The sequence below is a fragment of the Tyto alba genome, unplaced genomic scaffold (genome assembly GCF_018691265.1).
Source record: "Tyto alba isolate M040663 unplaced genomic scaffold, T.alba_DEE_v4.0 Super-Scaffold_14, whole genome shotgun sequence".
NCBI lineage: Eukaryota > Metazoa > Chordata > Aves > Strigiformes > Tytonidae > Tyto > Tyto alba.
In genome coordinates this window covers 57,158,556-57,301,179 of record NW_024881276.1, presented here as the reverse complement: position 1 = coordinate 57,301,179, position 142,624 = coordinate 57,158,556, and the positions used below count along the sequence as shown (strand labels likewise).

Genomic DNA, 142,624 nt, shown 5'->3' with positions numbered 1-142,624 from the left:
TGGTGAGGAATAGACGAGCTCTATGTCCTGGTTTGGGCTGAAATAGAGTTAATATTCCTTTTCAGGGACTAGATGAGTGCTGTGTTTTGGATTTAGCTTTGGGGTTGGTATGGGAAAAATGCCGATAGCACACTGATGTTTTCAGCTGCTACCGAGACTTCAAGGACTCCCCGACTCTCCATGTCCTGCCCGTGCGCAAGGGCACAGGGAGCAGGGAGGGAGCACGGCCAGAGCACCTGACCCAAACTGGCCAGTGAAATATTCCATATCATGGAATGTCATGCTCACTGTATAGAGGAGGGGTGGCTGGGAAGGAGCTCTCTCGCTTCTGGGATTGCGATTGTGGGATCTTGGTATCTCGGGGTCGCTGGCCGGGAACGGGCTGGATATTGGTCAGCGGGCGGTGAGCAATTACGCTGTACATTGCCTGTTTATGTATTTCTTTCTTTTTCCTATAATCATCATTGTTCTCATTTTATTGCCATTATTAAACTGTTCCTATCTCAGCCTGAGAGTCTCCCTTCACCCCTCTAATTCCCTCCCCCATTCCCAGGTGGGGAGGGGGAAGGGAGGGTGACCAGCTGCGGGGGGTTGGTTGCCGACCAGGCTCAAACCACGACACTCTAATTGAATACCTTTTGGTTTATAACCTGCTGGCAGCTTAGTTTCAGGAGTGTCAGAAAAATCCCCTGTGCGCTAAAGAAATACAACAGCTCTGGACAGGCAAAGGCATTTTTCATACATGACCTACAGTGAATCGCTATTTTATGCTTGAACTTCAGGTCTTCATTAGCAGTGGGGACGATGGCTGTTCCTCCCTACGAAAACCCCACCGGCAGCACTAAGAATTTGAGTGAAACAGGAGCAAGCTCTTTTCCCATTAGCGCCGAACGTTGTGGAACATGGGGCGGCGGCAGTGGTGCGAAAGCTGTGGCGAAGCGCGGCACTGCAGCAAGTGCAGCCCTGGGTCTCCCGTGCCCGGCTGCAGCTGCGGCTCCAGCACCCCGGGGCAGCGACGGGCACGGGGTTACACGTGGTGGGACTTGGTGTCTTCCTTTGTTCGCCAAGCTTGCTGCTCATCTGCGGTCACAAACGCAACGTTTGGCTGCGGTGGTATAAATAACAGGTGACGTTTTAACAGCACTCGCAGCACGGTGTGGAAAGTCTTTTAATGTTAATGAGTTATGTGAGGCCCATGTGAGTTTTGTGAGGTTCATTCATTCTCTGTTGAGGCAGTCGCCTATTTGCTTCTGTAAACAAACGTTAAAGGAAAAAACCACTCATACGCATTGAAAATAGCTCCTCGGGAAAATTTCAGATGTGACAAAATGGCAGACCTCTGAGAGACTGCACACTGGAGGGTGAGAGATGGCTATGAAGAGAAGCATCCTTCATGCACGTGTCATGAGCAATGGGAAGGGAATCGCTTCCACTCATTCAGCCTTCTGGGCATGGGGACTTGGCTTTAACAACAGGTTTTGTTGTTAAAACACATTTTCTGCGTTGGTGTCTGCCTCTAGGTGACCTGGGCCTTTCACATGCCTGGAACAGTCCATTAGAATAAAATGGAATATGTATATATACATGCATAATATAGCAAAACCTTCTCCTAGTGCCAGCACCTTGATTTCTTCTAAATGGTACAATAATTGGGGAGAGTGATTTATCACAGAAATACATGGAAAGACACAGCCTGATAACAGAGGGGAAAAAATAAAACATCGGTCGCAAATATAAATAGTAAAAGTACTGAAAGTCTGTACTTTAATCCAAATCCCCTTGAGAATTTTAAGCCGTTTAACAATATTTAACAAGCTGTTTCAAGCCACGTGAAGACATTACCCCGCTTCCTGCCAGTAACAGCAGCACGGCAGCATGGCGGGTGGGAGGGAGGGCTCCGCAGTCCCTCGCTTTTCCTTCGGCGCTGCTTTCTGCCTCCAAGCCAGCACACTCAGCAGATGCTTCTTAAAACCCACCACGTTAGCTCCATCACTCCCTCCCCCCACCACCCACCCACTCGGCGCCGGGGAAGGGATCTAGCTGAACTTCCATAATCTCCAAGCAAATGACCAGCCCGGAGAAGAACCAGATCCCCTGCGGCTGCCCAGGTGCCTCCATCCTCATGCCTTCCTCCTCCGCCCGCGAGAGCCACAGAGCTTCAGAGGTTGTGCATTTAGAGCCTTTAAGCTCTTATTTGATGTCATTTCTCCAGGTAGCTTTACCTCGACAAACCCCTCCTGCCTCGAGTCCTGCACCCACTCCTCCTCTGACGCCGAGACCTGCTGCCACCGCGGCCGTGCTCCGGCGCTGGCAGGGCTGCTCGCAACCAGCTGCGCCCGAACCTGGCACTCAACTGATGCCTTTGCCGTGGTGTGCAGAAACTCTTGCATTTTGAAGGGTATTCAGAGCCCGGACCTGTGGCAGTTTGGACTCGTGGCTGATCTGACGCCTACACCTGCTTTTAGTTTTAATTATCTGCTGAAACTCTTTTTTTTTTTCTTTTTTTTTTTTTTTTTTTTCTTACAGCATTCTGCGCAAAATCCCCGGTCTGATCATGGACATGTGTTGCCAGCAAGGAAGGTGGAAACTTCTTATCCTGAGACCAGGGACATATTGCTAGCACTAAGTTTGGGATTTCCGGTTGCAGAATCAGTTTTTTCACCCGTCCTAACAATGCATCTGGAGTATTGTGTCCGGTTTGGGGCTCCCCAGTAAAGAAAGTTATTAGCAGAGTTCAGCAGTGGGTCACAAAGATGGTTAGGGATGTATGTTAGTGTATGACATCTGGGGAGGGTCTGGGAGAACTGGGTTTGTTAAGCTGTAAAATGAGAAGGTATGAGGAGATTTTACTGCTGTCAGCAACGGGGAGTCACAGAGGAGATGGAGCCAGACTTTTCTTGGAGATGCACTGTAGCAGGAGAAGAGGCAACAGGTGCAAAGTGGAACGTGAGTAATTCGGATGTGGTATGGGAAAAGCTTCTTTATCATACGGGTCATCAGAGATTGAAATGGTGCCCGGAGAAGTCATGAAAGCTCCCTTCTTGGAGCTATTCAGAACTCAGCTGGACAAAGCCATAAATAACTTGCTTTAACTGAGTCTGCTTTGAGTTGGCATTTGGACTAGATGGCCTCTGGAGCAACTTCCCAACTTCAGTTAGTTTGTGATTTTGTGAACTTCATTTAATGAGCCATGCTTTTTCTTCCCCTGTGTGGTTTCTGTTAGCCAAGCTCAGCCCCATTTCTGCTCACCGTGATTTAGGAAGATGTAGCTTTGTCACCACAGAACAGGGGTTGAAAATCATTTTCATCCCATTGTACTGAGCAGGTCTGTGCCACGTCTTTGTTCTGGGATGGTATAGAGCATGGTATACAGCGTGGTATACAGCATGCCTCTGCTGAATAGTCACACAGTTAAAACTTCATTTTCATCTGGCTTGGAACAACCAAGTGTATAAGAGGTCGAGTGAGTCTTCCCAAAGCACTGAAGACCGAGAAGTATTATCTTGGAATATACTGAGCCTTGAAACCTGGAGGTGACTGACAAAACATAACTGAAGCGCAGTGAAATTATGCCTTTAATGATTTTTGATCAGGCAGAATACTCCTGTTTGCTCAGTATTCCCACTGGGACCCTTTGACACTAGGACAAAAATTTGGGATTGATCTCAGCAAATGCAACTCCCCAAAATCTTTTCCTAAACATCCAGGGAAATAAACATCTGTCCAGTTACAAAGATTTGTTTTGCCCAGTAGTCATTCTTGCTGTTAAATATGGCTTGTGGAGAGCTTGACTTTTCTGTGACCATGATCTCTCTCTCTAAAATGGAAAAACCGCCTCTCTGATGTGGAGATAATATCCTTGTCATAAACCCTATCCCCTAGCATCTCTCAGAACTGGACAACTAAAGTACTAAATATATGCACTACCACTCAGGGCTGGTATTATATTGCCAGCACTTCAGAGTTAATGATTTTTTGCTTTCAAAGGAGAAAACGTAATTTTAAAATTGTTTTAATATCAGTCTTGCACCAAAGGTGTTTCTTACTGCATTTCTTCCATAAACCATCAGTAGCATTAATGAAAATTTTCTTTTTTTTTTTTTTTTTTTTCCCCCAGCTCCTTCTTTCACTATGAAGACTGGATCTTTAAGTGACATAATTACATAGCTGTCATCTCAGTAGGGGTCCTTCCAGAATCAGGGCTAGAATTTGTAGGATGAGATCCACATCTTGGCTTTTGAGGAGAGGGGCATGGTGATGTTCAGAGTTACAAAAGCTCTGTAACCAGTAGAGGAAAACTCCCTACTTCATGCTGGGGAAAACCAGACCTTGTTGTAAGTCATGGCCCACAGTCCCAGGAGCAGTCCAGTGCTCAAAGCTACCTCACCAAGGATCTCACTAACTCCCAAGAAGACAAGACTAAAAGGACAGAGCCTCATATCTCCTCATTTTAAACTTAAAAAATGAAAAATAAAAAATTTTAAAAGACTGTGTGAGAGCAAGAGACCACGGGGGCCAGCTGCCAGTCTAATCAGTGGAAGAAGCTTAGGAGAGAGTAAAACAACAGGGCCACGGGGAAGGAGTCATTCCTAAATAGCCAGTTGCTTTATCAGAAATTAGATCTTCTCTAACACCAAACTTCATCAGCTGATTTTTTTCAAGTCTCTTTGAACATGTTTATGGTTTCCTTCCTCAGAACATCCCACAGTGATTAGTTCCACAGTGCATTGTGGAAAAAGCCCATCCTGGTGGTTGCAAAGATGCTGCCCAATAACCCAAGAACTAGAGACATCCAGTGAGATCACATAAACAAGTGAATAATGTTTCCTCTGGGGGCTTCATCATCTTTTTTTTTTTTCTGGGCAACAGTCTTAATCTATTTAGTCTCTCCTCCTAGATGCACCATTCCCTATCACTCCCTTGTCTAACTCTAGGACCTGGTGGTGTTCTAGGGCTCCCAGGTCTGGGTCCTCCCAACTCCATCACTGCTTCTCAGGAAGGAAGTGGAGTGACCTCAGCACATACCACTCGCCTAAAATATCCTGGGTTTGGAAGCTGAAATGGAGTGGGCAGGTCCCTGCGTGAGAATCAGGGAAATAAGACACTGAAGTGACAGTCATCTTGTGTCTTTTGTCACCCTGTAGTGCTAATATATCCCTTTGAGTACAATATAACTTGGCAGACAGCAGCCTGTATTCCACGATATGGGCATACCCAGCTATTACAGGGTCCTGATCTGCAGCTTGATTCTCTTCAGATAATTGCCAGACTTCTGGGTCCCTTCATGATTATTTCTGATTTTTGTGCAGTCTTCCTGGGGCAGCACTAGGCTCAGCAGTGATTTTTCCAGAGCATCCTCTCTCCAGTGGGAGAGCTGAAATTTTCTTCCCACCTTTGCTTCCAATCTCATCCTTCGTTTGTCTGTGAGCATTTGATGTAGAAGATGGTTGGAGAAAGTGCAGGGTACCAGCAAGATTTCCCTTCTTCGCTCATTTGGTGACTCCCTTAAGAGCACTTAGAGTGGGAAAGTGCAGTTTCTGCCAAAGAACTTCTACTGACACTGTCTGCAATGGTCCCAAGAGCTCATTAATTCTATTTATTCCAGTTTCCACTATCTGATGAGCATGGAAATCACATCCTGTAAAGAAATTGGACACACTTGCCTCCTGCTGCTGCTCTAGTACCCAGGCTGCGAGTCTGTGCTGTGTTGCCAAGAGCATGATCACAGGCTCACTTCTGCTCCCCACCTCCACCTTCAGGCTTTACAGGCAGAGAGCTGCACCAAACAGAAATGCCCTGGCCACCTTCCGAAGTTGCCCATTAATCAAGCAACGAGGACAAGTAATTAAAATGTGCGTATTTCGATGCAGAACAGATAACCCCCTTCTGCCAGCAAGTACTACCAACACCATACATTTTAGCAGCATCAGTTCCTCCTAAAATTACTTAGACTCAAGACAGACAGCACATGGATTCCAGTGCTATCAAATCACCATTACAGAGCTGTCGTATTGTGCCTGACAGCTTTGCACAAGGTTTAAAACCAGGTAAACCTTGAGTTAACTTAGTTGTACATAAATACGGGAGCCAAGACAACCTCACACAAGGGCGCTGTATTCCACACCTTGCCTCTCATCCAGAGGAGAACATCTTAGAGGCAAGCCATGCATTTCTTTCTGGTACAGTTTAACAATCTCTATATATAAATGTGTATACACACAAACACAGGCACACATATTTACAGTCTCACCTTCACCCTGAGAGTGTTTTTCCTGGGATTTGCCGTTCACGAAGTACTAGAAAATAGTGCTGTGAGTGCAGACAGAATGAGACATGGTATTTTCAGTTTGGTCTACACAAACATATCCTCTGTGTGTAGGCTATAAAGAAAGAGTTACTCCTTAAACTTTCAAGGTTGCAGTGACTGCTGTCAATATCTAGCTTTTCCCAGCAGGGACTTCTGTGTGGAAAATTCTCTAAAAAGCTTATTTAGGAGAAAAAAAACATCAAAAGCAGTGACAGACCAGGACATCCTGCAGTCAGGTGGAGGTGAGGCAATGGGATTTAGTCTTATGTGCACCCGAAATCAGGTTGCATTTTTTAGATTGTTTGATACTGAGGTTCCTTATGACATGGGAAGTGAAGGGACGAGGTTTGTCAGACTTATGTCAGCTTTTCTAAGCCATCCTTCAAGTGACTGGGCTCAGAGGCATCTCACACATGTTTTTAGCTGCTGCTATTTCTCCTGCTTGTTTAGTTGCAAGACTACTTGTTCATCTTCAAATGATGTTTGACATCTCACTGTAAATAGTCTGGGTTATAAACATCTCAAGTGTCAAAGTCTGAGTGTATTTGCCTGCCATTCTGGTTTGCATCTCTTTCTTATGCTACCTGCTCAGCAGCTATGTCCTTGGTAACGACTGTGTTTGAACTTGGAATCTGATTTAGACACAGGTTGGGTATTAACCGGTTAATGAAGCTGGCTGGAAGATGAGTTTTCAGCTCCAAACCAGGAAAAATTACTCCAGAAGGGCTGGCAAGGAGCAGGGGTCCTGGAGGCCATGAGTACATGGCTGCTGAGGAGACACAGAGGGGGCTCAGTCCCACAGCACATGAAGTCACTCGAACCAGGTACATCCTTGCTTCTATCTGCTTCTGGCAGGATTTCCGAACAGCCACGTTCCTGCAAAGCATTTCCTACCGCTCTCGGTCAGAAGTGCTAATCCAGGCAAGTGAAGGCCACTCTTCACACGGGAGATTTTTACCAGTCCATCTCAGCCTGATGTTGCGGACTCAGGCAACCTGCAGTAGGCTGAACCCTGGCCAGCAGTAAGAATCTGATCCAGCAATAATTCAGGGGCCAAAATTCTCAAAAGCACATCAATTTACATCATTATTTTATCGGATTTAATTGGAAACAGTAATTCATCAGAAATATGTAAGGATGTAATTCTCCATCCACTAGATACTCTATCCGTATTAAGAGAGACACACAGAAGCAATTATCTTCATATGCCTTTTCCTATGCAAATGGATTAATATCATGCTTCTGTTTCAGAAGATATTCAAATGTGATTTGGGATTAAGTAAATTGCGAGACACCTGAAGGGGAAGTCAAAAGCATGTACACTTTCTACTCCAGACATTTTAAAACAAGGAAAGATGAATATTTTACCAGCAAGACCTTTTGGTCTTGATGGGGAAGAGGAACTGAAGACCAGCTTGGGAATCTCAGGACAGAGGACAGAGAACAACCCAAGCCATGAAAATGTACGTGCTTGTAATTGTAGCTACCACCATGTGCCACTAATGGTCTCTAGTCTCCAGCAGCAGTTGAAGGGCTAGTGAGAGGTTCCCACAGGCACTACACATTGTCCATGTGACTATTTAAATTCGGGTTACCTACAAATCGACAGCCGACCCCTTTAGTGACAAGTCAGGTGATGGCAGCAGTTAGTTTGATTTTTGGAACTGCTTTCAGTTGCTTCCAATCCATCACAAGTATCTAGGCTGCAGCTTTCCACCCCCTGCCACTGCAGAGAGAGGTGGGGCATCACTGGAGGAAGGAAGGCTAGGACTGAAAAAGCACAGACAGACTGAGCAAGATGATAGGATGAACTTGAGAAGATGTAAGGAAATAAATGCTGGGCAACCAGCAAGAGGGGAATAAATACCTGGTTATGAAAGGGATGTTGGGAGCTGGTGAAAGATGGGGAATGGAGCTGGGGATTGCAGTAGCAAATGTGTGGATCAAAACACCTGGCTGTGGATCTTTCTCACCTGGTTGCAAGAGGATGACAAGACCCACCTGCAGCAGCGAGCTGGGGACCCCCCCACACACACACCCCCCACATCCAGGGAAGAGGGAAGGCAGCAGAGGCACTGGAGAAGCAAGAGCAGAGAGCACTTCTCCCTGCAAGGCAAGATGGAAATTCCAGCACCTACAGCGGGCACTGACAGTCAGGCCAATGCTGAGTGGAAGGAGGCTTTGGTATCTCAGTGGCAGGTTGCCAGCGTTGTTGCAGGCCACCACTGCTTATCCTCCCTTCTTCCATGGCTCACAGCAAGGTGGGTTGGTCCCAGTGATCCATGAGGGTGTTCCGTTACGTTGACCAGGACTCCCTCTGCCAACCCTGCTCCCCAGCTGTGTCATCTGCTGCCTTTGCTTCATTTCCAGTGGCTGATGCTGAACACGGAGCTGAGCTCCCCATCTCACCTCCTGCAGAGAGGCTCCAGGTTGTCTCAGTCTTCTGCCCCAGCTTGTTCTAGCCATTTGGGCAAGGAGGGCTGTGCAGCATCCTCCAACCTCCGTGCAGGAAACCCCTGCCACTCATCTCTCCATCGTATATAAGCTCACACACGTCAGAGTCTCTGAGAATAAATTCACCTGAGATCAAAGTGGAAATGAAGTCCCAGTGTCCACTGACTCCAGCTCAACACCTTTCTTGAGCTTTCCCACCATACCAGCTAGTAGCTCCCCAGTAAAACATAGCTTTAATGTAATTTCCCAATTGTTAGTGACTATTTCCTGAAGGATTAGAAGCTGGAGAAAGTTTGTGGAATGCAAAGAAGTTAAGAGGAAGAAAAGAGCCAACACTGTCTTCAAGGAAGAGCTGAAGGAAAAATGAGATAGCAAACTGGCTACTGTGCATCAGCCAGAGCAGAGCAGCTGTCAGTCTGCCTGCTACTACTTTGTATAGGAAAGCAGGTATCCCAGCAAAGCTGCAAGCCCTGGTGGAAAATTTGTACCATAATCTATATTGTTGTGAGTGTGCCTGGGGGAAAGAGCCCAGTTACAGACAGGGATTGGTTGGTTGGTTCATGCGAGGTGCCTTCCTACCCAAGGCTGTTTGTTCGTGTGCCTGAGCCTCTAGTGCTTTTAAATTGAGCTCCAGAGCCATTTCACAACCCGCATCAGCTGCGGCCACTCTGGCTGCTGCCCCTGCTCTCTTGGCTAATGAGCTTCTCTCTCCACAGGAAATACTCCTCACACAGATCTCTCCGCTCCCCGTCCATCCTCCCCCCCGACTCCCACTCACTGGAGACAGGATGGGATCCAACGGTGCTCTGCCAAGTTACAGGGGCTGCCTGACAGCCACGATGAGGGAGCACTTTATCTTTCAGAGCTCTGAAGAATGATTGCCTAATTAATCCCCATCCCCCACCCCTACATTCAGTATAGAGTGAGGATGTCTCGATTTTCTCCCAACGTGGGAACCTGCAGCATGGCAAACTTCAGCAATTTGCTCCTGGTCAGCCTGAGAAGGGACCTGGAGAGAGGAATTTAATGCCAAGACCCCCCCGCAAAGTAAAATACAGAGGAATAAAGAAGCCATCTCACGGGCTGGACTCTTCCTCACCAGCATCCCTCTCCACCTCGCTGTGCTCAGAGGACAATTAAATTACACTGCCACTTCCCTTTCATTATGATCCAATTTATGGGGGAATTAACAGGGGCAGAGGAAGAGGCCGCCTTTTCTTTTCCAGGCCCATGTGAAGCCAAAGCCAGGGCAACTGGCAACTATGAGCCTTCTTGAAAATGTGATGCATGCCAGAATATCTTTATTAGAGAGGAGAAAGGGGAGAGGGGAAAGGGCTGCTGTAGGAATGAAAGGCAGATACAGACATCAGCTTGTTTACAGCAGGGATTTTGCGCTGGTGCAGCTAAACCCTTCAGTTCAAAGTCCCCCCATAGGCATCTGCCACCAGCAGAGGCTAGAAAAAAAATCACAACTGAGACTTCTTGGTGCTTACATGAAGAAGAAAGTCTGTGATACAAGAAGGGCGTTTGGCTTGCTTGATCGCGCAGGTCCAGAGCTCATGCAGCACCTTTGAGCGATGATTTCTCTCTTATCATAGAAAGGTTTGGGTTGGAAGGGACCTTAAAGGTCCTTGAGTTCCAACCCCTCTGCCACGGGCAGGGACCCCTTCCCCCAGCCCAGGGTGCTCCCAGCCCCATCCAACCTGGCCTTGAACACTCCCAGGGAGGGGGCAGCCACAGTTTTTCTGGGCACCCTGTGCCAGTGTCTCACCACCCTCATAGTGAAGAACTTCTTCCTTAGGTCTAATCTAAATCCACCCCCTTTCAGATTAAAACCATTACCCCGTGTCCTATCACTTCACTCCCTGATAGAATCCCTCCCCTCCTTTCCTGTAGCCCCCCTTTCAGTACCAGAAGGCCACTATAAGGCCTTCCCTTTCCATATTTCCCATTCTTCCCTAAGGACCCCCTCCTCCCCTGAGCTCACAGCATTGCTGTCCCTCTGGAGCAGCCCTCTCCCTCGCTGACAGTGCCACCCTAATGGGTGACAGAGCGTGCCACAGTGCCTGCCAGGTGCTGGACACTGTCGTGGAGACACACGTACTTGAAATACAATAAAATCCCAGCTTCTTGCAGGTTGCTTGTCCAGGCTGTGGGTTTTCGGTGCTGCAGATGGAGACATTTCAAGCCCAGGGCGGTGGTGTGGTTTGGCTGCCCTGCTCTGCAAGCCCAGCCGTTGCTGCTATTACCAGCTGCGGTCCAGAGGCACTTTGGCAGCTTTTGCACAGCACGGAGCCGCAGCGATTAAACCATGGGGCCAGCGGGCTCTGCGCGGGACACACACAAGGACGCTTTGTGTAACAGCTCTCTGTGTAAAGGCAGATGGACTCCAAGGGCATCTTGTTTGATGGCACACCTGCTATTCCAGAGCAACCAGTGTACCCCTGTGCCACACTGCCTCACGCCCCGGGAGCGGTGCTGTGTGGTAGCACCGGGACAGATCTGTGCTGACAGGGAGCTGGCGAGGGCGGGAGCCAGTGGGAACAAGAAGAACAGGGAAGAATTCTTCCCAGGTCCACAATCCCTCTCTGCAGAGCCCCCACGCCACCTTTGCTCTTTGTTATATTCCATGTGATTGAGGTTTTTCTGCTCACTTTGGATGGTCTCCAGGATCTTGGAGAGCAGAGAGTTGATTGCACATATCCATCCTCCAGTGTCCAGACTGAGGAAAGAGAGAGGAGACATGATGTCCCTGGAAAGTCGCAGCTCAGGTAGTTGCATTGACTACATCCTTAAATTTACATCTCCAGTCCCTCTGGTGCTGGAATGGCATGGAACTATTTTTTGCATCTAATGCTTTTTGAAAGTCCACACATATTCAAACTGTTGAGAAGTGCTCGAATCCCTCGGCACATGTTAACTCCCTTCTGTGTGTGGGACAGCCTCTCTAGATGGCAGATCTCATAACACATGAGAAACTTCATTGTCATTTCTCTCCAGAGCTGGGAAAGAGCAACTCTGGTCAATGAAGAGTTTCTGAAGAAACTTCCTGCCCATGGACTTCTCCCTGACCCCAGGGCAGTGGAGGTGGTGGCACAGCCAAGGACTGAAGAGAAGGGCTAATTTCCTGCCAGGGCTCTGGGGACAAAACCAGTGCAGGGCAAAAGTAGTGGGTCAGAAACATTTTTGGAGCCTGGAGACTCCTGGACAGGAAGAAGATGGTTCCAGAAGTCAAAGCAGGTAGATCACCCACCCACAAAACTGTGAGATGGTTAGAAAAGCCCAAATAGTAGCCTGGGTGAGGAAGAAGACAGCACTTAGCACCTGCCTGTATTATGTACCTTTGCACATGCTGATTAGCAGAGCTGTACAAAAGTGTAACTGTTTCTCAGGAGCACAAACAGAAGGAAATGAGGATTCTTAATTTCAGAAATAAAATGACAACAGGGGGCAAATCAGTAGTGAGTTAAGTTACTTGCATTCAAAAGAAACCAAAGACTTAAAATTGCATAGTGAGTGCACTGGTGGGACCGTGTATTACAACCTGATGAGGAGATAGGAAAGCCTGTGAGTATCTGGTGGATGAATTAGCTGTTAATTCTTAATTTTCATGCCTATATCCTTCCATCTCATTTTCACCTGGGGCTGCCTCTTGATCAGGCACAACGGTACTGATACATCCTTGTCAGTGGGACCAGTAGGCTGAGGTAGCTCGGGGGGGGCTGAGAACAGGCGCTCTTTTAGGGCAGGTTTATTATCCAAATAATACCCTGTTGCTTTGTTTTAATTACTGTTGATTGAATTATGATGTTTGGTCCCACTGGTGGGGTCCACTTTGTGGTACTGTTGCTGTCTCCCACAGTCCCACAACAGCTACCCAGCGCGGCTCCTTGCAGACCTGATCTTGACCTTGATCTTGGTTACACCTCATCAACCTGGGTCTTCCCCACTCTCAGTATTGCGGCAGCAGCAAGGACAGTGCGAGTCTGTCTAAAATGTAACACCCCCCGTCTGTACTCCCAGTAATACTCAAGCGACCTCCAATGACAATCGGGCACCCAATGCTTGCGCGACACAACCAGAAGGTGTTAATGGTGTCTACTAATGAAACAAGACTTCTGCTGAGCTTTTATTTAGGTGGTGATGGCATGAAGATTGTGGGAGACGGACATCCTAGCCAGTGACACTCCGAAAGCAAGGGGAAGTGTGCTAGCAAAGGGAGAAGGAGCTGGAGAGACTAATGTCACTGACTTCAAAGATGGAGGATTCTCTTTATACTCTGAAAGTGACTGAATAAAATGACTGGAATCATTACTTAGCTAAATAGGATTTTCTACTTGTGTCAGATTATTTTAAACATCAATTTGATTAGCCTGATTGCTGTTGATTTGTTCCTAAGAAGTGCATAACATTAATTTAGCCTTATATTGAGAAAATACTTTGAATTATGATACCGTTTATTAACGTGCTTTTCTTTCTCTCAACAGATGTGTTAGCTTCGCCCACAGTGCTTGAAGCTTGGTTTTTGAAGTCAAGTTCACAGTGTGAGTTTCAGCTGCGGGCAGAGCTTCCCTCTCCATGAACGCTTCTGAGCCACCTGGTCGTGAAGGGACTCCAACCATCCTGTCCACTTAGTAAAAGAGAAGGCAGATAACCCCTTGTACCGAGCTGTGCTACAGTCACCTGAAGGGCAGGGCTAGTTCACACATTCTGGATAATCCCTGAAATGATGGAAAAAGCTGCTTTTCCTAATGTTTTTAAGGAGAATGAGTTCTCAGGAGAGGAAGGAGACGGAAAGCTTACTGCATCCTTGCTGAAAGCACTGCCAAAGGTGCACCGCCTCTGGCCCAGGAATGTAGTCAGCATTAAAACCCATTGCACTAAGGTGTATGATTAAGAATATGATTATTCCACCTCCACTTCCCAGTTGTGAACAGTGCTTTTATTCACTGAAAGCTTCCTGGTGAGCTCCTATATGCGCTCAGCCACCCATGGCACCAGGACAGAGATCACTCCTCATCTTCAGCCACACATTTTGGAGCCTTCCTCCTGATAAAAGGGCACCTAGAGACCCAAGTAGGCATTTTAAGGACATTCTTGCAAGATTTTGCGCAGATCGTATCGGCTACTGATCAAGGCATCTCTTAGGATGCTGCTGTATCTTTGGCTGCAAAAGAGCTGCGACTCTTTGCTCATGTGCCTCATGTGTGGGGCCCAGCCCTGGAGACGGTCAAGCACTGCAGCGAGTACCCATAGTGAAATAAAACACAGACTGACACCCTCCTCAGGCTAAAAGCAACTCAGGAAGGAGCATCCTCTATGAGTCCACCCAGAATTGCTGAAGGACATTCTCAGGAAATTTTAGGATTGGCCTTGGCATCAACAGGGCAAACCCAGGTTATTAAATCCCACAGCCAGCTACGAGCAACCACAGCCCTTACTCCTTTGGCTGCCTCTTATGACCCAGACGTGCTGGGAGCACTCCCTCCTATCATCAGCTTCTCAGTCCTGCCAGGTGAGGGAAACGTTTCCAAGATTTCATTTAATATCTGCATTTAATCCATTAGCTCTCCCTGAAGACCTTCTGAAGGCTGGGCTGTGATTAAGGAGGAGGTAAGTGCCCTGGTTATAGCACGCCTGACACTTCTCCACTTTCCTCTCCACTTCTACGGGCAGTTTTCAACCCCACTGCCTTGGGAGCGCCCCTGGGGCCCTGAGGGTCAGGGTGGATCGAGGAGGAGAGACCCCCGCCAGCTCCAGCAACGCAGCTCTCATCCTCCTGTGCCCGCACCAGGGTAAATGCCCCACGCGTCACAGAGAGGGAAGCTTTGCAGGCAACGCTACCGGGCACTAAAGGGAGCAGATCCGGGAGCAAAAGCCTTGCTCCAGGCATCTATAACTCCGAGCAGACGTCTGTATTATCAGCAGTAGCCAACATGGATTCACCAAGGGGAAGTCATGCTGGACCAACTCGATAACTTTCTGTGAAGAAGGGACCGGCCTGGTAGATGAGGGGATGACAGTGGATATTGTCTACCTGGCCTTCGGGAAGGGCCTTGACGCCGTCTCCCATGAGATCCTCATAGAGAAGCTGATGAAGTACAGGCTGGGTGAGCAGAGCGTGAGGTGGACTGAAAACTGACTGAAGGGCTGGGCCCGGAGCTTGATGGTCAGTAGCATGAAGTCTAGTAGGAGGCCAGTAACTAGCGGTGTACCCCGGGGAGTCAATGCAGGTTCCAAACCTGTTGAATATCTTAATGAGCTGGATGATGGGGAAGGGTACTCTCAGCAAATTTGCTGATGACACCAAACTGGGAGGAGTGGCTGATACACCGGAGGGTTGTGCTGCCATCCAGAAGGACCTTGACAGCCCGGAGAAATGGGCTGACAGGAACCTCGTGCAGTTCAACGAGGGTAAGGTCAAAGTCCTCCACCTGGGGAAGAACAACCCCATGCACCAGTATATACTGGGGGCCACCCAGCTGAAAAGCAGATTTGCAGAAAAGGACCTGAGGGTCCTGGTGGACACCAAGTTGAAGGCGAAACAACAATGTGCCCTTGTGGCAAAGGCGGTGAGTGGTATCCTGGGCTGCGTTAGACAAAGTATTGCCAGCAGGTCAAGGAAGGTGATTCTTCCAGTGGACTCGGCACTAGTGAGGCCACACCTGGATTCCTGTGGCCAGTTCTGGGTTCCCCAGTACAAGAGAGACATGGACATACTGGGGAGAATCCAACAAAGGGCTACAAAGATGGTTAAGGTGCTGGAGCAACTCTCATCTGAGGAGAGGCTGAGGGAGCTGGAACTGTTCAGCCTGGAGCAGAGAAGGCTCATGGGGAGATCTTATTAATGTGTATAAATACTCGAAGGGAGAGTGTGAAGAGCATGGAGCCAGGCTGTTCTCCAGCAACAGGACCAATGGCACCAACCGGAACACAAAAGGCTCCATCTGAGCATCAGGAAATGCTTTTTTACTGTGAGGGTGACCAAGCACTGCCACAGGTTGCCCAGGGAGTCACCATCCTTGGAGATATTCAGATGCCATCTGGACACGGTCCTGGGTGCAGCCTGCTCAAGGTGGCCCTACTTGAGCAGGGGGGTTGGACCAGGTGACCTCCAGAGGTCCCTTCCAACAACAGCCATTCTTTGATTCTGTGATTTTGTACAGTTACAGCCTTTGGTGTGAGGAAAAGTTATCAGCAAGATGGACCAAGAGTTACCTGCAACCACCCGTTCTCGATTCCTTGCCATTAAGCTATAGGCTTAAGCATCATCTGTTTTGTTCTCCTAGTTTAAAGTGCAAATATTTTTTTGTTTTTCATATTTTCCCTCTTCAAAATACAAGGGAAGGGCTGGGGGAAGGGAGGGGAAGTGGCCAGGCCAGGAAGGAACGAGAGTAACCATCTCCAGCAGATTGCACTCCATGTACAGTTTTTTCCACTAATGTGCTCCATGAATCCTGCAGCATGGCCATGGCTCCTGCAAAAACCAGAGAGGACAAGCATGAGTCTCTAAATCACAACAGCTCTCCGTGTGCTTCTGCAGCTGTCGCTGCTACAGCACAGACTGCACCGGTCTCGCGGAATGTTTGCCTCCTTCTAGCACTAAAAAATGCCAGATTTTCCGTTCAGAGCAATCCATCAGCAGCTGTAAGATCAGAGCATTTCCCATTTCTGCTTCGTTGTTACATCCCCAAGTGCCAAAGGGTGTTTCATATGGGACAGAGAAGGGTGCTGGTTCACTGCCCCTTTCTACTCAACAAACTTTATAAATAAAACCTTAGTAATATATGATTTATTCCAACGTGGATTTCCAGCGTTGATGTTCTTCTTATTACTGAGTTAGACATGAAGCAGTTTTTATGTCCCCTGCAGACTTGAGGTGTGCTAGACACTTTCTGCAAACAGGGAGCCGTTCGCCTCTCGTTCATTGATTTTGACCACCTGAACAAATGGGCTTCCTCACGGAGTATTTATTTGGCTTGTTTTTGGTATTTCTAATGGCTTGACTCGCACCTTTCCCAGGGCAGACCCCGTTAGCATGGGAATTAGCAATCCCAGAAGGAGCTCATTAGTACAGTGCCAAGCCAGGGGGTGTTAGTTCGTGGCAGCACCTGGTCCACCGGTGCACCAGATGCTGGTGCCTGCTTCTTGAGCAGCCAAAAATGCAAAGAGTTAAAAAAACAAACAGCACTGAAAAGGCTGAAAATGTGGCATTTTGACACCTGTCCAACGGGAAGAATCCACGTCTGCCATCTATGGAGATTAAGCTCTTTTATTCCAGACTTCAGGGAGGCTGCAGTGACGTCACTGTCAGTATAACAAACCCAACAACTATTATTTGCTGCTCTTGGCAGTAGCTCCCACCTAAACAGTACAAAATCCCTCATTTCTTAACATTCCCAAAGGGAGATGTGTCTCAGGAGGGCGGGGTAGCCCCCCACCTGAGTTTGTGTGCTTGTTTCTCCTACACAGACATAACAGCACACTGAGATGAAATGTTCAAGGAAAGAGGAACTTTCTTTGAAAAAAAGATATCAAATCCAGTCCTACCAAATCACATCTCGTTCAAGCAGCAAAAATGCGACACCAAACTCATTTTAGCAGCTCACTGCTGTGAGGTACTCTTGCACCCAACCTCCCAGCACAGTGAAAGTAGGAGTCAGATCATTCAAACAAACCTGCAGGCTCCTGCTGAAGTTGACTGATAACTTGGGACCTTCCTGACGCTTTGGTATAACTTCCAAGAGGTTGGCACACTCGGAGAATATTACCCTTCCTAATGGATTCTGAGGCAAGGGAATACACCAGGATAAACATATCATGAGCCAAGTCCCTCATCAGCATATTGTACTTCTCCTTGCTTGGATATGGCACCCATGTGGCCTGGGAGAATATGTGAAAGTGAAATTTCTCTCAAGATGCATCATAGTCTGAAGGCCGTATTTCCCTCTAACCCCATTTCTCTTTATTCTTCCTGTTGTAATGGGGATGGTTTTCATCTCCTGACATCACCAGAAAGGCTGAGATGTTGAAAGCACTTCTTGGAAGAAAGCACTGTATGGGAAAGGAAGAATAATTGTGGTGACAGTGCAGGGAGAGCAGATATATCTCCCTAAAAAGATTTTACAGCCTCATTTGCATTAAAAAAAAAAAAAAAGGAGGTGTTTTTTTTTTTTTTTGTTAGAAGCAGCAGGGAAACATGAGAAATGCAGCAACTCAAAATATTCCCAAGGGACAAAAAGAACAAGGGGTAAATAAAAAAAAAAAAAAAAAGGCAGCAGATCCAGTCCTACCAAATCACATCTAGTTCAAGCAGCAAAAATTGAGTGTATGGGAGTGACCAGCCTGGGCTGATGCCAGTTCCCTCCCCACTGGAGGGAATTAGGGGGCCTAGCAGGCATTGCCCCCGAGCCCAGACAAAGCTTCGCTCCTGGAAAAGGCATAGACCTACCATGCACCAAACCTCTCTGCCAGGACACGGCAGAGCCCGAGGCGGTGGTGGCCAGGACCTGCATGGTGGGACCTCAGCGTGACAGTGCCACGTGCCCAAGAGTGGAGGCGGCACAAACCAGAGCTGCTTGGTGGTGGTGGTGGAGAAAGGACTGAAATGTCATTTTAACTGGAGATCTGCATGTGATCACTGAGGGGTTGAGTTTATGAGAGCCCATCAGCGCTGACTGGGAGAAGAACCAGCACCTTGGCAAAGAGCAGGCATGGATAAATCTGACCAAAATGACCCAAGCTACCATTCTCCCATACGGGCCAGGGCTGGTTCAGACACTGCAACCTAAGCATATCCAGGTCAGCTGGTAGCAACCATTAAATGGTGTTTGGCATACTCGTCCCCCCTTGTTAGGGGAACATATGAAAAGCATGAACTCTGTTAACAGTGCCTGGCAAATCTGGCATCGGATCAGGCAGATTTCCATTGTCAGAAGCACAGAAAAAAAAAAAAAAAAATGTTTAAGACTAGGAGGATCCCTTTACCAGGTGGAACCTAGCCAGGCTTCTCAGCTCTACGCACAATTTTAGCTCACTGCAAAATTACCACTGCTCACCCTCCTTCTTCCAGCAAGTAATGGGATGGCAGGGGCTGGCGACACGGATTCCAGGCGAAAAATAAGCAGAAGCAATATGTCAGGGCTTTAATCACATCTGTATGAGATGCGATTTTTCCTCCTTGCTAGACGTTAGCTTTTTTTTTTTTTTTTTGTACACGGACATTAATGCCTGTGGAACAATATTTGATCAGCCTTAATTTTCAGGCTGGATCCCTGCCTGTTTTCTCCGGCTGAGCAGCCCAAGGTTTCCTCCTGCTGCTGTGGCCGGCTCTCAGCAGGACCTGCGCATCTGGCGCTGCGTGCAGCCGGGGCGAAGCGCACGCAGGGTCTCTAACGCACTGCAGTGGAGCCGAGCCGCTTTCGATGCGGCTGGCTCAGCCCCCTCTCTGCCATCCTCGGCTGGTTCATTAGCATCGAACTGTTCAAAGGGATGGAAATTAAATTATATTTAGGTCAGAAACATACTTTAAGCAAAAATACCTATTATATTGAAAGTGTCGTGTTCAGAGACTCCCTGTCTGCTGCTTCCAGGATGGTTGCACAAATATGCACTGTCCTGAATATGTTCTTAAATGATACAGCAGGCACGTCCAAAATCTGATTTTTGTTCAAATATAAATTAGGTTTATTCTCTCTCTCTCAATCTAATTAATGCTGGTAAGTAAGAAACCGCCTTCTGGCAGCATACTTAGGTATCCCAAACAAGCAAAAGCCCAGATTTCCCTGGATAACTTTGAAAGAGAGAGAAAATAGCTCTGCTGTAGAGAATGACGGGGTTGGCAGCCCGGCGCTGCCGGTGCCTTGTGCTCTGCTAGGAGTGAGCACACAGGCAGGCGGCTTTTCGGGAGCACCAGCAGTCAGACATCATCCCCCCAAGCTTCGGGCTGCCACTCCTTCCAGGCAGCGGCCTCTCCACGACCCTCTGCGCAATCACACCTTAAACCAGCTTCAAGCACCTGGCTACGCCTCCCAACAAGCCTGTACCAGCGGTCACCTCCTTGGACTTTATAAATATTGATCGTTATTCTGGAAGCAGCTCAGCAGACAGGAGCTACCCTTCAGCCCCAGCTCCCATGCTCCTGGAGGAGAGGCAGTGTTGACTCACCGGCAGTACACCTTAAACTGGAGTGACTTGTGATGCTTAGGGATCCTTGGCTGTCCACGCTTGGATCGATACTCCGAAGCCTCCTGTGAACAAGCCAGGGACGTGACCTTGCCCAGGGCTTCCAGTGGGAGAAGGCAATGCCAGCCCTAGAACAGCCCAAAGCAATTTTCTGCAGCGCTGAGCGACACCTCCCTCCTCCGAGGGACCAAGCCCACAGCCCCGTTTGATTACGCCGACACGTCCCAGAGCAGAGGAGCGGGGCTGCTGCCGCTTCTCCTCCACAACCCGCCCAAGGAGGGCACAGCGGGCAGCCCGCTGGCTCGCCCTGCTGCCGACATCTCCTTCCACCCGCTCAGGGGCTTCCCGTTTCCGTGAAGGCTTTCGCCTTGCATCTGATTCCCGAGACAATTTTCCCTCTCCTCCTAGGGGCGGCACAGCGGGAGACGGAGACCCGAGCACAGCTGGCTGCTTCCCCCCCGCCCCAGGCCGTCACAACTTCTGCGCAGCACGCCCTGGCGCTGCAGGCATCGCCGAGGCAGGGCTCCTCAGATGTCTGGGAGAGGAGGTGATGCTGTTTTTCTGCCCTTCCTCCCGGGGATCTTCAAATCCCTCGACTCTCACAGAGCAACAGCCGGTCGAGTCTGTTTGAAGGAGGCAGCAAACGGAGGAAGCTGATTTTTGAGAGCTTAGTAGAAAAGATTAAAACATTCCCGTTTTCCAGCACTGGTGGTCATCTTGCCCTCCATCAGCAGCTTCACTGATCTGCTCTCGCCTGCTTTGTGCTGGGCCAGGGAGGACATCACTCTACCGCAGTTTCCCTGAGCAGGGACAGAGGCAGCTCTTACCCAGCTGGAAGAGGCACCCAGTGCCTCTGACCTTTGGGAAGAGGAGCATTAGCAGCATGAGAAATGCATTTTTCCTTCCAGCCTGAGCTACAGTGCCCCGGCCTCAAGTGCACTCGTCAGATAAAACGCACTTTAGGCTGAAAGCAGGAACTAGGTTGAATGGGTTAGAGAGATTCACCCAGGAAGGCTTCAGCGCTCGGCCACGTTCACGGCGTTATCGGGTTAGTGTTAATGCAGCACGTGTGGTCCAGCGGCCAGGGGAAACGGCTGGGGGCCTTCACTCGGAATTGATGGCTTTATCCCTTTCATCAGCACCAACCTGCTGGCTTTGGCTGGCAGCAGCTTGCAGCGGCAGCCGTTCTTCCCCTCCTGGCACACGTGCAGAGCCCTGTTGCAGTTGCAAAAAAAAAAAAAAAAAACCAACAGAAAAAAAAAACCCACAACAAAAAACGTTATGTGGTCCTGCTCATTCATGATGTGCTGCTTGTGACAGGGCAGTAGCTGCAAACAGTTGTCCTTCAACGACAGCCCTAACTGGCTGGAGCAGAGCAGCCTTCCTCTCAGAGAGCCAGAACCTGTTAGAGGGCAGGAAACAATCACGGCATCTGCTTGTGCGTCTTGACCTCGCCAGCCCTCCTGCGGGCTGTGTGGGGTGGATGAGAGGTGGAAGGCATGCCCTACAAACCACCGCCGACTCCCTCACGTGCAGGACAGGCCTCGCTGAATCACAAAAATTACAACCGCCGTATAAACCACAATTAAATGTCTTTATTACGTAAACCCGCCACTTTATAGGTTATTATGCTGGATAGAGATGCAGTATCAGTGCTCTTATAGTAAAATCCTGCATTTTTTTCCCTTAAGCTTTAACAAACCTCCAGTTTCGGTTTTGCAGACTAAACACTCGGTATAAACTACTGGTGAGTTGTGAGCATGAGTAGTTGTACTGTATTCAGGATTAGTTCTCAGCTTTTCTCTTCAGCTCCTTGTAAATCTACCTGCTTTTCTCCAGAGTTAACCTTGAATTCAACCAGAGTAAATCTAGACAGAATTGGTACAGCATGTTTTTTTCTGTTAGCTGATCACCAAATCTGACTTACCAGATCTGTGACTTGATCTGGAAGCTTGATGCCAGATCTTGGAAGTCTGTCCGCACAAGAGTACCATTTTAACTAGCAATACAATGTCTGTAAGACCTCGACCATCAGCCTCCCTTTCCATCGAGGAAGGAGGAAAGGAATTGAAGTGCTGATCAAAAAGGGCCTCCCACAGCACCAGTGTAATGAAACATCCTTCCTGGAAGGGCAGGAGATTCCAGGAGGCATTCAGGGAAGCTCTGGTGAGGAGAAACAGTGTGCAGTGGGATTTCAAATAGTCCTTCCCTCAAAGAAAAGCCTCAAATTGGTTTTTGTTTTTATTTTTTTTTTTCCTCGAATCACGTAAATCAAAATGATAAGCAAACAACATGCCCAACTAGACACACGACAAGTTGGAAGATGACAAAATGGAGAAGTTACTGTTTATTTATTCCTCTTCAAAATGACTTAAAAGCAGATTTAAAACACTATTAAAAAAGGAGGGGATTCAAAATATCAAGAAGCTGAAAATAAAACCACAAAGGAGGCATTACAAGGTTAGCAGAACATAGAAAGCATAGTTAGTATAAAACAGATTTACAGTCTCAGTGGACAGCAAATACATGCTGTCCATGTAAATGGAACAGCATGTAATACTGCCCCTACCCTCTGGAACACAAAATTCTTTTATCATTTTCTTTTATTGTAGTAGTGGATAGGAAAACACAACAATTTTAAAACATTAAAAATATCATATTGTTCTGTAGGCACTGATAAATGTTTTTCTACGGTAAAAGAGCGTGCCAAAGCAGAATTCAAAACTGCATAATTCCTCTTAAAATGATACAGCCCTGGTCTGACTGCAAATAAAACTACCCATGCCATTCCCCTGGCACTGCCTGCCTGCAGCCCTGCCCACTACAAACAGTCTGCAGCACTGGAGGAGTTTGGACAGGGCTAGGCAGAAGCAACAGGCAGCAATACTGGAAAATGAAGGTACCTCCTGGTACGTCAGAGGGGTCTGACAGCTCAGATCCACGGAGGGCTTTCGTTACACAGACAAAGAGTCCCTGCGTGCGCTTGCCGAAGCTTTCACTCTGTGTGTTTCAAGTTACACCTGACCTTGAGGTGCTGAGAGCTAGTAAGGAGCAAACAGGATCAAGGAAAGGTTGCTGCCTACAGGCCTGCTTAGAAACAGCCCCTCGGGCGGCCAGTGGCTGCTGGCAGGAGGGCAGCTACAAGCCCTGCCCGAGCTTGCCATCAGCAGACGAGCGCTTCCCTCTCCCCTCACTGAGCTCGGGCAGCTCTGATGTTACTTACGCCCTCTCTGATCAGACTGCAGAGCCGCTGTGTGCTCTGAGGGCAGGGACAGGGACTGCACCGGGATCGGTAGGAGCTGCAACAAAAATCAACTCAAAGCAATGGGGGGGGGGGGAGGCAGCTGCTGGGGCCCTGCAGAAGGTTAAAGCAGTGCCTGTGCAGGGCATCCTGAAGCAGATTTTTACCTTGCAAGCATCCTCGCTTCTGAGGCTTGTCCTCCCCTGCCTGTCTTGGCACATGCAGCGTTCCTGCACCCCGGCCATAGTGAGCAAGATGCCAGAGATCAGCAGTCCCAAGCCCCGCTGTCCCTGCACGCAGGGGAGGAAAGATGCGCTTCAGTCTTCTGTTTTACTAGGGAGTCTCTGGCTTCAAAAGTCACTTGTTAAAAAACGCCATGGCAGGGAGCAGTTAATCAAACATGTCCTCAAACATGCGTTGCCCCATGGCTATGTAAACCTCCTTTTCCTCTGGCGTCATCTGGGCCACCAGCTCAGGGCGCTGGCTCACTTGGCTGTACGAGTGTGGACGCCCAGCCACTGTGACAGTGGGGTCTTCTGCCACCACCTCAAATTCTTCATCCTCCTCCTCGTCCTCCAGCCCGAACGTTGTGGCGGCCGTGGCGGGAGGGCGGGGAGGGGATTCCTCCTCCGACTCGCTTGTCTCACTCTCGGAGTCACTGGCGTTGGTGCCGGAGAGAGGAGCGGCACCTCCGACGGCGACTGTCGAAGCAGAAGGTGTCTTCTTCTCGTGGATAAGCAGGGCACGCATCACCTCCTCGTTATCATCCAGAGCTGCCCGGCCCTCCTCACGCTCCTGGAAGGCATCCAGATCACGGCCCCCTGCGAAGAAACAGGGAGGGAATTATGATTTTCTCGCAGAGATTTGGGTGATGGCCCTGAAGGCTTTCTGGACCTGTATTTATTACTGCCACTGAGCATGCTTGGCCAAGTCACACCCTTTTTCTATGTCAGCTCCCACTCTCCCTTAAAAAACAGAGATAGTTATGGTTTTTTCTCATAATAGCAGAGCAAGTATTGACATTTCCTAGGAGCTGGGAGGCCTGGAGTTACCGTGGCTCCCAGCTGGGAGCCCTGGCCAGGAACACACTGCAAGAGAAGGCAATAAGCACATGATGGGCAGGCACCTGGAAAAGACCCCCCCTAGGAAGGTGTCCAACTCACCAGGGAGGTGCCCCTCACCTGGGCTGATGCCCTTCCCTTACTGTGGAGCAGAAAGCCGTCCTTGGGATCTAAATCTGGGCTTCCAGCGACCCAGGCTATGCACCAAATGACGACACCTGTCAGAGATAACAGCAAGCACCCCCATGCTGTTTCACAGGCGAACAAGCGCAGGCTGTTTCCTTTCTGTCCCTTTGTTTCCAGGTTGTATGACCACAGCCTGGAGGACTTGCAGGGGTGACCAAGACCATGGAGTGTTGCTGGCACAGACCATAAATACAGACCCAAAACCAGGACCTGCCCTGCCGAGCTCCCCATCTATAAGGATTGAGAACCAGATGAATCCAGGCAGAGAGGGAGTACATGGAAACCACGTGTTAGACAGCAACATTCAATGAAGCTGTGTCTGGTAAGCTCAGAGGTGCACCTATCAGGCAGGAAGGGGAAAAGCTCATCACAGGAACATGGTGGTGGTATCGAACAGGATCTATCTTGCTGTCGTGGTTTAGGCCTGGTTGGCAGCCAACCACAATGCAGCAGCTCTCTCTCCCTTCCCCTCCGGCAATGAGAAGGGACAGAGAGCCAGGCTTGGGGTTCAAGATAGGACTGGGATGGGGAAAAATCCCCCTTTATGGTCACGAGCAAAGGCAGACTCGTTAGGGGAAGAAAAAAAGAACATACATTTATTACAGACACTAACAACACATAACAGAGTAGGAGAGTGAGAAGCATTGCCACATCTTGAGAACACCTTCCCCCCACCCCTCCCTTCTTCCCGGGCTCAGCTCTGCTCCCGATATCTCTACCTCCTCCCCCAGTGGCACAGGGGCAGGGAATGGGGGGTGCAGTCAGCGCTGCCACTTCCTTCATCTTCGGTGAGGGGAGTGCCTGGAACTTGTTCCTCCTGCTCCATCGTGGTCCCCCTCTCACAGGAGACAGTCCTCCACAAACTTTCTCCGACATGAATTCCTCCCACGGGCCGCAGCGTTCCCCACACTGCTCCGTCATGGGTCACTAACTTCCTCCGACTGGATTCCCTCCCACGGCTGCAGCCCTTCCCGAGCTGCTCCGGCGTGGGACTCCCCCGCATGCTGCAATCCTCCCAGCGCTGAATTACAGCAGCGGGGCTGCCTTTTCCCATGAGACCCTGGCCTTCTTTGGGCACAGAACCTTGATCATCCAGGTGGAAGCCACAGGCCATAAATCAATGTCTGCTCCACTGTAGATCGCCATGGGTGGCAGGGGGGGGCCGCCCTGCCGTCTCCCCACAGGATACAGGGGGGTCTCTGCTCCGGCACACCTCCCCCCTCCTTTCTTCCTCCGTTCCTCCACTGACCTTGGTGTTCACGCAGCTGCCCCAACTCCTCCTCACCAGTCCCACTCCTCCTCACCACGTCCCTTCTTAAATACGTTATCGCAGAGGCGCAGCTGACTGGCTCGGCCTTGGTGCAGAGGTCGAGCTGACTTGGAGCTGGGGGGGCTTTGAGAAGCTTCTCACAGGGGGCCGCCCCTACAGCCCCCTCTCCTGCCACCAAAAAAACTCCACCACTCACTCAACCCAGGACACTCACGAAGCAGAGGCAGCTTACAGCCTGCAGCCCAGCTGCACAGCACAGTGTGGAAGGCTGCAGTAAAACAGCTCTGGCTCTCCAAGCTGAAACGCAGTTCAGCCAGTCTCTCTGGCTCCCTACCTGGACCTCTTATTTGAAGGGGACTGCAGTCTCCCAGCTGCCAGACACGCGGCCTGTGCTCCTCTTTCAGTAAGCTTGGGTGTGCAATAGCTGGGAGGGTTTCACATGGCTTGGGTAGGCAGGGTGTCTGCAGTTCACGTATTCAAAAGGTAAAAATCTGTTCAGAAAGTTGCATTCTGCAGAAAACTTCTAATCCTACTTTTGATAAGAGGACTGTGAGTCCCCCCAGCACCAACAAACCTACAGGCAGTATGGAAAAAAAAGAAAGAAACCCAGAACAAAAATGAAATACAGAGAACTTCTGTAAAAACAAGGCCTAAAAAGTAGGACAGACTTCCCGTGGCAAACTTTTTTTTGCACCTAACGATGCTGCCTATGAAAAATTGCTGGAGCTGAGGTGATGGCATTCTGCTTTCATACATTAATGCCACTTGCCTGCTTCTCCAAGACCTGGACCCTCGTGGTTTCAGCCCCACATCCAGGCAGTTGGTGCTCAAGCCTTTCCCCCAGGGTCAAAAATTCACTGCTTACTTTTTTCAACTTGAGATGAAAAAAAACGCTGAGAAACAGGTGAACTAAGGAAGTTCTGCATTTAGCACTAAAAGTCAGGGGAGTTTGTGGTCATTCCTTTCCTGTGGCAAAATAAAGGCCAAGAGACCTACTCCTGACTTCACTGGACTTGCGTTTTTATTGTAAATGAAGTTGTAGTAATGGGTGATGGCTGCAAGTACTATTATTAATGCACTGGAAAAATTCTTGAAAGAAAAAAAGAATGAAGGTGTTCTGTTGGCAGCCTTGTGCTTAGCCTGTTGCTTGTGACTGCGGAGCATTAAGAGGCTATTGGAGAGCATCTCTCTGAGATAATATCATAGGTCATCACACTGAGAGCTGTGAAGCAATCACAGCCTGGGGTAGCTCCACAAAGCCTGAGCCACAGAATCAGGAGTGGGGCTCTTGCTTGTATGAACTGTTCCTGCCAGATCCAAGTAGCGAGTCTTTCCTGTCAACAGTCCCAAGCTTCCTTCCTCCCTCTTTATGTCATCCAAGAGCTACAGAAATGTGCTGCAGCAGCAATTTCAGGCTACTTCCACAAGTCCCCTCTTCGATCTCCAGCAGTGGTGGAGGTTAAGGAGTGATGCCATCATGCTGTAAGGAGGTATAGTCCCCCTCCATGTCCTGCAGTAGCATCTGAGAAACATTTATGCTGTGCACACCAAAAGTCAACTCAAGGAGCCAATTTAAACCGACAGGTGAATTGAATGTCTAGCAGAAAAATGGGGTGAGAACTCACCGTGGCTGCTGAGTAACATCATCTGCTACAGACTGCAAGAGGAGGTTGTTTCAATCACTTCACTTTGCTTAATCTATTTGGAAAATGTTTTGGCATCTGTATGCTTGAAGGGTGTTACATGCAAACAAGATCATCAGATAGATATCCTCTGACCATTATTTCACATTCATTTTCTTCACTTCTGCTCTACCTACATACTCCTCTGCTGAGCACTGCACTGATTCCTGGTTCTCTTTTGCCATCTGCTCTCCTAGGGCATCAACAGTTTCATTCTATAATCCTCAAATTACTTTGAAAATTGCATCTATTGATTCACACTTGTAAAAATCATAGAAGGTCTCTATTTGCTATTTTCAGTGTGTAAGTTTAAATAGCACACTTACCAAAGCAGAATGTTTCTACTAGTCATTACAAGATCTTGACTATTGTCTGTGGACATTCTGATCCCAACATGAATGAAAATAAAAGCAGAGATGAAAAGAAACAAACAAAGCAATAAAGACTCACCTGCCATAGTGACAGACCTTCCTACTGTACTTGCAGAAGCTTTATGTCCGACACTTCATATAAAACATATTTTTAAAAACAATTGTCAAGAAGGTGGCTGGGAGCACAAAAACGCTGCTGGTAGATCTGGTAGGCTTCAGAGTGACCAAATGTTAATAAATGCTATTTTTCAGCAGTGACCTATTAGGGTGGCAGCTCCCTAGATGAGACTAAGAGACCTTCGTCCAAAAGCAATAAACTTGAGGTGGAACATATAACAAATAATTAATATTTTAGAAGCACAAACAATTTTTGTGGGCAATTCAGCTTTACTGATCCAGATTTCAATCCTGGATCTAATAAACTAGGATCTTTTTACATCTACCTACACACAGGTGCTTTGCACAGCAGAGGGGAGCGGACAGAATTTGGAGTGTAGGGAGAAGCAGCTGTACACACACAGGGGAACATAATTTTGACAGCACTCTAAAAAGCATCACATAAGCAAAGCAGTACTTCTGCTCTGTGAATTTTCTTACCATCTTTGATTTCATCGGGGTCGTAAGCCCCCTGCACTGTGCTCTCCCGTAGCCAGATCGGTCTCTCTCTGGCTGGCTTTCCTTCACTTGCAGATCGGTTAAGATCCTCCTGGTCCTCCATGCTGATAACAACGTTCTGGGTATATAAGTCCTCGTACGATGGTCCTTTTGTAGTCCATGCTTCCCGATGGTGTCCACCTGCAAGGCCAGCTGCTGGCCCTGAACCAGTACCAGCTGCACGCTCCTTGCTACACAAAGGTCAAAGAGATAAAAACAGCAGTCAGAACAAGCCCTTCCTCGGGCAGCACTGCAACACTTAAACGATGATTAGTTATTTCCCATGAGCTGCCCCCCCCCGGAACCTGCAGTCTGATTTCTAACACTTGGTGCCAGGAATTCCTACACCAGCGTGGTGGTTTGGAGAATTTGGGGGTCTCTAATGGGAAACCCTGCACGAAGCCAATAGCAACTTCCACAACAGACACTAAAAAGAAGAGACAGCGCTACAGCTACTGATGCACTCACGTAAAAACAAACATAAAATCCCAGAATACCCTGAAATAGAAGTCACAGCAGCAAAATATAGTTGAACAGTAATCTGGCATTTGGAAAAGTCTCTTTTTGGCCTTTTCACAGCAACACTATACTGCATTAAAAAAAAAGTTTAAAGAAGTCAGATGATAGGCCCAGAGACCCAGCATGCTCAGATCCGTGAACAATTATTAATCATGGGACTTGTGAAGGAGTTACCTCATCAAGAAAAACACAGTTCAAACTTCTGCTTGAATTGTGAGTGACACGGTTAAGTCACATCTCTGTGTTACACAGGAGATGTGTACCACCCACAGACACAGCCTTGGGAGGTCTAGGGAGTCCTGGGACAAGAGGACTAGGGCTGGGCAAAGGGCTTTGTGTGGTCGTGGTGTGTGGGAGGAAGCAAGACAGAACTCCTTTTGTCATGGAAAAGCTGGAGAAAGAAACGTGATGACTGATGAGAAGGGTTCGGCAGTCAAAGCCTAGCCCCACTTTGTTTTCTGAGAGGAGGTGCAGCCAGCACATTTTCCTCCAGGCTCCTTTCTAGCTCAGGAGACTGATGGAGAAAAGAAACATTCCTGCTCGGATCTGATGGAAAGAGGACATCAGGTGGAGTATTTTCTGCATAGTGATGGCAATAAGCCTAAAATACTCTCTCTGGCCTGTGCTGCTACATATGCATTAATCAGGGAAAGCAGCTGAATGGAAACTCACTGCTGCCTGGGTGGGGAAAGCCAAACATGACCATTCCTCTACTTCAAAATCCTATTTAATCTTCTCAGAGAAACAGATCTGCTGCAGACTGCACCCACCCTCAGCCATATAACTTCAGTCATCTGTCTGCCAGTGGTACCTAAGGCTTTTCACAGGTAACAGGCCTGGCTGGGCTCCTCCTCTTGTCCAGAGCAAATCCAAAGATACTCGGAGTGTCCATGCTCTGCTGCCAGCTGAGCTGACAGAAGTTGTCAGTGAGCACGGTTTAGTCACTGCTATCCACCCAACAACCTTTCCTCCAACCGAGAAGCTTAAAATAGGGTTGCATTTGGAGAAGACCTGAGTAATATGCATTTTTTATAACTCAGCGAAGACTTAACCACTGCTTGATGAGCTAATTCTGCTGGATTTTTAGAGTTAAACAGTGAGGGGGGAAATATGCAGGTTGGTGACCCTCTCTCTTACCCAGATAAAAAAATATTGGTGTGTTCAGCCATGGTTTGGATTGAGGGGTACTCACAGCCTCCCAAGAGTGAGTTTGCTGGGGTCTGTTAGCAAAATACTTCACGGCATCCCTGTTAGCATGTGTCCACACACTAACTGGTTCTCTTCTGCAGCCAGCCCCGCTAGGAGGGCTGCACAGCAGCCTTGAATTTTGGGGCAGAACTCTCATGCACATGTATTGCTTATATAACCTAAGGAACTACACAGAGACCTTCTTCTCAATGCGTTATTTCAAGTGTTGGTACCTTTCAGCTCTCCCAAGACAGGCGTGTGTTCTGTGAAAAGCACCACTCTGCTTCCCACACAATAGAAATCTCTAACTAGCGTTTCCCTGACGATTTTATGTAATCCACTTTCCTCACAAGATACACAATGCAGCTCTCCTCCAAGCTGTCCCTCCCCACGACTGCAGCGTGACAGCTAAATACTCAGTAGTGCCAGGAACTGCCTAATAATACTTTTGCACAGAGGTCCCCGTAAGTGTGCCTGAATGGACTTTTTTTTCCTACGCGGTATCATTTAGCAGCAAAGCACTTATTCCATGACGTCAGGAACATTTCAAAAATGAAAGTAACAACTCTAAGAGACACCTACAGTACTAATTACTTTAAGCCATCTACTGCAATGTCCCACGCTTAGATTGAGCCATCTAGACACTTTCTGTCTACTTGCGGGCCCTGGTGAGCTTTGTAAATGCGTCTCAATTTACTTCTTTGTTTGTGGAACTGCATCTTCAGCAACACTGTTGGTAGGAGTCAGCAGCCCCTCAAGACTATGTGACCAGGGGAATACTCCTTACTGCTGGAAGAAATCTTGCTGTTCAGCAACCCTGTTCCAAAGCACAGGATTAAACACCATGGATCAGGCACCTGCAAAAGGCCAGATGTACAAGTTGCCTTATGGGCAGCACAGAGCAGATGAAGGGAGGGCACTGTTAAATACATCCCTCTTAGATCCAAGATCTGTTTTTTTCCCCACTTAGGTCTAGACTTTGCATGGCCATCCTGCTATCAGTCAGGAACTGTGGCAGCTCACTGGCCCAGATGTGGCTACATTTGCCCTGTTACCCATCCGTTGTTTTACCCTGATGGAAATCCCTTAGCGAGTGGTTAGCTGCCTTTAAAAGTGACATAAATAATCCTTGACATAGCTGAGATATGGCCCACAAACCACACTGTGCAATGGGGAAACAACTTGAAATTTTCATCTCAATCCTGATATTAAGAAAAGACCTTGCATAATGGGGATAACTCTTTTTGTGCCACATTTAAAACAAAGCACTTTTTCACTTAGCTGCTCTTCAGAGCTTCACCTTCACAACAGACAATCCATGGTCCTTGATAGCACGACCGCAGAAAATTTAGGCTGTGAAGATTTTTGCTATATAAAAATCATGTAATTTTGACATAAGAAAATGGAGGGAATATTAAAATCCATCTCTTTTAGAAAACCACAGAGAAGGGCTTAGGTAAAGCAGGTTTATTTCGAAACCTGTGGGGCTAATTCATGCTCTGCCAAGGTTAAGAAAATTTATGGCCTTCCAGAAAGATATAAATGAAGATCTGCCCGGATCCTCATGGCAAGTGAATGACAGTTATGCAATGTCAGTGTCGTCGCTTACAGCTGTAAGTCTCCTGAAAACACATGAGGTTGCCTGTGTCAGTGCAAAGAGACAATGTAGGCACTTTGTGACATTTTCTGTTTGTTTCGGAATCACAAAATGACACTTTTGTCAATGATTTCAGACACTCAAGACTCCATAAAAACAGAGTGAATAATTAACCTAGGGTTTGGCACTTCTTAAAAAAAAAAAAAATCTCACAGCAGCACTTTCATGCAATTAGCTGCTTTGAATTAATAAGTTAATAAATAATTAAATCATTGTATGTGCTGAAGCAAGTTGTGTTCAAGTAAGCATTTAAAAAGTCAGCTATTTGTTTTGTCATTCCTTGCACAAAGTAATTAATCATTTACAACGTTTTTTAAGCATTTAAGAGTCAAGTAAGTGGGTGCTGCTATTTGATCATGGGACTGCACCAGGCTTCTGCTGTCATAATTTCCTGTGCACAGAAAGGGAAGACTGAGAAATGACTCTTTTGGTGGGGTTATCCCTGTTCTACTACTCAAACAACAGAAAAGGGTTTTTAAAGCAAAAGCTAGTGATTCAGCTTGGGCATAAAGGCTTCAAAGACTCCCCATATCATGAAAGACACGTGGAGTGACCTTGTAAAAATCTCTCCTCTCTATATTGCTTCTGTTTATCTATCAGAACAATGATGAAAATTAGCTACCTTCCTGGCTAGAAAAAGACTATGCATATGCCCGGGTTTTGGCTGAGATAATCTTCCTTCTTAGTAGCTAGAATAGTTCTGTGTTTTGGATTCAGAATGGGATTTGGTGTGAGAATAATGTTGATAATACACTGATGTTTTCAGTTGTTGCTAAGAAATCAAGGACTTTTCAACCTCCCATGTCTTACTAGCATGCAGGTGTACAAGAAGCTGGGAGGGAGCAAAGCCAGAGCACTGGACCCAAACTGGCCAATGAAATATTCCATATTGTGTAATGTATTCCTCAGTATACAGAGGAGGGCTGGCCAGGGGTAAGGTCTGCGCCCCACCTGTACAGACCAACTTCTCAGCTACTAGTAGCAAACATTCCCCTACTCAAGAGAAATGGTTAAAACCCCTTTGGTACGGAGAACAGTGGTTAAAATATAGATACGGGGAGGCCCCCACTTCCTGGCTGACCCCCCTCTATACGAGTATGACGTTATAAGATATGGAATAATTCACTGGCCAATCTGGGTCCAGTGCTCTGGCTTTGCTCCCTCCCAGCTTCTGGTACACCTGCATACTAGTAGGACATGGGAGGTTGAAAAGTCTTTGATTTCTTAGCAACAACTGAAAACATCGGTGTATTCTTCTCACACCAAATCCCATACTGAATCTAAAACATAGCACTATTCTAGTTACGAAGAAGGAAAATTAACTCTATCTCAGTCAAAACCAAGACAGCACAGACAAATAATTTTTTATCATATTAAGTAGAAACTGTCCAGCATGAATATATGAGGAACATTCCCTCTCAAGATTAGCCTGAGAGAAAGAAAAAGTATCCTGCTTGCTCTCCCATTAACTAAAGCCAAGCACCCCAAGGCACTGTGGGAATGCTTCCCCTCACGGTACATTTTTTCCCCCTCTGTGTGTTTAATTAATTTTTTTTAAACACAGAGAAGTGCATCACATTTCACCACAGCTGACAAAGCTGACAGCTCCCCACATCCTTCTGCATTATTTAAACATCATCTGTTTTTCTACAGCTAGGAATGTTCTGAAAGAAAGTGTCATTTCCCATGGGTAGGAACATTTTAAAGAGTTTTTGACTATAACATGGTCTCCTCCCGAAAAGAAGAGGTGTGTAACAAGTAGGAGAAAATCAGAAGAAAAGTACCCTTATTACAAGTAATGTCTTTGAACTAGAACACGAACTGTAGAATGCAGATAGATTAGTTTCAAAAGCTGGGTAGAAGAAAAAGGAATAGATAGGATCTGAGAGAAAGCAGACAGTGTAGATGGCACCTTCAGAGCTTTGACAAATGGCTGCTGTTTGCATTTCTTAAATACTGGGGCAAGGGCTTGGTATACATACCAGCTGCAGCACAGCAAGCAGCAGGTAATTCAAGTTCCCCACCCCACAGAAGACTACGTGCAGGAGGCTACCAGAAGAACAGTCATCAGCCTTGTTTAGTAAAAAATGGTTATTGCCCTATGCCTCCATATAAGCCAGACATTCCTTGGGGAATCTGTCAGTTGCTTCCATAGTTAGTGCTGAACAAGTACATCCTCAATGCAGCCAGAGGCTGCACGAGTTTGGGGAAAGCCTCTCTGAGCAGATGAACACTCTACAAGGAAGCAGCACAGTGAGAGAAGAGCAGGCGTGTTCCCACCTCTGCTTCAGGGCAGGAATCTCTGTGGGTTCTGGCTCGAGGATTTCATAGGCTAAGTTGACGTCTTCCGTCTCACGAAGCAGTGCATAGATGGGCTCAATCTGCTCATTAAATCTTGCCACGAGTGTCCTTGCATCCTTTTTGGGCATTGCAGATTCATCTTCTTCGACTTCAGTCTCACAGAAAGTACAGCGGAAAGTTCCTAAAATGAAAAAAGTTGCTAAGCATTGGAAGGAAAGCAACAGGTCCAGCTCTTTATTCAGTCTTTTAAACAGCAGTGCTTTGCTGTTTTCTTAGCTTGATGCTAAACAGCTTTTCTCCCCTTGACAATCCCTTCCCACACACAGTGTACCTGGTTATTATTTAAGCAGACAACAAAGCGAGCATTTTGGTGCCATCCAGTGATACCCACTTGGGTACAGTTTCTCACTCTGAAAAGCTCAGATGGGCTGCTGTACCTCTACTGAGACATCTCCTAAACTCACTCCTTTTTTCTTGCTGCACGTTTTAAATGTCAGCTATGACTGAGCTGTGATAAAAAACTCTACCATATAGTCTTAGGAGTTCAAATATCATCTGTTTCAGGTACTTCCATTGCTATCTCCCAGGCCACATGAGCAGGCTAATTTTACAATGAAACAGGTGTAGTTTTACACTGCACCAACCAGCCTGAAATAACTGCTAGTACAACCATTTTCACTCTGCAATTAATGCAAAAAAGATGTCTTTTCCTCCTGTTTCAGGGCCAAAACATGCAAAGTAGTCATTACTGCAGAGCAGCAAATGCAAAAACTTAGCCTGCCTAACGCCCATATTAACTTCTTGAAAATAAGAATGGCAAGATAAGAATTATATGAATGGCAATTAAGAATAAGCTTGTTTTACAGACTTCATCGGGATCTATAAAAAAAAGGTCAAACATAAAGGCAACTGAAATGATTGCATGGCAATGCAGTTACAAAAACCCTACTGAACTCCTACACAGCTTTTCAGTTTCATCGCTCCCTCATGCAAGTAGGACCCTTGGGGCAGTACATGAACAGCAGGACCTTACCATATGGTCCACTATGAGGGGAGCAGCACAGTGTAATGACTTATCCTTGCAAGTGCTGGCCCTAGAACGTACTGCTGCCTCCCCAGAACACTTACACCCAGAGTGATGCTCACAGGCCTCTTGCTTTCTTTTGTTCCTGTGTGATTTTTTTATTTATCCATCATGTGGCACCTATCCACATCTAGCATCACCTCCCAATAGCCCAATGAAGAAAGGAAAAGATCTTTTTACCAACAGGGAGCCTGAAGATAGGTCATATCAGGAAAATTATAAGCTTCTGCTTAAAAATCATAATTAGAATCAGTATTGAAGCCTGCTATGTTACTGATGCTATGTACAAACACAGTTGAAAGAATGGGGTTTGCCCAGGGCACACAGGCATGATGTAATGAGACAGGCTGGCAAGCCAGCACTTCTGGTATCTTGTTTTGATGCTTACACAGATTTGCTTGTCACTTCATTTTTCAGTGTACCTCCTTCTCTGCCTGTAATACAGTGATAAAAACAGACCTAACTTCTTCACTGATGGCTGTGAGGGCTAGACAATGCTTGCACGCTTCTTGGAAAACACCCAAAAGTGCTGTTTATGACAGGAGGTAGATCTGTTGCCTTTCACCACAGTCTGTAGAGTTGCAGTTTTCTACCTCAGCACCATCTGAAGTAGTTTTTGCTCACTGTTCCTCATAAATGAATGCGAGTGTGTCATACATGTGGTCTGTAATATGTATTCATTTCCTGCAAGGAACTCTCTCTTTATAAAGTTTTTCTTATCTACATGTAAAAGCTAGAGCAGCCAACAACAGCAGTATGCAAAGGATAAGTGGATAAAGCCCTCTTCTCTCCTGTCCAAGCATGAAATACTCTGCTTATTTTTTTCAAGGGCTGTTAAAATTGCCCCTACTGATTCAAAAACTGCATATTATATAAGCTATCAGCCCTGCAAACACTGAAGCCAAAGTTTGGTTTCGTTATCCCACATCTGAGGGTACTTGCATGACAAACTGGCAAAGAAGTTGATTCAGTTTAAAATAATTAGCATATCTCAGGTTCTGTAGTGGACTATGTGAACAAACACAGGTTAATGAGGAAAAGTCTGCTCTTTTTACAGCCCCCCCCCCCCGCCAAGTCCTCTTATGTGTTCCTGAGACAGCTCAGACTTTTCACGCTTCCATCTGTGAACCCCATGAGTATTTGCAAAAGATTAAGATCATAGGGAGAATGGTTCCAATTCAGAGTACCAAAAAATCAGAAAGTAAATACAGCTCTAATGAAACGGAACTCCTAAAGCTATTATGGCTTTGCTGCAACTTCCACCCCTCAGGGTTCTTAATAAGCAAAAAAAAAAAAAAAAGTTAATAGATGAATTATGTAAAGAATCTGGCAATGAGTGAAATGACAAGCTTCCTCCATTAATATGCTGATTTTTTTCGAGGTGATGCAGCATTTCACAAGAGGCATATGTGAATAGAGAACTGGGAAGTTGCTTTGCCATGGCAGATGGCATTTATATATTGCAAACCTTTCGTTAGACTTTAAGAGGTCACAAAATGTCACCAGAGCTTTTATGACATGACACATCACATCAGCAGTGACACATGTTCCTTACAGATATGAATTGCATGTGACAAACATGAAGTGGAAGCCATCTGAAGGCTGAGAATGGCAATGTTCCTGCTCCGACGATGTTTTCTTCCTTCAGCCCTTACACGATGAGAGTTTTCCATTCAAATATGCTGCATAAACCAAGTAGATATCCTGGAGCAAACATACACGAGGCTTTCCTGCATCTTGGAAATGCTAGTGGAGAGCACATACATCCCCTCCTTTCCACACATGCTCAGGCATTCAGCAGACCTCTCTGGCTCCACGTTAAAAAACAGCCATCTGAAAGAGATCTACTCATCTGCTCTCAGACTCACCAGGGCAGATAAACTGGTAATCTGGCTCCCCAAGGCATACTAAGATTAAAGCAGCTCAAACTCTGAACATAGGGCAGGGATATTTAGAGATAATTCCTAATGACTTGATTTCACTTGAGAGAAGGAAAAGGTCAACCACCCACACAGATTGCATGCACGATGTCCAAGTGTGCGTACTGCATCTGCTATAATTAACACATTTAACTGACTACATCCTCCTGAGTCTGAGCCCAGGTCCTGTTCAAACCCTTCTCAAAGGTTTCAAGCTTCATCTCCAGCCTCTTCCTTCCACTCTGTCCTTTGGGATACTGCCCCAGACTCTCACTACTCTGATACTTACAAACTATTTAATTTTCAACCTAAACTTATTCCCATTCATTTCAAAACTATTTACTGTTGTGCCAAAAACTGTACCTCAGCTCAGCTAGCTTCCATCTTGCTGTTAATCCTCCAGATATATTTACAAACTGCTGTCTTACTCATCCCTCCACCTTCATTTAGCAAGGCTCAATGAGCCACACATTTTTTTCTGCTTTTTAAAACCGGGCACTCATTCCTCCGACCATGCTATCAGCCTCATTGGGCACTTTCCTCAGTTTGCTCTCATCCTTCTGCTATAAAGCTGAAAGTATATACAAGTGTCCAGATAAGTTCTCCCAAAAGCCCAACGGCATTAGTGCTTCTCTGATAGCCTTTTGAGATCCCAGCATAACAGATCATGAAAGTGCTGCCTCAATTATCACAAGACCTAGCAATGCTCCCAGATTTTTATTCCTCCTTTGTAGTTGATGAACTCCACGTTTATAGAAGACATTTGCATTAATGCTAGGTTAGGACACTGCACTTTATAATATAATCTTTCAGCTCCTTTTTATTCCTCCAGCCTTCATCCTCATCCAATTCTTTATTATTGACTGTGTCACAAAACATTAAGCTCATTCATTTTCAAAATCTCCCACAACTTTCTTTTAGAAGTAGCATTATTACCATTACATGGAGAGTGAGCTGAGGCACAGATGGCACAATTTCAGAAGTAACTGCTGATTTGAGCAGTCCTTGATTGGAGAGGCCTAAGAAATCCTTTTCTGAAACTTCTGTTTCAGAAAAGAGCATGCAGTATTTTTACCGATCTTCTTTCAGGCTTTAGATTGGGGATCTCAAACAAGTTAGGTACAGCAGCAGCTAATGAGAGCCTTTGTAAAGTTTAGCTCAAAATGACTAGTCCACCACCACAGAGGAACTCAGCTGGCCTGGAGGATCAGATCATGTTCCTGTGGCTGGTACAGCCGTTTTCTTCAGATAATTCCCCAACTTTCACACTGCATGTTTTTCCTTCTTCTACAGCAAGTCTGACAAAAAGCGCATTATATGGGCACAACTCCTCTCTCTCACTGAGCAAAGCACATGTTTAGTGGGGGGGGGGGGTGGGGTGGGGTGGGAAATGTCACAGAGAAAAAGTTACAGGATGCATAAACAATGTTAATTTCAGCACTCGCTCCCTCACCCCAGGTGCTTCATTTGACATTAAAAAGAGAGTATTAAGGCCTTGAGGAATGGACAGGAATTTCCTAGGTTCCTACCAACAGGAAGCCGGACAAATGCCTCCAGCCATGTGATGTTGTGCTGCCAGCCATGTGGTTAATCTGCAGATCTGGAGCCCTCAGTTCTGCGCAGGCCTCCATCGTTTGACTCAACAGAGAAGATGAAGATGACAACCTGCTAGTGCTGCAGGGGGAACAGGGTGCCTGGCTGGCTTGCTTCCTGGCAACCGAGGGAGGATGAGAAGGAAACCACCTTGGGCCCTGCTCTGGCTTCTTGAAAGAGATGTGATCTGCGGGAACCTGATACCCTACCTGCTAGCCCCAAGCCCAAGGTTTCCTACCCAGCTCTTCCCATCTGCTCCCATCACAGTTCCTGGCTCTTCCCCACCCTGATGGTCCTATTCTTGTTAGTAAGTCCTGGTCTACTTAGTCCTGCTTTCTCAGCCTGGGCTGCTCTCACTTCTCAGACTTCTCTGTCCATCTTTTTTTTCCTGGGCTGCTTTTTCCAACCTCAGCCTCTCCCCAATCCTCTGCCTCTCTGCCCCACACTGATCAGCTAATTCTGCTTCTTAATTTGAGCCCTGGTCATCAGATTAACTTCCTGTTTCAAGCCAGAGAGATGGAAAGTTTTTTCACAGCACAATCTGTCATTCAGAGTGATGTAACACAGGCAAAGGAATATACATTTCTCCGGCCTCCTCTTCCATTTTCTTATCAGCCAATATGGCCAAACTGGGTTTTGATTAAATTTTCCTAAGCACTTTAAACTTAGCCATATGCATAGAATGTGAAAAACTCAGCATAAAGTGTTTGACAAAGTTCTGAATGGAATAAAAAACACGGAGCAATTCCTGCGCCTGCCCTCCACAAACAATCCAAGCTCATGTAATGGAAATATTTAGCAGCCTAAGTAATAGGCAGTGCTGTCAGTACAAATTATAATTAACTACCTTTCATTTCTCATTGATTTTCAAGATTTAGAGGACTGTTTACGACAGCACCTAAAGGCATTTCTCTCCTGAATCATTAAAGACACAGTCGGCCGATTGGCTACAACCGACCTGGATCATTAGTTATCATAACATTCTCCACATTAGGATATAAGGATACTCACCTACTAGAAGCAGCAACCTGAGGGGTTAAATTGAATCAGAGTTTTAATGACCTTAATCGACCAAGTTAGTAACAGCTAGTTGTTAAAACAATTGATTGTTAAAGGCATTAATGATAATGCAGATTAGACTATAGGAGCTGTTGGTCTTTAGTGACTCCCAGACTTAAACACACTTCTCAGCCCTCACTAAACTGTCTACATCATCTCAACGAGAAAGCAGCCCAATATGTCTGAGTGGGAAATGCGCCCCTGCTCCAAGGAAAGATGAGTCTCCTGTTGATTTTATCGGGTAGCCTTTTCTGGCCCTACCTCTCTTTTCTCCTCCTGTATTGGAGACCTATAGTCCCAAGTATATTTGTATTTCATTTGATTTCCAAAAACCCAGTTGCTTTAGGCAAAAAAACAGAGAAATCCACCAATAAAATCTCTCTCCTGAACACCACAGCAATACCATTCTCTCTTGTAAGTAATTCAGTGTTTCTACATGTGCATTAAAAGAGCCAATTACAGAGCACAGTGTGTTACACAGAACATAATGCCACATCTCATCTTTCTGAGACAGGTTTCACAGTCCACCGGATCTCAAGCTCTTGAGGACACTCCACAGCCTGGGGCTGACTGAAGTACTCTATCTTGAAACATGACACAGAAAGACGATGTTTTTATATTAGTCCTGTTTGGGATAGTCCAGAGCAGACGCTGTTGTCAGAGCTTCTCACGGTACAAGAACAAACACTGGACCATGTGTAGGAAAGGTCTCCATTTTGAGAAGATTTACTAACTCTGCTTCTGGAATAAAACATCCAGCTTTGCCACTGAAACCAAAAATGCATCAGGCTTCATCCCACCAGTCTGAAAAGACTCGCTTTAAAATTTCTAACTCTAGAAAAGACAAGGTATACTGCAACTGAGATGCATAACACTGGGCAGAGACAGTGACAGAGCAAATCAACAACATGCCAGTGATATCTGAAAGCAGAGAACTCAAAAGTAGACAGGGCAACACTGCCCAGAGGAGATGGTCAGTGCAGTGGCTGTAGTTTGAAGCCAAGTACACAGCACCCCTTCAAACGGCACCACAACCAAATCATGGCACTCGCCAGATGAGGCCTGAGCAGACCTGAACACGGACTGCTAAATACAGCAGCCTGCCCCCAAAACTGGCAGTTCTCTTCATAACAGGCTAAAAAAGTACAGCATCTCCTTTAGCCCTCTTTTCCTTTCTGCAACAGGTACTGCCAGGTACATACAGTTAGGATTATGGTAAGAAGGATAGCAACAACCAATACTAAAAGCTGTCTGACACATCCTATTATCAGATCCTAGGCTGAAATTTGCTAAAACATCTTTTATATCATAATTCTGCCTCAGATGAGTGAGGAATTGTGTGGAGTGCGTGTTTATAAAATGTCAAGCACAGCAGTTCAGCTAGAAATAGGGTAGGAACAAATAATGTAACTAATACTGTTATCTGAAGAGAGATTTTAATCTCTTTATGAATTTTCCGGCAATATCTGAATTCTTAAGAAAGTCGTGTTATCTGCTGTTTACAAATGGGATCAAGACCCCAAAATGAAGGGGAAAAAAAATTCCTTTTAACTTTATACGCCACAAATCTAGGCCCAGCTTCTTGCAGGTCTGTACATATTTTAGCATAAATCCTACTGAGTCAACAGCTATAAGATTGATACTTCTCAATATCAGACCATAAGGTTTTAAGGACAGGTTTCTGTGAGTTAAAAGAATGAGCAAGGATCGTTCACCTGCAAACAGCTTGTTTTCACTGACCTGTTCAATATGAAATGGGACTGTATGGTGGAGGCAGGAGGATAAAATCCAGATCCTCGGGACAGCATTCAGCTGTCTAGCTCACATTTATAACAGGTTTGGGAAGGAGTCTTATATACTTCTACCTTCCAAATCAGCCTTCAAAGAAGGTTTATCCTATGAATTCAGTAAGTGCAAACAACAGTATTTGATCATACAATTCAACATAATTTCATAATATATGCACACCAAGATAAGCTCTGACTTTTGAGTACCTGATTTGGAGTCTTAACGCTTCTTAAACATTTTTATTGTTTAATATAGATTCAGAATATTGAATTGTCCACCACGTATTAAGCAGAGAGTAAACACTTCATCTGGGATTAATGTCAATCAGTTTCTTTTCACAGCTTCTATTATTGTAATATAGATGTATCATGCACAGCATTTAAGGGCACTTATGCAGTAGCATTATTTCTGATTCAGATGAGGTAATTCTGCCAGCAACATGTCCAAGAGGGTTCAAAACTGCAGCTCACCAACATATGAAAAATGTTCAAAACAATTTGTTTAAAAAATAAAACCAAGATGGCAACTTACAACAAAAAAGATAAAGGTATACTCTTAAGCACACAGGAGGATTAGGAAAAGATGAAAGAAATATATTATATAATTGCTATTAACCAGTGTCTCACTATAATCAGAAGGAAATTTCACTTAGCCAGTGCATATGTTCACGTATTATTTATTCTCCCTGAGAGCGGTGTGTAAATGTATAAAAATTGAGGGACTGGCAGTCCTGGAAACAGAAGGTCTCTCTGTTAAGCTGCAGAGTGGAGTTTACTCAGGCAGCTACATTATCCTAGGCATAATTTGGAAAAATGGTGGTGCTGGAATGTTATTACAGGTGGCTGAGAAGAGTGTCCAGCACTTGTTCTGGACCCTCTTGGCAGAAAATGAAACCTGCTGTTAACAATAAAAGTAAGAATTGCTGAGATAAGACACCCTTGGCAACACTTCCGAGTACATAAGGTATTTTCCTCCCTGAATATCTCAAGAAATTATGGACAGGGAAACAGAAAGTTTCAGGGACTCATTCCAGATGCCCCTGTTTCAGGCAATGGCAAACATGAAATACTTCCCATGCCTCAGATCCCACACCAGCACTTCTGATTTTCTGGAAGAGATCTATTCTTCCATCTTCGCCGACACCACTGAATCCCTTTATTAACACACAACAGATTCCCTGAGGAGAGATTTATAACTCTGGCACACCTAATGTGCTGCTTGTAGTCAAAAAGGGATTCACATTCAATAGATGGTAGCTCAGAAATGCCAACAACTGAAAACCCTTATTTTCAAATTCTCTTCAGAGTTAATGTGTAACAACAAAAATTCCCAACTGCATGAGCTTCCTCCACAAAGCTACTAGGGCCACCAACAGAGAACAAAACAGATTAATAAAAAAATTTTAAAATGTCATTTTCTCCTCATTATAATAAACTCCAGTTAAAAAGAAGGGTACCCAAGGGATCATGCCATGGATGCTGAGATTTTGCATTTAATGCAAATCTGTTCCTGTACACACAAGAAATCTATTTAACAACAAAGAGCAAGAATAAAATCCTTAAACCCTCATCCCAAGGCAGTATTTGAAAGGCTAACAGGGCTAATGTCAGAAGCATGCATTTCCATACCAGTGCTTCAAGCAGTGGTGAGTCCTGGGATGGCAGCAGCTGGCAATGGCAAGAAAGAGGAAACAAGGCAGCGAGCTCCAAAGCAGTGCATTGTTTCCAGCCTTATTTTCAATGGCATCACATAATGGACCAACAACAAGAAGACAAGCTGCTCTTCACTTTACTTTTCCTTTTTGTTTCCCGAGAGGCTCTGGAGTCCCTTCACAACAAACCAAGCAGGTTTTTCAGATGCTGGCTACTTAATAACAAAGATTGTCTGTTATGAGAACAGATGTGACGTTACCCTCTTTCCTGAAGGTCTGGAATAGTTCACGGGACTCACCAGCTATTTACTGGTGTGAGAGACCATGCTCCTAAGTCTGCAGTTTTTGAAAGGTGTCCCAGCACTGCAAAAATGTACAACAGTATGTGATAAGAACCGATACCACCCTCCAAGTGACTTCTGCAATTCACTTTTTCCTGGGAATATGAACGATGATGCAAGCTAGCATTTTCTACTCAACTAACTTGCATTCTCAGCTATACAAAGGCAACAGATCCACTTCTGAGACCTGTGCACATACCCTTTGCTTGGAAGTCCCACCTTTTAACTGCTGCTTTACACAGTATTTTCATAAATCTATTGATTCTTTTAATATTTCTCTCATTTTATCACATGAAGTCTCACCTGTTACCTGCCGTTAAAAAAACCGGAATATCCATGTATTCTTTTTTGTACCTTTAGATAGTCTTCTGGATAGCCATGCCACGCCCCGTTCTCTTTTCTTCTTAATGTTATGGCTTTTAAAAACTCCTTCGTGCATAAGTTCTTTTTTCTTCTTTATTCTCAAAGGAAATATCTGTTCCCCGTTTCTTGTGAAAACTGGGCATGGCACATGAGACACTCCCAAACTGGTCCAAGCAATGCTGCATGAAGGGCTACCCCTCATGGCCGGGAAAGGATTACAGTCTGAGCCAGATCCCACCTGCAAGACCCTCTGTACATGATCTAGTGCTCAGCGCTGTGGCCAGAGCTGGAAGAACAGAGCAAAACGAAGTTCAAAGAAGTGTGATGGCAAAGCTTCCTCCCAAGACGGTGCACTTGGTGCCTGATCACCCTCCTTCCCTCTCTGTCCATACCGAGCCATTTCCAGTGATGGGAGCGGCACAGAAAGCTCGGGCAGCACTTCATGGCTGAGGCAGTGGCTGGCAGGAAGGACCTCATTTCCTCATTACAGAGAAAAGAGAGAGCAAATGGAAGGAGAGGCTCCTCGGGACCGAGCTGAGCTCCAACTGTGGGAAGGTGCCAGAACTGCCACGGAGAGAAAAAAGTTGGCAGTTTCTAAGTGGCAGAATCGCACAGATGCCAGGAGGTAACCTGGAACAGAAAGGGAAGCTAACACACACGAGGCCTACAAAACTGTTGGAAAAATAAATTAGGCAGGGGGAATAACAGGGTACCAGGCAAAACATGCGGGAGGAATTGCTGAGGCTGCTCAAATGCTGGCCCATGATACCAGGCAGGATCTCTTGTGAGGTCTGGTAGCTCTCTCCCACACCGCCTCAGAGAAAGAAGCAACAGGGAGGATTTATTTTTTACCATCCCTTTTCTTCTGACTCATGCAATAGGAACCACATGGGCCTCTGTAGGTGAGAGGGACTAAAACAACAGCATGGCCTAGTGAGACAGTCACGAGTGCCATGGGCACATATTAAAAACCAAGATTTCTGCTAACAAGCCTTCAAAAACCGAATTCCCAGCACTCTTACCTCTACTACCTGTTTGGAAAGGAGGTGCTGTTTTCAATTACTGCTCATTTTTAGAGGAAAAATACCTTCTACAGCTACAGGCAATTTTTGCCTTCTGTACTACAGTCTCTCATCACAAGTTTCATGGTAAAACTGAGTAACACTCACCAATGGAGCTAGGCACCTCCACGCTACAGCGTTTATACATAACCCCATCTTATCAGCATCCAACCACTTAAAAAGATTTAAAGAGCAAGCCAACTCATGTGCACACAACTTTCTTTAAACCATCCTCCCATTCCAGGAACTTGCATGCCAAAAGCAGCAGTTTAGAAGGGCAAGGACAATGAAATAAATTGGTTCCCAATATTATTTCACTTATTAAAACAAAAACACAGAACGTTTCAGCTGCTAGAGATCCAAAATACTAAGAGTCTGACCCTCCTGCAGTGGCACACAGGAGACTTGATCAGAAATAAGACTAGTTTTCCAGTTCAGCCTGATGCATGCATAACAAGAAATAAGACAATAAAGTAACTTCCATTCTTGTAATTTGCAAAACCAGCAATAGAAAAGGACTTGTTAGTATCAGAAGCATTTTAACAGTGTTTCTGACCTAAAGATTACTTCTGTTGCAGACAACCCCCTAGTGATTTGCCACCTCGCTCATGGAACTGCTAAAGAGATACTGATGAAACTTACAGTAATGCTAGACAAAGCAATAAAAAGCCTCCTTGACATCTGCGAATTTTGAGAGTCCAGAGGGACCACCTCTCTTTAGGTCATCTTATTTCAGCTTTAAGTTAATTTCTTCTTACTACTAACATCCCAAATTAGATCACCTGAAAAATAAGACCTGAAGATGATTAATTCAGCCTTGCCTTGTCTTCCACAGTTACATACAGACAGAGCCCTCCGATTATTTTGCACAGGAAATACCTCTTTAACAACTTAGGACTACCACTTAAAAAGAAAGTATACAAGAAAAGAAGAGCAGTTAAAAAATGTGAAGAAATAGCAAATTTCATCCCACCTTTTGTATTGTACAATGTATGTTTGTGGAGAACACTATTTAAGGTAAACTGTACAGACCTGACAATCTTAGATAAAAAGTATTTAACGTATCACCTGAAATGTTTTCGGAAACAAAAACATATGTTTTCCATAACTTACACCCCAGCAAAATATATCTTTGGACATCAGACTGGATGTACACTGAAAGGAGATGCCATGACAAACAGTCTGGACAATAGAAGCTGAAGACAGAAAAGGAGAAATGTAGTTTAATAAGTGTTACTAGGCTAACAAGACTAGACTAACTAGACTGACAGCTTATCTAAGTGGACTAAGTGATAGAAATTTACTGTTGATTTCCACAACAAAACAATAACTAAAAGTGTACTCTGTATTTTATTTCTTAATTTGATCAAACAAAGTATCTGCTAATTCTTCCACCATTTCATTAACCTCTTAAATCAAGCAGAAAAAAAAAAAAAAAAAAAAAACAAAACAAAACAAAGTAACATGGATAAACTACCCTTCAGATTGCTAAAGCATCAAAACTCTGGAGTTGCAGCTCTCTGATACTGCCTTTGCAACTCAATGGGTTGAGTCAGCTTTCACCTAGCCTGTTTTTTTAAGCGTATAGAGAATTAATGTTTGTGAAGTGTTTTGAGCACAGCAAGTGTCAAGTCCTTTCCTCTGACACAGACCACAAATCCAAGCCAGGCACATCCATGGATGATGTTTCAAACTATCCATACAGATAGTGCTCGTAAAGGTCCTATAAACCTCTTTAATGTTTTTATTTCTGATGATCTACAATTCCACCAAGACAAAAGCAAGAAGAAAGTGGCCAAGTTTTCCCAGCTGCTTTTTATGAGCTAGACATACCTGCAGATATATAAAAAGAGTGTGAGTACATTAAAAAAGGAAAAAAAAAAACCCAAACATTAAAAACATTCCCATTTTTCTTTTTTTATAGTCTTTTTTTTTTTCCAAAAGAAACTTCTCATATCTTCAAGAACAAGTGCTTCTCCAGTAACTCATTTTACAGAGCTGCTTCTCTGCTCTTCCTCCCCTTTTCCCAGGGGGAGCAGTGGCTTCACTGATCGTGTGCCACAACAGCTCCTGATTAATTCTGATAGACAACCAGCAGTTAGCTGGCACATCATCATCATCGCCCTAGGATGAACAATAATCTGCCTTGCCATCTGCTCCCAAATTTATTTTTAACCAGTCATCGCTCCCTCCAGCGTGGCGAGCGTGGCAGGAGCGGCACACTTCCCCCTGGAAACGTTGTGCTGCACGGCGGTGTGGCAGGGGCTGAGGGGGGAAATGTCTAGTCACCTGCCCCTGAACGGTGGATAAGAAACAACAGATGGATAAATGCAGGGTCAGAGGAAAGAAAAATTGCTGCTTCTCCCTAGGGGCAGGCAACTGCCCAGTCTCCTCCAGCAGGCAGGGAGTACCCCGCCATTTCTCAGTTCTGCAGGCAGGTTTGATAACATTAAATGGACCAAGGTGGTAGGAGAAGGAGGGAGAGGTGATGTATATTCACCGTTTACTGAGGCCTGTGCACAGTTTCAACATAAAAGTTGTTTTGACCAGTTCAACGCTGAAAAACTATACAACGTTCACAGGTACTGGCCCAAGGAAGTGGTGCTGTTGTGCCAGTGAGTCTCAACCTGTGACACCCCTTGTGTAGCGTAGACTTGGTTCATGAACTTCATTTGAAGAGGAGCACCATGATGGGACATCAGCATGGGAAGCTAGCTGGGAGCTGTGGGAAGGGCATGAGCACAGGCTCGATAAAGTCATAAGGCAGTGAGGAGGTTAGTTGTGAGTAGGTATCAATAAAACCTACAAGTGAGTAGGTATCCATAATTTGGTATCAGCTGGGAAAGCCCTATGAAGTACGGCCCCCAACGCCAGTTAATATTTTCTAGTGACTAGCAGATAACTGAATTCTGTGAATTTAGTTCACCATTTAGGGGGCAGGAGGAGTTACAAATGCTTCAGGAGACACAATTGCAATTCCAAATGGAGAAATGCTTGGAATACGTGTTACGAAATTCAGTAGAGACAGGTAGAAAATACCGTACCTGAGTTTTAAAAAATGGGAGGGTGGAGGAGTGGCCAGAAGGGGAGAATTGTTTTGGCAAGACACTGCAAAATACTCAGGTTTATAAAGGAGGACAAAACCAGGAACCAAGAGTGTTATGCTGCAAAAAAAGTAAAATAATATCTGGCTGATACATATATTAGTAACTACGTCATGCAGAGCATGAAACAATAATATGTTATCCTACTTTATTCTGCCCTACGAACATCCCTGCTGATAAATCAGGTGCAGCTTCAGATCCCCTACCTGAAGGTGGGGACTGACTAACAATTCCAAAGGAACAAAATGACAGCTTAACAAGTTTCATTAGGGAAAAAGTTGAAAGACAGACTTGTTTAGTTTTAAGAAGGTGCTGGTAGGGAACCGCAAATTTTGGATATTTAGTATGTTACAGTAATGGAAACGGTGACAAACTGTTCTTCAATTTCACACATACACACAAAGGATTACTCACAGCTTTAATTTGGGGTAAGAAAACACTTTAGGTTAGAGTATTAAGAAAAACTGAGGATAAGCAGCACTGGAATATGCTAGCCATGGAGGTTAAATTTATCCTGCTTCAGAATAGAATGATAGGCTATCTCTTCTAGCCCTGCACTGTATCTGAAAATACCCTTCAGCATATTCTGAAATGCAGGTATCTTTTATTGTATACTCTTTCCCTACTTTGTACCTACTTTTCAAAGCAGAAACAAACATAACATTTTCAAAGCTGCAAACATAGATTTGACAACCGAGTACAAAAAATTCAAACTGAACTTCCCTCCCACCACTGCAGGCTGTTTAATAAATAAGGTTGCTAACAACAGCTTTCCTCAGAAAATCTGATTCTGCATCATCGTTCTGATTCACAAACAAATGCTTTGTCTCTTGTTTTAGGCTTTCTTCTGTACATTTTAATCAACTGATTGCCAATTTTAGAATATGTTTTTCCACTATGCTTATGCCGAAAGCCAGTAAGCCAGGGTCATGATAACTGAAGTGTACCAAACTGCACACAACCTCTGGAGCTCTGTACTCCTGACCGAAATGAACCCATCAGTGGTACGAAAACAGTGTCCAGAAAGAACAGGTTCCATATGCAAACTCTGTGCAGCACCGTCCGCCCAGACAGAAAATCTGGCCCTTTTAGAAGGTACTGGAATCACCGCAAACGATCAGGTCAACTGACCTTTTGCAAGCACAGCAGTCGTCCGAGAGCCACGAGATACACCCTCCCCTTGCAGGAAGGAGCAAGGCAGGCTGCCCTGGAGGAACAGCTGCGTACTGTCACGCTGCTACCCGGGAGGCTGCTGCGCAGAGCCGGTGACCCACAGAGCAGTCAGCCCGAGCGGCTGCAGGGCTGTGCGGGGCTGTACAGAGCGCTTGGCCTTCAGGCCCGTGCTGCACGTGTGCCCTGGCTGCAGGATTAACTTGGCCAGTTAATCACACCTGAGGACTCCGAGGCAGTTCTCACTCTGCCAGTTCTATCACCACATCTCTATCTTAGCGAAGCAACGTGCTCTCATGCAAACTTGCTTTTGCTCAACAGCAGAAAGTATTAGTAACATTTTCTTCTAAGAAAATCCTGTAAGAATGCTGAGGACCATCATGCTGGCAAACCTCTCCACAGAGGGGCACATCGTGCCGTGCCCTGACTAAAGGTCTGCCCAGTCCTGCACAACACGGGATTCCCAGCACTGGGAAGGCCATAAGATCCCTTCTCCCTTCCCTTTTTGTTAGTTCCAATGATATTTTAATCAACCCCTCACATAGTCTGAGTGCCTTTCTTAGTGGGATCATGGCAAACACTTGTACCAATACCTTACACACATGACTGACACAGACCATCTGTTAACCTGTTTAAGTGAAAGTCACTGCTTTTCACTTTAACACAGTATTTCATGTCTGACTCAGCACCGAGTATCTCATGATGCTCTTGTCCTTCCCAGTCTCCATCACGTGCAGGCTGAAAGCAGAGTATAAAATTGCAGTTTGATTCCTATGAGAAATTCTTGATCCTCACTTTCTTTTCTATTGCTCCTGGCATGCTCATTTACCAGGTATGCTGTAAGGCACACGCTCACCCTCTGGGAGACTGCATAGAGTGAACTTGCTGATTTGAGAGTGAGCTGGAAGAGCGCTTAATTCAGCTTGAATTCATTTAAGTGATCGCCACTAAAAAACCAAACCAGTAACATTCTTGATCCTTTGCACTTTTAAGCAGCTTCAGGGGTAAAGACAAAAATTTACAGATGAGGAATGTTACCAAAAGCTGCCTTCACACTCAAAACACTGTCCAGCACCTGAGCCAAGGCATTTGTGATCTCAGTTTGCTATATGTGGTTTTAACAAATCAAAATAAAGCACAGTAGAATAATAATGAATAGCATAAAAACTGTTTTAAGATCGAGCGATACTGTTCATTTTTATAAAGTTTTTTTTAATAAATAGTTTTCTTAATGAAAACTAAAACCTATTATTTTTGTAGGACAGTTCAATGTCTTTCCTGGATTGGACTGTTCTTTACAAAAGAGAAGTTTAACATGTAACAGAACATATGTAAACTTAATTTTAATGTGTGCCAGTTGAACAGGTCTTCCAGAGTCCCTGAATGAAACTGGCAGTCGGAAAGGGATCTCCCCACCAGACTTAAAAGACACTTAAAATCAGACACAAACATAAGGGCTACTAGTCTGCAGGGCTCCCTTCACTGCCAGCAGAAAGAAGCCCCGTTACAGACCACCTTCTGTCTCGGGTGTCCACGTCTGGTCTGTAAATGCTTAAGGTTAGAAGAGAGAAATACCTTGTGTCCAGTATCAATGCCCATGCTTGGGAGGAATGTCTCCTCTCCCATTGTATTGTATTAAGTTGTATTATTGAAACATTTTTTAAGATCTTGCAAATGCATTTTTAAACAAAACCAGTGTTGCGGCTAATCTTGGCTTTTTCCAAAGTCTTTAAAAAAGTAGAAAAGTTATCTGCATCAGTTTCCTGACCTGCATTTTATTTTTATTTCAGCAGTACTAACTAATGAAGAGTGCCACTCTACATTTGATATTTTCCCGCACAGGCAGATGAAAGGCTTAAGAGTTTCAAACTGTGACTTGAAAAAGGAAATAACAATGCACCAGCCTTTCAGGTTTTCTGTGAGGATGAGAGTTTGGAAGTCTGAACTCAGCGTCTCTTCCCAGGTTTGTCACCAAGTTATTTCCAATTAGGCACACGCCATATACATATCCATGCAACTTACGTTTACACATGTATATAACTTCACAAGACCTCACTGTGACAGTCAGTTATTGCCACTAGAGAATAACATTACTCACACAATTATTAGTTCTTTTTAATAAATTAATTTTGCTGCCAATAAGTGCCAGCATATTTTAATATTATACATGAAAATAGTTTAGTGCAATCATACAGTGTCTGATATAGCGTACAAGGCAGTAAAGTCATTTACAGAAAAACGAGACTGCATTTCTTTTGGTAAGATCATTTGCATATTGTGTCAGATGCATATGTACAGAAATAAGAAACAAGTTGCAAATCTATCTTAACATTGCTAATTAACTGATGTTTGAGTATCAGTTATCCACTCTTTTTCAATCAAAGCCAGAAAGCTCCAGTACTATTTTGTTTAGATCTTTCATGTCGATCACTGCAGTAACTTCTAGAGTCTGATGTCTATAAATTTCCTTCTCTGCTCTGCCCTGCCTCCTGGAATGTACACATTTTTCAAAAATCTAACAGAAACAGTGTTCTGAGTACATCTCTATTCTTGTATTAAATATATTTTTTTTTCCAGAGCAAGTTTCTACCAAAAATTTCTCTTCCCACTCTGATCAAGGGTCTTTACTTTACACAATCCACAACTTTTGCATCAGCTTTCCTTAAAAAAAAAAAAAACAAACAAAAAACCAACAACAAAAAAAACCCCAAACAACTCTGACTTTCCTAAATATTTTCAAATTAATTTTGCCTCATTCACAACAATCTAGGGAATGAAGCAATTCGCTCTGGTTCCATTTGAACACACAGGGAGCAAGGGATGTTTTGCCTTAGAGCTATGACTAAATGAGGCGAATAAATAATAAAAACAAAAGCAAAAACCCCAAACCACATAACCTCACTCTGCTGGCACCTGCACTGATCACTTGCTGCACTAAGAAAAGCAGAGCTTTTATCGGGAAGCCCGCACAAAAGCAATCACTTGTTATCACTACAATCTCAAACCAGAACACTCTCAGTTCTCCTTGGGCACAAAATGAAGAACAGCACTACAAAGTTAGTGGCATCCTCTTCTGTGTGCTCCAAGGACTACCTTTCAGCTAGTTTCAGCTAGTTCATCATGTAAAAGTCACAGCCATCCTCATTTGATCTGTTTATTGTCTGCCTGATGCACATCACCACAGCAATGCAGGTCAAAGATGCAAAAGAAATATATCTCTGTTTCGTAACAAAGAATTCAGTACCTATAAAGGATTTACTTCAGGGTCAACGAAAGCCAGACAAAAGATTGCAGTTGAAGCAAGAAGAAACATTCAGATTTTTGACAGAAGCGGTCAGCAAGAGATCAAGGTACTTTACTAAAATTCACCCAAGTCTTCTAAAGAGCACAAAACACTGCTTTTCACATTTATAAAGAAATCCTGTCTGATTTAACCTTTAAATAACAAAATGATAATGCTCTGGATTAAAAAAAAACAAACAACCAACCAAATAAAAACAGAGGACAAAGATCTGAATACTGGGTAAGGAACCGACTGGAAGTTATCTTTGGAAGGGAAGGGGGGAAATTTTAAGCTTTGGATCACTGGTCTCCAAACTTTTTGATTGTACACCCCATCAGTAAAAAATTTTTTGAACACACCCCCTCAATAAAAGGATATTTACTTACAAATTACATACAGGTACTACTGTACTAATATATTATGTCCATTATAAACCATACATTAAAATATTAATAGGGTGAGATAAAGATGAAAAACTAGTTTACAAGTATTTTATTTTATTAATAGAAAAAAATATTTTCTTCATACACCCCAATGGATTGTTTTGCATGTACCCAACTCTGGAGACTGCTGCAGATGACCATTTCTCTTCCTTCCTACTCCCAAGAAGAGTATCTATACTCTTGCAGCCCAGTGATGAACAGCATTTACCTTGAGCTAATACAGAGACAACTATGATGGCAACAAGCTCCGTGACTGGCATTCAGGATTTGGGGAAGGGTGGAAGAGAGCTGAAACTCACAGCTCATTTTGGTAGAGATTACACTTCACGACACACTCGAGGAAAACTGGAAGTTGGTAGAGGCCAAAGCACAGAAGAGAATTTACTCATATGGAGGGAACTGAGCAGGTATATGAGTTATTACGGGGAAAAAAAAAAAAAAAAAAAAAAAGAAAAGTGAGCCCAGTCATAAGTTTTGGAGAAGCTAAAGGATAATGGGAAAAATGGGAAGCAATCTATTTTGACTGGGGGAAGGGAAAACCTTCAACTGTCTGTATGCCTATCAGCATAGTCCAGATTAATTAATCAGAAAATGTTTGCATAACTGGTGGAGAACAACACTTGTAGAAAAAAATCATGGTTCACTGTCAGCCTCAGAGGGTAGTTCAAGGGTCTATCCTAGTTCACTTCTCTTTTATACTTTCAGCTAAAGATTTTGATTGTAAAATTGTATATGCATATGCAATGTATTAATGAAACAAAATGGGAAAAGGCGGCAAATCCCTAGAAGATGACATAACTGAAATGAAAAACTGTCTTTATAAACTACAGAAATTGTCAGTAGTCAACAAGATGATGTTGACTAAAGTCTAAAGCATCATGTTTTTTATATTATTCACCCATACCACTGCTACGCTGCCCACAGAACACTGTTGTGAGCCTTACAAAGGCACCTTTGAATTGGCAAAATAGGGATGAAAACACAATGTCGTATCACTGTTCAGACACTGCAATACTGGGGCACTTACAAGGACCTACACAGACAAGATCAAAGTGAATGCCTATGCTTGAGACTATCCCACTAGGTATAGTCTCAAACAAGGTGTCCTCGGAGTAAGATACCAATTCCAAGCTTTAACTGCTATAAGGTGAAACGAAAAAGCATATCACAAAATATATTAAAGGATTTTGCAGCATAGCTGACAGCGGTTCCTAAGTGAAGAGTCATCACAATTGAGGAATCAATGTTTTGACACTGAGAAATCATATAGCATACCTGCAAGCAAACACTGCCATTACATTAAAGTAAGTTACTTTATATAGCCTTCAAGAAGACAAAAAAAAAAAAAAAAAAAAAAGATCAGAAATTGCATATTTGAAATCTTTTGTCACACAAATTCTGATACAGGCAACGATCTGAGAAGAAAAAAAACAACTGCATAAATGAACTCTCAGGCACAGATTTCCAAAACCAATTTCCTGTCTCTCAGCATTCAGGAGCTTACAGGGTCTTAATGCTCCTTTCAAAACTGATTATAAACAAACATACGGACATTAATTGCAAATCTCTCAGCTCTCACAGGGAGTTTCAAATAGAAGGCCCACCGTGCTGTTTACTCGCTTTTGCTTTCCTCCTCCTTAAGTACGCACTCATGCTTGGTACCACAAATGCTTCTATCAGAACAAGCAGAATTGGCACAACTCCAAGGTAAACTGCCATCTTCCTGGTAGAAATGCATTGTGCACAGATTTCACTTGTGTTTTACCAAGTTTGATATAAGTGTGATGATAAATTAAAATTCAAATAAAAAGAGGTTAAGAGAAACAAGCTCTTATTCCTTTCCTTCACAGGTGGAAGAGCAGCAGTACAGCAATGGACCTGAATTTGTGTTGTAACTCATCACCTGTACTCCAAAGAAGGAGAAGCAGTGTATAAAAGATTCATTTTGCCAAAGATAACAGAAGTCTCTTTAAATCCAAGAGAAGAGAGAAGGACAGAAGAACCTCAGAAATTTGTAAACACTTGTTTATCATTTTGTCTTCTGGTTAAATATGAACTAGAAAGGTGAAATTCTGGAACAGTGCGGAAGACTAGCAGAGACTCATTGGTATTTCTGAGGCATCAGTCCTACTCACATGGGATAGAGAGGCTCAGACTTGCACAGAATTGGAGCCCTGCAAAAAATACTTGGTAAGAAAAATTCTGCTTCTGAAGCTGTCGGTCTAACCAGACAAATCAAGCAAGTGTGAAGAAAAGGTGTTATACGTTCCCCATTTTGAAGATGGAGAGCTTAAGTAGTAAGTCATAAAGCCATACGAGTATGTGGTAGAGGGGGGGATTTCTGGAGCTCATGCCCAGTATGTTAAGCTGCAAGTTTCTGCTGTGGTATCTAAATGACAGTCAGCCAAGGAACGTTTAGGAGGATCCAAAAGTTGCATGCTGATACGGGCATGGGTCGAGCTCAGGCTTAACCACATCTTCTCCAGTTCCACAACTGAAACTGTTTGTCCCTGCATTAGACTGCAAACACTGCAGTCTTGACAACACATAAGGTAGCAAATCCTTAACACTCAAATTCCTGAATGTATACCACAGATTCAGATGATCAGGTTTACATTTTGGAAGCAAATATTAAACTGCTGAGTTGCTCAGCAGCCTTCATTGCTTGAAAGCAGCAAGTTCTCATCTGCTTTACAAGATACTGCTTTTGTGGGTCATTAACTTTCAGCTTCAGGCAGATTAAGATGAAACACCAAAGCATTTACCAGTGGCAAGACCCTTGGACAAGAGGAGGGACTACATAGGCAGCACTGAGGAACTCATTTCTCAGCAACAACATTCCAGTCTGGACATACAGTGTTCAGTTATCACATAAAAATATTAGGGTGATAGCAAGCAGCAAAACTGTGTGGTGAGCGCACACAGATCTCCTCAAGTTAAATACTTTTAAATACCAAAAAGGATCAAGTCAAGCACAGAATCAGCCCAAAGGTTTAGCTGATATGACGTCACATACAGAAGGTGAGGATTATTTCCTCTTCATCAGCTTCTCTGACATTTTTAAGATTTTACATCAATATTTTTTACACAAATATCAACCAATTTGATTGTTATTGACTCATATGAAAAAAACATGGGATTTTGTTTGGTTGTTTTTAAAATTGTTGTGGTCTGTTCTCAACAGTAATTGCTTATTCCTGTGATCTTGTTCACAAAGCAAGGAGAATCACCCGAGACTGCCATGTCTCCATTTCAGCTTGAGCGAAGCATCACAAATCACCTAATCCTTTGTCTTTTATAGTCAAGTGACATCCTTGTCCTCCACTCACTTCAAGATCCTACACCTGCTTCTTTTTAGGCTTGAGGGTAGACAAGCAAACCCCTCTTTAATCAATTTCACCAGCTCAGTGCAATTATTACGGAAATTAAAAAGCAGGTCTCTCTTCTCTCAACTCCTGTGAATCACATTCGGAAGTCGCTAATCTTCCCTTTGCAACTTAAAACTACAGTATCCAGGTATTCCTGTAATCAGACACATTAGTTTATACATTCAAGCCCTGCAGTAAAACTGCTAAATGCATTTATCTATTTGTCAGTAAGATTGTTTTCAGAGGCAGTTTAACCCTTTTTCTCGGCCTCAACTCAGTAAACTGGATCACACCCTTTCAGACTAACAGCCAAAGTAATCCAGAAAAGACAGCCTGCCTTAGCTCCACCTGTAAGCACAACCAAAGAACTTGTATTAGCCACAGTTAAGTCCCCAGAAACAAGCAGAAAAGCAAGAATAAAACTATATTAAACAGCCCACGAAGAAGAAAATTTCTGACTGCAAAGAGGGAAAATTCTTCCATGATGCAATTTTAGACTGGCATTATCAGAATGATCTTGTATTATTGAGTTTTCTCCTGTTCTGCCAAAGCAGCTGCCTGTTTCCTTCCTACACCCAGATTTCCTTTAATCATTGAAGACAGGATGCTGTGTTCTGACGAAATGCCTTTCCTGGCCTTCCCTGATGGAGGGAATTAAAAGCCTTGCCAATTCTTTTGAAATGCAAATCTTCACCAAGTAGGTTTCATGCCTCTTCCTACTGTTGCCTCTCCCTGAAGAGCAAACCTTAGGTGGAACATTGAAGAGTGGACTGGTTACTTATCTTCTAAAATGAGTATTGTGTCTTGCACTTGTGATCCCCTAATCTCTCCACTTTCATTTTCCTCTTTCCTTCTCCCCACATCTCGTACTTTTCAAGGAAAAAAGGTTGTTACTTCTAGATGGCAAAAACACTTGAGCCTCCAGCAGCAAAATCATTAATTCTCTTACCTGCACAGCCAATATAGCTTCATAGAATTTCTTTCTTCAAATCTTAACTGTTTCTGTTTTACCTGTTGAGACCTTAGCAGAATAAACATTCAGTCCAAATGCTTCTTTTCGCGTTGTTAACAGAAAAATTCTTCCTCTGTCCGTTTTTGGAAAGCATGGTCAGGGGAATAGCTTTTTAATTAAAAAGGAGGAATACAATTCTAATGAGTAAGAAGCACACGGTCCAATAATGTAATATACAACAGGAGAAAAGAAGATACTAAACCCGACCCTCCCAGGGAGCAAGGAAGTGTCAATGTGAAGAGTCCTAGCATAGTGTTATTCTTTTGGTTCAATTTCAGCCCACAGTTGCGGGGGACAATGTAGAAAGAAAGATAAATACTTCCAAAAGGGAAAGACAAAAGTTTTGTGCAACAGGACAAAGTTCTCCAGATAAAATCTTCTATGCTGCAAAATATTCTCCTGAAGTTAGTGATGGGGGGTATACTGAATCACCAGAATGGTTACAGCAAGACTGAAAAATACAGTGGAAGTACGCATATATGAGCAACTCTATACTGATGGAAGTGGAGTTCAGAGGGTTTTTTTTTCCTCTATTTTAGGAACAGAAATTAAGAATTTTACACTATTCAACAGTGATAGGTTAGTATCAGTAAGAACTTACAGACTCTAATATGAAGTTTTCAACAAATTCAGACAGAAATTTGAATGTTCATAGCTGATAACTGATTAGCAGCATGCTTAACAATACAAACCTTATTTTTGGCTTTACTTTGTAATGAGACTCAAGGAAAAAAAAAAAAAAGCAAGCAATGAATATATTACCTATAGGCATTCCCAATTGCATCGATTCCTCGGAAAACATGGTTAGCAAGAAACCATGAGCACCATTGCTTGTGGAACATTTTTGTCCCTTCAAATATTTAAAATGCAAATCTGTTCAACACTGGCGTATAGTGTGAGTTTGCAATTTCAGTTGTGCAAGTTTTAGATATACACCAGGCTGCCTGCACTTCTGATTAAAGAAAGCAACCATAACCAACATACAGTGTGTGGGCAAGGAAGGACTCCAGAAGAATTCACACTTGTGTTCCTCCTGCCATCTTCTTTCAAGAGTTGCTTTGCTACAAGCATGCATATCAGGACACATTTAAGTAGAACCACTGAAGTATAGATCCCTTGAGTTGGCTGCCTCAAGGCCACATGTCCCAGTTCAGAAAGAGTATTTCCAAGACAATGTTCTAATTCATACACCTAACTTTTTTGAAATGTGCAGTATCTTCAAACACAGTGGAAGATCAGGCTCTCCTGTAGCTCAACAGAAGGCTGACAGAAGTAAAGAACATTTGCTTCTCTTCCTACCTTTGTAACCTACTCAAATCTCTGGACAAGTCTCTCAAGTGCTGTGCCTACATTTCTCCATATACTATACTGACATTACCTTTATCTACAACACTGATCTGCACACAGCTTTGCAGCAGTTGGCCACTCGTTTGGAAAACCAGCTGTCAAATGGCTTGCCCCAAAACATCACAGAAGATAGAAGGAATCAGCAAGTTTCCATTAAAATAAACTTCAATATTGCTTTGAATTCGAGATTGCTGTTAGTAGCCTCAAACCCATCCACCACATTTAAGAACCAGATTGAATCTGGCGGGACACAAACAGTTCTTATTCTTGGAAATAAAAGAAAGCAGATTTTGTGCGCTGGCAGGACACACGTGGATGGCAACTGCAAAAAGTGTATGTTTGGCATGTAGGGGGATGGCACTACTGCCAGCTATCGAGCATTTCCATTACAGCACCTGCTGCAGTTTCACTTGGCATGCTCCTGCAAGCAACTGTGTCATCACAATACTCAGCTATTGTGAAAACTGGCTAGAAGATACCATCCTCACTGGAGTGTCTGCAGCACAATTGATCAGCTCACTATAGAACCCCATATTTCTCACTCATTCATACAATTGATGTTTCTTGGTAAGCTGGGAAACCAGTCTGAACTGACATGACAACAAAAAGAACAGCTTGAATCCTGCCAGAGGGGAAGTTGTTAATTTTTCAGACAATGTAATAGATTAGTGGAAAAGGATATTTGTCCAAACTCACAGATCAAGGTTCAAACATACACTGCTTGAGTACAGAATTAAGTGGCAATAGGACGTTGATCTTCTTTTCAACACATGACAATGAATTCATGTTTTTAGTGTGAAAAGCTAAATAGAAAACAAAACACAACCCAAAACCAACCTGTTGTGGTTTAAGCCTGGTCGGCAGCCAAACACCACGCAGCCACTTTCTCCCCCGTCTCTTCCAGCAATGAGAAGGGACAGATGAGCCAGGCTTTGGGGTTCGAGATAGGACCGGGAGGGGAATATCACCCTCACCCTTTATGGTCATGAGCAAAAGGCAGACTCGTTAGGGGAAGAAAAAAAGAACAGACACTAACAACACTTAACAGAGTAGGAGAGTGAGAAGCATTGTCACATCTTGAGAACACCTTCCCCCCTCCCACCCCCCCTTCTTCCCGGGCTCAGCTCTGCTCCCGATATCTCTACCTCCTCCCCGCAGCAGCGCAGGGGCAGGGAATGGGGGGTGCAGTCAGTACTGCCACTTCTTCCATCTTCAGTGGGGGCAGCTTCTGGAACTTGTTCCCCCTGCTCCATCGTGGTCCCCCTCTCACAGGAGACAGTCTTCCACAAACTCTCTCCAACACAAGTCCCTCCCACAGGCCACAGTTTCCTTACACTGCTCCAGCGTGGGACACCAACTTTCTCCAACTGGAGTCCCTCCCACGGGCTGCAGCCCTTCCCGAGCTGCTCTGGAGTGGGACTCCCCCGCATACTGCAATCCTCCCAGCTCCAAACAACAACAGTGGGGGCTACCTTTTCCCACAAGACCCCAGCCTTCTTCAGGCACAGGACCTTGATCATCCATGCGAAAACCACAGGCCATAAATCAGTGTCTGTTCCACTGTAGATCTTCATGGGTGTCGGGGGGGGCCACCCTGCTATCTCCCCACAGGATACAGGGGGGTCTCTGCTTGGGCACACCTCCCCCCTCCTTTCTTCCTCCGTTCCTCCACTGACCTTGGTGTTCAGGCAGCTGCCGCAACTCCTCCTCACCAGTCCCACTGCTCCTCACCACGTCCCTTCTTAAATATGTTATCACAGAGGTGCAGCTGACTGGCTCGGCCTTCGTGCAGAGGTGGAGCTGACTTGGAACTGGGGGAGCTTCAAGAAGCTTCTCACAGGAGGCCACCCCTAAAGCCTCCTCCCCTGCTACCAAAAAACCCCATCACTCACTCAAACCCAGGACACAACCCTCCAAAAAAAAATCCCCAAACAAAAATGCACGCACCACCCCCAAAATCAACAATCCACAACAACCTAAAAGCACTTTACCAGACTGGCAAGACTCTCTTCCCTTGTTTTCCCAACCCTCAAGAGTAAGAGATTTCACTATTCTGCCACAACCGCTTTACATCAGGTTATTTTCAAATTCAGGCATTGAAAAAAAGATCAAAGAACAGAAGATTACTTCACTAGACATACCAAAAATTATGCCTGAAAAGGCACTGTCCTTTAAACAAGAAGCAGCTGAACTTGGAACACTTCACAAGGTACGGTATAACATCTTACCTTGCAAGTTGTTACAATTTCTTCTTTGGTCTGTAGAGGACCTACTTTTCATCCTCAGAGAAATACTATGAAGATCCAAACACTCAAACCAAATTAATGAGAACTCCTCTAACCATGCAACTGGCTTCAGCAAGCCATTCTGGGAACCTTTCATTTGTCTTCTAGAGTTTGTGTACAGCTTAGTAATCTTTTCAAGACTTTTACATCTACTTGTTTAAATCATGTTCTGGTCAGGACTCCCGGAAGACTCCTTCAGATGGGTAAGCAGTTTTCGCTGTGTGCATCCACACAGCAGAAAGACCGACACACCTCTGGTGCATCTGAGAGCTACATGCAGGAAATGGGGAAAAAAAAATAAATAAAAATTCTTCAGTAAAATACTTCTTGAGGAAACACCAGATGACCACAGACACTTTGCCTTTCCACTTTACCCTCTAGCACTTGTGAACAGTTGAAGTAAAGCTAATTGAATCTACATAATGAAGCATTTCCTGATAAAGCCCCTGTTACCACCAATCTTACAAGATTTACTTATAGACTCATAAAGTATTCATACAGATACCTGTCACATTTCACTGCTACTTCATCGTGACTTACCATTTTTGACCACCATAATTATAGTAGCACTAGGCCATCTTGCCACCTGTCAGGCAACACCAACAGTGCATCAGCACCATATGCCAGACCTGCAGTGTGCACTGGAAGACATATTTCAGTACAGGATGGACACGCTTGAGCCCTGACAGCACTTTGGGAGAAAAAACACCGTGTTGTATTACTCTGATCTTAATTTGATAAACAAAAAGACACTAGCTTTTTCTGGACCAAGGACCAAGTACAGTTCTACAAAGACAGTTCAGGGGCCCAGTCAGCTGTTTAAAATACATTTCTCTAGAGCACTGCTATGGGATACAAGCTAATAAGCTCTGCCAGGGGGCCACAGCAGGTTATTAGTGGAGAATGAGGCATGCAAGGTGCTCTAAGGGCATAGTGGTGCTGTAAGTCAGTTGTGAAATAGCAACTGGATCACAGCCTGCAATGTATATGTGAAACTGCCTGTATGTATTTCTTTCTTGGGCATAGTTTAGGTAGCAAGCTCCAGAAAATTAAAAAGTCACCAACCAAATTTGCTTCTGCACTTCACAACTTTAATCTACATTTCATGCTACAGTTTCCCCTTCCTGCCGACTTGGGTTTGCAATTAGAGAAGGGGAGCAATTTAACATTTAATGTCTTAAAAATAAAAAAAAGCAGCACCTTCAGAACTACTTTACATTATCTAGAGGGTCACTGAGTTGCTCACTCATCTCATTGGGCAGATCATTTTTAGCCCAGCTAAATCAAAAATACTGTAACAGAATTTTTGAACAAAGACATTTCTCTTGAAAAGGTAAATTAAACATTCAAAAAACAGATTGCATAAAACACATCAAATTATTGATCGTTCAGAAGTGCATGATGATTTAATATGTACTCAATATAAAATTGGAAAAGGAGAGGAATCCTTTCTTCTTCTCAGTAAAAGCTACTTCTGCTCCTGCTCATATGCACAACCTCAGCAGCTCTGAGCTGACAGAGTTCTTCCTTCTGTCCCACTGTGGATAAATGAAGCCAGACAGTAAGCAGAGAAGGATGCAACTGGACAAAGGGAACATCCAAAGCAAGCTCATTAGGAATTAAAGAATTTTTTTTTTAAACTTCAGCCAAGAATACTGTGCCAAAATACCAACTGAGCCAACATACTATACCCTTGAACTGCATCCAAAAGCAGAGACTGCAACACAAGTAACAGGATTCTCCGTGAGCTCCTGATCCGACTTACAGATACCCATGCCTAAAAGGATGACACACTTTGCAGATGGTATTACCAAGGATGCAGTTTCAAAAGAACAGCAAGTTACTAGAGTAAAAGATAGGAATGCTGCAGTCCAGTTTTCACCACTGCAAATGCCTTAGCATTATTCACAGATTTTACAGAGATCTTGCTGTTATCTATTTCAATTTGCAAAGCCAAGAAAAAAGTTAAGTGATAACCTTTACTTGAAGGGCAATTATTTCCTGCACTTCTAATAGTAAAATGTCCTTTGCTGACAAAAAAAAAAAAAAAAAATGGTATCGATACTGTAAATCAGGGCACATGTTTATCACAGACTTTTTTTAAAAAAAAAAATCTAAGAGACACAGCACACCAGCCAGAGGTCAATGTGGATTACAGGGAAGTGACCAGCCAGAACTCTACTGGAAACAGCTTTTCCGAGTTACTCCAGGGACTTATAATCCTTCCAGTCTGATGTTCTGCATAGCACAGGCTCTAACACTAATTTCACCTATTTCTTCACCAAGCTGAGAGATGTGTGGTTAGACTACATGGTTATCTTTCAGACAGGGTGTCTAACTCACAGGGAGAGAGATCAACCTATAGATGGAACCTACACACCCCTTTTTAAGTCATTCTAAAGAGTATCCTTACTTTTAGAAAAACATGCATTAATTCTGATATGTTTTTCTCAGTTTTCCCTTCCCTGTGGCTTCAGGCCTTATCAAGCTGAAGCATAGTAAAGCTGACAGGAATACTCTTGGAGCTTTTGCCAGAAATTTGAACAGAAACAGAGAAACTAAGCAGAGCATGGACAGTTTCCTTCTGATGGTGTTTGCCAAAAGCTTACAGTGGCAGCACAGACAAACAAAATGTGTCTGTAAAGTCAAGAAAAAAAATCACACTGAGGCATTTCCATACACTTGGAAAGCTAACAATAAAAAAAATCTTCACAGAACTTGAAGTTGTTCAAAACAGAACTGCTCTAAATCCTTTCTTTTTCAAGAGAAGTTTCTGGTATGTCAATTTACAAAAAGACTTAAGTCCTGATTTTGACCGGTAAAAAGCTGTAAATTGTTGTAGTTGTAATATCATATAGCACATGCAGAGCAGTACATGGTAGACAAAGCTATCCAGAAAGCCTGTTCTGAAAATCATTGAACCTGAAGGACAAGAATCAACAGCATAAAGATCAAATAGGATTGACCATATAGCATGAACATGTAGAATAAACAGCGCTAAGTGATTTATTTTTCCTAATGGCTGGAAGGGACAGAACACAAAAAGAAATGTATCAGAAATGGACACAAGAGCTCCACAAGAAAAGGCAAGGCAAAGAGAGAAGGCAAAGGATAAGAAAAAAATTAACAAAATAGATAGGACAGGCTCAAAAGTAATTTGAATCAGATGAGGAAGATTTGAAGCCAGTGTAAAATTTGCCCGAGGAAGGAGAAATTCAGAACAAGAAGAGAAGACAGATTTGTTCTGAATAGCTCACTGGGGATGAAGTGAGAAGCTGAGCACTCAGAAGGCAAGGCAGTAGCCCCAGAAGTCAACACATAAGGCCAAAGCAAAAAAATCAAAGACTAGTCAAATTTCTAATCTCATAATGGGGCCCAAACCATACAAATGCTCAGCTGCATACAGACTGCCTGAATGTGATATAAGGTGCCTTGTGACAGGTACAGAAAGCCAGCCTCTGAACACATTATGTACAATTCTGTTACAAAGTACACAAATGACCTGCGAGAAGCTGACAGTAAAACAGGTGGGGTTAAAATGAAGTTCAAGTTGTCTTCAATTCTATAAAAATTATATTGCCACCTTCAACTTGTTCTTCCCAAATTAATTTTCATATCAGAATACAGAATAAGGGGATCCAGATACACAGTACGTTACAATTACAGTGCATCTTCAGGAACAGTAAAATAGCTATATCCAAAATCATCCACCAAACCAAGAGCAAACTCTGGGAGGGCAAAAAATAGACAAGTAATTAGCTGCTATGATTTCCAGTAACAACAGACTCTAGTGATTACAACTGCAATTAAGAACATCCGAAAAGCATCATCTTCCCAATTCGCATTACCTACTTACCTCCCATCATTTTCTTTCCACTATTATTCATGCCTTATCTAACTGAACGTTATGGTGAGGACACTTACTGTACAGATGTACGTAAGAAAGACTAACTGTAATTATAATTTACCATTAACAAAGATTTTTCTTCACAGTAACAGAAGGGGAAGAAACACAAGACTGGATAAAAATTATATTGCAAAGGTAGAAGAGAACAGAGGGAAAACTACTTCATCTAGCCTTATATTTTCTTTCTAACATCAAATTCACCTGCTACACTGGTGAGTTATCCTGGTGCAGTTTGGTATTTAGAATACCTAAAGAAATCCAGGGCTGAATAACAATGTGATGCACTGCAGGATCTCATTTCTGTCACTTGTTCACTTCAACCCTACTCTCCCTTTTGCAGTTTCTAGTCACATACTTTCTTTCAAATTGACCTTGAATGTAACAGTCAACTCCAACACTACAGTAGATTTACAAATATGATTAGGGTATGAGAACAGGATACATCAGAGAGATCTTCCCCAACCAGATCCAATTAATCACGCTACAGAACACATAGCCAGGAACATAATTTCCAGGTTTGTGACATTCAATAAATTAATCAACCCAAGCCCATATGTAAAGAGAAAAGAAGACAGCTCCCTCTGCTGGGTGAGACAATGCAGCTCCCTCCCATCCTTCCCCCCCACACTCTGCAGAACAGACTCTTGCATATTTAATTGACCAAGAATTACTATTATTTTTTAAATCAAATCCACGAGATGGTATTGAGTTGTTTAGGTTGCTCTGCAATTTCAGGAACTGGCCTATAGAAACCAAATTTTGGTAGTTTCTACATCTAGAAGCACAGGGAAGAAAATTCTTCCCATGGGTCTGTGTAAGAGCCTTTGAAGTAACATCCTACCTCTATCTGAAACACTTGAAAACTCAGTGTCCTTACCTCAATGTCCACTGTCAGCCCAAGTCTGGGAACAGAGTTCAGTAGTGTTACTGACAGTATAGATTTAACATCTGGCTTTTCTTACTGCTACTCAATTAAACTCTTTCTTGTACATCCCTGCCTCAAGAGAAAGCCCTTACCTTGTTTAAGGGAATGGCTGCAGCTTTCCACCTGCATGAGGCTTCATCACAACAGCAGCACTATGCAATTGCTCGCATGCAGAATGAAGAGTGATGAAATATCAGAGCACAGGTAGACAGCAGACAATGGCACACGTGAAAGGCAATGATCTGTATTTCAAGTGCTTATATTAGGATCTTCTAGGAAAACTACAATCCTCCTTTCTCAGTCATCCCATCTGAAACACAAGGCTAGAAGTAACACTCATACAGCATTACTGGTTTTCTTTCTGTATGTCAAGAAATACTAGTCACTTGGCTTCAGTAAGTTAGTTTTAAATAGAATTAATCACTCAGAGTCAATCACTTCGCATTAGGACGCACAGGTCATAGCATAATATTGTGTGATTTGATAAAATGTTTGTCTAGCAATACTTACTTCACATGAGTAGCTAGATTTGCTGAAGCCTTAGGCTGCAAGCTGTGAATTTTCACCTAGATTTGATGAACTTGACCTAGGTAAGTAAAAAATGGCCTCCAGAGCCAGTGCAAACCAGAAGTTAAGGAGGCTACAACCGTCAGCAGAAGCTGCAACTTGACAAGATAACAGCCTGCCTGGAGACAGAGGAGAAATCCAATCAGGTGTTAGATCTCAGACCAGAATCATGGTTGGACCAAACGGCATGTGAAAGACACATGAAGAAGGTGTGAAGAGTGGGTGCATAGATTCTAAGGGTGTAATTGCCCAGGGGCTTCTTTGTTTGGGGTCCATCTCCAGAGGCAGCCAGCTCAAGCTGTTTTTTTTTTCCAGCTATACCACTTGAATAAATTCTTTTTTTGTAAGACTCCATAGCTGACACTCTGCTACGGGAAACCTAGGGTTCAAACTGTGGGGATAATAATGGACACCCAGACAGCAAAGAAACTTCTTTAACATGTAGATCTTCAAACACTCAGAAAAGTGGGTAAGAACTGTCCACTCAGTGTAACAACCCAGCCTACAGCAATTCCTGTCAAAGGCGCAGCCATGTCAAGAGGCAAAGTGCAAAGTTGCGACCTCCTGAATCCGAAAGTTCTTCTTAGCTTTGCTTCAAGTTTCTGCAGCAAACTTTTGCCATGCAAAAGCACGCTGTGTCCAAGCTGTTTGCTTCTAAAAGCAGAAGTTACTGATACCACTTCTTTGGAGGCAATAGTCAAAACTGCCACTGAGGAGAAAGTGTGGTATCTGGAGATCTGTTCCAGCTCTTCGTTTAGAGCAGATGGGACTAAAACTCGTGACCTGGGCACACGGTGCATAGAGCTGGCAGGCACTGACTAGTCATACAACCAAGTGACTCCTCCAACACAACATGTGTTTCTTTTCTTTTCACTTTTGAAAAGATCCTTTTGTGACTTGAAGCAGCAGCAAAACTCTAGTTTTTCTGTCACTTTGACTTTCACCATCTGACAGTTTCTTTAACATTGCATGATCCCGGTCCTTGAACTTCTGATAAGTACCAGACAATATTTGTTCAACCTTTGACAGCATAGTAAGTTTTCAAAGCTTTTTGGGGTTCAGATGCTTAATGGCAGAAGAAGGGATGGAGAATAAAAAACATATAATACTTTTAAAAACAGAGATCACACTCATAAAGCAGCATTTATACCATTTAAAATCTACATTTAATATTGCCTTAGTGGCAAAATTACTACTCTGCTCAAAAATATTTTTCCGAATACATTTGATGAACAGCAACCAAAGCACATCTACACCTATGTGCCCTGAAAACATACCCTTGTTACTATCAATTATTTTCTCTCAGCACACACATTTCAACCTTCCAAAAACATAAATAATCACATGTTCTGATGAAAAAAATAAACATCTCGGTTTATTTCATAATTACTCACAAATGGAGTAAAGTTCAGACTGAAAAAGACTCCATTTGAGGGCTGGTAACCTATAAGAAACATACCTCTGCTAAAGTCAAGACACAGATGCTGTGGTAAAAAATAAAGTGCACTACAGATCAAACTTATGGACAGGCTCTTCACAACCACTCCTAATTCACAAATTTTGACAGCAGAACTACAGGCATGGAGAGATTCTGGAAACCTCCTCACCACTACTGATAGGGATGGGCAAAAGCAGTAACCTTCTCTTCTACCCCTACTTTCATTCCACAGCATTTGCTCAGAGTTTGAATTTGAGTTTTAACTACGGAAGAGGAAAGCAAAGCAAAAGTAAACACAGACCATCTAAACCATCTCCAGCTCTAAGTGACGAAGACAAGAAGCAGACAATCAAACAGGACGTCTTTTAACAACAGTTCACAGCTTGGTCTAGATGAGTGCAGAGGATGCCTTCCATCCTCTGCCTGCTCCATGGACTAACAAACTTTGGCCCTACAGGTCTTTGAATTCAGAGAATTTTATCAACATGGCTGCAATCCAGGAACAGCTCAGGTCAACTGTGACTGAAATTCATGTGGCTTTCAGCTACCCTTCAGCAGTCGTACTGCCATGGGTTTCAATCAGTGAGAAAGTTTTATGCATAGAGCTGAGAGGGACTAAAGATGTGCTTGAAGAAAAGGATGTCTATTCACTGTCTAATAAACCTTGTTGCTCTACATGCCTTGTCCTCGTGAGCTCCCTCTGTGAGACACCCAAAGATGTCTCAGTTCTTTTCTAATACAGAATTCCAAAGGAGCAGGAAACATATGCAGACAACACAATCCACTACAACACAAAGCAGTCATTCTCACTTCAGAACAAAAAAATCGCCCACTTTCTTACCTGGAAGGGAAACAATCAGCGATCTCATGGTTTGGAGACAGTATGAGCCCTTCTTAAACAGTAACTGGAGAGCCCTATCCAAACTGGTATTTCATGTAAAAGCTCCTGAGAAACAACAGTATCATCATGCACTATCTAGATTAAGTTATCATTGACTTAGAAGTTATACAAGGAGAAGTAAAATATACATAAATTCCAGACAGGGATTTTCTGATTGAAAATAAGTGAAGGTAAACTGGCTATCTTGTTATTTGCATTAATATTGACAGAAACAAACCGCTGGGAATTGCTGGGAAAAGAGCACTCAAGCTTTCCTTCCATCAGCAAAACTGCAAAACACTCTGCACACCTGTGAATGATTTTGCATTGTGAAAGCAGCCAGTGCCTGTACTGCAGACAAACCCTTGGTTGACCCCAGCAGTTCCTGGAGCATAGGCCTTGCTGTCCCAGCTGAATCCCATCATTATGTCTTCTGCATCTCCTCAACAGCCGGCTCTTTTCTCTTGGAACTCACTCCCCACACAGGCTGGGAGAATTCACCTGCCAAGTGTTACAGGTCCCTTGGGATGAGTGTCTCACACTCCCAACCATGTTTGTTCTCTGCACAGGTTCTCTATCCTTACTGAAGCAAATGCAAAAGAACTATTCCCCTTCAGCCCAAAACGCACGACTAGCTGCCACAGATGATCATTACTGGAGAGAGCATGTACAGTTTCTGTACTCAGTGGTGAGCACAGAAAACCCGTGCTGGCACTGCTGGTTTTGGTGCTCCATGAGGGAGCAGCTTCTACCTGTAGATCTGCACTGAATTACAGTGATGATTGTTATTTGACTTAGTGGATTTTGCTTCTCTACTACTAAATACCATTTGCATGGTTGTTCCAAGTAAAAGGAGCTTCACAGCTCTTGATCTTTGGAGGCAGGAAAGAGGGAAGATGATAGGCTCAACATTTGTTAGGCATTTGCCCTTCTCCAAAGCAGATTAGACATCTGATGTAATCCTATATTAAAAGCTTCAAGACCTCTAAACAATTAATTTTTAGTTTCTCACTATGATAACTGGCACAAAGCACCACACTCCAATGTTTGAGAGCTCTCCTGCCTTTTCCTCTTTTATTTTTCTGGAAAAAGCAAGATAAGGACAAAGAATTCAAAGGGAAAAATGAAAAAAAGAAGCTAATTCAGAAGGTGGAAGCCTAACACCCAACCCCTGCACCCTGTCTTCCCCACAAAATATTCCTAGCTTAGACTAGCAAAATAGGATCTCATCAGGTGCAGGTGTTCTTCCTTTTCTTCCCTGGTACAGAAGCACAGAAGATACAAAGTATTTGGACTGCTCCTGTAGACAATGACAGCCAGAAAAGATTCTTATTTCATATGCATGAGAGATACACACCTCCACTGAGACACTCACTTGAAAAAGAATCTTGTTTACTCCCAACCACAAAAAGTCTGTAATTAATTTCTTTTAACTTTCATGAGACTGCTTTACACTGGGGAAGCAAGGTTATGCAGTACAGAGCTGGCTAGAAGAAAATCAAACAGTAACAACTCACTCCTTGCATGACCATCTCTAAATTACAATTTTTTTGCATTCCAAAGTCATATATATATATACACATATATATATACACACACACACACGCATGCCTTCTCTGCAAACTACCATACAATTTACAGGCAAGACCAGGTTATACTGAAAAGCCGCCAGCTTCCAACAAGGAGAGACTGCCTCATTCACCCTTGAATTTGATTGTGATAAGACCTCAATCTCTCTATTGCTTGTCACTCAAGCATCTGTACAAGCATTTGACAAATATTGTTATTTGTCTGTACAGACTGTATAAGAACTACTGCATCCATTACCGAAACAGCGACCAGTGGGGCAGAAAAATATGACTGTTTAGGTTACAGCAACAATTTACAGTATTTTCATATTTTACTCCAATACTCACCACTTGCAGAAACAAAGTGCCCCCTATCTCTGCCCAGACTCAAAAGAATTAGCCTAAGAGTCTGTTTTCTTAAAGCCCAGCACTTACATGACGACGCAGAAAGCAACAGCATTCTGTTACCTGTACTCTTACCTGTCCTGGGGTCAAACAGCTGGTTGGCTTCCAAGTCTGTGAAAGTGCTGAAGCAAATGGGGCATTTAAAAGAGGCACGATTGGTAGAGTCTCTTTCATCCGTCTCAATCCTCCTCCTCATGTGGTCCAGCTTGTACTTCACCACATTAACCAGAAGGCGGTAGTTGATGAAGTAGTAGTTATGACGGGTGGTTTTGCCATCTGGAGCCGTCTCTACCCTCATCCTGCATTTGATGAACTTGTCACCCTTGAGGGTGTTGAGGACAGCCCGCAACTGCTTCCTATCAAATTTAAGGAGCTCTAACATGTCCTCTTCCTTCACACAGGGGTTCCTGATTAGAATGTCCAGAGCCAAAGCATGTTCAATGCCATAAAAACCACGCACCACATATTTGGCAAGGCGTTTGAGAGCTGCTGGGACCTCAGTGAGGACGTCTGGGTCAGTCATAGCAGGTTCAGATCTCAAGCTTCATGTATACTGCAATGAAAAAAAGGCAGATGGATTCTTAGCTAGTCTTCTGACTTCCCAAGTTTTGGTTTATCTCACTTAGAGCTAAGAAAAGGATGTAGTGTTTTCCATTTCTCTTTTCCAAGCCCTCAACTGTCCCCTTAAGGTGTTAATAATGCCAATGCTACAGAAGTAGATTTAGGAAATGGTACCTCTCATTCGTAAGAAAATTATAGAAAACTTTAAAAAAAAAAAAATCGCAATAAATTGGTACCATAACATATGGCAGATTTCATCTCTACTCAGTCACAGCCAACAGATCTGGAATAAGAAAGCGGTCTTGAAGCTGAGCTCCAGTAGACAGTTTCATGATCAGCTCAGACTTGTAGCTTGGGAGAAGCAGAAAAAGGCTACAGCAAGAAGGGTCCTAAGACAGCCCAAGAGAGTGGAGAAGTCTTATGGCCCCAGCTGATGTCACTTGATCACATTATAAGTAGTCTTGCCTGCTTCTACTCCTCAGGCTTCACTGGGCAGAGCTATTATAGGAGGACAGCTTGCTGGTACAGACTGGTAGGCATTCAAGCAAAAGCTCCCAGCTGCACAATGAGAACAGATAGACTTTTTCCTTACTTTCTGATAAACAGACATTAGTCAACCATCTGCAGCATGAAAATTGTTAGCACTACCGACTCCTACATCACAGACTACTTCAGCCTTGATCTTAGATGAGCGAATAGGTCCTTCCAAAGGACCGAGCCCTCATTTCAAGTGTCTCACATTCAAGTCTTAGAAGTCCATAGATAATGTAATATGATAAATTAAGTAAAAATCAACTTAGTGAACGTGAAGAGATGATGTGTTTAAAAATAAGTAAGTATTCCATGAAGTATCTTTCGAGTTACTAATCACAACTTACCATGCTGTGACAATAATTTCTTAATACTGTATTTTTACTTAATTTTTCCTCACCTTAACATCAAGTGGTACAAATGGTCATGACAATTACATGCATCTGTGACATACATGCGATCGTGTATAGGATTGTATCATGCAAAGAATTCCTCACATTGTCACTCCAACCACAGTCATAGCCAAAAATCAAACCACAGCAGACAATTAACAGCAATGACCTTCTGAAGCAGCCAGTTTTGTTGAATGGAGAGAAAAAGTGAAGCAAAGCAACTCCATAAGACACAGAGTAAAGGTGTACTATCATTTCACAGGCTGATTTTGCACATTTTCCCTCCACTTCTTCAAGTCTATATATCTGTAGGCAGTAACAAAATTCCCATGTATGAAAGGTTCCAGATAAGCATAAAGTATTATAGGTGCTTTTGAAATACTCACTCAGGGGGTTGTACTTCCAGTTAACTTCAAGTAAAACTTTTAATAGCCTTTTTCAATATGAGACTTCTATGCTGGTTCAGAATATGAATAAGCATTTCTTAAACAAAAGTTTATTTCAACCGAAGAAAAATCCCACACGTTCAGTTCTGTTTGTTCATCACTGCTAAGCAATGTTTAGCTGTGAATATCATTAACAGTAAAACTGCCAATCTCAATTTTCACTTCCATTAGGTGTTTCACATGCGGTATGTACATACCTTCCCAGCGTTCAAGTATCAAATAAAGGAGAGCGACAGCAGAAGAAAGGATCTGGATGGGTATCCTAGTTTCTTCATCACTATTGTAAAACCTATAATATCCTTTTTGACAAATACCATCACAGAACTTTTCTGTACTCCCCACACTAAGACATCCCCCTGAAATCACCAAGCTCTACATGGAAGGGAGTTGTCAGCTGCTTGTTTACATCAAGACTACTCAAAAAATCTGTGATCATTTATCACAGTAGCCTGCTTGGATTTTTTTTTTTTTTAAATGAGAAACACTGCTCTCAAAGAAACTTCAAGCACCATTACTCACTGAAACTTTACTTCTCTCCAACCTCTACCCTCTTCTGCATCCAAGATGTTCTTCGCAAGGGTTATGACCAGTGTAAATTCAAAGCAATCAGGCTGTGGACTCTGGAGCTTAAGAGTAAGTAAATTAAGATTGTCCTGTCTTTTCTGCCTTTTGGATAAGAAAAAGAATTTCATTTTTGTCTTTTAAAATGCTTCCCTGCCTGAGCTTTTCTTTTTTGCTTAACTTGGGGCCAACTGGTATTCGCAGTGCACAAACTGCAATGAACTGTACAACATCTGTGCTGACTGCTGGTATGCACACTGAGAATAGCTTACAGAAAACAATGCTTGGATGTCCAGCTCCAGCCTCCCTTCAAGGAAATTAAATTAAAATACATTTATCATGGCAGGAATTAGCCATGAAACAAGTACTTGTAGAGTCAGTTAGTTTCTCTTTTGCATGCCAGATACATAATGATTTATTCTCACACAAAGGACAGTTTTATAGAACTCTGCATTAAAGGTAAAAGCTTTAGCAATAAATGATGTCCCATCATGAGTTAGCCAGACAGTATTTTTGAATCTCTAAGTCAGACCCAATCTTAATACTGTCACAGGACATTGTCCCTGAAAATCAATTTCATTCTGTCAGTATTTTTAGTCTTTCAGTCACTTAAAGATAAATCTTGCTTTTGACTAAATCTGTCAGCAACATACAGATACTATAAAACAATGTCAATGCAGCAGCTGGCCAGCAGCCTTTATTTATTCAAACCGATTAACTCTTACTCAGAGTTTAAGCACAGCATAACATTAATGTAAAGATCAATTTTAAATAAAACCTGGCATCCCAGAAGATATTTAAAAAGTCAAATTTGTAAGGCCAAAATGTTTCTAAGTGCTGATTTTAAAACCAAGCAAACAAAAGAACCCTACTTCTCTCTTCATCAATTCACTGTCCCCTAAAAATTCCTTGCAGAAAAACTTTATGAAACTCACAGTGGGCACAGTGACCTTCAAAGCATCAATTATAACAAACAAAAAAAAAAAAAAAACAAAAACAAAAGGAGTAAATTGTTTTTAAATAAGCACATCTCACTCTGGATACCTCATCTGAGAACTGATGGAAAGCATTTTCTCTGCAAGAATCTCATTGAGAGGACAGCTGCAGAAACAGCTGCAGCCACTTTCAAAACAGATTCAAGGTACAATTCTTGAACAATGCACTCAAACAGCTTAAACTGGGACCTACAAGGGACCAATAAATAAAACCACCTCTACGAGTATATACTTCTCCCTAGTTTGCAGTAATAGTTAGAGATTTAGTAGTATTTCTTAATGCCAATCACTAGAAAATACTTTTTTTCATCTAGTGGGACCAGGAGTTTTTGCACAATTTTTTCTTCTCCTCTACTGGGAATTTTTAGATATGGAAATACAAGCATTCTAAAAACACCACAAACCATTCTTTCCCATTAGCTCCACTTCCAAAAGTTGATTAACAAGAATTAAATTCTAAATTCTGCAGAAGACAGCCTTTGGGTAAGACAGCCAACTGAGTAGTATCAGGTAAAAAAAAAAAAAAAAAAAAAATAGGCAAGCAAGCCACCAAAGAACACCCTCCTCAGGCTTTGCTACATGAAGGTCAACAACACCAAACACAACAAACAGCTCTGAAAACAAGCATAGGCACATTTCAGCAAATATCAGTTTTTATACTATGCTGAGGCATAATGCCAACAAGGGCTCAAACAAAAACTGTATGGTCAGAGGAAGGACATATTTTGCAACATCATTCTTCATAATCACCTTCTCATGTAAGTTAGGTGACACAGAACAAAGGCATGAGAGAGAGCATATACCACTGCCAAAAGCAACCTGGCCAGGGTCTAACAAATTGGTTTTTTAGGAGAAGCTGGCCACCCTGCCATGAAGAATCACAGGCACATGAGCTCCAAATCCTTACTACATTTCACCAGGCAAGACAGACAGTGAACCAGCTTACAAATGGTAATCCAGTGCCACAAGAATAACAGTTTAAAATTCAAATCCAGAGGACTTGACTATCGCATCCTTGAGAAGCAATTTCATCTTCCATTGAAGCAGTAAGTGAAACCTGAAATAATTATGTGTGCAAAGAAATATGATAACATCTCCTAACAAGATTTTAATGGACGTGCATCTGTTTCATAATGTCTGTACTGACCTTAATGTATAAACATCAAGGGACATTGTTGGAGAAAAAAACAAAAGAAAAACAATGGCCAATATAAACCAATGGACAGTAAGCACCTACAGCACCAATAAAGCATGCTGGACAGGATGATATTCAGAAACACCCAAATGAAAAATTTCAAAACTGAAATATAGGCTTTATTGAAAGAGGCAGTTGCTGGGAAATTGTTCTGGGTAATCATGTGAATACAGTTCAGTATTATGGGTAGAGCAAGAATATTTAGGGTTGTGGTAAACTCGCAGAGAAACATTCAATATGATGGGACCAAAGACCATACAGAACCCAGAAGTTCAAATTATACCCTCCCATAAAAAAAGTCTTTCTTTTCCTTCCCAGCCTTCAGCCACAAGCCCTGCCCATGCTGGGCTAATTTTGCCAGTCACTTATTCGTAGAGCAAGGTGAATCAAACTGATAAAAAGTAACATACCAAAAATTTAAGCAAGGGGTAAAAGTTCTTTATGCTACCAGAGTAGAACCTATGCAAAGCAGAGAGAAGCATGGGTAATGATGTAGAAGAGTGAGATTTCCCCAAACGGTGGCAAAGATGTTAAATTGACTCAACTAAAATGTGAAGCTGCTAGAACATTTTAACCACTGACATCAGGAACTCTTAGAATATGAGCATACACCAACACAACCATTATTTTGGAGACTTCTCAGCATTGGCCCTCATATAACAAAGTGGCAAGGTTTTGTTCTGTTTTGTTTAAGGGAAAAATTAAGACTGTTTCTCACAACTATCAAGCCTAAGAAGTCATGACTACACTTAAGTACAGTGGGCTTGACCCCAGCATTCTGTATTAAGTTTCTGATAGCAAGAACGCAGTAATTATTTTCCATATTCTGGATTCAATGAGACCTGGAACACCACACTTCTCATCTTGATGACACGAGTGGTCTTGTCTGACTTTCAAAACTTCCAGAAAGAAGACCAAAATTTAAGGAAGCATTAGGTTCAGAAAAGTTTTAGTTCATCAGGGTGTAGCAAACAAGTGCATACACTCTGGATGCAAGCAATAAAAAAACAGAGAAAATAAATAACAAGATACTAGGTTAAGCTTTAATTCATGTAGTTTCTTGTTTAGAAGAATTCCCTAAAGCATCCTCTGTGAAAGGAAACTGTAAATAGTATCTTAAAGGAAGTGGAAGGTAGGAGTGAATCTTCCATCACCCCTTATTGCTGCAGAAGGGTGTTTGCTCCTCTCCCAAGCACATGGCTCTGCTCTCTCCCGTGCCAGCTCTGGTACTCACAAGACCTGCCTGTGCACCAGTTTACATTGCTAAAAGCCAGAACAATACTACTTTTTTTTTTTTTTCCCATCCTTTTACTAGTGTTTTTTCAACAGTTTAATCAGTTGAACCAGCTAGTGGAAAAGTCCAATGAGCAACTGAACCAGCAGATGTGAGAAGATGCCAGTGCAGGAGATGAAACTACCTTTCATGGCTGAAAAACATTAAACCACCTATATGTCATGAAAATGAGACTTAATTGCACACTGCTGAACACCCTTTTCAGAAGGTTGATCTTCCTTATTCATTCTGAGTCATTTGTCATGATACAAGTTTGGCAGCTGGACTCGTCTAACAGCTTAGTATCATTATTAGACATGATGTTCACCTGCTTCTCAGGGAACCAGCAAGCTTATGAAGCCAGAAAAAAACTAATGAACAAAAAGAAAGTATCTTGCTGACCTGGAGAACTGAGTGGTTTCACTGTATGGGCCCAATCAATGGTCAAACCTGGTAAAAAGAAATGAGCTAGATTTGTTACAGTGCCAGTTACCATTCCGAGTCCCATAACCTTGCACCTTCCTTCAAATGACAAACTGCACAGAGTTCCTAGACTACAGTAGCGGACAAAGCTTTAATGCCAAGTGAAGCAGAGAATCCCTTATACGATCTGAAGTTTCCTATTCCCTACCCACTTTTACACACGGAGTTTTAAACATCCGATTGCGTGGGATCCTGTGGGACATGAGACTTGGAGGGCTTAGTAGTATCTTCTAAAAGAACAGAAAAAAAAAAAAAAAAAAGAAGACAAAACACGAAGAACACCCCCCCACACACAAACAACGCAGGAGGCGGCGAGGTAGCCAGGGGTACGGAGCGGAAAGCGAAGCAGGGGCCGGGGGCAGCGGCCCAGCCGCACAACGTGCGGGGAGCGCGGAGCCCCGCGGCCGGTGCCGGCGTGCTCGGCCCGCCGGCGGCACCTCAGACTTGGTGGAACGGAGCGCCGGGTCGGGGACCCGCCGCGGGCCGCAGGTACCGGCCGCCCGCCGGGAGGGGGGGGGGTGGTGGGGGGGGCAGCCCGGCGGGCCCCCTCCGGCGCCGCAGAGCGGACAGGGCCGCCGCTCGCCGGGGCCGGCACTGACCTGCCGCCGCTTCCAGCTCTCCCCGCTCCGGGCGGCGCTTACCGGCGGCTCCGCGAGGCGACGTCAGAGCCGCGCACACCTGTGGCGTCAGAAGGACGCCGGACGCTTTGCCTGACGCTGCTCCGCGCATGCGCGACACCACCCCATCTTCCCCTAACCCCCGTTCGCGGCACGCAGGCCACTCAGTGACTGAGCGGTGAGCGACAGGAAAAAGAGCCAATCGCGTCCTCATAGAGCCCCTAGCGCTCCCGCCCTCACATGCGTTAAACCAGCCAAGAGTGAAGGCGAACGCGGGCAGCCAGCCAATGGGGCTGAGCGAAGAGGGAGGAGCGTGCGCCCTGATTGGCGGCGCCGCGTAAGTGGGCGGTGGTCGCTGGGGCTGTTGCTAGGTAGAGTAAAATGGCGGCTTTGGAGAGGGTCAAGGTGCTGGTGTTGGGCGACTCCGGTAAGTGTCCCGCCTCCCCCCCCCCCCCCATTGTGGGCTCCCCCTTCCCCCCACCCAGTATGCGCGCGCACAGCGAGGGTGGGGGGCGTGTTTCCTCCTCTACCCACCTCAGCCGCGGCGTCGGGCGGCAGCCGCCCCCCCCCCCCCCCCCCCCCCGCGCGCGCTCTGGCGGAGATGGCGCATGCGCAACGCGCCGCTCCCGGCCCCGGTCCCTCCGCCCGCTGCTGCCGGCGGGCCCTGGGGCCGGGAGTGCGGGCCCACCCGCTGGGCCCTGGGGCTTTGCTCCTCGCTTCCCTCCGCCCTTTGCCATCGGTTCTTGGGCGCTGCTGTCCGGACCGTCGGCGTTCAGGGGGTGCCTCTGCCCGCCGGCGCGTGGCCTTTTTTTTTTTTTTTTTTTTTTTTTAAACCCGTCCTTGCGTGATCCCCCAGGAGTTGTGTCCTCTGCACTTGCAGGTGTCGGGAAATCTTCGCTTGTTCACCTCTTATGCCAAAACCAGGTGTTGGGAAACCCGTCCTGGACAGTGGGCTGCTCGGTGGACGTTCGAGTAGGTGACGCACCCGACCTCTTGGTAGCCTTAGCTTAAAGTGAAGAGAAGGGCCTTGGCACTTTTTTTTTAATTTTCATTGCTTACCGTCCCAGAAAGAGGAGTGTTTCCATGTCTTGTCCTGCTGACGGCTTAATCTTTTGAGGGAAGTAGTATTAAATGTGAACCAAGCACTCGTGTGAGCAAATTTTCACCTTCCAAGGTTGTGGAAGTCAGACAAGATACTTGTTGTTTGTTGTGCCTCACTGCAGTGACCGCTGGTGTGCTACAAGTCATGGAAGGCCAGTTTAAGTCAGAAGGCAGAGTTTAAAGCACACTTCCCTGAGAAATAGCTAATGCACAGCTAAATTGTCAGCCAAACATACTGGAGAAAAACACTTATTTAATTTGAGCATGCTGACCGTGACCATAGTGTTGCTTCTCCTCCTGTCTGCTCATTGCAGGGCCTACTATCAGAGGCATGAGAATATTCTTCTAGCATCTTTTTGGTCCAGCCTGAAATCCTCATGATAAATGCTTTTTTCCTTCATCACTATTTGCTGCATTATCTTGGAAATTCATTGCCATAGGTTAGGAATACATTTCTGAAATTTGGGGAAGGAAACATGGCAGTCCTGTTTGACTGTGAAGCAAAACTACCTAGCAGGTTCAGGAGCAAAAATTGTTGATTGATTAATTCAGTTGAGATGTCAATGAGAATTTGGAGAGGAAAAAGATGTGGTCACCTGTGTTAATATTCTTGCAGTACTACCGTGTGGGTTTCAACGACTGGAAGAAGTCATGAACTTACTTTTTCATCTGCTTTAGCAACATGCCATTTCTAAGCACATCATGAGGGATTAGGTTTGCTAATACTGAGGTGAAAAGGATGCTCCCTGCTGACTCACCAAGTTCCATCTCATATGAGAGCTGTGATATCCAGTGGCCACTGCTTGACTCATTCCATCTCTCTTCTATTTGAGAGATTTGAAATGGTGTCAGCATGAGAATTTACCAATTTCCATCCAAGTACAATAATCCTTTCAGCTGAATGTGTAGGTGTGTGATTTAACTCCTGTGAACTGATACTGTGCTCATGTATGATGTGAATTTTTCATCAGATCCATGACTACAAAGAAGGGACTCCAGAAGAGAAGACCTACTACATTGAGCTGTGGGATGTTGGAGGTTCAGTGGGTAGTGCCACTAGTGTGAAAAGCACACGAGCAGTATTTTATAACTTGCTGAACGGTAAGTTTGCTTGGTGTAAATCTGTTTTTATCACTGTTTCTGTTATAAACTGTCTCTTGGTTCTGGGGCAGGATTCCTTCAATTCGAGTTGAGGGCTATATTGTTCTCTTCTCTGTTTCCAGTATGTTTATACAGGGAAAAAAAACCTGATACCATTCATAGGCAGAATTTTATGGATAATAAAAGGATAATTCACTAAAAACAGATGTACACCAGATTAACAACTGTTTCTGAAAAACTGTCTCAAATGTTCGGTTTGATTCCCTTTTCTTGTTCCAAATCATTTTAGGGCCATTCGGTAATGTGTTCAGGTATACAATAAACGTTTTTGCACTGTGATGACTTAACTAGTTATTTCTTCCTCCTTTCTCAGGAAGGAGTCTGTGTGTAGGTACCTCTTGCTTATATTGTTAATCAGACTTCTGTAAATAAGGTTTGAGCTGAGTTGTGCCCTCAAAGCAAGCCTCTTTGGTATATGAAAAAAATAGATTGCTTTTTGACACCAAATCCACAGTATGCCAGTGAGTGTGGGTCAGACTTGGAAATATCCTAGAACAGCCCATTAGGAGATGAAATCTTGAACATATGTGTCTGAATTATAATTGATGATGTTATTAAAATAGAGTTATTTATCTCCACTGCCCAAAAGACATTACTAGGCAGCTCTCATATGAAAACTGTTGACTATGGTAGGTAGCCTTGGCTCTGGTTTCTTTCATTAGATTAATTCCTTCATTAGAGCTTGTCTCATAAATTGCCTCTGTTTGACCTGATTTAGGATGAGAAGATGAATGTGTTCCTTCTGCCTGCCTGCTTGTGCTTTCTGGGCTTGCAGTGGTGTGAAAACCTGAGATCAGAAGGCGGTTAACATTTGGTTGTGGCATCATCTCTGCAGGCTGTCAGGGAGACCTGGTTGTTGACAGTTTTAGGTACAATTTGCTTTTGGTTTGACCGGAGATCCCCTGCTTTGGTGACCCTGGAACTGGTGTGTGGACTGTGATAGTCTGGGACAGTGACTAGGTGGTAAAGCTGTGCCTAGCAGACCTTAATGGGGGAGGAACATTTCCTTGGGTAGTCATTGTCCCTGCCTGCTCTTTTTCTGATGTTGACAGTCTTTTTCTGCTGGTACCACTAACTGTGTAGGTTTTTGGTGAGGCAGATAAGGGAACTGAACAATCAAAAACATAACTGAGGAAGAGTGTCTGGAGGTGGAGTGTATTTCTCGCAGATTATGCTGCAGTGCCTCTGAATATGTTGCAGTAAGCCGAGTTATGTTGTATCAAGCTTTTTGTCCCTATGCTGGGGGTAGACGCGCAGTTGAGTTGCCTTCTTGTGTTGTTACTGAGATAAATGCTTTGAAGTAGGGCTATGGTTGTAATACACTGGGAACTCTCATAGGAGAGTCTGCACAGTTTTGTGGGGTAGTGGAAAACGTTTGTGGAAATGTTGTTTGTTTGTAGTGTGTACAGCGGGTGGCACCTTTGGGAGTTTAGGTGAAAGATTAAATTAATAAGTTTTCACCTGTAGACTGTGAAGTGTGTTGGCAACGAATTCTGATGAAGGTAAGGGGTATAATTCCATGTTGTCCTTGAATTAGTGGTGGTTTGAAGTCTGGATGAAATGGAAGCATTCTACAGGTTGCAGGAGGTGTGAATAAATAGAAGACATTTGCTAGCAGGGGTTGGTTATTGTGTTAGGAACTGTGGTTATCAGAAGTGGGTGTCTGTTAATAGCACAGCTAGGAAGTTTGGCTGGCTGTTTTTCTATCTCAGAATTTACATTTTGAAGATCATGATAATGAAAAATCTTAAAAGCTTAATCTTAAATACATGAAATCTTATTAATTCATGTTTTTACCAGCCGTTTGGTGGACGATGAAAGTTTATCAGTCTTTCCCCTTTGGATACATCCCCAAATCTGTAGCATTAGTTCTTGAAAATACAGGAAAGCAGGAGTGCTCTCTAAATTCTTTGAAGCAAAGAAGCAGCCTTTAGACTTCTTAGATGGTGCAACAAAAGGTAGTTATGTTTACCAATTAGGTAAAACAGTGAAAGGCTAAATTCTCTACTGCAATAATATAGAGTTTCAGTACCATTAGGACTAAACAGAGCAGAATCAGGGAATGCCTGCAAGCCTTTTTCAAATTAAACCCTGTGGTGGCTGTTCGTTTCCTCTTTTCATGAGATTTTTCTCTTAGCTCTTATCCAATTCCTGATAAGCAGCTTTTAAAAACCTGCTACATCCTGATATTTTCATCTTTACTCATTTACTGTAACTGAACCGGTTATACATCCCTTTCTTCATTCTGGGATATCTGGGAACCTGCAGATGTCACTTTGGTAAGATAAGGGGGAAAAAAAAAATCATTAAATAGCATCTTGCTGCCTTCTGTTTCACTTTAGGGATAATTTTAGTGCATGACTTAACCAACAAGAAATCATCCCAGAATTTGTATCGCTGGTCTTTGGAAGCACTCAACAGAGATGTGGCTCCAACAGGAGTTCTCGTGACAAATGGGTGAGTGAAAAACATATGTGTGGGGTTAAGACACAATAATTTCAAGCTCTTATGGAAGCCTTTGTTCATCCCGAAGGCAACTTGAAGTCCCCGTGAAATAAGATGTGGCTAGACTTTTAAGAAAGAAAGGAAAAAATGGGATATATCAAAGAAAAACGCTGTTCTTTTTGTTTTACACTGCCAATCAGGCCATTCTGCCAGTTGATTCCCAAACTGTACGGTGGAGACCTTGCTTTAAGGGAAAAGATGTTCACTACATCCTTCATTTGTCTGAGGCATCTGTGAGAGTGGTTCCAGTCGCTGATACCTGAAGACTTGTGTGTCTGTACCGAGACGTGCAAAGCCCTTGTGCAGGAATTGTAATGGGATGTCATGTCTCTGTTCCAAAAGGCTTTCCCTCCATGCAACAAAACTGAGGAAGTTCACTTCATTATTTTTTGGTTTGGGTGATGGGGGAATTATTTCAGGAGTGTGGCTGAAAAAGAGCATAGAAAACTATTTAAGTAGCATGTTAATAATTAGCCTTCCAACCTATTGTCAAGTATTTTCTCCTGTACCTCCGTGCTCTGGTTGTACATGCAGTCAAGGAGGTTTTAAGATCACTGATAAACCTCACACATGAGCAGGGAAGCAATAATAAGGGATAACTTTTTATGGGAGGAATATCAATTGTTTATCTGCCCATGCTGGTATGCAGGCGTTTCTGCAGAAACATGGGAGAAGGGAAAAAGAATTTGCATTGTATAAACTGCAAATATCTCCAGTTTTTCCACATACAGGTTCTTCACAATTGTTTTAATTTTCAAAAGCTTGACTTCTGTCAGAGACAGGTGCTCAGCCAGTAGCAATTGTTTCATCAGGTTGTTGCTGTTGATTTTAAAATTACTTTATAGAGAGCTTGATTTAGGTAAAAATGAAAGACTAAGTGATTATACTACCTGAAGAGAATGATCGGAGCCTGGATTTGTGATGGCATTTAATTGCAATGTTATTTATTTTATAAAGGCTATCTTTGATCATTTTTCATAACTGAATCAAGGCTTGTTAGAAGTCAGCTTATCGTGACTATCTTTACTTGAACGTAGAATAATTACTAACTTGACATCACACAATTGTTATTTTATCCCTCTTTGATCTAATATGGAAAGGGGCAGTGTTTCACAGTTGCAATTTATTTCATTAAAAACTGTATGTGTGTAGGAACTTCAGATGTTCAGAGATGCCATTTCCCTGATCTGTCTCTGGTGGCTGCATACACTTGGTACAATACTGAAATTCCTGTTTCTTTTCTGCTTGTGTGAGCATTTCTTCTGTGGCTCATCTACGCTGAGAAGAAATCCAGCTCCTGGTTTCTTTTCTCTTTTCTTTCAATTCCTGTGTAGTGACTTAGATGCAGAAACCCATCCTTAATTTACAAATACAGCACATTGTCACTTAAATAATGACGCTTAATAAATAAAAGACTGTTATTTGAAAGGGACAGGGGAGCTGATGGTGCCTCTGTGCCCGCTTCTGTGACCATCGCTTCATTTAGGATTGTATTTGTTTCCCTCATCAGTGACTATGACCGTGAACAGTTTGCTGATAACCAGATTCCACTGCTGGTAATAGGAACTAAGCTGGATCAGATCCCAGAAACTAAGCGGAATGAAGTTTTAACCAGAACAGCTTTCTTGGCTGAGGATTTCAATGCTGAAGAGATAAATTTGGTTAGTGTCCATGCCACTGGTGTTGTTTTTCTTTTAGATGGCAGCGAGTCCAATTTTCAGTAAGTAAAGATGGTGTGACAAAAATTGGGCTTTTGGAAATTTTTCTCTGTAATGCTGGAGTCATGCACATCCCTATTGCTTAATGAAGCTATTGTCTTTGTTTTGCTATAGGGAGTTATCAGGGGTGTTAGATAAGGTCACCAAAGCTTAGCAATTGTGGTTGGGACTTAAGTTTTCTCTGGCCTGTTCTTAGTTCTGACACAGACTCTGAATGAAACCTCGAGATCACTTTATGTATATATATGTACAAAAATATACATGTACTGTGTGAATGCTTGTATACACACACACACACACACACACACACAGCATCATGTGTAGCCTGTACAAATTATTTGCTGACTGCATAGCTGGTGGCAGAAGGACACATGGAGAGCATAGAGGAGTACTTAGTGTTCTCTGGTTGATTGACAGAACAGAAGTTGGCCTTTTCTCTCAAATGACTGTGGAACAGAAGTCAGCAGATCTGCTGTGTTTTCCCTAGCTGATTGCATGTGCATGTGTCAGGGAGAAGGGTATGTTGCTTTCTATGTGTATGGCTTCCTTGCACTGATTTCCTTGTGCTTGGTTTGTTGTTCTCTTCCATGTGTTGTAGGATTGCACCAATCCTCGCTACCTGGCTGCAGGTTCATCCAATGCTGTCAAACTAAGCAGGTTTTTTGATAAGGTAAGTCAAGTCAATTAAATTATTGTTTTATGAATGCTGTCTGTGATTTGAACATGGAACAACAATTAGCTGCTCCTTTTACCTTCCACTTACTGAGTTGATTCATGCCAGGTGTGGGGAGGCTAAAGATTAGTGTGCTTTTGGAAACCTTCAGAAGACAGCTGATCTGCTTGAAGATTTGATTCTTGATCTGCATAGAGCAATGAAAAACTCACAAATGTGTGAAGACACTCTGCACGTGCTTTTGGAGTCCTTTGGCAGGCCAGAGGGTTTGCAGTGTGCTAAGGTAGTAATGTGGGGAGTTACAAGACTGGTTAGCTCTGCTGATCCTGGTTAAAGCAAACTTCTGGAACTTAAGAAATTTGACATATATATTATTCTCCCTTCCCACAAAAGAAAGCATCAAGGCATACTGTGAAACTGACAGAAGGAATGCTCTGGGTTCAGCGTTTCGTGGACAAAGATATCATAGTGGAGCAGGTCACCTCCTGTTTTAGATGATGCTTTAGAGGAAATTTGGCCTGAATTTTCTTTGGAGGAGGGTGTAGGTTTTACAGCGTAATACAAATCGCTTTTTGTTTCTTAAATTGACAGTGCTGCCTCCATAGGTATCCCTCAGCACGTGCATCATTCTCAGAGCAAGTCAGGCCACCTCTTCTCAAGAATCACCTATGCCCAGGGGCTACTCAGAACCACTGCAGTTGTTACCCACCTGCAGAATGAGCTTTTTCTAGCACTCAGAACCTGCATTTGCAGAGAAGGATGGGAATCCTTACTCTGATGCAGTATGGAGACACCCAAACCCATCATCTCCATTACTAAAGAGGGTTAACTAAATTAGGTGTGTAGAAGTTGAGGATAACACAGCTTTACTAAGAATGGCTGGAGGTGGTAGTTCCTTCTGTGTGTAAGAGAGCATTGCACTTAAAGCAATAGGCCTGGAGCAGGGGATGTGGGTTCAGATCTTGTCTCATTTAGCTGTGAGTTTGTGCTCGTGTGAAGTGTTGATTGGAATCTGAGGTTATGCATATGCTGTGCCAGCTAAGGTCATTCTCTGTTTTTCCCAGGTCATAGAGAAGAGATACTTCGTAAGAGATGGCAATCAGGTTTGTCATTTTTTCTCTTTTTCTGTTTTGCTTCCCCCTGTGTAATGTGAACTGCTGGTAGCGTCCTCTTGAAAACATGGGCTTCATGCAACTTAAATGATAATCTGTGCTGGTAATTAAGTTTTTAAATCTGTGGGAACACCGTTGTTTTGGATAGACAGAAAAATGACTGACTTCTGTCAGCTGAAGTATTTGTCTGTAATGTAATTGGAGGTGAAATAATTAAGGATGCTAACATATTAGAAGTTGCAAGAGTGAGGTAAAATGGGCAAATATGATCTCTTCCAGATCTATCAGCGTCAGGCTATTTGGTTGCAGATTTAGGCCAGCAATGCTGTCCTGAAGGTCAATGAAAAGGCTTTTTTTGCACAGCTGGAACTAGCATTTTATGTTTTGTGCAGATAGTTTTCATAGAACCAGTGGAGCCACAAGGAAAATGGCAGCATGAGACCAGCTTGTAATTCATTCCTAAGTGGCTGAATTAACTGCTTTCAGTACAGTTGGTGAAGAACTAGCAAAATTACTTTCCCAATTTGGGCAGGCCACTTCAACTTTTTGTGCCCCCCACCTTCCCATATACCGCCTACCATGCAGGGAGTAGTGAGGTTCTATTTATCATATCTGTGAGGTGCTTGCAAAGTACTGTGAATAGCACCATGGAAATACAGTCGAATGTATCGTTAGATGTAGCTGTGCTGAGAGCCTCTTGGGGATAGTGGGGAAAAAATAGTCACAAACTACAAAATGCTTACTTTCTTTGAGCATTTTTTTATGCCTTTTAAAAATAAATTTGCTTTTCCCTGTTTCAGTTATGCGTGATGCCTTTTTTACTTCCCCTCCTCCCCATGTTCCAGTGAAAGGAAGTCTCCCTTTCATGGGGATAATAGCTTAATGCAGAGATCTGCTTGTGTGCTAGTTGTCTTTGATGCATGATGTAAGATTTTTATTTTTCTTATTTGATAATTTTTAGTGACTAGCCAGAGATTAACTCTGTATTCCTTGTGGCCATGTGCCAAAGATTCCAGCCTTCTGATGACTACTTTCATCTGCCTCGCTGAAAACAGCTCAAAAGCTGAAACAGATCTTAAGTCGTATTTAGAGGCAAAATCTGAGTTGGAACTGGAGATTTCATTATAAGCTCTTAATGTTATTATTTGAAATTATCTACTGAATGTAAATCTTACAAATGTGTTTGTGGGTTTTCTACAATAGGTCTCTTCGATCACTCGTGTTTTGAGGTATTTCTATTATAGACTTCTTCAGGATTAAAAGAATGATAAGTTTCAAATTGTTTGTAGCTATGACTTCGATCAGATCTCTGATAAATAAATAATTGTTACTCTTAATTAGTGACTTTGATATAAAAAATGCTAAAGCAGTTAAGTTTTTACCTGTGATGTCCTTTTTGAAATCTCAAAGCAGTCTTCGTGAGATGAACCTTTGTGCAAAATCTGCCTGATTTTTCCCTTAGAGATAATTGCTTTTCAGAAATGAACAAAGCAATTCCTAAATTAATACCTTGCATATCTGTTTGAGTTTTGGACATGAAAACCCTAAATTGTGGGGGTTTTAGTGGACTTTTATGTTAGGTAAGCTCTTCAGCTTTCACAGTTTACCAATGAAGTATGTAACCTAAGCAATCTACTTTGTATTGTAAGTTATATTTTTGTCCCATACCATCCATCCATGCCCACGTTCTCTTGGCGTGATTTGTAGTGCTTGGTTGACACCTTTCATTTTATATTGTATTTCCTATGCGAGTGTGGAATTGTTTTGGGAGGGTTTGTTTACTGGGTCTGCTGTTTCTACTTGTGTGTAGTTAGATATCTAAAAATTACTCTGGACTGTTATCAAATAGCTTTATGATGCCAATAGGACAGACATCTTACATGGTATTAGAAAGCAGTGCATCTCTCTCTTTTGGGAGATTCACGAGTGCATTGGATTGCAAATCTGTTTGAAATACTGTTAAGCCAGAGAAGCTTCTGATGGTTTCAAGTAGATTTTCTTTGTAAGCACTTATTGTCACAGTGTAAGCAGTATTTACAGATTGGCTGCAGAAGCAGGAGTGCTAATCCTTTGCATTGTTGGAGCCATTTCTGTTCTGATGGTTTTCTTAAAGTTTTCAGCGATTGATAAAACTGTACTTTCAAATAGCTGCTGTCTCAGGTTACAACGCATAAAGTCTCAAGAGCTCTTTAACAGGACTTGATAATACTATTTTATAGTTTTAAAAATTAATGGAGGAGAAATTCTTGTATGCATTTAAATCTGGGGGGAACTATGGACTTTGAAATCTATAATTAACCGGTTTAGGATTTGCCCAAAAAATTAAGGCCTTCATTGTAACCCTTGCCAAAAAGCCTTAAGGAGCTCTGTAGAGCAAATGAGCCATACTCAAGTTTTACAGCCTGTTTAATTAATGGTGCTCCTCTAGCAGTAAGCTGAAGCATTTTGGTCCTGATGCTGGAGACTGTGTGGAAGAGGAAGGCGTTGTTGCAGTTGGCTTGGTGACAGGCGCTCGGATGTGGGCTAGAGGGAGCTCATGCTGATTCTGACATGATCTTTCCTGTCCTAGATTCCTGGCTTCTCTGAAAGGAAGAGGTTTGGAGGAGGAACACTGAAGAACCTTCATTATGATTGAACATGAGGAAGTGGAAGTTGACTTCTCAGAGTTCCTAATGACATTCCCATTCCAACTGGATGCTTAAAAGACAATAATGTATATGTGAAGCAGAGTAAAATGATACGATGGCCGGGTAGACTGCTGAAGCTGGTTTCGCTGGAAAAAACTTGGGGAAGAATTTCAAAAAAATCTAATCTGAGGCGTCGAGTGTTTTTTAGGATTGCAGGCCATCTGGATGTATGGGAACATTTGGGGAAAGTGTGCAATAAATTGAATGCCTCTCACACAGCTGTGGGAAACTTTATCATACACAGAATGTATACATGACATCTTTGTCTCCATTTTGGAAAACTTATGGACAGTCTTTCCAATGAATTACATTAATTTTACCTCTAAAGAAGAGATGACAATGAGTGTGCTTCTCATTTACAGTAAAGTGAGCAAAACAAGTGAGCAAAATGTAAGGATGAGTAAGGAATGGTCTGGAAAATAATAGAATGCCTTTATTAAATGAATGATGGTGTCTCACCTGAAACAGTCTTCAGCCTTATTCAAAAGGGATAAAAGAAATAGGCAAGAGATGAGAAAAATATTTGAAGCCTTAAAAAGAAAATCATAAGGAGAAAACAAGTGGTGTTAATTCCACTGCTTAAATTAAAATTGTTTACTTTGTACTCTCTGAAGTAAAGCAGGTACTCCTGTTTATCTTTTCATAATTGAGTGTGGTCTTGTTCTTAATATTAAATTAAAAGGCAGTGCCTGGAAAGCTGATGTAAAGAGTATGTTTTGATACAATGCTTATTTGGAACAAATGTGACATGGTCTTACTGAGCCTGAGGGCTTAGCGGATTGAGAAAACATGAAATGTAAGAACATCCTCTGAATTAGAATGGATAGACATTTAAAAGGGATATAAAACCCTGTAAAAAGTAGGAACTGAGTATGATTGGAAGGAAAGTTCTATGATAGGGATGTTTCCTTTTCATATTTAGTACTAAGCATAAAGGAGACTGGACCTGGTCTGGTCTACTGTGCAAGCTCTTGTCTTCCTCAACAGCCCAAGCTTTACACAGTTTCTCACTTCCCCAGAATTATATGGAGTGGCAAAAGCTTGATTTATGACAGTTTCTTCTTTCCCCTCCTTCCTCACGGTCACCTCTAATGGTTAAGCCTCTGGCAAAGGCTAACTAAGAGCTGGAGTTAGATATAAATACAGATTAATAATAAATGGGGATAGAAGAAAGTAAAATGCTGATGTGAAATTGACAGCAAGCAGAGTTCTGCCATCTCCAGATTACATCTGCCTGCAGCTCTTCTCTAGCAGCTGCTTGGAAATAAATGGAAAAATGCCTATTGCCACTAATCAGGCACAAAAATGACAGCTAGGTGCACCAGTCAAACTTATTAAAAATATGGATACTTTGCTTTTCCTTAGGCCATTTCCAGAAAGGTCTTGGAACATTTGCGAACATGAGTGCAGTAAGTTTTTAGATGCCTGTATGAAATAGATTATTAGTTTACATTTAGTTTATGACCAGGGAAAATAAGGTACTGAAATATTTATAGCCAGATAAGGCACGTCTGAGCTATGCAGCTCACAATAGCACCCATGTCTCTGCTCCTTGGACAATGAAAGCTGGAATTGTTCTCTCAAGGTCAGGTGCTGTCTTAGGGTAACCAGAGCTGGGCTCGCTCAGGTTGCCAAGGAACTGTGGAGCAGAACAAGCAAGCTAGGGCTATTTCTTCCTTTGCCCTGTGGCTGCTTTAGGAGAACGGGAAGTGTTGCAGGGTAAGGGAGGCTATTTAGTTTAAGATGTTGCATGAAGCAACAGTTGCACAGGTCTTTGATTTGGGGGAAGCAACTGTACAAAGTAGCTTTAATGGTGCTCTTCAATTAATGAAGCAAAGAAATACTGCTCAGCCTGCTGCGGGGTGGCCTAAGCCCTAGTTGCAGCTTGCCTGTATTTGTGTGCTTCACTCCTTGGGTTCTACAAAGAAGAAACAAAGTCTTTATATGAGAAATCTTGTGAAGGTCAGCTCATGCTCCAGGAAGAGGAGACAATACCGAAGTCCTGTGCATTGCTGGGACTGAAGGTTATGGCAAGCAGAATTTGGGAGCAAGTTAGAAAGAGGTACAGTTGTGGTAGGAGGGAGAGAAGATAAAGGGCGTAGTGCTGAGGGAAAGTAGAGCGTGTAGGCAAGTGGTGGAAGGTTAGCAGACTGAGAGAGAAGTGTGGTTGAGGCTGTGGCTCCTGCTCTAGACTCAGCTGAGTTTGCTTGGGCTCACTCAGCCAGCTGTGAGCCATAAAACTCATTCCAGAATATCTCTGTCCACTCTTGAATTGACCTGTGTGGCCTGACAAGTGACTTCATGATCAGTGTCACTGGCTTATCTGCAAAACGAAGGAGGCTTCCCTGGAGGCATGGTTCTGCTGTATCTGTTTATCAGATCATGGTGTTTCCAGTATGTTGAGAGTTCACCCTTTTTTTTATTTTAGTCTGGATGTTTAACTTGAAGAAAACGAGGACCAGAGTGGTTCCAGACTTTGTGTTGTCACAATATTTATTCAGGTATCACCACTCTTAAATCTGTCCTGCCATAAACATAATTTAACTTAAATAGTTAGTTTTAATGCATTTGAAATCCTTTAGATAGCTGACATTTGGTTATCATTCTAAAGAGTAAAGGCTAAATTTCTGTGCTGTCTCCATCAATAGCCCTGAAAAATGATTGCAGACCCATCTCACCATGATTGCAGTGTTTTAGCATTTGTGGTTCCAGATTAGAATAGATTGCTTTGTAAAACACCTGTGTGGGGTTTTTTGTTGTATTTTTACCCACTTTTCTTCTTGTATTTCATCAGGGCTGAGTTAAGGATATTAGCATATTCAAGTTATGTTTAAATATAATACTGAAATTTCATAGGTTTCCCATGCTTGGGGTGTGGATAACTGCACTGTCCCTGTTTTGCAGTTTTTACACTTACGTGACTAACACACTGTAGCTTTCTTGAAATAACTCCACATGATTTTTCTTTGGGGTGGTAGCTCCTGTTTTCCTAAATGTAATGCAGAGGCAGAATGGGCTGATAATTAAAAATTAGACAAACCATGGGAATTGGCAGTTGTTGCCAGCACCCTTAGCCTGCTCACTAAGTACAGGGTGGGATTAGGTGCATCTTTCCCTCTACGTTAATCAGAGTTAGTGGCTCCATACACAAGTGCCACCATACCTCGGCGGTACCCATGTTGTTGTGCGTAGAGCAAGACTCTCACACTTGCTGTGGTGTGTGTCAGATGTCTGGACCCAGTGGGCAATGTGGAATGACCATCCCAGTTATTTTTATTGACTTTACCCTCACTCACTGCCCCATCCCTTCTGTGCTTCTGCTTTACTTCTGTCTTAAAATGTCTAAAGATCAGTTGTAAATTGTCACTTAAAAAAAAAAAAAAAAAGCTGTGTTGATATTTCTCCCAGATATTCGTTGTCCAGCTAAACCCTTTCTGTTTTAAGGATCACAGGCTTGAGTGTAGTGGTTGTCTTACACCTGTGTTAATGTAGTGAATGCAGCATCTTAGCTGATTTAATACAAATAGGTCTCCAGTCCAGATTAAGTATCTTATTTGTTTAGATCTCAGCAGGTAACTACAGTTAGGTGTAATTTTTCCTTTTAGGACAAGGTGGTGAATAATGGAGTCATGTACGTTGATGGCATTGCATTTACTTTTAAAGGAAGTGCTAGCTTCTTGTCAGAACCAGGAGTACCTGAGCAGCCAGAGTTAGTTGCGTTGGTGTTTGCACCTCCCCTGTTTCAGCTGCCCAGAAAAGGTTCACCTCCAAGCTCGGGGCTGTGACACCAGACAGCTCTCTGTCACGCTTCGGTCCTCCGATGCGTTTCACCTTTCTTTTCTCTGTGCCTGCCTGTGCCCTCTGTGACCCTTCTGTCTTGCCTCTGTCCACCCCCGCTACCATTCACTGTTCCTCCAGCTCCCTTTCTGCCAACTTCTCTCCCTCTTTCTCACCCCGGTTCCCATGTCCCACCTGCCTGACCCCTCCATGTCACCGTGGGTCACAAAGACCCCTTTCTTTGTGCCCCCTGCTCTGCCCTCTGACGCCCTCTTTCTTCCCCCCGTTCTTCTCTCTGTTTCTCTCCAGCATGCTTTGTCTTTCTTCCTGATTTATCTCTCTGTCTCTCTGTTCGCCTCTCCCCGCACGTCTCTCTATTTTCCTACATCACTCCTTCTCTTTCTGTCTGTCTCTGTTGTCTGTCACAGGCAGACACATTTCACATCAAAGCACTTTTACCCAGTTCTTTTAAACTGGAACCACTCAATCTCTCCATGTTACTTCCCAGACAGAAATAAATGCCCAGATGCTGTGTACTAGAGGTGTCAGTGAAGATGGCTCATGCAGGTACATTTTGAGATGTATTAGACTGCACACCCAGGTGAAATGTATAGCAAATAAGCAATGAGCCTCTCCTCTTTCCAAGGGGCTTGGCAGAGCTTTCTGGTTGATTTATGACCAGTTTGGTGACATGTTCTGAGTATGGAAAATCCCCCAAATCTGCCCCTCTTGATTTCCATGCAGAAAAGTAGGAAACCCGTGTGTACAGTAACCTTAAATTCTTGAGTACACACTTTTGTTCTCATAGCAACAGGATTGCCTTCTCCTTGCAGCAATCTTTAGCAAAAGTGCCATTGGCTTTAAGCATCCAGTAATGGGGTTTTGGGTGCAACCTTAATACAAATTTTCATTATTAATACTTGCAGAGGCAGCTGCAATATGCTCCATTTATCACAAATGAGATATGAACTGCTGCATCATAGCCTAGAGTCAGGGCTTGAATCCTCATTTCTCAGTTGGTAAGAAGGCGACAGACTTTACTGATCGAGAACTTGCATCTGCTGTTTAGCAAAGAGAGCTTAATCCTTCTATTGCTTTTGTTAGTCAGCTCTTCCCATTAGAAGTCATGTTCCTGTCTCACTTCCCTTAGGAGGACGCTGGTTACTTTGATTACTCTGTAGGGTTGAGCAAGTCTGTCTCTTAGTACGCTAGTTTTCTTTGACAAAAAGCTATTATCATTATTGATGAACCTGTTACTGGCTGGCAAGTTACCAGAAAGTGCTCAGAGGTAAAGCTTTCCTTAGGGAGTGCTTTGCTGTAGCACTGTGTTAGGTCCTCAGACAGACACTGGCTTTGGAAAAAATATCACGTAGGTGTCAGGTGGAAGAGGGGAAGGAGAATAAAATCAGTCCCAATCCTCTTTAATTGCAAATGTCCCATCAACGGCAAAGCTCTCCTACCTAGTGAGGGCCTGACATGTAGCCAAAACTACTGTTCTCAGTATTATCCCCTTGTGCTACTGTGAATTTATTCTAACTTCCCATCAGTAAATGAGGAAAATATGTTTCTTTGTGGTACCTGAGAACCCAATGAAGAAGTTAAGAGTCTTCATCACTACCTGTGGGTATATGAGGAGCGTAAGGGCTTTCAAATTATGCAGGCAAAGGTGCAATAAACCGTGATTCTCGGGACCTGAGTCTAAAGAGATCTTGAAATTAGATGTAGTTCTCTAGCAGTGAGAGTGATGGTGCCTGAAACAGTTAATGAAAAAAAAAAAATATATATTTGTGAATGTTTGGGCTTTTTCAGGGTAGAATTTAGTAGCTTTCTGAAAGACGTGCTTTAGCACAGCTTTGAGGAAAAGTCCCCCAGCATATTTGTAAGGAAGTTGGTTTAGATGATCAGAGCTATCTGTGGCAGCAAAGAGACTGTGATATGTAGCTTTGGCAGTTCAGCTGCTTAGCCAACCCCTGCTGCAAATACTATTAAGTACAGCAATGTGTTTTCTTTTTCCTGCTTTGGCATTCTATCACTGAGATAGAGCTTGTTGTGCCCATTGGGCTTATCAATGCACAGGCACTCTGGTTCCATACCTACTGAAATCACCCAGGGAAATTCCTTCTCGGCATATCGCCGTAGACCTCTCCCAAAAAGATGGCAAATACAAGACAAGCTCATAAAAAACCCCACATGTACTTTCTTAACTAGATCAACTGAATGAAAGTCTGGGCTGTGTGGGCAATCCAACTTGAAGTTCAGACATTTTTTTGTCTAGGAGGAGCACAAAGTGAAATAGTGTGTGATTAACCCATGCACATCTACATTCCCTTTGACCTGTAAGTTAACATTTACAAAGTGGAAATGCACTGCTGGCTTTGGGTTAAAGATTTATTAACAGGCAAGGAGGCCCAGTAGCTTTGAAGGCTATGACTATGTTCAGAGTTCTTATCTCGCTGTCTGATGTCATCCTCTCCTCACGAGGCTTGTTCTGCTGTGGCTTATTTGGGCTTGGCAGGCTGTCCTACCCTTGATGAATGAAAGGTCAGATCACAAAATTCAGTGACTGTCCAAAATTAGCACGCTCTTTAGCCGTCGCACCAGAGAGAGGGAAAGGGCAGAAAAGGGCAAGGTGACTACATTTTCTCCTGATTCCTAGGAGTGGTTCTTCTAGCCTGAAGGCAGAAGCATCACCGCACAGTGAGCAGGTGGCTTCTCCAGCCTCTATTCATGCAGCATCTGCTTTTTGGCGACAAGGAGTGTGCGCTCTCCATGGCAGACAACTTCTTTTATGATCTTTCCTGCACAAATATATGATAATAATTAACCTGTCTGGCATCTGCTGATGAATGGTGGTAGAAAAGTGACAAGGACACATTTCATAAGAGCCACTCTGCAAAAAAAGTACATGTTATTGAAAAGAACCTCTTTTGCCGCAAAGCTCTTGGCAGTAGTAAAAAAGTATAAATATTATTGCTTTGTTTTCTCATATTATAATGAAATGTTCAAAAAAAAGAGTTTAAATCCCCTGGTACTAAGTAGTACACTAGCAGATAAACAAAGACAGCTGCTCTAGAGAGCTCCTGTCCCATTTGGCAGCACATAAAAGGTTAACAAACAAGAAATGCAGGTTGGGGAAGCTGATGTCACAGAGACAAGGAGTGAATGAACATATTAATAAATATGTACCTCAGTGACTGCATTTTAGCTGGACAAAGACAGGCAGGAGAAGAGGTGGGTCCTTTTAGAAGCAAGCTCCATCCCCACGAAAAGCAGTGGTCCATTGCAGCAGCAGGTCCACAGCTGCATCGGGAAGGATCTGGTCCCTCTCCGTTGCTTCATACATACGTTGCTCACGGAACAGAAGAGCTTTGCTTTTGGGACTGGACAACCACTCGCTACAAGAAGCGATGGTGAGCCATGATCCAGTAATTGCACGCATCGCAGCGGCACTGGCAGGCTCCAGTCCGTGCTGGGAAGCGGCTGTGCTAAGCATTGAGTAGAAATTTATGAAGGTGTTGGCCCTGCTCTGGAAAGCGTATACCTTAATAGACAAGGTAAAGGGGCAGGGAAGAGTATACTGCCTTGCCTCTGCCACATGACATGACACACACATTGCATAGGAAAGTGCTAACAGAGAGCACAGGGAAGCAAAGGGACTACTGTCCCATGCCTCCCTCCGTTTTCTCCCAGGGACCGAGGTTATTCACCCATGCAGTGCCCCACTAACTGAACTTAAAAGTGATGCAGCAGGAAACAAAAGACACTTTAATGCACATGCTATGAATTCAAGTTATTTGAGACCCCTTTGTCTACTGGATCAAATATAAGCTGCCTCATCTTCTATTTGAAAATCTTTTTCCATTCTCCTTCTCATCTTTCATTCGCCACTGAGAACTTGAACACCAGCTGTTAAATTTTCAAGCAAGCCCCTTGGTACTTTCTCTCATTCTGCCTCTGACTTAGATGAACTACTTGCACATCTCCATCATGATGCCTGTGAGAACAGTTCACATCTAATAAGCTGCTGGTATGCAGGTACCATATAGTTGCATATACATCATGTAGGAACAGACACAGTTGCATTGATGTCTTATGCTTTTTTATATATCTCTTGCATCTTGTTATATATTTCAGCTGGAATCTCCTTGGAGTAAAGGCCACGTAAAGCCATGCACTGAACAGATGTCATAAACCCAGCAAGATAGCTGAGAAGACACTGAAATGCTTGTTCTTTCACACTTAATTCATTGTGTTTCTGAATCATATTTGTGTGATAGCAAAGACAGATGCTAAAATATTGATGATATATACTTAATGTTTCATAAGATCTATACTTAAGAGCTGCTGCAGCTAACTGAAGGGGTTGTTTAAGCTAAATCACAGAAGATCAGAAGTGACCTCTGGAGATCGTCTAGTCCAACCCCCCTGCTCAGGCAGGGTCAGCCGGAGCAGGTTGCCAGGACCGTGTCCAGCTGGATTTTGAATATCTTCACAGCTGGAGAATACACAACCTCCCTGGGCAGCCTATTCCAGTGTTCGATCACCACTTAATATTCACACTTAAGGGCAAAAAGGGAAGTCCACAGAACTACAGGACAGTCGGATGAGAAGGGATGCTCCATCGCTTCAAGGCAACTAATCCTGGAAACCATTTCCAGAGACATGAAGGACATGAAGATGATCAAGAATAGTCAGCATGGATTTATGATTTCCCCCTTAAATGGAATGAGTTAGGTCAGAAACACCACAGAAGAGTTAAGAAATCTTTTCTGTATTTCATAGAATTTGGAGGTCAATAAATCAAGTGTCAGTTCTACAGTATCTCATTAAGTAATGTTTTTCCCTGTGTGGAATGGAAAAGCAAGGTTAGGCAGCCCAACAGGCTTTAAAATATTTACATGGCCATCTAGAGAGTAAAAGGATAATACCTCATCCTTTCTTAGGAAACACAAACAAGCGGGAAGTAGGTCTACCTATAATTAAAACCCAACACCTTTATTTTTACCTGTCCCACAAGAAAAGAGAATAGGGCCTGTAGAGAGGTGTGAGCAAGGTGGTATGTAGGTTCCCAAAAGGGAGTGTACGCTAAAATGGGATGTTATTTCTCTTGCTGCGTGGCTTAGCAGAATGGGATCTTGGAAACCCCTGAAACTTTGCGACTTTGGTTTGCAAAACTGTAGTCCAACGTATAATTCTTCACTGTCATAAAACAAGTGAGATGAACCCCTACTCTTAAATATTGTCTGGTAGGAAAGGAGTCTCAAGGGTAGGTGGCAGGTGCCAGGTACTTTATTTCTTTGGCAATGATGAATCACTGCTCAGGGTGAAGTAAGATATTTGCAATCTCTGCCCTGAGCTGGAGAATTCCTCACTGCTGGTGCATTTTTTTACGGCAATGCTGGAAGAGGCCAAGGTATGGAGAGAGCCTTCCCGAGCAAATGGGAAGATGGAAAGAGGTAACAGACACCTGAAGAAGACTTATAACTTGGAGATCACTCAGCCTATATTCTTCTAGAGCCTAACACAAGGGACTCCAGGTCTATAGTTCAAGACTTTCAGGTACTGCTGTAATAAAATGCTGGAAGTTTCCAGTTGCACTCATCCTCAGCCCACCCACATTGTAATGGGGCTAAATTTTGATCTGTCTTAGAGAAAATATTTCCTAATATTGTATAGCCAGGTTAGCTGAGTCTGTTTCTGGTGACTACGCAATAAAACTATTAGCTTCATGAAACCAGAGGAGCCTAGCTTAGCCCTGGAACTGTTCCTAAGCAGGGACAGTTGGAGGCAGTGGGTCAAGGTGACTCTCAAGTGGGCGGAAAATCCCTGTAGAATTTAGGAAAGGATGGGACCTTTGCTTTCTTAGCTCATCTCTCCACAACACTCTTGCTTGTTGGTTGTGAGGCACCAGTTCCAACCAGTGCCACCAATCAATAAGTCTAGCTACTTTCCAGACAAGTCTTCAACTGCAGCTCTCTGTCTCCATTTCCAAGTAATTCCCCCTCACGCCACATCTCCAGAACCGTATCTGTGCTTGCCTTGTTGCTATTTGCTCAGTGTTCGTCATGTGTGAAACTACACACAAACGATGACAGAACTGGCTCGAAACGTCTCGGCTGTGGAGATAAGCAAAATGAAGAAACGAAGAACCAGGTGAGGTGTTGTGGCTTGCCGGGGCTGTGGTGTTCTTGCTCTAGTGAGACAAGTGTTGTAGGGGACGTGGAGATCCTGTGTCTGGTTTTGGGGCACCCAACGCAGGGCAGACCAGTGACCTGCAGCAGGTTCAGCAGTGGCCAACCACCCTGGCTGGGGCCTGGAGCCAAGATCCTGCAAGGGGCTGGGTCTGCTCAACCTGGAGAAGAGATGGCTTTGGAGCAACCAGACAGCAGGTTACCATACCTATGGAGAGGTTACCAAGAAGGTGGAGCCTGGCTTTTCACAGCAGTGCATGGTGAGAGGGTGAGTGACAACTGTCACCCGCTGAAACAAGGGAATTTCAAGCTGCATATAAGGAAAAGCTTTTTGACCATGAGGGCGATCAAGCTGTGGAACAAGCTACCCAGGGAGACTGTGCAGTCTCCATCTTTGGAAGTCTTCGGGACAAGACTGGATAAAGTCCTGAGCAACCTGGTCTGATCTCAGAGCTGAACCTTATTTGACATGAAGTTTGGGCTAATGACCTTCTGAAGTCCTTTCCAACCTGAATTATTGCATGATCCTGTGACCTTAAGACCAGAGGGGACAGCCAAGGAAAACTAGTTCTCCCTCTCCCCCTCCACCATCCATAACCACCGTCTCTTCCTACACCCCATCTTCTCCCATGTAGCAGACAGCCTATTCTGCCAGAACTTACAAAGTGGCAGATTTTGGTGGCTCTAATGTATTACTCAGGGTGGTGTGAGGAAGTGTGATATTTTAGAGAAGACAAAACGATTAAGAACTGTCCTTCTTGCTGGCTGCTGTGGGGGCCATGCAAGCTGGTAACCGCTTTGTGGAGGGAAAGCTTCCAGGATGCCCTGGGAGAGGAGGAGCCATTAACTCCAGGGTTACATTTGAATTTCAGTGTGTGCCTCCTAGAGATTTCCTCCTGGAAGGACTTATAGCAGAGCAGGTCATGGAAAGGAAAAAATAAAAATGACTTTTTTTTTTTTTTTTGGAGAGATGAGAATTCAAAGTAAAAAAAAAAAAAATCAAAGAAAATCAATTGATTTTTTTTTTTTTTCCTGCAACTTCTGGAAATGCAGAGCTACTTTCATTAGTATTCTGTAGCTAAATGCTTGTTGCAGCTCCTTTCTCAGCAACAGCTTTCTGGAAAAGTATTAATATTTCAGAATTTATAAGTTTCCCTCACTAGCTCTAATCACAGGAATACAAAATCCTCCCCTGCTTTTGGCCCCAAAATGTTGTGTAATGTTGCCACACAGTGTTTCACAAATACCACTACCTTCACCAGAATGGGGATGTGATCCTTTCTATCCCCAGTGTAACACGGCTCGGAAGCATAATGAACAAATATTTGTTACACATTTAGAGGGCTGTATATGAAAATTGCTAGGGGTATAATTTATGAAAGAAGATTATAAAACAGTTGCAAAAATGGCTTTTCTTAAACACCTGGTTCTTTCCCCCACCGCCATGTGTGGGAACTATGACCATTTTTTAGCATCTAAGGAGGAAAAGGAGCAGAGAGGGAACGCAGTCCCCCCTCTCCCCTCGTTTATTATCTTCAAATCGATCCTGGGGTTGGTTTTGCAGAGAAGGCCAGCGTTTGGTTAAACACAGACTGTGCTGAGCAAACAGTTTGAAAACTCCCTTGGACTTTCTCACTTCCAGCACTGTCAGCCTGCCGCCAGCCCGGCTCGGTCAACTAGCTAGCAAGCTTTGCTTGGCAGACTGCTTCAGCCAGACACTTGCTAAGGGTTTGTGTAGGGTTTGTGTCTGCTCCAGGAGGAGGAGGACCAGGAGGAGGATGACAGGCTTGCAGGTAAGGGGTTGGGCACCCGTGACCCACCGGTGCTTGGCTACGGACACCCTTTTTCTCCTGACACTGATTTTTTTGCGCCTCTGTTTCATTTTAATGTGCCCCTCTTTTATGTTTCCAGGTGTGTTTTTAAAGCTCTCTCTTGGTATAAAGGATTTTGCTGCTTTTCATCTATAAATAGGCTTTTTTTCGCTCTCTTCTTCTCCTTTGGAAATCATTCTTGGTCAGGCTGTCCCACCACAGGACCTCTTCAGCATGGGATTTGTCCCTCCCTTGTCCTTCGCACACCCCTCTCCTCCTGCCCTGGCTGCCAGGGGGGGGTGTTTCCCCCCTCAGCCTATGAAATCTGGCTGGCAACATCTGCCCAGATGGTGCAACCCTGGCTGCCATCTTCCCCAGCAACCCAGAGGAGCAGCAGCTCCGTTCCAGGGCAGTTTCTCAGCACCCGTCCCAGGGCACGCTGGCACAGAGGGGCTCCAGCCATGCCCTCCTCTCCGAGCCCCAGTGGGGCAGCTGGCAGGAGCTTCTCCTGCTGCCACTTGCTGGAGTGCAGAGGAGTTTGGGGAGAAGGGCGGGATGTGTTGGATTTATGGCTCATGCATAGGAACGTGAGACTTGTAACCCTGAATCTCCTCGGCACCTTGCTGTTGTCGCGGCGGGGGCATTGCCTCTGGGGCCGTCGGGGTGTGTGAATAACGCTGCAGCAGGCAGGAGAGGCAGGGGCCCACCCCAGGACCACCGTGGGTCTCGAGATCTTGTGCAGGGCCATCACGTTTCTCCGCAGGCTTCGGGGCTCTCGTTGTTACCAAGCCTTTTCTTAGCTCTGGAAACGCCTGACATATATATGCATATGCTCCTTCACCACCTTCTGCAATGTTCATTATTTTACATAGTGGTCTTAAAGGTCTTACTCATCTCTGAACAGTCCTGTCTCCTCATACAGTAATATTTCACCATGCCTTTCCCTTGCCTGCCCCTGACACTCTCCAACTCTCACCATCCTCTTTCAGCAGCAGGGCAGCCTTGTCCCCGTACCGCTCTGGATGAGTGGCCAATTGGTTTCTGTCACGGCTGTGACAGCATCTTCCATGTCCATCTTCAACTCATTCCTAGCAGACCCTAACACCTTGCTGGCCGGTGTGGCTGCAGGTCTGCCCAGATCTGGTCATGGGAATAGGCTGCTCTGCCAGCACCTCCTCTTCGAGACGTCACATACACCCATACCCTGTCACCATGTCTCCTCACTCCACCATCTCTTGGCATCTTTCCTCCAAAACTGTTGCTTCACCCCTCCTCCCTGCTCCTCCTGGCATTCGCCCCTGTCTTCCCTCCTCCACCAAGTGCCCTGACCCACCCTGGAGCCGGGCAGGTCTTTTCAGGAAGGGTCTGACCCTGGATGATCCCAGCACTTTAGGAGCAGAAGGTTGGCAAGATGTCAGGGAGATGTCAGCTCCTGCTGGGGATATTGGCCCTGCGGCACTGGAGCAGCACCAGAGCAGAGCTCTGGTTTGGGTGTTTTGGTTTCACCCCGCAAGGAGGTTGTGGAGCCCCTCACAGAGGGTGAAAGACCTGCTCTGCTCATTGCCCCGAATGCTTCTGTCCCTGTTTCTGCGAGTTTGTGTTAGATGCTCTGGTGTTGACTGGACTGAGCTGATACAAAGTGCCCTGCCTTTTGTCTAGAGATGAATGTTGTTTTCCTGTGTCCTGCAGCAGAAGCTGATAGAGAAATGTATTATGCAGCATTTGAAGAAGGGCCTTAATTATTTTGCAGTCTATGTGTTCAGACTTCAAATGTGTTTTTCCCATGCCTGCTGTCTAATCTGGTGAACAAAAGGTTATGGTTTATAGGTCAGAACACAACACCCATTGTGAGCACTCTGCTTTGCATCCCAGTTATCCCAATCAATGAGCTTTGCTGAATTTTTTATGCTGTGCCGGGCTTTTATCTCTCCAGTTTTACTGAAAAACGAGAAAAAAAAAAAAAAACCAAAGTGGAGTCAGATGAATTCCTAAGATCCCGTTTGCATAAAAAGCTACGGGATCTCAAGCAAAATAACAACAACAGTAATTAAAAGCAGAAGTGAAAAGAAAGGAGCACAGAGAACTTTTTGTTTTACAGAGAAACCGCCAGCCTAATTATCAAAAGAGTTCCCATCAACCTGCCTGACTTGTGGTTACTCACAACATGGCTAGGAACTGTGGAGGCCAGGCAGGGACCTAGAGGGAGATCGCTTTGGACCAAAAACCTGTTGCTGCGCTATGGATAGGAAGGGTTGGCTTCCATCTCTCCAGATTTTTTCACCCGGGGGGGATGCCCCGGTGCAGGTGCCGGGCAGGCAGAAAGGGGTCATCATTTCTCCTGGCTCGGGGCTACCCCGTGCAATGCCAGCTGCGAGGTGGAGGTGGGCTCAGAGGGTGGCCTGGCCCTCGTGCCTGGCCCTCGTGCCTCTGCTCCCCACCGACCCGCATCCGCGGGGTCCCCGCGTGGTGCTCACGCCGCCTCCGATGCACACGGGGAGCTGGTGTGGCACAGCTAGCTTTGGCAGCCCAAGTAGTGTTTGCCACTGACCCCGAAAGGCATTGAGAGCACAGAAGCCCCTATGAGGTCTGCCACAGGGAGAGACAAAATAAAATGAGTGAATGAGAAAAGCCACACTGAACATCCAGGCAAAGCCTTGCGGCCACACTCGGGGTGATGAATCACCAGTAAGATGATGTCTCCCCTCCCATGGCTACAGTCCTGCCAATGTTTTTTTTTCCAGCTTTCGATGCAGTTACCTGAGGATTAATTTTTTTTTTTTTCTTGGCAAGGAAGAACTGATTTGACTAAACAATGATGCAGCAGCTCCTGCCCCCACTCTCAGGGATGATGCCGCCCCTCTCCCAACACCGCCTCTTCCCTGTCTCCCCTCCCCTGCCCCAGCCCCCCCAGCCCCCTGCATCACTGGGTGCTGACCAGTGGCTCTGCAGGCCCCAGTGATGCACAGCTGAGGAAGGCAGGGGGTCTCCGTCGGGCCCCGTGGGAAGGCGCTTGCCCCGCTGCCCCCAGGAGCGTGGGGTCAGGCAAGGTGCTGTGCTGCACCAACGTGGAACACGGAGCAGCTTCTGGCATGGGGTGCTGGCTGCCAAGCTGCTTTCCTCCCTCCCTCCCTCCCTCCCTCCCTCCCTCCCTCCCTCCCTCCCTCCCTCCCTCCCTCCCTCCCTCCCTCCCTCCCTCCTTCCTTCCTTCCTTCCTTCCTTCCTTCCTTCCTTCCTTCCTTCCTTCCTTCCTTCCTTCCTTCCTTCCTTCCTTCCTTCCTTCCTCCCTCCCTCCCTCCCTCCCTCCCTCCCTCCCTCCCTCCCTCCCTCCCTCCTTCCTTCCTTCCTTCCTTCCTTCCTTCCTTCCTTCCTTCCTTCCTTCCTTCCTTCCTTCCTTCCTTCCTTCCTTCCTTCCTTCCTTCCTTCCTTCCTTCCTTCCTTCCTTCCTTCCTTCCTTCCTTCCTTCCTTCCTTCCTGCCTTCCTTCCTGCCTTCCTTCCTGCCTTCCTGCCTTCCTGCCTTCCTGCCTTCCTGCCTCCCTCCCTCCCTTCCTTCCCCGGTTCCAGCAAGCAGAAGCAAAGGGGCTTTCAGGGATGTGGGTGGGCAGGCCAGCTGCACAGGTCACCAGAGGATGAGGGGTGGATTTCTTACAGCAAAACCTCTGTGCCTCCTTCCCGCTTCCCCCCGGCAGTGTGGCAGAGGGCTGTCGAGGGGCACACACTGGTTACCAGATACGCAAACCCACCAAAAAAACACAGACTGTCCCCTCCCAGCTCTCCGCCAGCTTTAAGTCAAGCATTTTGCAGGTGAGGCTCAGCAAAGCAGCCTGCACATTGCATTAACCCTCTCCTTACTGTGCTAATGGCAAAGCCTACTGGGCCTTGCTGGCTGTGCCTCCAGAAAATCAGCATGACCCCCGCCTCCTCCTCTTCTTCCCCCTTTCCTCCCCTTTTTATCAAGGCTGCCCCGCAGGCAAGTGTTCCTACCACCTTTACATTGCTGGTAGAGGAGGATGCAGTGCGGAGGTCTCAGTTAATTCTGGAACTGCTGCAGTCCCATCAGATATTGCTGCATTTCCGCTTAAAAGAGGGGAAGGAAAAAAAAAAAAAAAGAAAAGAAAAAAAAAGTACTCCAGTACAATACATTTGCCAAGGCTGCTTAGGTGACCTGCTGCTTTGCATATCAATATGCTTCTTGCAGAACCCAGTGGCCAGCAGAGTCCAAGTGATGTACTTCGTTTGCAAAGAGAGAAATGTCCTCTCTGACCCACCCAAAACCAAGATGTTTTCAGGTGTAGGCTAAGCAGGGCTTCCAGCCAGCCTGGTTCCCCTGGGAATGGACTTTCCTACAGGTCACTGAAAGGCACCTGAGGAAAGCACACGGTTTGTCGGGAGGTTTCAGATTTGCTCTCCGAGTGCCTGCTACACTGGGGGGGGGGGCTGCACATCGCGTAAGGCTGAGAACCCCCTGGGGAGGTAATTCGGGCACTATAGTAATATAATAAACCAGGTATAGGGGATCTGTGACTCCATCTTCGTGTCAGACCTCTGCCTCCCGGGGCATCGCACTGCACCAAGGCAGAGCGCCTGCTGCTTCCCGGGGTGTCTCAGTGCTGGACCCCCCGGCAGCTGCCGGGGCGCAGCAGCAGTGCGGTGCCGCAGCCACCCCGTCGCAGCAAGCGTGCATGTGTCAGCCAAGTGCGGGGTCTCCTGGGCTTATGGCATCCCAGCACCACTGCCTGTGAAGGCAGACGAGTAGCCCGGCTACTCTTGCAGGCGGTAGAGGGGAGCATTAATATTTAACTCTCTCCCCGGGCCACGGAGCTGAACCATCGATTGCTGCCAAAACACCTCTGTGTACACGCAGAGTTCAACAGAGTTGCTTCGTGCCTTTCTATAGCAGCTGAAGGGGCTGTATTTACATTTCTGTCAGTGCAAAGCTAAGGTCTCTGTTACACCTGCTTCCCTTGGGTGTTTCAGGTTGACTGCTGGCCTTTTCTCAGTGCCGTAAAGTTGGGAGCCGCATCCTCTGGGGTCCTGTGGCTTTTAGCCACGCTCGGACCACAGCAGGTGGAGGCAGGGCAAGCATGAGAGGGCATGCAGGTCTGTTCTATCCACGGGTCTTTGGGGTAGATGTTACCCTAGAAAACCAGATTATCACCTGCTAATGGATTAATTCTCGCTTACTACCGTGGTGGACGGTTCATGCCTAACTGGACAATACTTATTTAGGGAAAATCAGTGACATAGTTCAAGTCCCAGACGAGTTTCTCTTCCTCCCTCATCCCAACTACATCCTGACCTTTTTCTTGATGCTCATGAGGATGTCTTGCAAAAACCCAACAACAAAACGGCTCCCAGTTTCAATCCCTGAGCATTCGAGGAGTCAATGAACAAATCAGCAAGGCAGTCTGCAGATTTTGGAACATCCACCATTCAAGTGAAGTCAGATTTAACTTGGATGGTGCTAGCGCACGTCCATAACATTGGTGCGCAATTCTTCCTACGGATCACCCTGTTGTTCTTGAGTTTGACCGTAAATGTGATATTTGGCTTATTTCTCAAGTGTCTTCATGGTGCAGAATGAGGTAAAAACAGACGTGCAGCTTTAGCAGAAGAGTAAATCCTGTCTGGGCTTCCCAATCCACCACATGGTTAGCTAACGAAGTGAAGCCAGGAACTGTGAAAATGGTCTGTGGCAGTATGCAAGTAGAGCATTTGAGAAAGTCTTAATACATACAAAGACCCTGGAAAAATACATGGATAGGTTGGTTGGATAGGTTTTGTTTGCGTTTTCAAAGCACTGATGAGCTCTGTGGTTTATTTTACAGTATATGTCAGGATTTGGAAATGAACATGTTTCTGAGGATCCACGCTGTCCAGGAGCTTTACCGGAGGGACAGGTACTGAGATTTTCTAAAGTACTTTATTAAAATGACATAGAATAGAGTGAATATCTGTTCCCTGGGTTTCTTTTCATCTTAACATGTTTACTTTCTCCCTGCCACCACAAAAGTCTCCAGGAACCTTCTTTATGTAGGTCTGGAATAATAAGATGCTGGTAAAAATCAGAATTAAAGATTTCCATTCATACTTTCTATTTTTAAGTTTCTCGTGAGCTTCCAAGTCTCACCATGGGAGTTAAGATTTGCCTGAATTACCTCTGCTCAGCAGCAGGCTTTTTTCCAAGAGTTTGCAAATGCAAGTGGCTTGGCCACACCAAGAAGAAAGCCATCAGCTCTGGAATAAACCAGAATAGAAGTTTGAAGCTTGGCAAAAAGACATGCTCACACAGGAGAGTTGGGTTTTGGAATTTCTGTAGGAACTGGGTTCACTGAAGATGGCTTATATGCCTTTGTCAGGAGAGCAGCTTCTTTGGAGGGAGGGGATGTGAATACCTGTAGTAATAAACCAACAGATCCATTCTTAGAAATAACTTCTGAACATGTTTGATGAAAATAAATTATGTTTTAAAGAAAGGAATTGAGACCCACGTGATGCTAGCCACTTAGTCAGCAGAGGCAAGAATGAAACCCTGAAGAATTAAAGCTCCCTCATCTCCTTTGCGCTGGTCTCCTTTACACCAGCACACATTTTGAGGCTGGCTGTGCCCTCCCCTGGATCTCCTGTAATCCCCTGGACTTGGATGGCAGCATTTTATGCTCAGTCAATGACAACATCCCTTGGTGCTCCTCTTCATCCTCTGTGCAAAGTGGCCAGCAGAATTAAGGTCAAACTGGGAGCTTCACCCTTCGCTTTTCCTGAGTTTTCTGGATCTCCCCAGTTCGGATGTTTTACACATTGTGTGACAATGTGAATAGTAACACACAACACAAGGCATGGTAAATGCTTGTGTATGTCCCGTAGGTCTGCATTGCAGCCCACCGTGTGCCCACAAGAAAGACAAACTGCCATGCCGATGGCTCAGCTGGTGCAGTGTCTTGTTTCTGAGACTGGATATAGCAGATGGGTAGAGAAAAAAATGTAAGAAAAAGGCACCTTAAAACTGGGAGATCAACAGCTGCTAGTCTGAACAGGCAGTGGGCTGTAGTGGATGTGCTCCTCGTGATTCCTCAGAGTAGCACTGCTTTCTGGGGGAGGAGGAGGGCCCCTACAGCTCCTGGCTGAGGTACATTCATCTGGACAGAGTTTAGAATCAGTGTCAAAAGAGTTAAAAATCTGAAAATGAGTTAGACAAAAAAAAAAAAAAAAAAAAAATCTCCAGTCCCCTTTCTCCTCTGCAGTATTTATAAGACTGGCATCTGCAGTAGTGCTGGCTAAGATAAAAATGACAAGGGCTATCGATCCCCCTGCTTCACTGCCTACCCATGCCAGCAAGATGGGAGTTTGAGGGCTAGAAGCTACATGCATTATGAGAGCTTTACCTCTTCCTTCTGCCCACCTGTCAGGGCAGTGTTTGATACCGTACGGATGGCTGATCCGCTCAGCCGCGGCAGGATGGGATGACAGGATGCTAAACTAGACCTTGCAGGAGGGAGATGGGATAGCAAATGGTGTATGACTGTCCCGCTGGGGTATTTCCTGCAGTTCTTGGATGCCTTTGCTTCTTGCTGATCTCAAACACATAGATGCTGGCCTACTTAGATCGAAGTGTTTAGTTTCTGTTCTCTGAACAGGAGGAGTCTGTCCTTCAGTTATGAACTCACAAGGGCTGCTAAACCCGTGCTAGTCATACCCGCAGCTCTGCAAAGGGGGGAAGTGCCCCCTTCGTACTGCAAAGGAGGATTGTCACTGTGCAGAAGCCCTGTGGAAAAGCAAAGGCTCCCACCCAGGCCAGTCCCGCTCTCGGGCAGCAGGCAGGGGTGGCAGGAGGAAGCAACACGCCACTGAAATGCCTGCGCTGTGCCCCCCTCCCCAGGGCAGGCGGCAGGAGGGGAAGGGGGTGTGTAATGCCTACGAGGGAAGAAGCAAAGGTGCAGCTGGTCTGTCTTTGCCTTCTGGAAAGCCAGGCAGAGATGATGCTCTGAGGCAACCCCCCCACCTCTGGACACTTGGTCTCAAGAAAAATTGTGCATAATAATGGTTTGCTTTGCAGTCTGTAAGGGCTGGGAATAATCCCCTTTTTCCTGACACTCCTGTTGCTGGCCTTGCCGAGCAATGACCCTCACAGCTTCCTCCAGCAGCAGGTGTGTTGCCTCAATGGGTGTACCAACCCCTTAGGGCACTTGTGTGGCCTCTTGCACGTGGGAATGGTGATTGGGGTCTGGCTGGTAGCCACGGGGCACCCATCCTCACAGGAGCAAGAAGATATGACTGCTGGGGCCGATGTACAGACTCAGGGGTACAGTGCACCCCATGACACGGAGCTGTCGGGTTCCCATCACAGTGCTCTGCTGGGGGGGGGTGGGGGTCCAGAGCTAAATCCTGTGCTGCTGCTTCTCACTCCTTATCGTTCCTTCTCCTCCCATTCAGAATAACCCGCAGGTCTGCCCCTACGGCCTGTACGCTGAACAGCTCTCGGGCTCTGCCTTCACCTGTCCCCGGCCCACGAACAAGCGAAGGTACCGTGACCCCTGGCAGCGGGTGGGGGATGTGGGCCGCTTGGGGCGAGCACTGGGGAGCGATGGAGAGGCTGCCTCTGTGCCACCGGTACTTTCTGCAAGCCCAACAGGGTGAAAAATCTCCAGTGCGCACTGGGAGAGGGACAAGGGCAGAAAATCATGGAGGAGGGAGAGGAAAGACTTCACTGGGGTGAGTGGGTTACAAAAATGCTGAGAAAGTGGGTGTCAGGGTGGGAAAGAAAGTGGGTTTCTGAGTGAGGCAAGAAAGGGGAGGGGGTGTTCACCGGGGCCAGGTGGTCCCGACTGGGCTGTGTGCGCTGTGAGAAACAACCTCGTGGTCTCAGCCCTGATGCTACTGCGAAAATGTCACTGCTGTGCCCGGCACTAGTAAGCATCTGATGGACCAGTGTCCAACCCAAGCCTCTGAGCAGGACTCTCTCCTCATCCTAAGGGATGCTCCCACACTCTGGCCAGGGCAGTGAGGCACTGGCTAAGGCTGTACCCGTTTTGGGGCTGGCCAGGGGCTCAGACCAGTGCCAGGCACCCAGCGCCCTGCTTACCACCCCGTGCTCCCAGCAGTGCTGGGGACAGCTTGTTCCAGCCAGCAGCAAATAACCCAGAGCTCTGCCCTAGTCATCGTGCTCTGACCATGACCATATTGCAGAAGATGGGTTTCTCATTTTGCTTCTCCCACGGCAGCTTTTCTGTCCCTGCTGTTGTTCATTCAAATGAAAGGCAAATGCATCATCTGAGCTGCCTCGCAGAGCTCTGCTCTCCGGGCTGGAGCCAGCTCGCGGTGTGCGTGGGAAAGGGATGAATCATTGTTTGCCGCACGAAGATGTCCTTGATGGAAATTTTCCAGCTCTCAAGGGAGAGCTCCCTCCTTCCCTCTCCCACCCACCCAAACCGAAACCACCACTGTTAACACATCAAAGGCACTGGCAGCCCTGCCTAGCTCAGGCTTCCCTGATTAACTCTGCTCTCTCACTTGATTAACGGCCCAGCTTCGTGGCCACCAGAGCGGCAGGGTTGGCGGGGGGGCTTGCAGCCACAGACACAGCAGGCAGCAAGGAAGGAGAGTGACAGCCCCAGGCAGTGATGGAGGCAGGCGTGGGGGACCACCTACAGCAGTAGGAAGCATCATTCCACATAAAACTGTTCTTCACCACATGGGCTCCCCGGTGGTCCTATGGGACACGGCCAGCCAGGCATAGGATGCTGCTTTCGGTAATCCATCCAAACTCAGATGCTGGCTGTGACCAGTCTCAGAGCCGGTCTCAGAGACTGGCTGACTCCTGAAAGCTCCTCTGTACTTTTAGTTAGATACTGCACTGGTGACTGTCTTATCTGAGCTGCTTTGTAGCTGTGTTTAAATAGGCTTTTTTTTCCACCTCAGAGATTGTTGTATTTCAGCCACAGATAAAGCTGTACCTTTATTTTTTTATATATATAAATATATATGTGTGTGTGTGGATGTAAACATATGTAATTATATGTAAACACACATATAGACATTTACCTACACATAACAGTATATGTCTGTATTTAAAGCCTATAATAAAAAGCCGTCTCTCTGGAAGTCTCTAGCTGTGAGCTGGTGTTTGATATTTAATACACATTTTGGTCCCTTTGACACCAATGTAAATGTTATTAATGCCTTCAGAAGCTCAGTCAGCTGGCAACCGCCCCAGAGGGTTTAACCTCTTCCCCTGGGTTAATCTAACCCTCCTTTTCCTTCTTTGTAGTTGGCTGTACAGGATCCTACCTTCAGTCTGCCACAAACCCTTCAAACCTCTCGAGGAAGGCCACTTGACACAAAACTGGGATGAAGTTGAGCCCGACCCCAATCAGGTAACTGTGCTGGAGAGAGCCCTGGTCCTGCCCGGAGGACAACTGAAATATTAAGCTCACCAGAGGTGCAAAGGCAGTGAGCTGCAAGAGGTCTGAGGAGAGCCGTAGGGAGCTGCGGGTTTGGCCAGCACGGGAGCCGGGGCCTGACTGCCACCCGTTGTTCCTCCCCTACGGGGCACCCAAGGAAGCACATCCCTTGACGCGGTGCTCGCTGCTTCCCACCTCGACGGCTGCTTGTGCCGCTTCCCAGCGGGGCCACAGTGTCAGGGTTTGACCTGTGCTATCTAGCACCTCCCTTGGGGACTCCTGTTGGCCACCTCTCAGGCTGCTCCCTCTTAGTGTCCCCCATGAGAGGCTCACCAAGCCCCAGGCAGGCAGGCAGGCAGGCAGGCAGAGCAGCAGCGTGTCTTTGCCATCCATCCCCTCCTTCCCTGCGCTCGCGGCAAGGCTGCTGGCTGCCAGCCCGTTTCTCTGCAGCCCTCACGGGAAATCAAGCTTCGTTCTGGAAAGTCATGCGGAGACATGGCATTTGTCTTCCTCTGTTACGGCTTTGCCATCATCTTTCATCATAATTTCTTCCCTGCCAGCCCCAGAACATTTGACTTTGCTAATCTGAGTCTTTCCTCCTGCCATTCTCCTCTCAACATCATCTCGTGGTCATTGGTTTTCACTCCTCTCAGGTTTTGCCCTTTGATGCATCATCATTAGCTAATTTCCAGCCTCCCAGCAGCCTCGTCATTTGTCTAAATACTTTCCCAGTTCTGCTGGAGTGTGTTTTCCAGCCACCGACCAAGGAGCAGCGACAGGCTCACATCTACGTGTCTTTGGTGCTTCTTCGCAGATAAAGCTTCAGTGACTTCTGTTACCACCTCATGCATCCCTGATGTCCTTTCACAGCCTGCTTCTACCTTTATGGTTATTTATGACCACAGTACTTCCAAGATGCCCGGTTCTCGAGCATCTCAAGCCATTTACGTGTAGTACATCTTTTACCTAAGGGAACAGCAACGAAGCTCCTGCCCGCTCTCTCACCGCTTTCAATGGCAATCATCAAATCCAGAGGGGTTGTTTCCTAGCAGTAAGTAGGACCCATCTTCCTGCTTTCCTTGTCATCTTCTCTGAAGCAGAGCCAGTGACCAGGTTCAGTTTGTTGGACAAGACCGGTACTCCCCTGCGGTGCTTTGTGTTTCACTCAGCGCCCTTCAGGAGCTTTCCTGATTGTCATCCATCTAAAACGATGGCAATACAGAGGCATCTTATGCAAAGCCCATTGAAGGCCATGGGAGAAATTATCCTTTAACCTTGCCCAAAGACAATGGCAGAATTATAAAAGGCACAGGGGACAAAATGGAAAAGGAGACAAAGGTGATGAAAAAAATATGGGGTGGCATCTATGCAAGAAATGCTGAAACGGAGGAAAGCTCTCCAGCCTGGAATAGACATGACCGAGGGAAGCTATGACTGAGAGGCAGGGAGATAACAAATACCAGTAACGAATGTCACGTTTAAAAAAATATTATATGCATAAACTGTGGAACTTCTTGGCAGCGGATGCAGGTGGATTCAAAAAGCGATTGGACAAACCTTGTGGAGATGAAACCTATAAAGTAACAGCAAGCACAGAGGTGCTGTATCTCAGGAGACTCATGGATCACGCAGCAGGGAAACAACACTAAAAGCTTCCTCATTTTAAATATTTGGCACTGGCTGCTGTTGGCTGTCTTGGACTTTTCTTCTGGCTCAGGGCGCTCATTCTTCTCTTCTTGCAGCAGTGAAACCCAAATGCAGCAGAGACATGCCGGACAAACAGTGCAGAGCCAGGCAGTGGCTTTGCAATTTGCAAGTGTTTTGGAAGAAAGGGGCCAGACACCATTTTCTGTTGTGACCAGTGGGCTGGATGACAAACTCATTGCCTGCTCTCCTTGTCCCACAGGAACAACAACTGTGGAGGTGCCCACAGGGACCAAAGTGAAAATGAAGCTCTTCTGCAGGAACTACACTATACTTATTAGTTCATCTGTAGATTTACTGTTACCTTCCATATTCTTCAGTGAGAAAATTTCCTTCCCTGTAGACCACCTTTATGCCTGACATTTATTTCTCTTCTTTTGCCCGTTCTCCCTCCCTTTCTCTCTCTCCCCATAGTCTTCAGGGTCTTCTCTTTTTGTCTCTCTGCAAGCCCTTTCTGTCAATATTTCTTGTCAGCTGGGTCCCAGTGCCCAACCCTGACAGCTTAAAACAGTCATTAGAGGAACAATTCATGTTGAGATGCCGCCACTGACCTTCACAGCTGCCATGAGATGAACAGGAGCTGGGGAAGGTCCCACTGCTGGGGGTGGCAACAGGCTCTGGAGACCTTCTGACCGTGCTTTGCATTGGCTCTGGTTCGTGTCTGGAAGGCTCTCTTGGAAACCAAAGGAAAACATGCTTTAAAGAAGACCAAAAGCAAAGCCTGAGGTTCGGCACTATCTTACTGGCTCACCTGTGAGGTGTCAATACCTGGCAAAGGTCACATCTGATCTGCTGGTGGGCACGTTGTTTGGTGTCTCCACCCAGAACACGCAGCTTCTCCAACAACCCCTTCCCCTCTGCCTGGCACCCCAGCAGTGTGACCCTGAGCAGGCACCCCCATGGAGCCACCCAGGTCTCCCAGGGAGGAAAATGTGCCTCTGCCTGGCTGCGAATGAGATGGGGGGAGGAAGGGGACGAGGGATGGATCCCACCCAGGTGACCCAGGGCTGCTGCGAGGCTGTGGTGGTGGGACGCCCTTGGGAAGCAGAAAGCTTTGGAGAGCAGAGAGGAGAGGGTCAAGCTGTGGGGCCAGGCCCAGGGTGCAGCTGATTAATTAGCACTGAGCCCCTGCTTTGCTCAGCTTTACTGGCAGATGCACTCGCTGGGCACAATTGCCTCTTTCCTCCCAAGGCCGGCTCTCCAGGAGAGCCTGACAAGTCGCCTGGGCAACCACATTTTGATTTGTGTTTGAAAAGCTTCCATGAGGCTTGGGGAATTTAATATCTTTTTACCCCTTTCAAGTTTAGCTGAAATTTTACATTGTTTTAAATTTTGGGGAGTGGCAGGCACAGATACAGAGTCCCATAAACTTTGTTTTCTCAGAGCACCAGCCTAAAAACATGTCAAAAACAACCAGGCTGGGTAGCTAAAAGCAAGAAAATGTTCTCATGGATACCCAGAGTCACAGGCACTTTTGTTTGGGGTCAAGTGTATTGATGCAGGGGGATGTATCTGCAGCTGGCCACGTCAGCATCCTCATAATTTGGGGTGTTTATGTTGGTCTGCACTGAATCCCCGCCAGTGAGGGTCTCTCAATCGCAGCACCTCATTCTCAGGAGCTCCCAAAGGCCCTTAATATGATATTAGAAGTGATAAATACTTTGCACTCCTCTGGCACTTTCTGCCTGAGGATCTCAACAGGCTTTGCGAGAAGACATTAGTGCTGCTCGCAGCTCCCACTCACTCAGGTAGAGATATTTGTGCTTCGGATGTGGCGAAAATGAGGTGGAGCAAACAGGAGTGTTATGCTCAGGTCATGGAGGGAGTGAATCATCCAGTGCTGAGCGGAGCACAGGACCGTGACAATTTGTCTGTGGAAAGGCAGCTCATCTGAATTTCTTTCCTCTCAACAATGTTGTTAGTAATAGAGGAAGAGACAGCTTTTAAATAGGATTTTTTTTTTTTTTTTTTAACCTTGGCACTACACAGGCCTGCCAATTATTTTACAAAATTATGATTAAAAAGGAAAAAAGTTCCATAAATAAGAAGAAATCTGTAAATTGAATTAAGCAAGGCAAAGAGGAAAGAGAAAGCTACCTCAGCTAGCAGAGGGCAGGGAGGTGGGGGGGGCGACGGGGGTCTGCTTTGTTTTGAACAGCCACTCTTTGCGTCATAACCACTGGCATCGCTTTCTTCCTTTTCGTTTGCTGCAATCTAGCTGCGGTGGAAACCTTTTGAGATCCCCAAAGCCCCTCAGAACAAGCTGGACTTTGTGAGCGTAAGTCACGGGGCCAGGGCATCCGGGCATCCTCCATCTCTGCTCTCCCTCGAGGGCGTAACGGGGCACATGGGATGCTCAGCACTGGGCTAGCAGCGGCAGTTTTGACACCACTGGGCTTGCAGAGCACCCATGGGAGGGGAGAGGATCCCGGATTGCAACCAGCTGACAGTGGACTCGATTTTCTTCATTGCCTTTCAAGGAACCCTTCAAAAAGAAAGCCCCAGCCCCTAGCTCTCCTCAGTCCCTGGGCTGGAAAACGTCGGCTTACACGGATTTTTAAGAAACCCTTAATATATTAAAGAAAAGCCAGCACGTTTGACAAGGGGCCACACGTGGAAAGGCTGGTAGTGGGACGGGAAGCGGGGAGAGGGGGTGAGCCCCAGCAAGTGGGTGGGATGAGGGGAGGAAAGGGGCCCGGCTGCCGCTCACTCCCAACACGCTGGGTTTGCCCGTAGGGACTGCGCACCTTGTGCGGCGCCGGTGAGCCCAGAGGACGCCACGGCATCGCCGTCCATATTTTCGTCTGCAACACCTCCATGCTCGACAGGTCAGTGGCTGCTGCCCCGGCGGTTCGAGCTGCCCCGTGTGTGTCTGTCGCCGCTGTGCTTGAGTCCAGCTGCTCCCAGCGTCGCTGCCTCTATGTCCCTGCATCCCTGTCCGCGCAGGCGGAGGTGCTCACAGTGTCCCTGGCAGGTGTTTGTGAAGCAGCTTGTGCTCCATGGCCAAGCACCGGGGGAGGGAGTGGGGACCCACCAAGAGGAGGAGGGAGCTGGACGTGAAGGGTGCAGCAAGAGGGGGATGTGTTGGATCCAGGTGCTCTTCGTCCCGGGGACCGGAGCTGCTCCTCGGAGGTCAACACGCACGCAGCCTCTGATGGGCATTGCCACCCCCTGCAGCGGCTCACGGGGGAAGTCAGCCCTGCTCCCCAGTTTACGACGTTGGGTCACAGAGACCTGGCAAGAAGTCAGAGGATGGCCTGCTTCCAGGCCGGGCACATTAAACCTCCCTGCCTCCTCTGCACTGGTCGGTATATTACATTCGCTGACCTGCAAATAGCATTTCTGGTGCCAAAGGGGAGACCTCTGCCACGTCAATCTCCCAGCTCAAAGCTCCCTGTAGTTGTGGTGCGTGCAAGTGCCTGGGGCTTACGGCACCTTGACCTTCCTGTTCTTTTTCTTTAGATGCCTTTATAATTCAGATGGTGACTTCCTGATCGGTGAGTTGATGCTTTGGCTTTTCCTTTCCCTCCCGCAAGGGTCTACGTAGATTGCCACCTTCCTGCCTCTTTGTTCTTCCAGAGCCTTGGGCCCTACAGCCAGGATTTGGAGGAGAGGGTTGGTTTCACCCTCATACCATCCAGATTGTGTGGTTTGGCACCAGCAGGGCTGTTGGGTGGGTTGCACCACTCCTGTGCAGTTCAAGAGTGCACATCTGTGTCAGACTTCAATTTGGTTTTTGAGCAGTGACCCAGCATCCTTGGCAGGGTGCTCAGGGATCATTTCCAGACTGGTATTGGGCACACCACAGGCAGAGGTTTTCTGGAAAACATAAATCTCAGGATTTGTGAACAGCTTACAGCTAGATGCTTTCATTGCTTCAGTCCAAGAGTATTTGGCACGGCACCTTAGCTCCTGTGCTCCACCAGCCTCAGGCAACCAGACTGCCATGATGAGTGTTGAGGTTGGCACATAAAGTGCACACAAGCTGAAAAATATTCTGAGCGGTATCAGAAGTCTGATACTTGCTTGTATCTTTCTTGACTGAGGCACAGATATGCCTTTGGGTCACCAACTGAAACATTTCTCCCATCAAATAGCTAATAAATTGTTCTCACTCACCTCCCTCGCTACTGTAATGTAAAAGTGCCAGGGCAGGTTTTGTAAATCGGCTAGTTTTTCAAGTCAAACTGTGAGCTCGCCTGAGCCAGGACGGTCACAGAAAATTAGTGGATATTAGCTCCTACCCTCAGGAAGCAGGGAGAATTAGTCATTCCCAGACATCTCACACTTCCACAGTCATGATAAGGATGGGCATGTGCACCATTTTACATGAAGCTCGTGAGACAGGCAGGTATGGCCCTAAATATATAAAGTCCCATTTATCTGGACTGTGACAGAAACTCTATATCAAGGGACCATGATGGATGTCCTAACCTGATGCAGGTACCTGCTGTGATGTGGGGGCCATGGGGATGGTCTGGAAACTTTCCTTCCAGTGCAAGCATCTCTTCTGCAAGGCCCTGCACAGGAGAGGGAGCCCGGTTCTGCTGTGAAGTAGGGTCAAAAAGGGCCCGTTGCTCTTCCTTGGAGCCTGGGTGCTTTGGGGGGGACAGAGAAGGTGGCAATCACCATGTTCCTTCAGCTCCTCTGCCTGCGTTCTGTTTCCCCAGTGCCCCAGCAAGGGAAACTGCTCATCACAACCGAATTTGGGAAGATGCTAGTGGACCCCAATGAAATCTGTGTCATCCAGGTAAGGGATGACTGAGCCTTGACTCTGGCTCAGAGACTGACACAGGAGCAAGCCAGCTCCTGCATTCAGCTGTTTGTGGTTTGTCAGCAAAGACCTAAAAGGATCCTAGTAAGTATCTTCCTTTATTTTCCAGCAAGGGATGCGTTTCAGTGTGGAGGTGTTTGGAGAGACCCGAGGCTACATCCTAGAGGTGTATGGGGCACATTTCGAGCTGCCTGACCTGGGACCCATTGGTAACAATCTATTGTCAGACCTACAGTGAATTTCACAGGGACAGGCATGAATTGCAAGCCCAAATCCATCCTTTTATATCCCATGTAACACATTCTCCCATGCACACATTCCTTCACAAAGATGCTTTCCATCCCAGCACTGTTATTCCCCAGCAGAACAAGCATTCCCACCTCAAAAATGTGACAGCCCAGCTGTCCCAAGATTCCCTTGTCACTGAAGGGTCCGTTTCTCTCCCATCCCCTTTCCACTTTCTCTCTTCCCTTCTGGTCTGCGAGTCCCCATCTGCTGGATCTGAACCTGTTTCTACCAAAAGAAATTCAAAAGGCCATCATCACTGATGCCTCTTACTTACAGATATAACATAAACTGGAGTGATAGGAGAGAATTTATCTGGTGAAAGGAAAGCCAGATTTCAGAGACAAGAGATAGATGTTCTTGAAGCCCCATTTTACATTTAATCAACTGGGTTTTTTCCCCCCACCTCTGTTAGCAGAGGCACCTTAGATTTCTAGAGCCCAGAGAGCCTTGGTGAGAGAAGCTGTTCCCCTTGGAGAATTAGAAATCAATAAAATGGGCACCACAGGACTCAGATCAGCAACACACTCAGATCTCTGTGTTGTGCTGCCGGGGCAGATCTGCTTTCACTGAGTACAGGTCTAGCTCTCATAAATCACAGATCCTCTCTGCCTCCTGGTCTGTGCAATGTCACAGATCGTGAAGGCACAGTCCCCTGCTGCTGTGACAAAGATATTGTGAGGTGCATGTCATCTGAAGCCCTGCCGTCCCTGCTGTGATTTCCCAGCCAGCTTTCTGGAGGTGCTCAGCTCAGGTTATTTCACCTTCCTTGTCCCTGGAGTACTTGCCTCCAAACATTTCTTGCTAAGAAAAACACCTCCTGGATACTGCTACCAAGATTGCCCCAGGGAAGAGAAGTGAAACTTCCCTTGTAACAGCTAAAATAACTACAAAACCAAGAGGTGTCCACTTTCAGACCTGTGTTTTGGGGGTTGCTTGTTTTTTGGTTTAGGTTGGATTGTGTTTTCCTCACTAGTCCGGGCTTGTTTTATAACTCTCAGTGTGATCTGAAAGACCGGCCATGCTTGAAGTAAACTAATCAGGTATTATCAATCAGAAGCAAGCTTGGCATGGCCCATTTGCATTCAGGGGGTCCTTGCAAACATCTCATGGCCACAGTGAAACTGAAGCCGATCATTCTTGCAGTGGGGAACCGACCCAATTTGCAGCTGTTTAATGGGACCCCAGTTGAGCATGCCTCCAGTCTGATGTGCTGGGCACATCTCTTTCCACATGGAGCCTACAGTGATTTTTCAGCAGCTTTCCTTTTTGCCAGCTGAGGTTACCTGCCTTCACACACCTCTTGTGCCCTGTGACTGTCTCACTTGATTATCGATGCTGTAGCTTCAGCCTGTTTGTAACAAGTTTTTCCATTAGTTAGTTTTTCAGACACTGCTGGACTGGGGTGGGTTTCTTCTGTCTCCAGAAGGCAGGAATCTATTATAACATTTACTTTCTGGAGAAAAAGAAAATGAGTGCACTTGCCTGTAAACCTTTTCAGGAGGTGGTAATTATAAGAGCTCCTCTTCTCACCACCTACCTGCCTTCTCCTCAGAGACCAAGATCCTTTGTATTTCAGACTTACTTTATTCTAACTTCACTTTTCACTTGAAAAAAATGACAGCTGGGGAAAAGCACTGACTGTTAAACTTTAGCAGCAGGTAGTAATGTCTGCATTTTTATCCAAGAAATTCAAAACCACTTCGTAACAATAGTAATGAGAAGAAGAAGAATACTTCAGTACCTGCATGGCGCTTTACACTTTGAAAATGCACTCCTCACACTAACCGACCCCTCGGTATGACCAGAGGCTTTAAGTATCACTAGCCCTTATTTTATTACTCTTTTTGCAAGCATTCAGAAATGTATTTGGTCCCTTCATGACATGCCTCGTAACTTCTGCATGGCTAAGTGTCCAACCAGCAGGATGTCCAGGAACAGAGAGCAATTCATCCACTGTTTTTTGCTTAATTCCTAGTTGTTGCACGCCTTTAACTGAGGATGACATAATAATCCTGTTCAGAAGGCAACTAGGGGAGACCTGTCTTCGTCACTTAGAGGGGGTGTAGACTTAAACACTAGGATGTATTACAATTACCTACTTGTAGGAGCACAAGGAGTACGTGATTATTTCAGGTTTTGTGGTGGGCCAAGAAGCAGCAAGGTCATTCAAAATGCAGAAGGGCACCCACAGAGCCAGGAAATTGTACCAGCCTCTCACTTGCTTTGCTAGCAGGTTGCCCAAAGAGCCCTGGCATCTCCCTTGCTTTCACAGGAGCCAATGGCCTGGCCAACCCCCGTGACTTCTTGGTGCCCGTCGCGTGGTACGAGGACCGCCGGGTGCCGGCGGGGTACACGGTGATCAGCAAGTACCAGGGCAAGCTCTTTGCAGCCCAGCAGGTGAGGAGGCCCCCGGAGAACAGGTAACTGAAGCGCAGTGACTGTCGGTGCGTGGCCTGGGATGTGCAACTCAGCAGCGTGCACACAGTCCCGGGAGGTCCTGGTGGGTTAAGTGGAGCAGGACCGAGACCTTGCCTTGTTGGGTCATTCATCTTCCCAGATGAGGCTCCTCAGTCTGGAAACAAAGGGTTTGTGAAGACTCGGTTGCACAAAGGCTCAGCGGTGATCTTTGTCTCACTGTTTCCGTACATTTATAGTGACGGAGTAGAAAAGAGGAGCTCGGGCTGCTGTGAAAAGCCAGGGTGTCCTTACCAGAAGGCCAGTGTGGCAGCTGGCCTTGTTCAAGCACCGCCTGGGCACTCAAAAGACCTCAGAGGCCAAACTCCAGAGGCAGGTCTGAGGCTCACCAAGTGGAAATGCTGAGGAAAACCACATCCCTGCAGTGTTGGGCTCTGCCTAAAGGACTTCGTGCTCCAGGCTGCCAGTGTACCTCTGACCAGCACTAAACCCGTTTTTAAATCGGGAAGGAGCAGCACCCTGCATGTGTGCAGTGTATTGGAAGGCTGTGTATAGTAACCCTCTGTCTCTTTGCTTTGGTAGGATTTCTCCCCCTTCAATGTTGTAGCCTGGCACGGGAACTACACGCCATACAAATACCCTCTGGAAAAATTCATGGTCATTAATTCCGTCGCTTTTGACCATGCGGTAAGTTCTGGAGCTGAGCAAGGCAGAGCAAGGCTTTGTGGATACCATACCATGCCACCCCCACCCTGAGTTCCAGGGGCTCAGCGCTTGGTAAAAAATATGTGGTGCTCTAAGAAACAGTGTGAAATCTCTTGCGCCGCTTACCCTGGGCCCTGACCAAACTCTTGCAGAGAAAGGCAACCTCCTTTGTGATACAAAGGCATAACCAGAGGTTGATCAGCTTCTTAAACAGCTTTATGCAGCTTAGCATAGGGTTTCTGTGCCCTGGAGGAGAGCTGAATACTGAAGCCAACACATACTGTGCAACTCAGCAAAAATACTTTTGCTTCAAATTCTTGCCTTGATTTATTTCCTGCAATTGCACAGACTCATTCCCCTGGTTCCTCTGAGCCCAGCACTGAAATTCGTCTGAAGAGCTGGCAGCTTTCATTGCAATAATTTCTAGATTTTATGGAAAATAACTAAAGCCAAAACTAATGTGAGCAGCTCTTCTAAAAAGGAAACCAGCCCAGTGGGAGAGGTGCCCGCAGAGATGCCATCTCTTGGCGCTGCTTCTGCAAGTGGGTGTGCAAGGAGACTGGAGCATTTCTAGTGAGACAACCAACAGAAAGTATTGTTTAAACTCCAGAAAAACCTGCCAGGAGAAGGATGGCTTTGGGATCAAAGCCCAGAAAATCACTTTACTGGACTAGAGATTGCAAAAATCCTTGAAGCAAGCCACAATTTCTCTGCAATTTGCTCTTCCTGTTTGTAAACTAAAAGGGCTGTGAGGCTAAATGCCCTCAGCAGGATGTTCCTGTCCTCTATGACCGGCTAAGGAAGAGGTATGGTTTTGTGGTAGGATGAATGCTGGAGACTGCCCCTGGAATAACAGTGCCTTATTATGTGGGGCTGTCCCTCCCCTGCATCTACCCCACCAGTCCCAAGGGCATCGTGGCCAGGGCAGGAAAGGCTCTCCCAGGCTGCTCAAAGGAAGAACCATCCAGTCCCATCTCTTGTCCCCCACGTTCAGCATGGGATCGAGATGCTGGGTGTCGCCACACAGGGTCACAAATCTCAGGTGATAAAAGTATTTAGGCAAGGGAGAGGCTGGAACAGTCAGGTTTACTGGCTGGATGACCTGAACAGACAGCTCTGAGTCCTGCTCTGCTTCATGCTTTTTGCTTTGCTTTTTTCAGGATCCTTCTATCTTCACTGTCCTGACAGCCAAGTCGACCCGTCCTGGAGTGGCACTTGCTGACTTTGTCATATTCCCCCCACGATGGGGGGTAGCTAACAACACCTTCCGGCCACCATACTACCACCGTATGTCTGCTTTTTGTTGGTTGTGCTTGATTACAGTACTGCAGAAAAACAAACAAACAAAAAAAACAAACAAACAAAAAACAAGCCTTCATTTATGTCAGAGCATGTGCAGGGAAGAAGCAGTCTGATTTGTTGCCCTTGGCAGAGCTAGAGTCAGTTTCTTGGAGTCAGTCAGTCCTCCCTGGAAAATGAACAAAACCAAAGATGTTCCTATTTAGAGCATCTCAGGAAAACTCAGAGGTGATGGGCTGTTGTGTCTACATAGATGGATGTGTCTGTACTCAAGGGGCTCCCACTGAGACCGAGTGCATATTGAACTTGGCATTGCACAAATGCCTCAGAAATTGTCCTGTCATGCAGCCATGAATTGCTTAATATCTCATTAGAGTACATAGATAAAGAACAGGAGAAAGGAAAATACGGTATCACAGGTGGTGAGAAGCACGGAGGGATGCAGAGCTGCCCAAGACCATCACAGAGTGAGATCAGAGTCGCAGCAAAGGAGTGAATCGGCTCGCCTGAGCCCTTCTTCACCACCTGCACAGTGATGGAGGTACCTCTGGCATTTAAAAAGCCGGAGATCAGGAACTGGGCTCCTTCTCAGGCAGGGAGTTGGTTGATGTTTTGGGGAGTTGGTTGCCATCATCAGAGCCCTTTTCTTTTTGGCAGTTTTTTGGTTTCTCCTTGGCAGAGCATGGCCACGAGTTGCATTCAATGGATGCTAGAAATCCAGCTCCCGACATGGCATTGACCTTCCAGGGCAGGGATGAGGCAACCTGCTCTGTGAGACTGAGGGGGAAAGCTTGCTCATCCTGAACCCCTTCTGTCAGCAGCTAAAAGGCCCCATCTCAGAAGCTATCCAGGTCACACTGTGGTCACTCTGAAGTGCTGAGGGGCTTTCTGCACACTTACTAACCACAGTTTAATAGCCATGTCCTCCTGCTACTTAGACATATTTCCAAGTGTCTTGGGGGCTGGCAGAATTAGTGGCACTTGCAAGCACAGTAAGCAGCTGTGCCGGCATCCAAGTAAATCCCACAGGCAAAGTCCTGCCCTGTCATTCTGCTTTCATTTACAATAATGAGTGTGACATGGAAACATGTCTCCTGACCATCTGGGATAGTGCCAAGTCACTTTTATTAGACCCTAAAAGGTGAGAGACACTGCTGGTTAGCCACGATTAAGTTGCTGCTCATCAGCAGAGCTGTGCTAGCGCTCCACAGATGCCTTGTGAGCCATACAAATAAAAAGTTGTCCAACTTTGCTTCATCTGAGGTAAAAGACAGCTGAAATAACTCTCATTCTTTTGTCCATGTTGTGATCTAAGAGTACCCATGCAGGCAGCTACCACAGCTACTTGATCACAGTACCTCAGCCATAGGCTTGAGCACTAAATTCATGATGAGCAGGTCAGTTGTGTACTCTAGCCCAGCCATGGAGGGGCAGAGCTTGAGTGGGTAAGGCAGACATTGCAACAGTCAGTTATAAAGACACTGCACACACGAGTTCCCTCTGAAATTAGTGCTGTACCATTAAGAGAGGCGTAACAGGACAGAGCAACTCTGGGGTAGGAGTAGCACAAGTTCAGTGCTACTGAACTCTCTTCTCTCCCAATATTTTACAAGAGGCCTCTTTTATTTGCCAGCAATCCTCTGTTGCCTCCTCTTCTCAGGTGCAGTGGAAGGCCTGTGTTCAGAGAATTTTAGTGCACTCAGAGTCATGGTTTTCATCTTGCTTTAGTTTTGCCCCAAGTATAAATATAGCAATGGTGGTCCAAAAATATTTCCCCTAGAGACCATAACAATTTCACATACGAAGGTGGCTGTGCAGCTCATAAATACTGACTTCTCTTGGTCACTTTTTTACACCCTTGGAGCCTGTAAATTATTCCTAGTGTCTCTGGACCACGGGTTGAAAAATGTCTGATGCAGTTTTAATACTGTGGGCATATTGCATCTGTGTCACAGAGTACTTGTATGATTCTCATTACAGTGGGACCTAATAGCTAACGGCCACTAAGGGATTTTAATTTCACAGCAACCTGCTTGTAGAAGACAACGCCATTTTACCAATAGGGAACGGAGGCACACCTGTGTTGTTGTGGGTCATGTAGGAAATCTGTGAATAAGTAAGAAACCGGACTCAGCTCATCTCTTAAGTCCCAGCCTGGTTTCCTACTCACCTGCCCATTCTTCCTAAGCGATATCATCAGTTCTGTTGTGGACACGTTGACAATCCAGCTCTTAGGGCCTGTACAGCAGTCTGAACGTGTCAAGCGCAGCACATGAGCAGGTTGAGTGAAAAGCCTGTAACAGTCCAGTCTTACACGAGACACTGACAACTTGGGATGAAAATTAATGAATGTTTGTATACATATATAGGCCAACTCTGCTTTGAGCTAAATTAATTTTGCTGTTGAACTTTTCAGACCCTGGATTGTACTTAATGAAGACCGAACTAGTGGTTAAAAAGAGCTATATATAACATAGCTACAGAAACGTGTCCTGGTTTTGTAAAAACTGACCACTAAGCAGAAAGTTGCCATACTGTTTAGTCACATCAAGTCTACTAAATTTGAAAGCTTGGGATGGTAGTTGTTAAAAATATTTTCTTACAGGGAGTAACTCAGTAAGTACTGAATGATTAGATAGAGACATCCTTTCCGCAGTTAGTGGTATATTACTCCATTGGTTTCAGAGGGTCTACTTAAAGTATTCTTTCTCAGAGAAGGACAGAATTTGGCTCCTTGTCTTTGGGCGTAGAGTGGCTCTTGAAAAATGGTAGATAATGCATGAATCAAAAGCATAAGGTACTGAAGGACCTGGCTGGTCTGGAAGTGGTAGAATATTGAACAAAATTATTCCATGCTTATAACCTGGGACAGCAGAGAGGCTCTCTCACCAGACTGATGGTCAAGCATTTTGTTCCTGTAACACAGGGATGATTATACAGCACTTCCTTTCCAATGCTTTAAATTCTCTAATCCAAGTCTGTAAATATCAGGTTACACCGTGCAGTCCGTATGCAGGCGTGGTACTTACACAGCTCGAGGGGGTAGGAAAAGCCCAGGTCTACCAACATCAGCGCACCTTCATTAGGGAGCTCTGTTTCTGAATCCAGGTAATTAAGGGTGGAATAAAACCTGTACAGCTTTGCAGGCATCACGTGTAGGATCCTCGACGCCCTCTCATGCGATACCCTGCTTAGGAACCTCCACTCCACTCACTGCCCGGCCCAGCTTAGCTAGGGGGTTTCAAGGAGCTGACAGCCTAGCTGTTGATGCCTCCCAGTCACACCGTGCTGCAACCTCTTCTCTATGCCTCCTGCAGGGAACTGCATGAGCGAGTTCATGGGGCTCATCAAAGGCCACTATGAAGCAAAGGAAGAAGGCTTCCAGCCTGGGGGGGCCAGCTTGCACAGTATGATGACGCCTCATGGGCCGGACGCTGACTGTTTTGAGAAGGCGAGCAAAGCCAAGCTGGAGCCTGAGAGGGTGGCAGAAGGGACCATGGTAAGGAACCAAGGGAGCTAGCAAGGTTTTGAATGCAGCGTGGCATAATGCCACTGTGCCACTCTCAAAGTACAGCCTAGCTTCTCGTTGGCAAGTTGGGAAAGTACTCGGACCAAACCGCTGCAGCAGTCACATCCCTCACTGATCAGCACCCTTCAACTCCCAGAAGCTCTCCTGGAGATGTGTGATGCCAGGCAGATTTTATCATCTGCCCACATAAATTGTTGCCTGAGCAGGAAGCTGGGAATTTTCACACTGATTAATTTAATTTTTGTCTTAGACTATGGACAAAGGAGCAAACCCCCCTGATTGTCCTCCTTTCTCCACTCCCTAAAATCTAATGATGATCATCAACAGATCTTGAACTAGAGCTTTTGGAACAACCTGGCTTTCCTGGGCATTCAGGGACTCCAAAGTCACTCCTCAGACCTGGTTAATACCAACGTTGCAATGCCAGCTCTGAAGAGCTTTCTCCCTCTGGGCTGCTCAGGCCGGAGGCAGAACGTGGCAGTGCTGGACCATGCGTGCAACTCCTGTTTGTGGTAGAGCAAAGCCACCTTGCCTGGATTTAGACTCTCGCTCTCCTGCCCTAACCTACCTTCCCTCTTCCCAACAGGCCTTCATGTTCGAATCGTCCCTCAGTCTTGCTGTCACCAAATGGGGCCTCCAGACCTCCAACCGCCTAGATAAAAACTACTATAAGTGCTGGGAACCTCTGAAAAGCCATTTCAACCCTAAATGCAAGTAAAGAGAAGTATTTGTTGCTTGCAGTATGTGAGTGAAGGCTGGGAAATCCAGCATACCTACGTGTGCTGGCACAGTCAACTCAGACAACGCAGCGTGCTCCAGCACAGAATGGCATTTCCAGCAGCCACCGAGCCACGAAAATGATCATCTCTCTGTAACTTGGGAAATTAAGTAGAAAACTACCATTATTCTTAACTTTCAAGTAGCCAATTAAAGCTTTCCTGGTGACACGCTGAAGCTGAAGTACTTGCGTGGCTCCCACCACATGTAGTCGGCATAAATGCTGCACCTTGTGCGATGCAAGGTGACAGCCAGCCCCCGCTCACAGGGCCTCCTGAAAATACAGCCCCGCGTGTCTTTCACAGGGAGAAGCTAAGGATCAACAAAGTATTTTGTACTGTCTGTAGGAAAAGAGCTTTACAAACAGAGCTGAAGGCACTACCAGTTCTAAGCCTCTTTTCAGAGCAGGCCACTTCAACCTGCTGCTGTGTGGAGGGCTGCCAAGGGAAAACTTGCTTGTCAGAAAAGTAGGCTGCAAATTAGAAAAGGTTGGAGAATGCAAAGCACTTCACTGCTAAGTAAGGGAAAGTTTCCTTTCCAATCCCATGCTCTTCCCATCCTTCAACATCAACTTGTCAGCACTTGACAAATTGTCTCCCTAGTCAAGTGCCAATTCACAGCATAGAAAATGGGAAAGGGCTTGTCTGGCCAGTCCAGGCATTTAGTCCTGGGAAGGTACATGGAAGAAAGCTCGAGTGCAGACAACATTGTGAAGGACCTCAAAATTCATTGGAGTATGCAAGCCTCACCCTCAGGCGGTGGGTTCCACCGGGTGGAAGCAAAAAGTGAAACCCCAAGTAGGGTGGGAACCAGGAACACAACCCAGGCACCCCAAACCTCAGGCCTGCACTTCAGCACGTACCCACATGAAGCAGTTACTAAGCTTGGAGCTCTCAGGATCTATGTTTCTTACTTCCCAAGAAAACAATCCTCAATTTTCCAAAAGAGAAAGCAATGTAGAGCTGTGACACCCAACTTCAGTCAGTTACATCCATCATCAGTTTTGGATCTGCACTAGGTCCTTGGGGGGAAAAAAAAAAAGCATCGGCTTTGAGCAAAGTATTATATTATAAAATCTACAGGGATATGTTTACTCTAAAATAGCCAGCTCAGAAAAGGACATTCAGGAGAATCAATTTGTCAGAGAAGCTGATTTAATCAGACTGATCCAGAAATAAGCGAGGTCTAAATGTTTTGCAGGTAGAGGGGAAAAGCTTGTTTTCTGATTGGGATCTAATTTATCATCCAGTGACCTGCAGGCTTGAGTTTCCCTTGCTATAGACTCATCACTGAGGCAGATACGGGTGGTAACACATCAGTCAAGGGCAAAATTCCAAGAGGCACATTCACTCCCCTGTCTTCACCCTACATTTCTGAAGGGAAACTCCCCTTTCCTCCCTCTCTGTACCCAGCACCACTGCCTCAAACCACCAGCCCCACCTCCAGCAGCACAGCACACTCGCTCCTTGCAAGAAAACAGCTCGGAGAACTCTGCAAATAATGAGAGGAAAAAAAAAAAAGTAGGGCAGTCTTTCCCCAAGCACCATGCTCAAATCTGCAGGGACTCTAGCATCAGACACTCTTGTCTGCAGAGGGAAGGGCTGTGTTAAGTGCTGCGAGAATCAATCCGAGGCTGGCCTAGAAGGCTGGAAGCGCTGCACTCATCTACAACCCATCCCTAACCATTTGCTCAGCTGGCCTGAAACAAATAAAGCTGCAAGGGAGAATTTACACCTGTGGCAACTCAAGTTCCAATTAGCTGAGGAAATGGGTCCTGGGAGATCAAATTAGTTTGTGGCAGCAGGAAGATAGTTAATTTAGCATACTCAGACAAGCAATTATTTCTTTCCCTAAATACCACTTTCTCCGTGCACTGATGTCTCTCTGCACTGACCCACAGCCGTATCTTGTAATATCATTTGTGACAGCCTTTTAGAAGCTGCTCTGAAGAGAATAATCTGGGTTTGCTTTGGTTAAGCTAGCAGAAGAACAAACTGCAGCCACAGGTGCAAGAGGGTTGGTGGGAGCACACATGGGATTGCAAAAGCAGGCCACAGCCTTGCACAGCTGCTGCGTGCAGCATGAGTGCCCAGCTCCCCACAGCCTGAACATTTCATGACCTAGGCAGGAAAGGGAAGAACTACAACAGAGATCTGGTTTATGGTGGTTTGGGTTTTTTTTTTTTTTTTTTCCTCCATTCTGAAAAAATAAACTGTCAGGAAACACATTTTTACTGTGAGGGTGACCAAGCACTAGCACAGGTTGCCCAGAGAAGTTGTGGAGTCTCCATCCTTGGAGACTCAGAAACCCTCTGGACATGGTCCTGTGCAGCCACGCTTGAGCAGGTATGGGACCAGATGACCTCAAGGTCCCTTTCAACCTCAACCACTCTATACGATTACATGAAAAAGCTCATCACCTCACTCAGAGAGGTACTGCAAATGGCCCATATTCACATCCTAATCATGCAGGTGAGGTACTTTGAAGAGCTGCTTTTGCTGACTTCCCATAGGCTGCCTCCCCAGCAGGCAGAGGGAAGATTTCAGCTTTTGTGTCAGCCCGCGCTTTTGGAACGGACCTCAGCATTTCAGAAGAAACCGCTTCCATACAATGTCTGAAGAATGAGGGTTGTTGTTTGGATCATGATGGCACCTGCAAGCTCTGTGAAAATTCAAGCGTGAATTGGAAACCTTTTCCTTGCACTCATATTTCAGTACTTTGTCAGTAACAATTCCGGAGCCCCCTACACCAGTTGACCTGGGCAGAAAAGGCTTGTGTTCTTGCAAGAATAAGCAGAGAAGCACCGTTGCAGGCAGAAGGTTCAGTTATGCTTGGTGAGGCCTTTTATCATGGCCCATTCGCAAGGGTGAAATTGAATTCTCCTATATTGTAAGGGAATCAGTGTCAAAAATAAAAATCCTTATCTTTTTACTTCTCTCCCACTCACAGGAATCACAGAATCAGTAGAAATGCTACTCTCCTATAGCATGCCAACATTCAGCTCACTCACTCTTTCCAAGGCTGGTGCAGTGATTCTATCCAGAAGGTTACTGCACTACACAAATATATGGTTTAGGTTTGTATTTTATTATTATGGAAAAGAAAAATTAACTTATTGAGAGCAGGCAGGCTCCTAAAATTATTAAAAACATATCACAGGACTTGCCTATTATCCAATTAAGGCAAACTCTGTAGTCAAACTGACACCAGGAAGAAATACCTAGTAGGGAAGCAAGCAGTAGTTCTGCAGGAAACTTAACTGCTTTGGACTTGCTTAACATTTTAGCCTAATTTTGAACTTCAGCCTGTGCTGCTCTGACAGCAGCAACTTCCACGGTAAGAAGCCTTTGCGTGTAGGCCAAAGTAGCCCACTGGTTGAATTCAGGACACTATATCTAACACAGATAGATAGGGAAATGAAGATCCTGCATTTCTGCACTTTCCATAATTGCTAAAGATGCAAAACAACCAACGAGCAATTCAGATTTATTCTTATGAAGAAGAAACATCAGCACACAATACATCTTATTTTATTTATATTTCACGATCAGCACTGCAATTCCAGGAACTTAAAACATACTGAACGGTCGGTTGTATTTACCTTCTTGGATAAGCTTCTCTTTATGATCCTGTGGAAGAAAAAGAACAATCACTGTTATACTATTAAAGTTCCCATCAGCCTGGGATAAAAGTCATTCCAGTATTTCAGCATGGACTATAGAAAGATAGCACCACATGATCTCTTTTCCAAACTAAATGATTCTGTAAGCACAAACTCTGGTAACAGCTGTTGTGGTTAAAAAAAGTAAAAAAAGGGCAAGGCATTTAGCTTCACCTACCAGCTACAGAAGACATGCTCAGATTGACCTCTGCCCATATAGCCACTCTCAGAGGACAACAAAGACCAGCTGCGTCACAGTTAATTTATACACTTAGTTTCTACCTCCTCCTTCTGGCTGAAAACAATCCAGTTTAGATCTCTAACTATGGAGAAACTTAGTAACTTGCCCAAATGTGCCCATGTTCACTTTCAGCCCATTTGTACCTCACTCTGCAGCCATGTATCTTTCTGACAGGTATTGTTATGGTACACCGACAATGCAGATACTACCCAGTTGCGTTCTGCTGGATAAAACTAGAAGACTTAAGATTTAGCAATTTATCTCTTGCTTTCCCAGACACAAAACAAACAATCCTCAGAGAAAAGAGTATAATAGCTATGGTGCTTTATATACTACCAGAAAACCAAGAAAAATCCCCAAACATCAGTGAAGGAGCTGGAATAAATAAAAACAAATTCTCCTGGAGACTACATTAAAGACTTCAGCTTAAATATTCCCAGGCACAGGTTTATTTTCAAGCACTCACATGGTAAGCCACACTACATGGCTAAGCCCAAGTGTGGCTTCACATACCAAACAAAACCAGCATGAAAAAATACTGCAGAGATGTTGAAGTCTCAAAAACATTTATATCAATATGCTCTGTGTGTTTCCTAAAACCTGTATTTTCGATTCATCCTTGAAAACAACATTCCCTACAAATACTCTATTAACTTTAACTGTTGTTTGTGCTTCTCTGTTTATTACTTGATCTAAAAATGCTCTTTTGTGCAAAAAAGGGAAACAAAAGTGTTTTACAACAGCCACAAATTCACTAGTGAAAACAGCCACTGTCTGCCAGTCACCTAGCATCTTCTTATGTGTGTACATAGCTGAGGTTTTTTTTCAGAATGATCTATCATTGCTCAGATTCTGACACCTGTATTTCAGGAATTAGAACAGAAGCAAGATAAACCTTCCCAAATCTTAATCATCCAGTTGAGATCACGCACCGCAACCAGCATAAGTACTCCTCCCCATTTGCTTCATGAGATGAGAGAAATGGTCAAGCAATTCTCAGACACACTGCTGGGCCCGTCATCCATAAACTCGTTATTTATTTTAAAGTGCAGTTACTGCATGTCAACAGCTGAAAATAGTCTCTTATTATTACTTTACACTGTCAGTGCTACAGAGAGCTCTACTGTAGCAAAACATCCTGACTGGTGAAACTGTGACTGGCCGTACCTAAGGGTATGATATAGGGCTCTAAGCACAACATAACTTTGCAACCAGTTATAAGGATTTGAGACAGTAGGCTCAGCATCAGCCTTCCCTCCCTCATTACTTTATTAATCATTCTCAGCTGCAAGAGGATCCCACCAATTAAGTCTCCAGGCAGATGTACATTTTACAACTTGGTGTTCACTGACCCTCAGTGTCGACTGACTTACCCGATCAATTTTGAAGACGGCAATCCAGAAGAAGATAGGGCCTAGACCAAAAACAACTCCTAGAAAGGACGTCTTGGGCGTCGGGCGGAAAGTAGGATAGACATTGTGCGTCCTAGCATGGGCCCAGCGGAGGACGGCAGGATCTTCCTGGGTTGGACAGAAAGCCACAGTGAGGCCCCAGGGGCCCTGCAACAGCCGCTCGGCTCGGCGCGGCCCCCTTTGCCCCCGCCGCTGGGCTGGGGCCGGAAAGGCCCCGGCTGCCTCCGGGCCCCGGGCGGGGCGGGCGCCAAGGTCGCGGGGAGGGCAGCGGCCCGCTCGCACGGACCCGGCCTCGGCCCCAGGCCCCGCTCCCTCCGGGACGCCGGGTGAGGTGGACAAGCCCCGCGTTTCCGTGTTTCACACACACACACCCCCCCCACACACCACCCACCCACCCCCCCCCCACTCACGATGACGACCGGTGGGTTCGGGTTGTTGAGCTGCAGCTGGTACTGCCGCTTCAGCCGGGCGCGGATAGCCAAGCGCTCGGCCTCGGCACGGCGCTTCTCCGGCGACGCGTCGTAGGCGTGGGGGTCGAGCTCGGCCGGCAGCGAGACGTACTGGTTGGGCCGGTACAGCTCGGCGGCGGTGGGCTGCGGCCCCGGCGCCATCTTGGGGGCCCGGCACCGCGACGCGCTGACGGCGCGCGGCCGCGGGAGGAGGGGCGGGGGCCGGGCTCGCGCCGCCGCCGCGCCCCCTGCCGGCCCGCGCTGCGCCGCGAGAGGCGGGAGCAGCGTCCCCCACCCGCCCGCAGCGGGGGCGGGGCTCGCGCTTCGCTGAGGGGCGGGCGCGTGCAGGGAAGGTGAGGGGGGGGGGGGGTGGGGGGGGGGGCGCGGTGCCTGTGGTGACCTCAGTGCCCGGGAGGTGGAATGGCCTCTCCCCTGGGAAAGAGAAAGGAGCTCCCGGGCGGAGCTGAGGAGGTGTGAGGGGTTGTCCTGCTGCCGACTGTGTTGCGTGCCCAGGGAGTAACGGGGCGGCCACTGCTGCGTTACCTTTCGCAGCCCTACGCCATCCACGTTTAAAGAAAATATCCGGTATTACGTCAGTGGCGTGTCACAGGCGGGCTGGAAGTTGCAAAATCCTGCTGTTAATGGCTTTCAGCTTCAAATCGTCTCTTTGATTCTTCAACCGAGGCCAGGCTGGTTGGATAAACTGCCAGATAACCTTTGGGATTATTTGGAGGTGACTCACCGCCCTGATAAACTTTAACTGACAGGTTCACAAATCACCCTCTGCTGATGAACATGAGGTGAAGAAAGCAAGCTCTGGCCCGAAGGTTTTGAGTTTAGGAAGTGTCTGTCTTGCTGGTATTAAGAGCTCTGTTCTCCAGAGATTAAAAAATAGACGCAAGTTGTCCTTCTGGAAAAAAACTTGCCAGTAGACAAGTTTTATGCTGTTTTTTTCCTCTTTTGGTATACTGAGCAATGATAGCAGTTATGCTGATTGGAATCGAGTAAGTTAATGGCTGTGTTTATATAGTTATGGCCTCATTTACACCGGGGAGAACTCTACAGACTTGGGTAATGTTGGATGAGGGATTACAGTTTGCTCCTAAACAAACACAAAAAAATATTATTGCTGACTTTATTTAAGATATTGTGCTTTGGCACCACAATAATAGACCAGAAGCTCTGCCTTGCATCTTACGATTTCACTCTTCATTTACCAAAGCACTTGGAAAACAGATGATCTTTTGGTCTGAGCAGCTAATTGGGAGCTGGGGCTTTGTGTCTTGCTTCCAGCAGGATTAAATACAGGTTGGATATCCCTGCGGTTTGTGTACCTTGAGCACACCCCCATAGCAGCAGGTACTTTTCCCTCTCTCAAGTACAGGCCTGCAGTCCTCTTGGAAATTCTGTCCTGGTGTTTCTCCAGCTTTTCCACCCTCATTTTCTTCACAAACATGTGGCTGCGAATTCAAGTGAAATCCGAGCTGTTTCCTTCACAGTCACCTCCCAAGGAGGTACTTATACGCCCTGTTGCTTTTTGCTTTCCCTGGGGCTTTCAGCTTGGGACAGTGGCTCCTCTTGCACAGAACAATTTACTCCCTTTACTTTCCCATTTTGTGACCATTGGATTTAGTGAGCTCAGTGTCCACAGCACCACGTTTGTCACTCTCCATTAACGGGCACGTGGAGAGCCACTCTAGCAGCACAGTACATATACCAGCAGCACTGCCATGTGGCACGCCTGTGGTACTTTCATCTCTGAGGGTTCCCAAAGACTTGGCAGCCTGTGTTTCCCTGCCCATGCAAGCCTGCTTCTTTAAAATCTGTTCCTCCCTCCTCTTTTTTATTCCTTAATAAATGACACATGCAGCCTTGAAACAGAGAGATTCCTGGCAGGAACAGGGGTGTAGGCACGATTACTGTACTGGGAAGGGAGAGCTGCTCTGTGGGAAATGATGGGTGTTTTTCCCCTCTTTGCTGCATCATAGAGTGGAGCAGAAAACTGTCCCTGCAGATCTCCCAAGGGACTTCGAAACTGCCAGGTGCTTTTCCCCCAGTCTGCTGGCTCCTGAGGTCTGTCTGTAATGCTGTGGGGCAGTTCCTGTGGTCAGAAGCAAAGATGGTCGTGTGGTGAAGTCACTTGGCAAAAGCAGCGGGTTCAGCTTCCAGCCCTGTTGCAGACTTTGTGATCTTATCTGTTCAGGTCCAAGCTGTGCCTTCTTCCTCTCCCTGAAGCTCACAGCTGTGAGTGTGCATGCTTGGCATGCAAAGAGTGCTGAAATTAATTCTACTGGGAGAAAAACAGAAGGTGCAAAGCTACATTTCCATTAACAACGTAATGTACTGTATTAGAAAATCGCACAGCCAGCCGCTATGCTGAAAACACCTTTGCATTTCATCTCTAATCACTAACTTATCCTCCCTCCCAAAGGATCAAGTTCCCCACAGGGAGTCTTTTCTGAGAGATGCCACTTGATTTATGGGGTAAGAAAATAACTAAATCCTTTCCAGAGAAGTGTACTCTCTGACACTCAAGCCTGTGTATTGCAATTTGTTGTTTTCAGTCTTCCAGATGTGATTTTGTGCATTATCTTCATTTCATAACAGCCATGTCTTTATAACTCAATCATACAGCAAAAGCCTGAGACACTGATAAGAAGGGTCTAAACCTTGCATAATGCAATGCAGGAGAAAGACAAAAATACTGCAGTCAAAGCACTTGACTGAAATCACTGATTACTTTTTTTTTCCTGCTGACAGGAACTGCTGCACACAGTGAGAAATGCTGCGGTGACAAACTGGACTCCTGTGCAGAACTTCTGCATCATCTGCTCCTTCTGGGTCACCCTGTGGCAGACTGAAGTGCTGCTACTGCAAACCACCTTTGAAACAAAAGATGTTTTTGCTGGCCAGATCATGAAGTTCATTTGACTCTCCTCCTGACTGCTAGTGTTGAACTAAGACAGGCAGCAGGAATATAAAACAGGCACTAATGAGAGTGGGGCCACTCTCAGCAGGGTAACAGAGGCTTGAACTAGAATATGTAGGTCATAAACCCACGTTCTTGTGGTCTAAAACACTGTGAGATAAAAGGTAAGACCCCAAGTGTTTTTCTTCTTTTTAATCAGGGCCAGTTATTATTGAATGTTTAAGGTTGGCAGTATTGAATCAAATTGACGATTTTCAAATGAAAATGCCTTTGAAGTTTACATCATCTGTTTTCTTTGTGGTCATCAGTAACCAAAATGGAAAAACCAGTCAAAAAAGTTAATGTTTGTCCAGAACCCTGTGGAGAGTTGACCTTGACTGGCTGCCAGAGGCCCACCCATCTGCTCTCTCACTCATCTTCTTCGAAAGGACTGGGGAAGAAGACGACATGGAAAAACTCATGGGTTGAGATAAGTACAATTATTAAGAAAAGCAAAAGGTGCATACAGAAGCAAAGCAAAAAGAGGAATTAATTCGCTACATCCCATCAGCAGGCAGGTGTCTAGCTACTTTTTGGCAATCAGGGCCTCGGGATGTATAGTGGTTGCTTGGGAAGACAAATGACATCACCACAGATGCCCTCCCCTCATCCACGTTTTTTTCATCTCCCAACCTGTTGACCACCTCTAGCCTACAAACCATTAAAGTTGGTGGTGGGGTGTCGGAGAGAAAGCCTTGAGCAAGCACTGCTCAGGAATAGCCAAAACACTGGTGTGTTACCAGTGCTATTTCAGGCACAGATGCGATGCATGGCACCATACAGGCTGCTGTGAAGAAGGTTAACTCCATCCCAGCAAGACACAGTACAAAGTCATCTTGAATACTGTCCTACACACTGCTGAATTTCTGAGAGTGTTCTTATCCAAACTAGTCTGAAATCAGGCACACTTCTATGACAGACTTGTTAGTTGAAGCTGCAAATAATTTCCACCTTGAGGTTACAGTAACCCAAGTTACTGACCTTCATTTTAGACCTGTGTGATTTTGTTGGTGACTTTTCCATCATGCTCTGAAATATACACAGACTGTATTTGTTTGACTGCGTACACAAAGTCACATCCTCTCAGAGCGGCCAGGCTAAGTGACTCTAGGCTTCAGGTGAATAAACGAAAAATTAACCTAAATCACAGACCTGTCTACCTATCTCTGAGGTGTTCGTGCATTATGCTTTCAGAATAGAGAGGTTAAATGTGCTGTCATCTCAAAAAATACTTGTGTCTGTCAAACTTGTGGTGAGTGCTTGCAGTTGCCCTGTTTGCATCAGTTGTCAGGCTGGGTCAACATGTTGCTGGGATCTGTTTTGAATTCTCACTGACCTTTTGCAAAGAAAGCAAGCTGGAGAACAGGGGAGAAGCTGAGAAGATCACTCATGTCACAAGAATGTTCCTGAAGAGAGGTCCCTTGCTTCTAATTCCCACCTATAATGGACAAGAAGGGTCATTTGGCTCCTGTTCCTGTTCCATACAGGTGAATGAATACTAATGTGTGTGCTGCTGACCTTCTTCTGAGGGGCATTGGTATCAGGCATCCGTCTGCATGGATACATCCATGGTTAAAAGTGTAGTAGATACAGGAGGGGAGCAGTGTAAAAGGTGTTAGGACACCGTAGGACACTGTTAGGACACTGTTTTTCTGGGCTCAGAACAAGCGTGTCAAATTGCAGCATATAGCTATGTTAGTAAATTGTCTGGATAAATGTAATTTGTTCTGTGTTAAGAACTGAAGTCCCCAGTATCTTTATCTCACAGTTGTTTAAAGGAAGCCTGGCACGCAAAGGAATGAGTTAACATGGTTAGGAGAATTACGAATAGTTCAATCGTTATTACAGCCAACAGGCCACCCATAAATGTGTATCAAATGTTGAGCTCAGCAGGAGTTAGTTACAAAACTAGGACACTTAATGAGTCATAAAATGCCAGGAATAATGAGAGGCGGCATTAAACAAACCATTTCTGCCTCTCCTGGGCTTGTCCAGAGACAGTGACAAGAAGCCCTCTGCTGCTTCAGCTTTTCCTGCCGAAATAACATTTTTGACTCACACTGAATTATAGCTGTGGTTGAGCTGCCTGAGCCGGGGAACTGGTGCCACCTGGGAGGCTCCGGTGGGAGAAGGAGAAGCTGGCTATCTCTTCTCCACTCCTTTGCACGTCATTGATTGTAGCATTTTGTAATATAATTTTCTTAGCTCTCCCTCTGCTTCCAGCTCCTCTCAGGAGAGGCTATTAAGAATCACGTAACATTGAAGAGTTGGAGAAGAAGAGGTCTTAGAATAAAGTATGGTGGCAATTAGAAAGCTGAATGTCTGAGGGTAGGTCCTGTTATTGACTAAGTGTTAGAAGTGCTTAACCAGCCAAGGGGTAATGCTGTTCCTGGGCTTCCCCTCACACTGGCTGTCAGGAACTGGAGTACACCAGCAAGCTGTCATTGCCCCAGCCAGCCTCCCCTGGACATTACTCACTGGGCTCAGGAGCAGCGTTGAAGCTCAGTCCCTTGGCCTAAGCTCTTGCCTGAGCTGAGTCAAATATGTGTTGTGTCTAACCTCGGGCTGCAGTGGCTTGAGTTCCCAGCTTGACCTCAGACCTTCCTTGTCACTTTGGCCTTGCCTGGACATCACTGGACTCAGGCTGAATGTGGTTATTGCCACTGGACCTGCCCTGATCACCTTGTTTGGCTCCTGGCTTGCCTTGCTCCATGGAGCAGCCCAGTCTTGCCATCCCTGGACTGCACTGTCACTCATGGAACGGTTCTCAACCTCATGACCGTGGGGAGTGTATACGGCACCAAGAGTGGACTCATACTGATGCCAGTAAAAATTCAAAAAACTATTGCTAAGAAGAGTCAGTGAGAGGAAACTCAAGTGTTGCAGGAAATATCTCATGCAGGGTAAGGGGAGGCATGTTTTCTGGCCTGCTGCTACTGACACAGATCACCACCAGCAGCTGATGTTTCTTCTTTTTTTTTTACCCTGTTTCTCCCCAGGTGTTTTGCTCTGACCACAAAAGAAAGGATAGAACTGCCTTGTTCAGTTTGAGTAGTGGTGCCTGCTGTGAACTCTGCCTGCATCTCTCTGACACAATGGAGGGAGTTTCAGATGGTGAACCCTCCTACCCTAAAACATATCTGAGAAGCTGTGAGCCATCCACTGAAGATCCTGTCTTTCCCCATGGGCTGTGGAAAGACTCTAGTTTAGCCCAAATACTTCCCACCCCCCCGAGTATCCAATATGTGACAGAGTGCCGTGGCTTGTGTAGCTCTGGGCCAAATGTTATGCAGCCTTTCTATGTACCTGGAGGATGCTCCTGTAAGTTCTGCCCAGACCTATGGGTGAAACCCTGGACTTGCTGACAGCAAAGGAGAGCCCTACGAAAAATTACTCTGGCCCACAAAGCCATCAGATTCCCAACAACACTTTACTTCAAGTTACCTCATGGGTTTAGCTGGATTTCCTTTCACAGACAAAATCAGAGTGTGAGGAAAAGGCTACTGTTCAAAAAGCCAACCAAGAGGGGCAAGTGAGACTTTAATCCCCAACAGATATGGCCACTCCTACTCCTCAGGACAGAAATACAGTGCCCCAAGGATTGATTTGGTGTCAGGGACTTTGCATGTCCTGATGGGGTCCACTCATGAACGCAATCTTGGAGGAAGCCTCACTTTGTGGGATCATCCAGTCCAAAACTTCTCCACAGTCCGAAATTCATTTTTAACTGGAAGAGGAGCAGGACTTTATAGACAATAACTCTTTAAGAAGTCACTAATTTCTCCTTTGTACAGGAAGACATTCAAGCTCTGTGTGGGGAAAAAACCCAGTCTGAAACCTGTGATAGATCATCATTGAAGGAGAGGCAGCTCCATTGTACAGCTATGTAGGAAAAGATACTCACTTTATTTTGCTTTAGATATTTGTTAGAAGTCTGGAGCTTAAATTTTAAAGCAAGTCTTTGGGAACACACTGTGAAGCAGACCATCAGTATGAATAAAATATGTTAGCAGGGATATGTTGAATTTAGTATGACTGTTTGGCAATCTCTGTAATCGCAGTGGGGAAGTACTTAGTTGTGGCAATGCAGGGTGGGGTTTTTTTTGCTCAAGTAAAAGACGGAATACAAATAAGGCTGTTCCTGCAGAATGCCAGCTATTGGGAAAGGTATACAGTGTCCAGCCTGGGTATTTCAATGTTTAAAGAAACAATGATGGCAATACTAAAGCCTTAAACTTCTGACCTATAGAGATAGAATGGCAGAGCAGTGCTTTCCTTGGGCTCTTGTTTTCACTGTATAAATCAGGAATATGAACTAAACAAGAAATATCCAGTAGCATTGCAGAACCCTGTATCCATCAGGTTTCATCTGCCTTGTTGGGGAGGCTGGATAAGGCAGCTGCCAAGGTCAAAAATTGCCTCCTAAACTGATGTCTCCATATTTCTATAGATAGCCTCTTAGCAGAGAGGTTTTCTCTTTGGATAAGCCCCTTTTGCTCACAATGGCATGTCCTCCTAATCCAGCCAGTGCCATTGTGATTTGCAACCCCTAAAAGAAAGATTTCTACCTCTGGTGTGATCCTGGCAGGGCCCTTTAGACAGTGCTTTCCCTGCTCTCCTGCTGTCCCTCATTCCATCCCCTTACACGCATCTGCTTCCCCCCTGCTCACCTGCAGATGTTTTTGCCTTACCCAACCCTCTCCTCCAACACTCTCCCCACTGCTGAGGCACTTATTACTCCTTGAACCTACTCTGACTTCCTCTGCCTCCTTCACTTGCCGCTCAGTCTTCTTTCTGCTCTCTCCTGGCCATATCTCACTCACTTTCTTCCAAGCATCTTCACAAGAAGATCCAGTCATGGTGGCAACCACTTGCAAAATGCTTAGCAGATGGCAACTTCCAACCTTGTGGTACTCTGCTCCCTGTTTCCTCTTGTCCTTTCTGTATCAAGCATCCTGTACAGAGCACATTGGGAGGAGGAGCATTCATGTTCTTCCTACTTTGCTTTCATTTACTTTAGATTCTTCCTGTGTCCTGAAGTCAAGGGAATTACAAGCAGCCATCATACGTCTTTCTGATTCTCCTCAGCACTTGGGTACTGATCAAACCCAGTTTCTGCAACCTGCCTTCTAGTTTTACAGACCAGTGTCGTCGTGAAGGCTATGGAGGAGGACCCATCCATCTCTGTACAAATGCCTTGCATGGTTAATCCTTCCTTTCTTCATTTGTCATTGTATTCTCAAGAATGAGTTTATCTTTTCTCAGGCACAGGCATGCCATCCCCACCTTCTGCTGCTGTGTTGGTCTTGCTGTGAACTGCTCCAGGGAAGCAGCTCCCTCTTGTTCATGACATGGTTCACCAGTCACTGCAGTGACCGGAGCTGCCCACAGCACACGGTCACAAACTGAATGAGTCCAAGGCAAATGGCAAAGCTTAATGCTGTTATGTCTGTATCAGTCACCTACAGCTGGCTGGGATGCCTCTTCTGTTGGACCCATAAATAGGGCAGTTGCATATCTCCATAATTTCTATGCGGAAACATCCTATTAGCTGAAGGAACAAGGGCAGTGACTCACCCTTCAACCTGCCGAATTCTTTCAAGGATCGTCATTCCCACCAAGGACTGAGAATTTCTGGGATGTACCCACAGGAGAAGCTAATATGCTAAAAGCCGTTTGTCTCAAATCCAAATGAAAATTTGAAATACGATAAATCAATCACTCTGCACAATAGTCACCAAAGTCAAAGTGCTTTTTTTTTTTTTTTACAGTTGTATAACTCCTCTCCAGCACAGAGCAAGACCCTATTTGCCATCCCTTTGCTTTGCCCTGTGGGACTACATATACTGCGTGACCATTACTTGTTTTACTTCATTGTAGAAAGAGCTTGGTCAAAGCAGGAAAACTGAGCCCCTAATCTTAAAAATCTCCTGCGTATTTTTTAAGACCAGTGAAATTATGAGGCTGAAACCTTTGGTTTCCTTGTTCTTAGAGTTCTTGCAGATGGGTCACAGGGGTGACATCTGATCCTGACGGCAGTGCTGCCCTTTTGTCAAGCAATGGTGGAAAAGGTCTTTCTGGCCTACAGAGCAGTCTCAGAGCAGTTACCTCCATCTGTACCCTCTCACTTCTGATAGTAGTCAATCAAATCCTTTCAGCTGACAGCTTATGGATTTTTATCATATTTTTTCACAGCACAGCCTCTTCCAAATACCAGCATGTCTCTTTTGTCTGAGTGGACCTATATTGCATCTGGCACCAGCTTTATCAGACATTGTGTAAACCTGTCCAGCAGCTACATTTAGATTTGTGAAAAGATTTGGGACAAATTCTTCTGACTTGCTGATCATGTAGCATTACTGCTCATACAAACTTCTTAGATGCCCTGTGCATGATGCACAGGTATGCAACTGCAAGATGTGATTTTGTGGTGAGAAGTGTCTTCCCTGGGACCTCTAGGAGGGAGAAGCTGTCACTCAGTGTGCTAACTTGACCTTGTTCAGAAACAAAGGTGCAAAAGTATTTCTTGATCCTAGAGTCTAGACAGCCACAGGTTTGCTCAGTACTGACTTTAAGCAGTTTCCTACAGAAGACACTGGCCTTTGCCCATGGCCTTAAGGAGGACTTGGGGCATAGCTTGCAGCCCAGCTTCTTGCAGGGGAGTGTCCCTAGCAGCTTAGAGCTGATGATATTGTTAGCATTGGCTTGTCCTTGCCTGATACCTTTTTCTTGGAGGAAAGAAAAAGTCAGAGGTTGGGTGAGATCTCCCTTGGGCAGAACACAAGCTTATGAGAGCATAGATATTTTGAGGTAACTTCTTCTGGCAAAGGATTACTTTCTTGCTTGACAGTTGCTTGTAATTTGTGCTCCATGGCAGTGAAAGAGCAGGATGTGGTAAGGAAAAGGTGGTCATTAGTACAGGGACAGAAGTTTATCACCAGCTTCACAGCTGGAATTGCCCTTGTGACACTGCTTGACACACTCCTGCTTTTATGGCCTGATGCTGTCTCAGGAGCTGAGGTCTTTGGATCCACTCCAGGACTTCTGAAGAAATCATCAGTCTTTCCTAGCAGTGAGAGGTAGCGCTGAAAGCACAGTGGGTTAATGATGATGGTGATAAAAATACCAATAAAAATAGTCTGAGAAAATTTCCCCCAACAACCACTTGCACAGATTTTCTGTTTTGATGCAACATTTTTGTTTTGTTTGGCAGAAACAGCAGCGCTGTCTCTCCCTTCTATTAAAAAAATATTTTTGTTTGCTTATTTTTCACCTCCATTTCTCCTCCTTATGCTAGTTGCTAAGGAAAACAGAGGAGTAGACAAGAGGGAAAAGTGAGCGGAATAAAGAAGAAGAAAACAATTCAGGTTTTGTTATTTTGAATAATTTTTTTCAATCAAAACCAGAAATATCCTCATGATAAAAATATGAGAAAACTCCTTTCAGCAAAAGCTTTTGGTTCTCCATGCTTCCTCAAATCAATTCCTGCTGTACTGTGTGTCCCTGAGTGTAGCAAAGTCAGACTATAAGGCATCCAGAAAATGTTGGCTCCTGACAACATCCCTGGTTCAGTTTTAGAAC

At 45.1% G+C, this 142,624-nt stretch overlaps 4 protein-coding genes and 1 long non-coding RNA gene across 9 annotated transcripts; 2 read left to right on the top strand and 3 right to left on the bottom strand.

Annotated features, from left to right (window-relative positions):
- Window positions 1-22,168: 22,168 nt before the first annotated feature.
- Window positions 22,169-77,816, bottom strand: GTF2E1 (general transcription factor IIE subunit 1). Of its 5 annotated transcripts, none has more exons than XM_032997544.2 (6): window positions 77,673-77,793; window positions 76,993-77,040; window positions 70,712-71,189; window positions 34,055-34,256; window positions 28,354-28,601; window positions 22,169-24,007 (listed from the first exon to the last, which is right to left on the bottom strand). In XM_032997544.2, the coding sequence occupies exons 3-6, from the start codon at window positions 71,157-71,159 to the stop codon at window positions 23,577-23,579; spliced, it is 1,329 nt and encodes a 442-aa protein (XP_032853435.1). In that variant the 5' UTR covers window positions 71,160-71,189; window positions 76,993-77,040; window positions 77,673-77,793; the 3' UTR covers window positions 22,169-23,576. The 5 variants fall into 5 exon arrangements, with proteins under 5 accessions (XP_032853435.1, XP_042644756.1, XP_032853436.1 ...); XM_042788822.1 differs by having other exon boundaries at window positions 77,715-77,791; XM_032997545.2 differs by lacking the exon at window positions 76,993-77,040 and having other exon boundaries at window positions 77,715-77,816.
- On the bottom strand, window positions 60,586-61,701 carry LOC122152951. The gene is made up of 3 exons (XR_006164957.1): window positions 61,487-61,701; window positions 60,890-61,216; window positions 60,586-60,726 (listed from the first exon to the last, which is right to left on the bottom strand). It is a non-coding gene; the product is annotated as an uncharacterized LOC122152951 (long non-coding RNA).
- Window positions 77,817-77,927: 111 nt separating the features above from the next.
- On the top strand, window positions 77,928-89,348 carry RABL3 (RAB, member of RAS oncogene family like 3). Its single transcript, XM_032997538.2, has 8 exons — window positions 77,928-78,117; window positions 78,571-78,662; window positions 79,763-79,892; window positions 82,295-82,409; window positions 83,968-84,118; window positions 84,774-84,845; window positions 85,913-85,951; window positions 88,530-89,348. The coding sequence occupies exons 1-8, from the start codon at window positions 78,072-78,074 to the stop codon at window positions 88,593-88,595; spliced, it is 711 nt and encodes a 236-aa protein (XP_032853429.1). The 5' UTR covers window positions 77,928-78,071; the 3' UTR covers window positions 88,596-89,348.
- Window positions 89,349-100,355: 11,007 nt separating this feature from the next.
- On the top strand, window positions 100,356-126,485 carry HGD (homogentisate 1,2-dioxygenase). Its single transcript, XM_032997529.2, has 14 exons — window positions 100,356-100,408; window positions 106,253-106,324; window positions 108,855-108,943; window positions 110,689-110,794; window positions 114,744-114,803; window positions 115,262-115,353; window positions 115,988-116,022; window positions 117,196-117,275; window positions 117,409-117,508; window positions 119,860-119,984; window positions 120,585-120,689; window positions 121,868-121,994; window positions 125,324-125,505; window positions 126,122-126,485. Exons 1-14 carry the CDS (start codon window positions 100,394-100,396, stop codon window positions 126,251-126,253), a joined length of 1,320 nt encoding a protein of 439 aa, XP_032853420.1. The 5' UTR covers window positions 100,356-100,393; the 3' UTR covers window positions 126,254-126,485.
- Window positions 126,486-129,826: 3,341 nt separating this feature from the next.
- NDUFB4 (NADH:ubiquinone oxidoreductase subunit B4) lies at window positions 129,827-132,306 on the bottom strand. The gene is made up of 3 exons (XM_032997549.2): window positions 132,037-132,306; window positions 131,588-131,734; window positions 129,827-129,941 (listed from the first exon to the last, which is right to left on the bottom strand). The coding sequence occupies exons 1-3, from the start codon at window positions 132,235-132,237 to the stop codon at window positions 129,882-129,884; spliced, it is 408 nt and encodes a 135-aa protein (XP_032853440.2). The 5' UTR covers window positions 132,238-132,306; the 3' UTR covers window positions 129,827-129,881.
- Between the last annotated feature and the right edge of the window lie 10,318 nt (window positions 132,307-142,624).

What these genes read in the sequence shown, in the direction of transcription:
- GTF2E1 (XM_032997545.2), bottom strand. Translation starts at nt 71,159, where the DNA reads ATGACTGACCCAGACGTCCTCACTGAGGTCCCAGCAGCTCTCAAACGC. An exon ending in ATTCCTGCCCTGAAGCAGAG is followed by an intron (nt 28,602 to 34,054) that starts GTGGGAACACGC and finishes ACCTTTGTGTAG; the next exon opens with CAAGGAGCGTGCAGCTGGTA. An exon ending in CCCCGATGAAATCAAAGATG is followed by an intron (nt 24,008 to 28,353) that starts GTAAGAAAATTC and finishes GTTTCTTCGCAG; the next exon opens with GGGGCCGTGATCTGGATGCC.
- RABL3 (XM_032997538.2), top strand. Translation starts at nt 78,072, where the DNA reads ATGGCGGCTTTGGAGAGGGTCAAGGTGCTGGTGTTGGGCGACTCCG. An exon ending in GGAGTTCTCGTGACAAATGG is followed by an intron (nt 82,410 to 83,967) that starts GTGAGTGAAAAA and finishes TTCCCTCATCAG; the next exon opens with TGACTATGACCGTGAACAGT. An exon ending in ATGCTGAAGAGATAAATTTG is followed by an intron (nt 84,119 to 84,773) that starts GTTAGTGTCCAT and finishes CATGTGTTGTAG; the next exon opens with GATTGCACCAATCCTCGCTA.
- HGD (XM_032997529.2), top strand. An exon ending in ATGAAATCTGTGTCATCCAG is followed by an intron (nt 117,276 to 117,408) that starts GTAAGGGATGAC and finishes TTTATTTTCCAG; the next exon opens with CAAGGGATGCGTTTCAGTGT. An exon ending in GGGTGGCAGAAGGGACCATG is followed by an intron (nt 125,506 to 126,121) that starts GTAAGGAACCAA and finishes TCTTCCCAACAG; the next exon opens with GCCTTCATGTTCGAATCGTC.
- NDUFB4 (XM_032997549.2), bottom strand. Translation starts at nt 132,237, where the DNA reads ATGGCGCCGGGGCCGCAGCCCACCGCCGCCGAGCTGTACCGGCCCAAC. An exon ending in CGAACCCACCGGTCGTCATC is followed by an intron (nt 131,735 to 132,036) that starts GTGAGTGGGGGG and finishes TGTCCAACCCAG; the next exon opens with GAAGATCCTGCCGTCCTCCG. An exon ending in CCGTCTTCAAAATTGATCGG is followed by an intron (nt 129,942 to 131,587) that starts GTAAGTCAGTCG and finishes TTTCTTCCACAG; the next exon opens with GATCATAAAGAGAAGCTTAT.